The 143,001-nt window shown below is 43.3% G+C and overlaps 7 protein-coding genes and 2 long non-coding RNA genes across 13 annotated transcripts; 3 read left to right on the forward strand and 6 right to left on the reverse strand.

Annotated features, from left to right (window-relative positions):
* Positions 1–5,004: 5,004 nt before the first annotated feature.
* Positions 5,005–17,363, reverse strand: LOC142954437 (interleukin-17 receptor D). The gene is made up of 12 exons (XM_076095448.1): positions 17,005–17,363; positions 12,956–13,040; positions 12,007–12,165; positions 10,752–10,870; positions 8,755–8,878; positions 8,638–8,676; positions 8,390–8,535; positions 8,207–8,281; positions 7,563–7,629; positions 7,227–7,370; positions 6,892–7,064; positions 5,005–6,738 (listed from the first exon to the last, which is right to left on the reverse strand). Exons 1-12 carry the CDS (start codon positions 17,128–17,130, stop codon positions 6,178–6,180), a joined length of 1,818 nt encoding a protein of 605 aa, XP_075951563.1. The 5' UTR covers positions 17,131–17,363; the 3' UTR covers positions 5,005–6,177.
* Positions 17,364–17,513: 150 nt separating this feature from the next.
* Positions 17,514–27,319, reverse strand: fam50a (family with sequence similarity 50 member A). Of its 2 annotated transcripts, XM_076095445.1 has the most exons (13): positions 27,042–27,315; positions 26,622–26,706; positions 26,339–26,438; positions 24,192–24,322; positions 23,654–23,730; positions 22,943–23,009; positions 22,713–22,774; positions 22,419–22,495; positions 21,514–21,568; positions 20,541–20,589; positions 20,319–20,389; positions 19,507–19,617; positions 17,514–17,817 (listed from the first exon to the last, which is right to left on the reverse strand). In XM_076095445.1, exons 1-13 carry the CDS (start codon positions 27,150–27,152, stop codon positions 17,809–17,811), a joined length of 1,005 nt encoding a protein of 334 aa, XP_075951560.1. In that variant the 5' UTR covers positions 27,153–27,315; the 3' UTR covers positions 17,514–17,808. The 2 variants fall into 2 exon arrangements, with proteins under 2 accessions (XP_075951560.1, XP_075951561.1); XM_076095446.1 differs by lacking the exons at positions 17,514–17,817; positions 19,507–19,617; positions 20,319–20,389; positions 20,541–20,589; positions 21,514–21,568 and adding an exon at positions 21,605–21,960 and having other exon boundaries at positions 27,042–27,319.
* A 590-nt stretch (positions 27,320–27,909) lies between these two features.
* Positions 27,910–31,112, reverse strand: cav4b (caveolin 4b). Its single transcript, XM_076095396.1, has 3 exons — positions 30,888–31,112; positions 29,598–29,785; positions 27,910–28,093 (listed from the first exon to the last, which is right to left on the reverse strand). Exons 1-3 carry the CDS (start codon positions 31,110–31,112, stop codon positions 27,910–27,912), a joined length of 597 nt encoding a protein of 198 aa, XP_075951511.1.
* A 3,461-nt stretch (positions 31,113–34,573) lies between these two features.
* Positions 34,574–66,803, reverse strand: arhgap4b (Rho GTPase activating protein 4b). The gene is made up of 24 exons (XM_076095487.1): positions 66,644–66,803; positions 57,821–58,162; positions 55,301–55,472; positions 55,024–55,186; positions 52,728–52,790; positions 52,463–52,636; positions 52,077–52,205; positions 51,544–51,765; positions 50,748–50,849; positions 50,432–50,617; positions 49,386–49,470; positions 48,642–48,669; positions 48,255–48,351; positions 46,712–46,772; positions 46,467–46,544; positions 46,135–46,263; positions 44,267–44,372; positions 43,942–44,169; positions 42,792–42,847; positions 42,438–42,609; positions 41,127–41,216; positions 40,795–40,902; positions 39,254–39,356; positions 34,574–36,521 (listed from the first exon to the last, which is right to left on the reverse strand). The coding sequence occupies exons 2-24, from the start codon at positions 57,888–57,890 to the stop codon at positions 36,315–36,317; spliced, it is 2,829 nt and encodes a 942-aa protein (XP_075951602.1). The 5' UTR covers positions 57,891–58,162; positions 66,644–66,803; the 3' UTR covers positions 34,574–36,314.
* Positions 66,804–68,261: 1,458 nt separating this feature from the next.
* LOC142954492 (U8 snoRNA-decapping enzyme) lies at positions 68,262–73,599 on the reverse strand. 3 transcript variants are annotated; one of them, XM_076095532.1, is made up of 5 exons: positions 72,983–73,575; positions 72,686–72,817; positions 72,525–72,565; positions 68,767–69,013; positions 68,262–68,669 (listed from the first exon to the last, which is right to left on the reverse strand). In XM_076095532.1, the coding sequence occupies exons 2-5, from the start codon at positions 72,815–72,817 to the stop codon at positions 68,424–68,426; spliced, it is 666 nt and encodes a 221-aa protein (XP_075951647.1). In that variant the 5' UTR covers positions 72,983–73,575; the 3' UTR covers positions 68,262–68,423. The 3 variants fall into 3 exon arrangements, with proteins under 3 accessions (XP_075951647.1, XP_075951645.1, XP_075951646.1); XM_076095530.1 differs by having other exon boundaries at positions 72,525–72,817; positions 72,983–73,599; XM_076095531.1 differs by lacking the exon at positions 72,983–73,575 and having other exon boundaries at positions 72,525–72,969.
* Positions 73,600–73,863: 264 nt separating this feature from the next.
* Positions 73,864–84,374, forward strand: gss (glutathione synthetase). The gene is made up of 13 exons (XM_076095468.1): positions 73,864–74,037; positions 74,948–75,087; positions 76,281–76,426; positions 76,541–76,616; positions 78,201–78,340; positions 79,357–79,473; positions 80,343–80,423; positions 80,689–80,766; positions 80,888–80,957; positions 81,821–82,015; positions 82,129–82,210; positions 82,379–82,568; positions 83,177–84,374. The coding sequence occupies exons 2-13, from the start codon at positions 74,956–74,958 to the stop codon at positions 83,298–83,300; spliced, it is 1,431 nt and encodes a 476-aa protein (XP_075951583.1). The 5' UTR covers positions 73,864–74,037; positions 74,948–74,955; the 3' UTR covers positions 83,301–84,374.
* Positions 84,375–101,021: 16,647 nt separating this feature from the next.
* LOC142954491 (uncharacterized) lies at positions 101,022–103,519 on the forward strand. Its single transcript, XR_012955715.1, has 2 exons — positions 101,022–101,320; positions 101,423–103,519. It is a non-coding gene; the product is annotated as an uncharacterized LOC142954491 (long non-coding RNA).
* On the reverse strand, positions 102,086–105,808 carry pim1 (Pim-1 proto-oncogene, serine/threonine kinase). Its single transcript, XM_076095528.1, has 6 exons — positions 105,381–105,808; positions 104,977–105,083; positions 104,819–104,869; positions 104,292–104,658; positions 103,651–103,827; positions 102,086–103,544 (listed from the first exon to the last, which is right to left on the reverse strand). Exons 1-6 carry the CDS (start codon positions 105,460–105,462, stop codon positions 103,339–103,341), a joined length of 990 nt encoding a protein of 329 aa, XP_075951643.1. The 5' UTR covers positions 105,463–105,808; the 3' UTR covers positions 102,086–103,338.
* A 6,583-nt stretch (positions 105,809–112,391) lies between these two features.
* LOC142954490 (uncharacterized) lies at positions 112,392–131,842 on the forward strand. Of its 2 annotated transcripts, none has more exons than XR_012955714.1 (2): positions 112,392–114,589; positions 119,274–131,842. It is a non-coding gene; the product is annotated as an uncharacterized LOC142954490 (long non-coding RNA). The 2 variants fall into 2 exon arrangements; XR_012955713.1 differs by lacking the exon at positions 119,274–131,842 and adding an exon at positions 115,587–117,853.
* The last annotated feature ends 11,159 nt before the right edge of the window (positions 131,843–143,001 follow it).

Raw genomic sequence — 143,001 nt, forward strand, 5'->3', positions numbered from 1 at the left:
GCTGACCATGAAAAGCATGAGATGAAATCGAAAGTATCTACTTGAATTTACAATGAAACTCTTTCCCAGAGTACAAAATATAAATATGATCACAAAAAAAATTACATTAAATAAAACTGAGATCATACTCCCAGCATGAGAACGGATCATTTATTGATAGATTACAGAAAAGTATCCACGTCAGTGAAAACGTTGTAATAACCTAATTACAGAGGTGTTATAATGGACAAATTATACCTCGTGCGGGTTAGATACATGAACATAATATATGGTCAGTTCAAGATATAAATCTTCTCCGTGTGTTTCTAACAGTTTTGAGTCAAAAAGGAAAACCAGACCCACCACGAAGCGACATGAAAAATAAATACGGATAATTGGCAACATCCATTTGGCAAAATATACATTTACACGCACGCGCGTGTGCATCAGTGAAAGTCATGGCAACAGGACGGTGACGTGCAACTGAGGTTACTTGAGGTCAGCAGACCTTTGCTCTTTCTCACTTTGCACTTGGACTTGACACGAGTTGACCTGCGAGAGACCTGATCGCTGGAAAGATGAACTCTTTGGAGATCTGAAAGCTGGAAAGCATCTGGAAACAAAACCAGAACATAAAAACCAAACTAGTGATATCTACACCTGAAGCTGCTGGAGGGGATGGCTGCTGTGGACCACCTGCTGATCGGAGGTCTGCTTTACCCGGACCACCATCGTGGAGGTAAGAGAACTAAATTCATGTTTCCTTACTTTCTTTACTGAAGCTCCCTGAGAACTGTGAAAGCTTCCTCAGCACAGAAATGAACACACTTGTTGAATCTAAAGGTGAAAAAGTAGAATATGTGGTGGTCTGTTGGGTGAATCTCTGCGTTTTCTTGGTGTAAAATTAATATAAGTGTGTTTTAATGTATAAAAAGTTGTGGGACACGTGCATGTGTAATACATAAACAATGCATGGTGCAGGGATTTGAAAAAAATAAGATGGCGACCGGGCCGATTTTGATAAAATGAAACTATTGGGAGCCCAACGTAAGAACGTGCAGGTGAGGGGCCCCGTTCCTCTGTGTGGACGGAGCATCGGGTCATTTTAGGTTTAAAGTTCATCCCTTATGAACTAATGTACAGATATTCATTAAACGCATAATCAGATCTATAATTTCATGAGAATGAAAGCTAAATTGAACTGCACGTGTCTGGTTCAATGAAGTATTAATGAAGTATTAATCTATTCATTTCAGTCATCATATATAGTATATGCTATCATTAAATGGACCTGATGCTAAAGACACCCTAATAATTGTAGCTATTGTTAATAATAATGTAACGTGTGTGATTCATGTTATGTGAAAATAGTGAAAATAGTTTTGAGCATATGGAGTCCCAGCTATAGTCTGACTCAGCAGATGTAGACGTCACACTGCACTCTGTCTGTGCTTTGATGCACCGATGTGATCGACAAATGTAAATAGTCCTTTTAGTTCATCTGTAAAACTGTCATTGATAAAAACAACAACACATATCTGCTCTCTACTCATCATCTCCAACTGTAACCGCAACTTACGCTCTAGCAATTTCATCATCATGGTCATTCCAACACTTCTTTGTTTTGTGAGACTTGACCTGTTTTCTATGAATGAACCTGTGCTCCAGATGTTTGGCATAGACTTGTGTGTGATCCTCTTTCTTTGTCACACGGTTTTATTATCAGAACTCGGTCTGGTAATACTTTCTGGTAACGCGTCTCGTTTTGGTCCCTGCAAATGTTTGTTTTTTGAACATTTGTTGTTGATAAAAAGCTGACATTCTGTGTGATGTCATCTTGTTGTCCCCTCTTAAAATTGTGGTTTGTCTTGTTGGTGATTTAACCGTCATGTTTGTGCTCTTAGGGGGACTTGGCCAGGAAAGCTTGTTTTAATATAAGGTAAGGTTAAGGTAAGAACTTCAGCATGTTTCAGACGGAAGTGACGAGGTCACATGAGATATAATCTGTTCATAACGTTTGAACTAAAAACAGCTTTTCTTTGATTATTGCTTGTTTTGTCACTAATATTTAAATGTAACAAGAAGCACTCGGCTCTTTCCGTGCGTTAACTTTTTGTTTCCTCACAGGTGTCTCGTACATCGTTGAACGTTCCGCAGCCGAAGGGATCCCCGAGGTGCTCAGGATCATCGGCGATGACGACGAAGGTAAGTACGAAGGTACGACGGCGAGCCAGCGGAGATCGTCTTTGACATCGAAGACCCCGAAGAAGCAGCCATCGGTGTTCCTGAGGAAGATGGAACAAGAGGATGAAGGTCAGGGCATCCACCATCTCCCCTTAGATGATGAAGGCGGCGATAAAGAGGATGGAGGTGATGAAGACTCAGAAGTCACAGATGACAGTGCTGATTGGTCTGGCAGGTCTGAAGCTTCTGACTGGATCAGCGAGATTCTGGGTTCGACAGCATGTCGTCTGAGGAGGAAGAGGACGCTGGCGATCGGGAGGATGGTTTTTGGAGTGATGAAGATGAGTTTGAGTTTGAAGACAACGGCGACATCTTCAGAGCTCCTCGCTGTGGAGGTCTCCCGCGGGAACCTGATCAGCATCAGCGACCTCCTCCGCCTCAACAACCTGACCAGCATCAGCAACCACCTCAGCATCCAGGATGCTTTGAGGAAGAAGAGGACAGGTCCAAAAAGCCGACTCCCTCAACCTCCTCCCTGCTCCTCCACAAGGAGGAGCAGGGAGGAGGGCGACGAGGAGAGGGATCCCCCCAAGAGACAGAAGACGAGTTCCGAGCATTGCTACGGCGATGCCCCTCCGTCGACGTCTGGCCTCGGATCCTCCGCAAACGGGAGATGGGCGCGATGCTGGGGGGTCGTTGCTAGGAGCCCGAACTGGTACGATGACAGCGACTCAGATTAGGATTTTAGCTCTGTATGCAGCAGGACTGACAATCCATCTGGAGACAGTCGCAGTCGCGTATTTTGCGTCCGGCATTACTGGTAGCACCCTGGGTCGCGTCTTCCACCCCGGGTTTGGTTTGGTTTAATTTAATATTATTATTACTGGTTTGCTAATAATATAAAATATATATAATATTTACTTTACGGTCACATGGTAGTTATTCTTCCTATTCATTGGTTTCAGAACGTCAAGGAGGCGGGTCTTATCTAACAAAAGCCTGTCAGGGAAGACGATCGGTGACCCAAGAGGAGTGAGGAGACACAGCGCGGGATGAGTCCAACTCACCTTTCATCCTTCTGGCTGCGGCTCAGTGTAGAGCAGGTCGGCTTTTAACCACAAGGTTGGCGGTGCGATTCCCAACTCCTGCATGCAGGGAGACACCGAAGCACAACTGGCTCCCCGACCGCTTTACAGCATCCCACAACAATACTTAGGATGGGTTAGATATGGAACAATATGGAACCCATCAGGGTCAGGGAACAATGGGACTTCCATTATATTAATGGGACTACCTGTGCAGTGACAATAATATAACTATACATATAGCAGATAGATGGGACCCTCCTCTCAGGTCTGGTCGTAAGAGGAGACCGCTCTTCCTGATCCAGGCCTGATTACATCCGTATCACTGCTCCTTTTTGTTGATAGGAGCCAGTAGAAGTATTAGATTGAAATATCTCCACTGGGTCCTATGTGTGCCATGTTGCTCTGAGGTTCAGTGGGCTTCCTGCTGATCCCAGATCATTTGGGGAAAATGGTGAGGACAAAATTCTGACTTGGATAGAAAGTGACCTTACATGTGATATACCTGTTTATTCATTTAATATAACTCATAAGTTAAAGATCACTCACTCTTTTGTTCTTTGATTTCTTTGTTTGTTTTTTTACTGAGGTGAAGATATCTTGAGATACAGGTATGGAGATCATTAATAACATTATTAAACGAGTCTAATTATTAGTAGTTAATGCATTATTCATTATTTATCTTTCAATTCGTAATATTTTGATGTCAGGCCAGGACTCCTGTGTCTCCTGAGGGTGGATGTCAACCAACCAATCATCCCAGGAAGCTGTGGCAGCCCACTGAACACCAAACTGTCTTCCAGACCCCCATCAGCTGGATCCCTAAACTGCCAGCCCCACCAACACCCTACCTCCCCCCAGCAGTCAAGAGGATGAGCAGGGCAAACTGGACAGCAGAGGTGTTTCAGTCCACCAAGTAAGTCATTTGAACTACACATGATGAGAATGTGAGGTTTTTTAAAGGCGCTCAGAAACACTACCGCTTTAGTCCACAGGGACCGCCAGAATCACAGACAATGAATGTTCTTCATAGTAGCTCATTACATCCTGTTTGTAGATTAAATATTCTACATATCATCATGTTATTTCATCACATATGTATCAATATTAATGATCTGTTTTTGGGTGTCAGGGCAGGACTCTTTTCCTGATGCACTCGACGTCAGCCAGCCGAACATCTCAGGAAGCTGCAGAAACCACAGCAGTCCACCGAACACACCTCCGCACCGGACCTGCTTCCAGACCCCAAAACCAGTGTGTCACCATTGGGATGAAGAAGACGGCAGCCCTGGTCAGGAGGATGAGGAGTGCCACTAACCCACCTGTGCGATGAAGACGTCGCTCTGAGCTTCCTTTGTGGTGGCGAGTTTGTGAAGCTGCTCACACGCACCGAAGAAGCTCTCAGCATCGGCGCACATCGAGACGGTCAAGAAAGAGACACTAACAGACCAACATGTTCTTTGGGGCTGTGCAGTTCCTTCCTACGCATAATTATCTTTGTTTGGTGTTGAATTCAATAAAAAGGTCAAAATGTAACATGATCCAGCGTTCTGTGAGATCCTTTACCCCCGGGTCGGGTTAACATGAAGCTTCTTAAAGCTACTACCAGGAACTTTAAAAGTTACGCTTGATGGATCAGACCCGGTTTTATTTCTGCCCGATGTAACTTTCACATCTTCGCCCTGCTGATGATCAGCACTCTTTGTTTGTGAAATATCTTCTTTGGCCAAGTATGTCATGGATACATATTTGATGATCCAGAGAACACTTTGTTTTATTAGATACACGATAACAAATCCATATATCCATATATAGAATAAAATACAGAACAGCTCACTTTTATCCTTGCATCAGCATAAAGTAAAATAAATATGACTTAATAATCCATTCCTAAGTATATGAGCGATGCACATGGATAAATAAACAACAGCCAAGACTTTAACTATGCACATATTAAACAATGTGCACTTCAAGGCACACGTTATCACAGAATAACTTCAATAACTTGTGTATGAGATAGTTAATAGTAAGTATAGTTAATATATAAACACATGACAATGCTTATATTATAAATATACTTATTTTTACATGACATAGTAAGAAAACAGAGGAAATGTCCACCAAGTACATCGGTAAGACTTATTTAGAGATTTACTTTATTTACCATGACACACATAACGCTGTTCTTATTTTACAAATCCTTCCAGTACGCACACATGTGGCATGTAAACGCACTTTGGAGGTCAAAGTGCACAGCTGAGGCAGAGGTTATCAGTTAGTTAGTTGATTGCTTAAGGGCACATTAGCAGGGACTGTAGAAGTATGACTCTCACAGCTTCGATTTGTACGGTCTTGCTTGCAGCCAATCACTACAAGCACTCCTTAATTTAATGCGACGTGTGATTGGTCCACCACCGCAGCAGCTACTACCCATACAGCGGGCTCTGAACACCGAGACGTCAGAGTAGCTAACGGTGCTAAAGGCGCTAATATCAGTGCTGACAGAGCTGACTTGGGAGGCGTTGAGCGTGACTCATGCTTGCCGCATTTCGAGGATCACGAGTGTTGGTGCGGCCAGAGTGCCGTCACACCATCAGACGCGGCCCCCTTTGATTTCTAGCTACGCGGTCTTGAGAATGCGTGGTGTATAAAAGATCTAAACGTTTCCTCGTCACGATTCCACGTCAGCTCATGTCCGCAAGATCGTCCCAGCGGAAAAGTATAACCGAGGTTTTACGCTTCCGCTCCGATGCGGTCTGGGAATGCGGTTAACAGCAGTAACCGCTGTATGATCGCTGTGCAGGGCCGCGGCAATATGCTAGCCAGTGGGACACACACACGCACACAGCATCCATTCATATGTTGGGTATCGAATAAGGTATTGGTATCGGTATCACTTTAACGGTATTGGTACAAGCGTCCTAATTTTCTAAATGACACCCAGCCCTGCCACAGAGTGATGCCTCTTTGCCGTCATTGCCAGCCGAGCCTCACAGATAGCACACTGCAGAGCTTCTCCGGCTGGCAACTCAGTATACCCTTCCTCTGAGATATGGTTGATCTTCAAGTAATGCCCCGGCCCGTGCAGAGCCACTGTATGGAGGTGTGAGAAGAGCAGTTGCAAGTCCCTTGTCAGCGTATAGTAAGACACCAGCCTCAGCTCAGTGGGGATGTCCGCTTCCTCGGAGTAATCAAAAATGGCCGCCATGTACTTGGAGAGGTCCTGGCCCCCGGCTTTGGCTCGGCCCACCTCCTCTCCGATAAGCTGGACGGCTGCGTTGGAGCTGAAGGCGTTGGACCCGAAGCAGAGCCCTCCGTCTGCCTCCTCGTCTACGCCGCCGCCATCGCCACCACCTGGAGGCTTCGGCCTATGGTTGAGGCCCGGTGAGCAGATCACCAAGATGAAGTCGCTGTCCCGGATCTGCCGGCAGTGCCAGGCCATGCTGCCCTCCTCAGCAACGCTCAAAGACTCCCAAAGGTCCAGGCACACCTGGGGAGCAAAATAAAAGAACATGGTCACAACAAAATAATCTAATAACATTTACATCATATTAAAGAAACAAAGAATTGAACAATATAGTAATTAGCTTAGTTAAGATCTGTTTCTGTAGCACAATGCATCATGAAACATCACGTCCGCTACCTGAGTGGCCATGTGCTGTTGTATGAAGGCCCCCAACTGCATGACGGCTTTGACGTGTGCGGGGCCATCGTAGCTGCTGTAGCAAATCAGAAGACGAGGAGGGGTCAGCCTCTTCCTGGTCAATGACATCACTTCCTCCTGAGTCCCGCTCTCCTGATGCTGCTTGATAACATCTGAATGGATGACAAACAGAAATCTGGTTGCTCGGTGATGACGAAGAGGAAAACACAGTCGTAAAAAGAACGGGTTTACAATTAATAACAATTATTTATTCAGTTAGCTTTCATGAGATGCAAACAGTGATTTTACACGAAGCACTTGGTTTGTCTTGGCACCTGGTTTGATGTCAAGTTTCTTCATCCAGAACTTGGGCCTCCTGGTGAGAGCAGCCAATAAGACTACAAACATGGCTACCACGGCCAGGGATAGTGGAAGAATCAGAGCCAATGAGGGAGTGACCGAGAGTGGCAGGGAGCCTCCTGAGGATGGGGGAGTTGAGATTACATGACAATTCAGTAACAGAGACATTTTGGGTAATGTGCTTATCTGATGGGACCGATCATACTCGTGTTAAAAAATAATGTTTTATATTTTTCGTTCTCTTAATATCTCCACAACAAAAAGATTTATACATCGTGAGGATCAGCAGCAACCAAAACAACCTCCCCTACCTTTTTGAATGTGCAAGACTCGAACATTGAATGTTTTCCTCACGGCATCCACTTCATTAGCTGCAATCTGTGACACGAGAAATGTTATTCCTGACGTTGGACACCTTGTAGTTTGACAAAATGATCTTAAACCTGCATTCATTGATTGATTTAGGCCACTTAGCTGGAACACAATACTGACTTTAGAATCACCTTAAGTTGAGGTGGTGAACGTATTAGCAAACAGTGAGAATTGGCGACTGCTTCTGACATTACACTTGTCATTTCATCGATAGTTAATACAAACATATTGAACAGTGCAGCTTTAACTCAAGGTCCACTTCTGGCGTCGTCAACCATATCTCATAAAAGGTGACATAATGTGAACTGGGCCATCTCCACGACACTTGAGGAAACTCCATCTACTGATGAAGTTCATCAAATGTGGTGGAAAGCTCCAGAAAAAAGTGGACCCTTGAGTTAAGATTATTTGTTTAGCAACGAGAAAGAAAGAAAGAATAAAAATGTATGAAGTAGCATAGCCCATATAAAACATATATATGACACAAGTATTTTAATATCACATGTTTAATACAAGGCCCCCTGAGGTTTTTATATAATATGCAAATAGTGTCAAGCATAGATGAAGTTATAATTCATTTTACCTCGCAGGAGTAATTGGTTCCTTCTTCGAGGTCATTCAGCTGATAGCTGTGGTGAGTTTGGTTTTTGCTGGAATTCTAAGGAAATAAAATTCATAGCAAATGATTAGGTTCAAGTGGTAATCAAATATTTCTACAACACAAATAACAGACTCAAGGTATTCATTTAAAGTTGAAACCACTGACAGGTGTGATGTCTGTGTATTTCTTCAAGCCGTTCGCGTAACACAGTGAGAAGTAGCCTCTGATGCCCAGGTTTGGGGGAGCCAGGTTAAAGGTCACAGTGATGTCACTCCCTTCCTGCTGGACCTCGATGTTTTTGGGGTACCAGTCTACAACAACCAGACCGTGAAATAATGACAGATGTAAAGGTGATCATCACAAGATGGCATTGTTGTACCAGTTTATTTGGGAACAATGAGAAACATGTTCACCCTTTTTGCACTGCTCAAGACCATTCTTCTCTGCACATGCTGCGGAACCACAATGTACACATTGTTATAGATCCAACATTGTTTTGGCAATAGTCTCAGAGCTAAAAGTTGCCTTACAGCGGGTGGAGAAGAACTTGCTGCGGTAGAACTTCTCCCACTCCTCTGGCACTGGCAGAGCCATGACGGTAACAGCATACTGGGACCCAAGGGAGAGGCCGGGGAAAGGGTCCGACTTGTACACCTGCAGAATGCAGCGGCAACCGTGACCTTGGTTTCAATTCAAACTTTTATCTGATAAGGAGAGTTATTGACACGTGCTTTATTAATGTTTTAGAACGGCATTAATGTGATAGGTCCCCTATCTTCAACTTTTAGGGCCACCCCCTGGTAGTCTATAAATCGACTAATCGGTCAATTTGGTCTCAGTCAACTAAGATTTCTTTAGTCAATTAGTCGTTTTTTATGATGTTTAGTTGTTTTCAAGGTATTCAACATGAACTCAAGTGGACGTTTGTGCCAAATTTGAAGAAATTCCCTCAAGGCGTCCCCGAGATATCATGAGCACGAGGCAGACGTTAGGCCACAGTGACCTTGACCTTTGACCTCCAAAATCGAATGAGATCATCCTTGAGTCTAAGTGGATGTTTGTGCGAAAATGTAATAAATGCCCTCCTGGGAATTTGCGTCCACAAGAATGGACGGCACGGATGGACAAACGTACGCGTGGACAGAGATGTAAAAAACGTAAGGCAACAGAAACGAAGTACCGTAGTTTCCGCACTATAAAGCGCACCGGATTATAAGGCGCACCTTCAATGAATGGGCTATTTTAGAACTGTTTTTATATATAGGGCGCACCGGATTATAAGGCGCATAGAATAGAATAGCGTCGTAAGCGTGTCTCTTGAAAGGTGCCATTTTGGGGTCTTTATACACACAAGTGGTGTTGGACTAGGAGTAAGCACAGTACCGGTGTTTACCGCGGTGCGGCTTTGTAGTTTACCAGTCGTACTGAAACATTTTGACAGAGCGCCGTGTACAACCAGTATGGATCAACCAATTAACCAATTGATCCATATATAAGGCGCTCCGGATTACAAGGCGCACTGTTGTTTTTTGAGAAAATTAAAGGCTTTTAAGTGCGCCTTATAGTGCGGAAAATACGGTAAGTGGACAGCAAACTGTTGCCTAGTAACGGGCAAATACACCGCAACAATATAACCGCAAGAAAAATCCAAGGCACTCTCTTTTAAGCATTTACAATTTCTCTATTGTAATGGCATAGTCATGTGAAACAAAACGTTTTGACTCCCTGACGTAGGCCTGCTGCTGACACGCATCCAGGTTTGTTTTTAGATCTGACATGACGGCGTCTCTACGTCTCTCCCCTGCATTCCAAATATGATAACTTCCTTAATCCAAGATGGTGACGGTAAACTCGCCGAACTCAAGGCTTCAAAACGCCGGTCCACAAACCAATGGGTGACGTCACGATGCCTACGTCCACTTCTTACATACAGTCTCCGGCTCCTACCGAAACATTTTTTGACAGCGCAACAATGTGTTTCTTTCATTGTCAAAGCTGGGATAAACTAATAATGTGTAATAATACTTGTACATAAAATACATTGAATTTCCATTATCATCACTATCACCTGTTAATATTGAGCGTGCATGTCTACCTTTTCCCTAGTTGGGATCTTATCCAATGGTGCATGACGTAGTACAGGACGTGGGACGTAAAGTCCTCCTGGACATTCTCGAAAAATAAAAAGCGATATAAATAAAAAGCCCCCTTTGTGAAATTTACAGCTTCTGGGTGTCCTTCAACAAAAAGTTGAAGGACACACAGCTGTTTCCTCTCAGCACATATTTTTACAGTTTTTAGAACGATGATGCCACTGCTATGTGCCCCAAAATATAGCATCATTCCACAATCGCCGGGTCATGATTTGTGAGTACGAAAAGATTTGTTTTTCTTTTGTAAGGCAGTGGGAAAGATTAAGGATCCACTCTGAATAGAAATATATTTATTTGAAAAGTACGGTTTTCGAAACTTTGTTTGTAGCAAGAATTTGTGTCAAAAACAACATGCCAGACGGGGCCCTACCTACCCTTTGAGCATGTGAAGCAGGGAGGGAGAGGTTTCGGTGGAAGAGAAAGAGCTGGCAGGCAACACTGGTCCCTCCCAAGGCCTGGAGGGAAACCTGAAAGCCTCGCAGGAAGGCGATCCCTGCGCAAAGTGAAATTGGCATCACAGACGTCTGCGGCAATTGAACATCCAAGTTGCAGATATATACTGATAATAATGTAAAATACGTAGGTGCGCTATATGTGCTTCAAACAGCTCAGTTCATGGTCTATTAAGCTTTTGACTTGACAGTCTGTTACACTGTCACCTGTCAAAGACCCAGTCATACACTGAATAATCAATGGAGCTGTCTCTCACACGTTGAAGCATTCTCACTGTGCGAGTCATACTTTTGTTACCTTTCAGTAATAACTCACTGTGTTTCACCTGAAATAAATCTTGTTTATGTCACCCTAATATGAGAAATTACTTCTGGTGAGGCAACTCGTCCCCGACATTATGAATGTGTTTTAAAACTGCCTAGAGCAGGGGTCTCAAACTCATTTTCACTCTGGGCCACATCAGCATCACGGTCGCCCACAAAGGGCCGGTTGTAAATGTAACTACTCGTAACATATTGGTAAATAACTCTCTGCATTTGATTATTGTTTATTCAAGTGTTAAAATATTGTACATGCAGTTATATAAATGTAAAAATATATTTAAGCACATTTCTGTTATTATAACTTAAATCCTTTTACTTTAGGGTTAAGAAACCCACATTACTCTATCAAAGATCAAACTATTAAAGAAAATAGCAAAGACAAATATCAAACACAAGTTATTACAATAACTTTGTTCAAAGCTTAAAATCCTTTCAAGGGTGCGTTTGCACAATCCCACGTGAAGTATTTCATGTGTTTTAAAGCCAGTTTAAAGTATCTTCAATGTACTCACAATCCATTTACATGTCACATGTAGGGTAACCAGCCAAAGAGCTGCTTCTATGACTGTGTGTTTAAGTATCTCATCATTTTGACTTTCTATCATCATTATGACTTTCTATCTCATAATTTCGACTATGGGGATATTTTTATTATCAAGTCTAACTTTTAATTAATTTTTTTACTTTTTTTTTTTGCTGGCAGATTCGCGGATTCACATAAAATGACGTCGCGGGCCGGATTCGGCCCGCGGGCCTTGAGTTTGAGACCCCTGGCCTAGAGACTTTAAAACCAACCGAACCACTTCATGACGTGCGTGCATGAAACTGTCTTTGTCGATCCATAACAACATACCATAGTAGCTGGGCTTCCAGGAGACAACAACGGTGTCCGATTTGGGGTCTAGCTCATTTACTAACTCGACCTTCACATCATTCGGCGCTTGGACGTAGTGCTGACAGAGTTTACGGTCTTCTCTTCCAAGCAACTCAAAACACGGCCAGGGAATGCAACCTGAGGAGCAAAAAGCAATGGATACATTCAATGTCTCAGTATATCAAAGCAAGAGTAGTCTGCAACCCTGCTAGCTGCTCGGTGAGGCTGTACTTAATTGCTACGCCCACAATCACAATGTTAACATGCTAATGTTTAAACAGGAAACATTTACCTTGTTCATTTACATTTACCTAGCGAGTTAGCATGCTAACCTTAGCTATTTAGCACCGAACACAAAGTACAGCTGAGGCTGATGGGAATGTCAGTAGTTTTGCAGACCTTATTCTTAAAATACGTAAATGGAAAAGTGAATATTTTGACCTGATTGTGGCTAGCTAGCGTAGCGTTAAACCATTCATCCTTTGAAATGTTAGAGTCTGAACCGAATTTCTTGGTAATACATCTAATAGCTGTTGAAATATTTTAGTTTGAACCAAAGTGGTGGACCGACCAACGAATGGATATTGCCACCCAGAGAGCTACACAGCTAGCTTGGCTAAAAATAATCATGAGGTTGGTTAACGTGACTCCAGTTGGACCAAATGTTGTTGATCTTTGCATAAAAATAAAATATTAGCAGCATGGTTGCCAATGCCAGCAGCAGGCGGCAACCTCAAGGTCTGAAAAGTGAAGCCGATGCATCTGCTCCTTATGATGCAGTGAAGTGTCACTTCAGGTTATGGACAAAAATGACTCTGTAGAGAACATCTCACCGCTGCCAAAATATGTTTACGCAATAAAGGATTCAGTGCATTGAAGGCTTGACAAAGCGGTGAGTTCCAGTGCAGCCCGTCGGAATCAGACTTACTTCCAAACCCTTTGATGGAGTTAAAGCCCAGAGCCCTCTTGAGATCAGCTCTGGTTATTCTGCAGTATTCACAACCAGGTCCTCCCTGCAGAGGAGAAAACAATAATTAATTCAGACTTAGCACTTTCAACTGCATTTTTTACCAATGCATATTGTATGTTGTTTGCAAATCGTGTCAGTTTCACGCCAGGTGAACAGCCTGGATGAACGAAGGTCAACACTAATGGAAACACAGCACAAAAACAGATATGCACACAGTCGTACGCCCCAAGAAAAACAGACACAATAATTGTGTTGAATTTTAACATCACCTTAATTAAACTCACATCAACACTATTCCAGGACTGAGCACATTCTTGTTCAGCTGCCAAGAGTAAGGAGGATTGGATCAGAGGCAAGATAGGAAAGAAACTCTGTTTATCCAAATGGGAAATTACGAATTCACAGCAGAAAAAAAAGAAATGAACAAAACCATATATTATGAAACATTGTTATAGATGTTATATTAGATTGATAAATAGCACTACAGGTAAGTGAAAAAATAAGACCCTTTAAGACGTGATCGGATGCCAAAAACATTAGCTGTCTTGGATCACAACAATCTCATAAACTGTGACGTCAGTGGATACACTACATCCACTGCAGCATCGGTAGGAACCGTGAATCAAGGTCTCTCCCGACTGCGGGTGGCTTGCTATCAGCTGGCTCCAGCCATCTCGGAATTCATTTAACAAAACATCTGAGAGGGACAGACACACACTGATCTGAGCTTTCGGTTTGCATTCGTCAATAAGACCTCATGATTAATAGAGGTGAAGCCTCAGGAGACCACAATCACAATGCCAGAAAACATTTACCTTGTTCATTTGCACTTACCTTGTCTATTAGCAAGCTAACATTTGCTGCTTAGCACCAATCAGATTATGGCTGAGGCTGATGGGAATGACTTGTAGTTTTGCAAACCGTATTCTTGAAATGTAGTATTGGACAAACAAAACATTTTGACCTGAGCGTAGCTAGCAAATTTAAATTATACCATTCATCCTTTGGAACATGAATGTCTGAACCAAAAAACAAAGGTTTCTGAAACATTCAGAAACAGACCCTTTGTTGTTCTAATTCACAGTATCGGGTTTCTGTTTTGGAACAAATTACATAACCTGAACTAGTTGAAACTAATTCATAGTGAAGGCATGAATTCATAAACCAAAATATGATTCAGTAATGTCAGAATGTGCGAGTCAAACTGTTTTAAGAAGGAAACCTTTCTTCTAACAGAGTAAATATTATTAAAAGTACACTCGTGCATATTGCCGACTTGCCCTGCAAGTGTAGAGACGCCATAGCATATCATTACCATACCATTGACCTTAAATAGACTGACAGGTAGAGAAGATTAAAGAGGCGACAGAGAAAGTGTGCGTGTGTGTGTGTGCGTGGTGGTTTACGCAATGGCAGTTAACCTGTCAGGCTGGGTACTAACCGTCAGCCTTTAAGTAGCCTAACTAAGTGCTTGCACGCAAGCCGACATCATTATAAACGTTCCTAGCGCGAGAGGCCCTCAACAGGCACACTCACAATGTGGGTGTTGCTCTCAATTAACAGGACACACAGGGACGAGTGTGTCTCAAGAGTTGTCTGCCAAAGTAAATCTCATCACATATCTGCGCCCTCTAAGGGGAAACAGGTTTTTTTAAATAAAACTCTTACACAGATGAATTAAATTTGATGTGCTTCCAACATCTTGTCTGATCTTTAGTAAAGGGGGAGGTTTCGTCCTTGTAGATATTAGAAAATGACAAACACAAAATTGTTTAGTATCTGAGATGCTGGGAGATACAGTATCTATAACAATTGAAGTAGAAAAAAACTTTGGAAAGCACCTTTCTTCAGTGAAAAGAGATCTTTTAGACGTGTGAGTAAGATGTAGATAACACACCAGTCCCGAGCACATTTGAGATGTTTTCTGCAGAAACGTGCTTGCAATTCGAGATTTTGTTCTTCCTAAGCTTTCTGAGGACATGTGGCAATACATTAAATATGATGCAATCCTCTTTAGTTTCCTTTACAACATAAAGTAACACCATTTGAATTGGTCAAATTTAAACCTAAATACCAAATTAAATGATAAATTAACAGATTTTTTGGGCGATCTATATAGTTCAACTTATTTTCTGACATGTTAAAAATATCCGAAGAAGCTCTATTTGGTGCGGTACTGCGGCGTCTCCCAAAGCTGCAAAAACACAATCATCTTTGATGAGCTCCTGGCTGGAGATTTATATCTTATATAGACGTATACAGCAGACTATCTGCGGAGGTCCTCAGGAGTGCTTCTTCGACTCTGTGCATCAGCATCAGCCATTTGTTATAGAGTGGTCTGCTGGGGCAGCAGCATCTCGACAGCCGACAGGAAGAGACTAAACAAACTTGTCAAGAAGGCCAACAGTGTCCTGGGGTGTCCACTGGATATGGCGGAGGTGGTGGGAGACAGGAGGATGATGGCTAAGCTCTCATCACTGATGGACAACACCTCCCACCCCATGTGGGACGCCCTGGCAGCTCTGTGCAGCCACCCTGATTCACCCCCGGTGTGTGAAGGAGAGGTACCGCAGGTCCTTCCTGCCTGCCGCTGTCAGGCTGCACAACCAGCTGTACTCCCAGTGGACCACACAACACAAAAACATCTGTGCAATATTTTAAAAAAACACCGTGCAATAAAAGAATATCCTGTCTGTATATATAATATTTTTAGTTATAGGTTTTTACTTTTATTTATTTAATATTCTTTACCGTTTTATTACTTATTTATAATACTTGTTTTAATCTTGTTTCTTTTCTTACTGTCTCTTGTTTGCACTGTCCACTGTGCTGCTGTAATCCTGTAAATGTCCCCGCTGAGGGACTAATAAAGGATTATCTTATTTTATACAACTGTCAATCTATGGATTAGAGATTGTATGCATAATCTGACCATAGAAACAATGATCTACCAGTCAAGTAGAGATGCCTCAGACATTATATAGAATTATATTCTATTATTATATTATATATAGATTTAATGTTTTGGTAAATTTGGTTCAGGGTTACTTGTGGGACAGGATTTTGTTCAAATGTATCAGTCTGCATTTCATTGTATTTTGCACGACCTAGAAAGCTTGCATAGGATTACAGTACCCGTCTTCTAGGTTAGTAGGTCTGAACCATTTTTCCCTTGGGACCCTTTATAAAGTTGTGTTGTCCTGTTCAACCAAAGAGCAATTCTTCCTCCTCAGATTTGATGGATTTTTAAAAGGTTCGGGGCATCAGGACATGAACATGTCCAGTCATCCACAAGCAAAATCAATGATTAGAAAATAAGTCAGAGAAAATGATGTTACATCATGAAAAATATTTCTTCTGCTCTCCCATTCTCGTCACTCGTGACCCTTCAGATTTCTCTCGCGGCCGCGTGGGGGGCCCTGACCCCCAGGTTAGGAACCACTGCTCTGGGTTAGAACTGAGTCGACCAAAGAGTTTGTTATTTGAATAAGTCAGGTAGAATGTTCCGATAAGTCAAATGAATAACGCTTTGAAGAACATCGAAGAAAAAGCAGATCTATATATTGTCACATAAATAGATGTTTAATAACTAGACACACTTATTTTGTCTCTTCAGGTTTCTGGATACAAAACCGCTGAGTTGGAGCGAAGACTCAATCTGAGGCTCACGTTGTTGGAATCACAATGACGTGTTAGATGAAAATGAACCATTTATGTAATATATGTACTGCGGGATGAAAGCCAGTTACAAATGAATCCCCAACGGCTGTGCAGATTCAGAAACGTCTACTTCGTCAAGATAAGAATTTCAGTTATTAAACTTTAAAGCACAAACACAACGTCCATGTTTGCTGTCTGAGCAGGAGGACAGCTCCTCCTCTGTCGACGGCAGGCCAAAGGAAGAAGAAGCAGCATGTTTTTCAAAAAGTAGTATACATCTTAGCTCAGCATTACAGAAAACTTAGTCTGCGCGTATGTCAAAGGCGTAACGCGATTATCCTGTTTACCTGCTGCACACAGTTTAGACTGCAGTCCTGGGGAGTGATGGCAGCGGCGGCGGGGACGTCATCCTGAGCCCGGAGCGGCCGACCTAGTGCAAGGAGCTGGTACAAAACAAGAGTCGTCTTCCACATGCTGCTACAGCCAGCGAGGCATGGTCCAACTGTGAGCACTGGAACCTCAAACCCCCACACACACACACACACACACACTGAGTGGACTAAGAAGCCTCACAGCCGGTGCGAAAGGTGGAATCTAAAGTCAGAGTGTCCTCGTGGTGCGGGAGAGTAAGTGACAGGAACCTGGGAGGAAGCAGAAAAGATGATGAGGGGGAGTGGTGTCTTCAGGCTATGGGCGGAGGTAAAGCGTTCTTTCTGTTAATAGTCACGCTGCCTGACTTGTTGGTTTTGTGCTGTGGCAGCAGGAGGCACGGAGTGGGTTCGGATCCCAAAAGTCTCACGGATAACAACAACGCGTTCTCACTTGACCTAAAAGTGTGAAGGAATGACAAACATCCTTTCAACGGGAGCCAAGTTCATTTTATTATGCATCGATGCTGAGACATGTTCATGAGCTGTACACATGTGAGCGTGGGGTTTGTTTTCACAGGAAACATTGCATTGGTAGTTCAAATACATGTTGGAGGGAAAACTAGTATTTCAAATACCAAGTAAAAAAAATAAATAAAAAAAAATCAATACTTTGATCAAATCCTGACAAAGCATTGATGAAATATGTAGAGTAAAATAAGAAGGACGTTAACAACAACAAGTTTGCATCTGGGATTCCAGAGGCTGGAGAGGACAGCTGTTTCACCGGATCTGAAAAACAAACAACCGCAAAATGAGGGCTGAAGCATGTCACAGAAATATACACATCTAAACATATCTGTGCCCTTCTTCAGCAGATCTAGTCACGCGGTCTTGAGTGTTTTTGATTTTATGTTTCCGAAGTTGACCTTAAATTAAACATTATTTCTTCATCAACAGGTGGTAGAAAAACCGTCTCTGTGTGTGTGTGTGTGTGTGTGTGTGTGTGTGTGTGTGTGTGTGTGTGTGTGTGTGTGTGACAGGCATCTGGGTGGGCCAGTGGTATGCCATAGCGTGCGCATGCAAGAAGAAGTTGGCAGCTCCACCACGCTGGGGAGCTTTCTGTCCTCACAGAACAATCGGAACGGACGGAGCGGTGATGTACTGCAACCACAGGGCTGTTACCCCAGTTTCCCCGATGAGAGCTTAAAAGTATACATTTCCATTCCTCTTCTTTTCCCTGACATGTGTAGATGTATTTCAGCCACATGCGTTTTTGTGAAAACATGATCTCAGAGTTTACCTCCGAGTTTGTAAGTCTGTCCTTTATCATCATTTACAAAACAAGTACAGATGCTGCCTCAGTCCACAGGGCCGAAAATCACAAAGCCTCAATCAGACTGGATACAATTAAATATAAAGCCGACTAGAGACAAAGGGAGAGTTTGGGTTCTTTGAAGTTGGGTTATATGAGGTACTACTCCATAGTCAGTGTATTACTGCCTACAGTAGTTTGGAGTTGGAGAATCAGACAGAAGTACCAGCATGGGAGCAAAGCAATGTACTACCTACACACCTAAAACCAATCAGTTTAAATATACGCTAACTTTGGAATATTTCCAACGCTTAGACAGACGGGGAACTGAAGCCGTTGTGGTTTACACAACATCACGAACAAACTAACTGCTCAAGGCAGCGGTAGACCAGCGGCTCTCGTGTCCCACGAGGTAAACTTACTGTTGTTTTTAATGGAGTCTTGTGGCATGAAAGAGAGCATGCTGATTCAGTTTAAGTGTACACTCTAATACGAATATTTCTACCATTTTATCTTGCCGACGGGGAACTGATGCCGTTATCGATGCTCTCTTTAAGACTCCTTTGACATTTTCACCTCGCAGAACACAGGGGTTGTTGTTCTACCAAGCGGTTGGTTTGTTTGTGTTGCTGTGTGAAGCACAGCGGCTTCAGTTCCCCATCTTACAGGGCTGGTAGACCGGCGATAACATTGTAAACGTAACGTACACTTTCACTGATATAGATTCATCTAGGTGTCTAAAATACGTCTACAGCAGTACCATTGCTTTGCTTGTCTGTTTCTCCACCTACTGCAGGTAATACTCCGACTGTGGATAAGCACCTCAAACCTCAAACAACCACACTTCCAATTGCTTCTGGTTATGCTAATGATCAAATCTGACAAACGTGCACATCATCAGGTTAAAGATTTGTGCAGCTAACAGAGACCAACCTCAACAGGTTTTGTTCTTTTAAATGAGTTCTGGATAGTTTAATAAAGTGAAGACAGGAGGGTTCGTCACAGTCAACATTGTGATTGGTAACAGTTTCTAAATCCTCGCCATTTAAGTTCAACGCAAAATCAAAAAAACCAACCCTCATTTAGAGACCCTCATTTAGAGACCCTCATTTAGAGACCCACATTTAGAGACCCTCATTTAGAGACCCTCATTTAGAGACCCTCACCGTATATTTGTCCCATTTCTTCTCTGGATCGTATGGCTCCCAGCGACTAGCGGGGAAGATGTGCTTGTTCTTCTCATACCAGCTCCTCAGCACCACTTTACCTGCATGAGACTTGAGGCAAAATAATAAGACTGGATTAGCTCTCTAAACGCAGAAACCCCCAAAAAAAAGAATCCACTCCTCAAGTTGAGACGTATGAACTGACCTACTGACATAAGATGACAAAGAAAACATAGTTGAGCTTCATAGTCGTGTGAGTAGCTCCACCGTGAATATGGGCAGCAGAGGACTGTTTAGCAGGAACGTTACATTGACAAAAATATCAATCTAACAGGTGCAGCAGTCGATCGTGAAATGTATAAAAAGAAAACAGCCAAATTCCTAAACAGATTTCCAGACATTCATCCAGCAATAAATAAAGCAGAGATATTGTAAGCCACTCACGCATTTAAGCCTTAAAAAGAACAGAAAGAAAACAGTGGTCTTGGTAATTGTTAGGGTTTCAGTGTTGGCCGTGGTTACACTCCTCTTTTTAATGCTTCTTTTGTGATCAGATGTGCCACCTCGACACGAGGCCTGGCCGATCAGATCGATCTGATCTCGGAGCGTACAGACTCGACAGTTAATGGTGATCGGACGACACGGGTCGCATTGAAAGTGTAACAACGGCCTTTGACCGATACGTAGATGTTCTGTTGACCATCTTTAGTTCCTTCGGACATCAAGGTTGGTTCAGTGGTTCAGATCGACCAAAGAATTCTGTTCATTTCTTCTCACAATCTCTTGTTTTTGCTGTAAAATAAAATCGTCACCTCGTCTTTCTCAACGGTGGCGTCGTTCACCAGTCGAATGTCATCGTGGACGTCAAAGCTGAAGAGGGGACCTGTGGGAGGATATACAGCTCAACTTCATGGTGTTCCATATATAGTACGGAGCAAATACTCATGGTGCAATGTTTGGTGTTCTTTAAAAGTGTAACAAAAACAAATCACAGTTTAGTAAGAGAATGGGGCTGAAAGATGTTGTTCACTTACCAGATTTGCCTCTGGCTTTGGTTACAATGAAGTCGTAGAAACTGTGGTGCTGAATGAGAAACAGACAAAGACAAATTAAACTCTTTCTCTACACTAGAACATCCTCAAATATTTGGAATAAAAAACAGCAACGTCCACACAGAGCATGTCTTGAGGTATGTCGCCCTCCAATTTGCAAATGCTCCGTTTCAAGATGTTTTGGCTTTACTTTGGGGGAGCTGTCATGCTAGAGTCTATGAGAAACCCGCAGTCCAGAGTAGAAGAGTAATATAATGGATGTCACTCGTTTGAACAGTTCTTCATTAACAGGAATGTAGCACGACAGTAAAGTGAAAGCAGTGCTTTGTTGATTTGATTCTATTTTGCTTCTAGGAGATGAACTGTGAAAGGGGGCCAGTCTCACTGTCTGCAATAATCCAACTGGCTGTCTGTCGAGGGAACCACAGCGATGCTAGGTTCCTGGGTTTCCCTCCAAAGATACGTCATCTCTGCAGCACTTCATGTGGAAGTGGAATCTAAATATCTTGTCCCTAAAATCAATGAATAATCGAGAGAGTAAATGTGATCTGAATATGGATCAAAATAACTGTGATAATCATGTTGGTCTCCTGACTGAGAAGACAGTTTGCATCATGAATAACTCGAGAGGAGCCTTGCTGGTTAGGAGGGCTATAAGTAACAATGATGGTGAATTATAAATTATTTTTAATGAATGAATTATTTGTTTTTGAAGGTTTTTGATGTTTATTTTCAGTTTGTCCAGTAGAGGCATGGGCTGGATGAGAAGGAAGGGGACATTGGGTCTTTGTTCATACTGTTGCTCTTTGACATCCTTTCAGTTCAACCTTCTTCGAGAATAATAAAAACATTTAGAGAAATAAACACTGAAGGTGTCCTATAAGCTGCAGCACCAGAACGCCAGACCAACCGAATCAAAACAAAGTCAAGCAGCAGCTGAGCCGTCGGAGCTTACATGTGGGATGATCAGATCCTCTTTGATGTACATCAGCTGCTCCACTCCTGCAGACCTGCACAAAGAAGAGATGAAGTCAAATGAATTCACACATTAATGTAGAATAAATGTGAAACGACATTTCCCCGGGTTTAAAGCCTCTGTGTGTGGGGCTGGAAGGTTATCAGAGACGTCGCTGTGGCAGACGACAGAGCTTGATGTCATCATTGCAGTGGGAGAAGGGAGACACAGTGTGTGTGTGTGTAGCTGAGTGAGTTCTGGCATGTGTGTCTATGTCTCTCTGTTATATGAGTTGGTTTGGTTTCAAATAAGAGTTTCAACTGCATCTGGAGGTTCTGAAGGACTGGGGTGATGCGGTCTCTGGTGGAGTGGGAGAGCAGACGGCCTGCTGAGTTCTGGATGTATTGTAGTTTGTTGATGATGTTGGTGGATGAGCCGTACAGGATGCTGTTGCAATATAATAGTTAATATAATACGGTACGAACCATCTACATGCTTCCACTAGCTCAGATTATGGAAAACAACAAAGTGTCTTGTCATAATTATGCAGACGACACACAAATCTACAAAACTATATCACCAGAGGACTATAATCCCATACAAGGGCTTTCAAGGATATTATTCAATTTCCTGCATTTCTGCATTTTACTACTGTACGTTACTTCTTACACTGCTTTTTAGTGTTTCAATGAATGTTCTTAATTGTTTTTAAATCTCCTTTTCTTTTGCCTTATGTTTTGATGCTTTTAATGGTTTTATGTGAAGCACTTTGAATTGCCTTGTTGTTGAAATGTGCTCTACAAATAAACTTGCCTTACGACATTTGATGTTTCCTCTCCTGCAACTATTCACTGATGTTGTTTTGACCGCGTGTGTTTGGTTGAGACTACTTTTCGTCCTCTCACCTGAGCTCGCTGAAGTCCTTTCTGAGGACCTCCAGCGCCCTCTGCAGGAAGTTCTGGATGGTATTTCCCTTCTTCATCTGCGGGCGAAAAATACACACAAAGACATCATGAAGACTCAAAGAGAGTAAACACGATGTTAAGTGTACAGTGTGACCATGGGAACGGTGGGGAAAGTGGGCTGCTATCTGCCCGTACATGTCCCCGTTATCAATTCTCTTCACAGGGTTCACATCAGCTTCTGTGGCCTTTTACGAACTGAACAGTGAACCGGTGCTGCGGCCCGACGTGCTTTACCTTGACAGTCTTACGATGTCCAGAGCCGTCCCAGTAGCTGAACGTGATCTCAATCTCCTCACCTGGAGACACAGAAACGTTATTTGGGACTGAGAGCGTGCATGTTTGTGCGTGTAAAGCGGGGAAACGACAGAAAAAGGGAGGAATTCTTCACAGCTGACACGTTTGACCACAACGAGACACGCTGTGCACGGAATGTCTGCTTGTGATTAGAGTTACACTCGACTCACTCTTAATCTTCTCCTGCTTGAGCTCCCACTCCTGCCTGAGCTCCTCTCTGAGACGATTCTCCTCCTCCTGAACACAGAAAGCAGACAAAAACACAAGAAGTGAAAATGTAACCTGTTTTTTTTTAGAGGAGGGCCATGTTGCATTCACAAAACATTAGAGAGAGGATACGTGACAAATGAGCATGTCAACAGTTTAAGAGTGTAAACTTTACCGCTGTGTGAACGAGATGAAAAGACTCACTGAGGGTACGGCTTTAGGATGCTCCATACATACTATAGAGGCCGATCAGATCACACAACACCTTTGAATTGAAACGTTTACAATACTCGTTCGCTTGCTTTCTCGCCAGTAGGCTCGGGTGGCATTACGTACTCCAGGGTGTTTAGATACAGTCATAAATAAACAACGCTGACCTTTCTATGATGCCGTATTGATGAACTGTAGTGCACCGCCAGAGGTCGGTCTCTGCGATGTCACAGGCAGCTGAGCTCAGACAGATGGCAGCGTTTGGGTTTAGTAGAACAAGAATAAGAACAGTAGAGTGAGCCTGTATTTAACCCCAAAAGTCCTGATCGGAGCACCCGTAGAAAGGTTTTGTCAATCCAAGCTTTTTGTTGAAATGAGAGCCAAGTAGGATGGTTTCCCTCTAAAAATAAATAAATAAATGCATTTAAAAAATGAAGCAGAAGATTAATTCCCATTCGCCTCACCTCTCTGTCTCGATCGGGAAGGAAACTTGTGTCCACGTCTGGGTTTTTGCCCAGATACTTCTTCCTAGCTGGAGAGTCTGAGAGACAAACGTGTTATATCTTCTTTAATCCGTGCAAAACCAAAGTGTAAATACGACCAGATGATATTTTTGTTATTTTACAATAAATAAGCAACAAAATGGCTAAACTATATATATATATAATAAATATATATTGAGAAAGCAACTAATTCTGCAACATAGGCATGTTTTTTTAGAAGGAACAAATCATCAAATCTGACATTAAAAGCTCGGCTTGGAAATCTTCAAAAACAGTGATGTCATATTTGCTGATAATCTCATTACATTCCGACAGCAATCAATAAATCAATCGCTCTGAGAAAATAATCTAGAGGCCGTCGAAGGACTTTAATAAGCCTGAAATGATTTAAATGGAAAATCACACAAGACACAAATCAAATGAGAAAAGCTTGAGCGAGGTACAGCACACAGCCGATCCTCTGCGTGTGTTTCCTGATCACTACGACGCAAACACTCACAGTCCAGCTCTTCGTCTTCGTTCTCCTCCTCCTCCTCCTCTTCGCCCTCGTCCTCCGGGTTGAACGATAAACTGGCTATCTTCCTCTTCTGTTCCTCCTTTCGCTTCTTCTCCTTCTGCTTCTCCAGCTTGCTGCACACAGAAAGGCGTGAGTGATGAACAACCACAATAGAAAGGTAGACGTACCACAAAAAAAAAAAAAAAAAAGATGATGGCCAAACAGTCCTCATTTCAAACGGTGCTTTCACGAATCTGGATCCTAAATTCAGAGCGTTATTTATCCCCCTTCCTGACAAACCAGACATGGCCACTTCCTTCACTGCAGCTCTAAAAGCTGCCACAGCCTCTGAGAGACGGGGAAGTCGGCCCGAGGACGACCGCCTTCCACAAGGAGTGGATTTGAGGACCGCCTGTTACAAATCGGGAATTGACAACATCTAGCTCGTGAGGTTACGATTATGAAGTCTCATGCAACTTGGAAACAAAAGAAGTTGCGAAGAAAATCATCCTCGACCACATAACTGCTTATTAACACGAGAAGCAGAACGATCTGTAGAAAGGACTCGACAGTCTACGAAACCAACTGCGTCCGTTTTACACAGTAAGAAACATTGACCTGTTATAGAACCTCTCTCTCCAGCTCTCTTTCGTCACCCTATGTTTTACAATATTACGTCAGCTCCCGACTTTTCAACTCTGCCTTCCAGAACAATAATATCGACACTTTACATTTCCACTGTGGTCAGACGACACGGCGCACTAAATAGTTCTGATAGAGTCTACCCCGACCATAATAAAGTTCAGCTTTTAGAGGTTCTCCACCAGATGTCGGCACCAGGCTGCTCCAAATTCAGCCACAAGGGCATTCGTGAGGTCCAACCGTGACGTGATGTAAAGCCTTTGATTTGAATTAATAAGGCCCGGCTCACAGCGGGCGCCCCGGTTCATCCTGAAGTTGTCGGACGCTGCTGAGGTCAGCGCTATGTGCAGGCCGGTCTAGTTTCTCCACACAGAACCACCCTGGGTTTGGAACCACTGCTTGAAAATATGGTTGTATGCTGTAGCATTAAATGTAAGTTTTGTTTGTCTCAACATGGGCTGTATTTTCAAATGTTTTTGCTTATGAAGGACCAAGGGGGACGACATATTTTGAAATTGGTCCAGTATTGAGCGAAAGCGCCGAGACGACGGCAGTCGCTATATACTGTAAGTTGCAATGTAATGTAATTTACGTCCACTAAAGGTGCTTGTGTTTTGCCACTGACAGGCTCATACTGTTATTATAAGTGTCTGACAACATCATGGAAAGGGGCTCGCTACAGGAAAAGCCTCGATCTGAAATCTGGTGAGGTCACGTGTTGACGGAAGACAGGGGCGGGAACGCGAGTGCCGGCTGGAGCCGAGCTTGTTGTGTTGGGAGTACAGAAAGCACAGCTCAGTGTTATCTAAAAGCAACCCCCCCCCCCCCCCCCCGAGGAGGAACGCTGTAAAGACTGGGACCTGTTGCTCCCTGATATTCAGCTTTCACAACGAGACGTCTCCTTGAGCGGGACTTGGACACACTAACAAACAGACTCATGGCTCATGCCATAGGTATAGAAAATAGTATTTCTCTGTCGGGTTCTTTCCATTATGTTGTCAGACACTAACAATAACAGTCCGAGTATATCAGCGGCCACAACAAGCATTTTTAGTGAACGTAACGTTACACCGACGCTCTCACAGGTGCCGGCTACAGCCTGCTCCCCAAAAACTTGACCTATTTCAAACAGTTGTTGTCCCCAATAGTCCCTTCGACACAAACACATTGGAAGAATAGGGTTGAAAAGGTTGAACAATAACAAAGTTACTCTTCGCTTAAAGGGGCCTTGCTCAAACCATGAAAAAACAAGTACACAAAAGCACAGCCCTGTCCACATAGTTTGAGCTAAATGTTAAATATCTGATTAGGATACAATCTGCAGGATTTGTGCTTTGGTGCTATTGTTTGGTCAGATATATTTTTTAACTGCTGGGAGCAGCAATCAATAGTTTGTCTCTTGCTACAATGCATCGACTTCATGTGCACCATTTGTTTTGAACCGGTGCAGAGCCTCGTGCTCTACATCACCAACCAAAAGCTTCTGGGCTCACAGCGAGCCAACTCACAGCTGGAGCTCCTTGGACTGCTCCTTCTTGGCCAGCTGTTTCTCCCTCTCCTTCACCAGCGCCTCCTGCTTGGCCTTCATATCATTCAGCGTCACCAGACCTGACGGAGGCACACAAACAAGTCAAACATCCTTTTTGGGTCACGTTGTCGGCCGGTCAAGGTGTGACAGAATGTAGTGCAACTTCAATACATTAATAACACAAATATAAATACATCTGTATGTGACTGTACATCTCAAAATGTAAAGGGTTCACGTGACGTCCAACAGCAACAGACTCGTACCAACTGTGCTGGACTTCAGCTCTGCCTCCACAGCATCGTAGTGAGCTGAGAACTTCTTGTCGATGTTGGACTTGACCATGTTGTCCTGTGAGGGGACAGACACACAGCAGAGAGCAGGAGGTGGGTTAAGGTTGTCCTGCCACTTCTCTAAAGCAGTACAAGTGACAGCAGGGTGCCTATGGGAGACTGTACGGTAATAATATATGAGCTTTACTTCACATTATCATCAACTGGACTCAAACGTTACGTATGAGTTTGAAAACACAGCCACGGCTCTCCTTCACTGACGCAGCTCTCTGGCCCCTTCAGGGGTCTCCATGCTATACCTAGCTAATTGTTTTGACAAACAGTCATGAGGCTGATTTATGAGGTATTTTAATAAACATGTTATAACTTAGGGTAAAAGGCTAAGTGGCAAACCTCTGCAATCTTCTGCTTCAGCTGTTCAAGCTGCTCTCTTTCTTTTTCTCGCTTTTTCATCAGCTGCATGGCTCTCCCAGCCTCGCTGGCAGCTCCTTTGTACTGCGCCATGTTGCTTTCTTTGCTCTCGACGCTCGCTTGTATGAAAGTTTAATCCACAATAAACAAAGAGAGACGTTAAATTCTGAAATAAAACAGATTGTTTTTCTCCAGAACTGTGACGGCAGATGCAGACCTCCCCGGCACACCACAACAAGAAAAATGGCGGCGACAGAGTGCATGCTGGGTAGTTAAGGGGTAATTATATATGATGCCTTCATGTACCTCAGGAAACCTCGGAATTGTGCCGCCCCACAGCAACAGGCAAATGTATTTATGTAAAATTGAGAGAGACGAATAAAGATATGTATATTGGATTGTTCAAATCACCAATGAAATATGCAACAGAAATATAGAAACAGAAAAAAGACAGAATAAAACTTAGAAGTCTTCCAACTAACTTTTATTTTCCTCATTGAAGATTGATTTATTAAATGATAAATTAAAAAAAACATTTTATACAAATTAATTTAAATGTTTTGCTTGATAAACGAAGACCAGAATTATACATTTCTGATAAATTTTCTGCTGATTAGCTAAAAAACTAAAAAGCAGTCATTGATTGATTAAATCAACTTTATCATAATAATAATCATAATAATACAAATTATTTGTAAGAATTGGCTTTATATAGAAAACATTTCAAATGGCATTCACATTATGCAGAACTATGCCAATTAAAAATCACAATAAAAGACACAATCATTTCTCTCACTCACTCACTCACTCACTCACTCACTCACTCGATATCACTCGTCATGTCTCACATTCATACAGTCTCTTTGTCTCTCACTTGATGCCAGTCCCTGTTCGACAGTGAAATGGTGATTTGACTGCAGCAGAGAGCGAGAGACGTACAGAAGGGAGCGATGAAAGCATTCACAGCACACATACACAGGGACCGTAGGCATGGACGGAAGGTGTTGCTCAGCTGTAGGCAAGGCACCACAAACCTAGAGCGAGAGAGGGGGAGAATTATTCAAAGGAATCTGTCAGGACATACAGAGGAGTTAAGACACACAGATTTATTACTCATTATTTTGAAGGAGTGTAAATTATAGTGAGGCCCTTGTCGCCTAAGGTCAGGTAGGGAGCAGCGAGCGTATGTAGCATGCATAAGTTAATTCATTTGACTGTAGGTCACAAATCCCTGACCAGGTAATGCTTCTGGTGCAAAACATGCATTGTCATTGTTAACCCATGACTCGATTTCTGCTGGTTGCTGAGCAAACCTCACGGTGATAACAAGACTCCATCTTCAACCAACGTTTGTAGAGATTCAACAAACGAGATATAATGTGTCAACTCGTGAGCTTTAGAGGTGCTGGTAGGTGGCTTTTGTTACCTTTGGACAAAGCCAGGGTAGCTGGTTTGAGCCTTTGTGCTAAGCTAGTCTAATCACCTGTTGGCTGTAGCTTCATATTACTATTACTATAATATCTGAGAGTGGTATCAATCTTCTCATATGATTCTCGGCAAGATGGTCAATTAACATGATTTCCAAAATGCTCAACTGTTTTAACAGCAGGAACATTCAGACACATTAAAGAAATACTATAATTTACACAGTTTTGAAAGAAAATGCTGCATTAGATTTGTCAGGGAACCAGATGAATCTGAAAGCTTTGTTTTCTCTGTTAGATGCAGCTGGTCCTCTTCCGCTTTACAAAAATTCCAGCGGCCTTAGACGTGCTGAGCCAATCACAATCGTTTATCTGATATTGTGGCGTGTTTAAACAAAGACTGTAAATAAGAGTGCAGATTACAAACTCATAAAACACCATCTGATCTTGGCACACTGTACTGTGATTGGCCATCTACACAGACAGACATGGCCGCTGGTTTCTTGCTAGTCTCCCATTGACAACACCCCTTGGAAAATAAACTGGGATGTTCCAAACTAGTTCACATTGGCAATTTGGTCTAGTGATGTCAGGCTCACATTGACGTAAAATTACTTCCATTTATGTTGATTTCTTGTGGCTGGATGACTGTGAAAAACTTGAGTTGTGCTTCAGGAAAGGAATCGTATTTGTAGCAGATTTTATTTGCCAGGCCTGGGAGAGAAGGCAGAATGTTTTGTTCAAGACCAAGCTGTGTAGTAACCTGTCATTTTGTAGTTGAATGAAACTTAATGGAATGTGTGTCCACTGCAGCTGTATTTTTGATGTCTTAGAAACCCACGAGGGTTGGGCACATTATGTGCATGACATGGAAAGAAAGATATCAATCATTTAAAAAAAATGAAATCAAAATGGAAAACTGTGCTTTTTTTCGTGGTTGACTAAATTAAGATTATTTGGCTAAAATACTTCCGTGGTGGAATGTAAGCCGTTAGTTTACCAACAAGCTAAATGTTACATTGCATTTGTAGTTGAGTTCAAATGAGCAGCTGATTATCATTCATGTTAATGTAATGTAAGGATTGCATTGTGCGTTTTTACTGCATCAGCATACCAGACGTGTAGACAGGCGAGAATGGCCAGGAAAATACCACATAGGAGAGCGAAGGGCACGGCAAGCAGCAAGGAGAGGCAGCGGTATGTCCAGATACGAGTTGTCTCGAAGCCAGCAACACTGTAAAGCCACACTTTGTCTATGCTGTGAGGTGTGGCCGGCTCCGCCAGCACATCACTGACCTCCACCTACAGACAAGGGACGAGAGAGTGTCGAGTCAAGTCAGTTTATTTATAGAGCAAGTGTTGACTGAAGTTCTTCTTGGCACAAGATATTTTAACGTTTTGCTCTACGTCAATATATATTATCCTTCTAGTTCATTTTGAAGATTTTTGTTGACGACCGTGGTGGAGTTTGTTTATTGCCCTAAGTTAGCTTTTTTACATTCACGCTTCAAAAATCATAAAAGTGGTCTTCATTTGTGAAGATTATCTTGCTGAACTGCAATAATTTCCAGGACAGAGGCCCAAGGAGTTTGCCTACACAACTAGTGAAATCTATGCAACCGGGGATTAAGACCTCTATCTTAAAATGTTGGCCATTGACATCTTCAAGACAACTTAGAAGTGACTGAACATCATGTGTTTTGCTTGGTTTTAAGGGAAAATAAAGCAGCTTGTCATGAACTTAGCAACAATAAGGGATGGTATATTTTCTAAAAAGAGACTCCAGTCAAAGCAGATACAATCAAAATAAAATAGGGCCTAAAATGGAACCCTGGGGTACACCCAACACGTCCCCATACCTAGACGACAGACTACGTCGTTTGCCGATGACTCACAAAGCAACATAGATGTGACATTAACATTGTGAAATTCTGTTTTTAAACACCTGCTTGTCATTGTGAAATGGAGCTACTGGGTTACATTTAGGGGAAAGATCGTGGTTTGTGACCTAGTTATCACGTTACATGACGCAGTACATGACATGGTTACGTACTAAAGTAGTTACATACGTACTAACGTAGCTACATACGTACGAACATAGTTACATTCGTACTAATGTAGTTACATACGTACTAATGTAGTAACATAGTACACAACTTAAAATAATTACGACGGCCACCAGAGCTCGCCACCTAACAAAAAAACGTAAATACGAGTTGTAGTAAGCTTCTTGCAGAAACGTCCTATACCTTGTGGACGTTATTTTCGTTGAGACTACACCACACGTGAAAGCAGCAGAGGGGGATGAGAAGTTATTATTTGATATATTATTATACATCAAACCGACTGCTAACACTGCTCTGGAATACAAAATAGAGAGAGGGTGGAAAAGGGGGAAGCGAACCTTTAGGTGCTGGTTGATGCCATATGGGTCCCTGTTGACAGGAAATGTTGGCGTGGGCCTGGGCATGGGCGTGGCAGGGGCCGTGGGAGGGGTCAGAGGTTCAGGCGCTGGGGATGGGGCTTTGGACGCAAACTCCGGGGGAGGAGGAGGCGTGTTTATCTGTTCTTCATCGCTGTCATCATCAATCTTACACTCCACCAGGCAGTCGTCGCTCACCATCATCATCCTCCTCGCCCGAGGGAAGAGAGAGGCACACGTTTGTTTTCACACGAAGATAGATGGAGGTACAGAGAATTAGACACATGGGCAAACCTGCAGTCGCCCTCTCCTGGTCTCGTCTGACATTGACATACACACATTCATACCGCAGACCAATGCACATGCACACACACACACATACACAAATACACTCCTGCAGCAGGCATGTAGCGTGTCACAGCGAGCCGAGCGCTGCCACCTGTTCTTTAGCCCCCCAAAAAAGAAGCCATACCAAAGTCTGTAAATAGCTGCTGGTCGTTTTAAAAGCTGAATTGTGTTATTTTTATCTTAAGACATGGTTCAAAGTCTTTTACAGCTTGCATGAAAGACTTTTAATCAAATCGCATGTATCAGATTTTATACAAAATGTGCATGAACCGAAAGTGTAAAACTGTATTTGCAACTCATACCCTCATCGCAGCAGACCTACAACAGGGTCGGCAGCAGTATAAATGATGAATCTTGTGTCTGACTTACCTTTCTCAAAGTGCTATCTTAATCCTGTATCAGTGACAGAGGCCTGCGGCCAGAGGGGAGCCCTGCAGAGAGTGCTAATCTGAAATGTCAATGAGATCAGTTCAACCGCTTAATCACAAATGTCCCTCAGAGCTGAGCTGGCTCATGAGAGCTCATACAGAGGCACAGACACACACACACACACACACACACACACACACACACACACACACACACACACACACACACACACACACCAGAAGTGCTAATGTGTTTCAGTGCTTCTTATTCCGTGTGTGTGTATGTGTGTGTGTGTGTGTGTGGGTGGAAGGGGTTATTTTAGGAGGAGCGGTTGGGCCCGGAAAGATCGCCTTACAGCACTCGGGTGCCATCGTACACAGAAATTTAAAACAATCAACACACACTCCAACAATACAGGAAACAAGTGTAAATTCAGACTCAGATTTATCCAGCCGTACTTCTTTTGTGTGTGTATGCTAGCTAACACTGCATGCTGCTCTAAAGTACTGACTTACTCCATAACAGTCAAGATGTGAAATTACCTCTTGGTTCAAATCTATGTTTTATATTGTTGGACCGTGTTTTTATTGATTAACAGGTAGGTCACTTGGAAGTATATTTATTTCAATATTTGCTTTTTTTCTGAAAATAATCGATCTCCTTGCACAGTTACAGTGCAGCTTTGTCTCGGCAAGATCTTCACCAAAATCCATTCACTGAGAATAAACGCTCCCAAACCTTTTTACTATCTCTACTCGTCACACCTCGGCCTTATTGTCCAAGGTTGCATTGCATGTCTCAGCTCAAATCAGAGTGCGTGTTTCCTTCTTAGATTGTGTCATTTGAAGAGTTTTAAGAAAGTGGGCAAAACTTTCCAGTATTTCGTAATAAAGAGGCAAAGAGTTGAGAGAAGTCAGACAAAATAAATCTATATTTTCTTATTTTCAAACATTATTAATGATCTTGAGACTCCTCAGATGTAACATCAGCGTGCTCCCGACATGCAATCACTGCCCTAAGCATTATCAGATCAAACCACAGACTGTATGAGAAGTAGTCACTGTGACGTTGTCCATTGGTTTGTGGACTGCCGTTTTGATGCCTCGACTTCTGCGATTTGGCCGTCGTCATATTGTTTTTTTGCAACTAGAGGTGACACGAGAGGGTGGAGCTAAGTAGAACAGAATGCTGAGTAAGAACTTTTTAGGATACCATAATGTTACAATTTACTTTCATGAGCTGAAAACACACTGTGAAAGGGTGAAAGTTCTAAAAGGAAAACACGTACAACTCCCACACCGGGAGCGACCGGTCAATCACAGTAAGCCCCGCCCTAAAGCATCCCCTGCTTTATGGTCTATTTGACTCTAAATGGACCATAATTTACTAAATGAACATCATGCTGTATTGAAGAAGACTTGAAACTAGAGATTGAGACCATAAACTCATGTTTACAATGTTTACTGAGGTAATAAATCAAGTGAGAAGTAGAGTCATTTTCTCATAGACGTCTATACAACCAGAGGAGTCGCCCCCTGCTGGCCAGTAGAGAGAATGCACGTCTAAGGAACTTCCACATTGGCTTTACTTTGCCACCTGGTTCAACCCGACAACTTTTGTTTAACATTGCAACTGCGCACCTGCAGCTCGTTGGCGTTAATTAAGATCAGCTGTGTTCCAAGTCGCGTGTAGTAATGAACTGGAGTTACATAAAGAAAGTTGAGGAATCATCCCCAGCTCTGTTGTCGCAGGCAACTGAACTCGATTGAGATAATGAACAAACTCAGAGTATTGAATCCAATTTAGCGTTACATTCATTACTGACTTGGTTTTAGTTTAACTTTACTCAAAGAAGTTCTAACTTCAGCTCAGATGCAGGAGCACTTGGGGCTGGCTCACTGGGGGATTTGACTGTGCAAGTCCGGCACGGTGCTGTGCCCAGCATTCATTGCCTATTTTGGTCCTCTGGACTACAGAAGCCCAGTGAGGCCAGTGAGATAAATACATATTCTGGTGATCTATTATCTGAGTGTGATCTAAATAGTTTTCTCTCCTGTGTTTATGACTTAAGAACAGGTTTGCCAGAACAATCATTCTAAGTTCCTGCATGTTTGAAAAAGATGGACGTTGCTAGGTGTACAAAAAAGTTTTGCCAAGATAATTTTTCTAAGTTACTTTTCTTTTCCATCTGCACCATTAAGCCATGTTCCAAATAGGACGGCACATAGCGCTGATGAAAAATGTATTTCTAGTCAAATGAAAGACATGTCAATAGTGTTACATAACTTGCTAGCACACAAATGATGTACCTTGTGTTTAGAGTGCATGGAGGAATTAAAACATGCTTTTAGTCCTATTTAGAACGTGCTGCCCACTAGCCATGTGTTCCAAATGAGTATTACATCAACAAACAGTTAAAAAACACAAAAATCACCAACACCAAAAAAACATTTCACCTGGTTTTACGGAAGAAAATTAGGTAACTTAAAAACTAAATCACTTTTTTTTCTTCACCTGTTTCAGAGATGGAAAGAAAGGAAACAGGAAATAAGGAAAGATGATCCAGGTAAAACCTTTTTCTTCACCTGTTCTTAAGTCCTAAACTATTTAGATCAGCCTTAGAAAATTAGGGTTAGGGTTAGCCTCTCAAGGCTTCCGTACTGGACAGCTTAGGTACGCAGTGATGTCTGAATATTGCATTATGTTACAATTACAGTTTTAGGAGCTAAAAAGCTTAACACACAGGAGAAGTGTTTCCTTTATGGCTTTCTACCAGAAAAGCTTTATTTTCTTTCGAACCATGATCCTTTCTTGAACCTAACCAAGTAGATTTGTTGCCTAAACCTGAGGAGATTTCTGTCAGGAAGGGCTGAAGCCAAACTTGGCCCCCTGCACATCCACTCCTGGAATACAGTCGTTAAACTGTTTAAATACACGACAACCCTTGATCATTCATCTCTTTATCATCTTTATTGAATTTAGTTTCTTTTTTAACCACATATACAATTGGACACAGTCAATTTAGTGACATTATCAAACAGTGATCCAGAATAACAGGGTGTTTTAATCACAGGGGCAGAATCGATTTTAAAAAAGGATTCTACTTCTATGCTTCCAATACTGAAACACGACAGAGGGGAGATGCCATGAGAACAAAGTAAATGTACACCTCACTGCAAACATCCTGAAACAAGGAGACCTGTGGACGGTGCTATAGATCTATCCAGAGCGGGGCCAAAATGTGTGGATGGATGAGACAAGAGTTTCCAAAGTGGCGACAGAAATGTCGCCCGTTGCATTCACAGTTTAAACCAGAGGAAGCCACTGAATCCTCTCTGGTGTGGGGGCCGTTTTTTGGCTCTTGAGGCTATAGGGCACATGTTTCCAGTTGAAGAGCGAGTCAACCAAAGCCCTGAGTGTAGAAAGTCGTACTTGTTCCTTTCGAAGCCAAACCTGAGTTAGCCCGGCTCTAACTCTGCAAAAAGCCCTGAGTTTTGGCCTGCGTATCAGGCCATGTATCACATATGAAGGGGATGTGTTTTCTGTCTTTGTGTATGTGTGTGTGTGTGTGTGTATGTGTGTGTGTGTGTGCTAACGCTGCATGCTGCTATAAAGTACTGACCGAACTGCTAACATCTATGGGGCGCCAAAATGTTCAATATTAAATAAATAAATCATTGTGATATAAATATTCACATGAATAAACTGTGTAAGATATATAAATAAAACAATCATCTGTGATATCATGACTAAGACATTATTCTTATTATCATTATAATGAAATGTTATGTCATCATAAGTGATGAAATATCAGATTTTTATAGATTGCATTGGCCCGATAGGCGGGAGGGCGTCGACTGCACCACCGTCGTGAAAGGTGACATGAAATTATGAAACGTGACTTTATGAAATGAAACTGTAAATGACACAAAAGTGTCATCGGGAAAAATGCCACCATGAAATAAAAGCAGACCCTTTTGATACAAACATGTCCATTATAAATTATATCCAATCAAATTAAGTTTTTATGAAAAATGAATAAATGGTGAAATAGCATTTTAAAATAATGAGTTGACTTTTGAAAATGTCTTTAATTATTCCATAAAATTCTGGATAATTTCCTAATTTTACATAGTTTATTCATATATGCTTATTCATTGCATATTGTCTTATTTATTATTGAACACTAGACTTTTTATTAACATAATACGCAGAGCTCAAACCTACTGGATCTCTTCAGGTGGAATAAGAGTGAAAGACGTGAAGGCACTCAGGCCCCCGGATCAGTTTTCTTTTTTTTTTCAATGAAGCAAACATCATCAGGGGAGAGCTGATCTCACAACCTGCCACTAGGGGGCAGCTTAAGTACTGTGTTGCTGCTCGAAGTATCATGGCAACCGCTTTAAAAAGTCATAGTGATGTCACATCCCTGATTCTCCAAAAAGAAAAAGAAAAGATCACAAAAGCCTGGAGAACAAAAAACCGACCGGAACGTAAAAGCAGCTGGAGAACAGACACACGGGACGCACAGTAACACGGCACCGACACTAGTGGCACTATGAGATGGCAGCGACGCAAATATCATACACGTGCCAATAAAAAAGAAATCAAGATCTTCACCAAATGTATCATCATGTATCAGCATAATCAACGTTAAACAATGAATCAGCAATTCCAACCTCTCCCCCTCTCTTAGTCCATCGGCCTGAAAAGGGCCCGTCCTCTGAGGCCGAATCCGACTTTTTTGGCAGCGGGGGCAGCTTGAGGAAGAGAGGAGGAGGAGGAGGAGGAGGAGGAGGAGGAGGAGGGAGCAGTGGCGGCGAGGGCGGATGACGGCACGGCAGGCTGGCGAGACAGGAGCTCCTTGAACACGGAGTTCATCTGACGGCTGATTATGTCCTGAGAGGGAGGGAGAGAGGGGGTGAGGCAAACAGTTAGGGGGAGACACATGGAGGATAACGAAAATGTAGCATTAAAGCATTTATATTCAAGTATTTCTGTTGTTTAGAATCATGGCCTTTGGCTCAACCGTCACAACAGTTTCAATGTGCAAAGACAAAGAGCCGAGCTGACTCGCTGAACTCTTACTTTTAAAACGCCGTCCTTGGATAAAAAGTGCAATCACATGACATCAGTCCTCAGAATACACAGAGCTCACATTAGCACACGTTTCAGTGCTGTTGTACTTCCACACATATCACTGCATTAATGCAAACCATACAAACTGCTTTTTTTCGTTTATTTTTCTAGGAAATAACTTCAATTACTGTTAATGACTGCTTGCATCACAATACAGTGCTGCTGTGGCTTACAGCTCCAGCCCCACCCCCGAAACTGGCTCCTAGTCCTCAGCCAGTTTTGACACAATCGGCGAAGTTAAAGTGCCCTGCCCATCCCCCACCTCCACCTCGGCTCCACAACCATCCTCTGTCTCCCCTACTTGATAAAGGCAGGGCAAGGCAGGGCAGGCCGGTGCGGAGGACTCGGAGCTGGAGTGATGTGATCCACTATCTTGGATGCTATAATTGATATCTTCTGGGTCCAGGCTACAAGGCTAATGACAGCAATGACTCTCTCCAGGAAAAGTCGGGGCCCTGTATGCAGCTAGCCTTCTCAATTCCTGTTCTGCTAGTTTATAGAAAAAGAAAGGTGAGGCTGCGAAGAAACAATAGTAAACCTGCAAACTTATCAAACTTAACATACATTCCTCGTCAGCCTGTCCAAATAAATTGGGCAAAGAAAGCTTTAACCACATTAAACTTAGCTTTATTAAATGTCAGGTCTCTGTCAGGAAAAACATTTTTAATCAATGATTTTATTGTTAGGCACAAACTGGACATTTTGTTTTTAACTGAAACATGGTTAAATCAAGATAACAGTGCAGCTGTTCTTATTGAATCAACACCTCACAACTTCAGTTTCATGAGTGAAACAAGAGCGCATAAGAAAGGAGGTGGAGTTGCTATTTTATTTAATGATTCTCTTCAATGCAAGCAGATGTCCTTTGGTCATTTTAATTCTTTTGAATATGTGGCTCTGAATTCCACTCGAGCTTTATTCCTAAACATTTACAGACCGCCTAAATACTGTGCAACCTTCTTTGATGAGTTTACTGAAGTGCTGTCTATAATCTGTATTGATTTTGACTGTGTTGTTATTGTTGGTGATTTTAATATCCATGTTGATAATCCCTAGGCCAGAGGGTCTATAGAACTATGTGATGTCCTTGATAACTATGATCTGACTCAGCATGTGACAGGACCCACCCACAACAGGGGTCACACTCTGGACCTAATCATCACCAAAGGTGTAAACATTTCCAAGGTCGCTGTGACTGACGTTGCACTCTCTGATCATTTCTGTGTTTTCTTTGAGAGTGCAGTCTCCTTGCACACGAATGTCCAAACCAAGGTTGTGACAAAGCGTTACATCTCTGAAAACACCAGTGAACTATTTATTCAGAAGTTCTCCTCCACACCAGCCCTCTGTTGCATCTCAGTCAATGAGCTTGTAGATGGCTTCAATTTTAAAGTTAAAAATAGTATTGATGCCATTGCACCCACTAAAGTGAAGGTTGTCTCGGGTAAGCAAAGATCTCCTTGGAGAAATGCTACGCTGGTCAAAATAGAGAAACGAGAGTGTCGGAAAACTAATCTCCAGGTTCACTGTGATATCTATAAAGAGAGACTTCGCAATTATAATTTGGAACTTAGAAATGCAAGGCAGTCCTTCTTCTCTGACATCATAACCAAAAACAATAACAATACACGTGCCTTATTTGCTACCGTCGACAGGCTAACAAACCCTCCAGTGTCGGTAGCTGCTGAGCTCCAATCCACCTGGGCATGCAATCAATTTGCCTCCTTTTTTACTGCCAAAATTCAGAAAATTAGACAAGCAGTCAGTGCCTCCACACCAACCACAGGATATGTGTTGTCCCCTTCCCTAAACAACATCCATTCAAATATCATGACACAATTTCATTCAATCGACCGTAGAAGCCTAGAAGACATTATACAACATCTGAAGTCATCCTCCTGCTGCTTGGATATTCTACCAACACACTTTTTCAAAAATATTTCAAACTGCATAACCACTGATCTTTTACAAATTGTAAACACATCCTTTCTCTCAGGTGTCTTCCCACAAGCCCTAAAAACTGCAGTTATTAAACCGCTCCTAAAGAAAGCTAGTTTAGACTCCGCAACAATGAAAAATTATAGGCCAATATCAAACCTCCCATTTTTAAGTAAAATAATTGAAAAGCGGTTTTCCAACAGCTGAACAAATTCTTGGCCGTAAATAACTGCTTTGATGTCTTCCAGTCAGGCTTTCGACAGCACCACAGTACTGAAACTGCTCTTGTTAAGGTTTTCAACGACATCCACTTAAACACAGACAACTTTTCATTTCGGTCAATTTAAAAAAATAAATATAATGTCTCTCCTCTTAATGGAGAAGTCCCCTGGTAGCAATTCATTGCACCATATCGCTGATTTCCAGGCTGCTGGACCCTGAATACAAAGGTTTTGAGAGCAAAACTAGGGCCGACAGAATTTACGGTTTCTCAAGATTCGTGGGCTTCACAGGTGTGATGTGTCAGCCTGCAGAGTCCAGGACGAACCACCAACCTTGTCGGCTGCTGGTCTCTCCGCCTGACCAAACGGAGGTTTGTCTGTGGGTCTGAAGGCGCCCTGTCTCACAGTGTCCAAAGTGTGTCTTCGCTCCTGAGACCTAAAAGACAAGAGGCAACACGGGTTAGACAAAACCACGAGTGACGATGGATGGAGGTTACTGAAGATCTGATCTGAGCCATGTTTCATGTTTTGGAGAGAGAAGCTTTTCTACATCTTCTCACACTACAAAGATAACTCACATCACATCAGATCATGGCAACTGTTCACATTTCAGTCAACAATTGAATGCAGAATATCTTTTCCTGTATGTGTTCCTCTGTAGCAGCTTAATTGGCACTTGGCAAGACTAAAGCTTTGTTTATCCTCGCGCTAGGTGCCATAGCACGAGCTCTGAGCATGCACGGAGGCGTTTATGCTCTCTGCGCCGCATTAGTCTCCGAAAAATGCCAGAGGGCAAACAAACAAAATAAACTGTGAGGAACCAAACAGACAACGAGTGTAACTCATAGATATGCCCATAGACTGTAGGTGTAACCGGCAAAAAGCCATGAATCAACCTCCACCATAGTGTTTCTGTAGTGTCTGTTTGAACTATTTGTGACAGTCACGTGATCGTGTGCGCCAACTTACAATAAATCAAAGGTGCACGACCAAAGCGCCGCGGCCACTTTTACCACACGAGTATACTAGGTCGAGTACAAACTGAGCTTACCGCTGCCGCCCATCTAGTGTTGATGCTGTGTGCAGGACTGTTAGGGTGCCTGTTATTAGCTGGTATGATGTCTGATTTTTGGAGAGAGAAGCCCTTTGATTCTAAACCTGCAACAATTGATTTTTTGGTCACTTGTGGGCGGCGGAAACAAGCTGTGAACACAACACTGACGTATTATCGACTTACAAAGTCGACACCATGAGTCGTTGTTCTGTCTCTCTTTTAGCTCTGTTTGGGTCTCCACCAGCCCCTGAGGGAAATACCTGGCTCTTTTAGCTGCTTCAATGCTAAATGCTTTGTTCACCAGCTAAGCCCTAACTTTGGTCTGACCGCTGTGTGGTGCTGCTGGGTAGGTAGCGTACAGCGGGTTCATCAGAGCCTTTTCACTGAAAAACGACACTGAAAAGGATGTGGTGAGGGTGAACCAAAGCAGTAGAGTTGTGGGTCGTTAAAAAAACAAAACAATGAGCTGAAAGACACTAAACAGACACATACAGCTGAGCTGAACCGCGGAGTCAGCTGATGATTGTCTGTGGGTTCGCCGATACGAGCGACCCCTTTAAATACACGTAGTCATACGATCCATTGTCCATTAAAAACATTGCTCACAGCTGCTTTCAAGTATGTTAATAGAATGTTGTGCGTTTGTCTGTTATTCTTCTTTATGTTGATTGTTTCCACATAAATAACATTTATCCTCTATAGTTCTCTATATATATTCCTATATGTAAGTGTCTATAAACCTCTTTGTATTTGAGTGATGAGTCAAGCACAGAGTGTTATACAGAACATGCATTGCCTCCAAAGTGCATGTCAGTCTTACACTGGCAGGTGTCGCGCAGCAGGAGAGGTTGGCGGCTTTTGACCGGGGCTCCCCTCGCTTCCTCTCTGTCTCCCAGGCAACGAAGCGCTGTCGCTGTTCACCCGCATCCTGTCGAGACGCGCACAGAAACTTTGCAAATACTTGTGTGCATCCATGTGAGTTTGCTCGTGTGTGTGACCGTGTGCAATAATGAGAAAGTGAGTATTTCTGTCTTTGTGTGTGTGTGTGTGTGTATTTTGCTGTCCACATCTATTGTGCCTGAATACATTCATATATTGCAGTGTGCATTCAAGTGCGTATGTATGTGCATGTGTGTGTGTGTGTGTGTGTACCGGGTTGTGTTCTCCGTCTGTAGATCGTCTGCTGTCAGGTTTCCAGTGCTGCCTCCGCCTCCTCTGTCCTCTCTTTTCCCTCGCTCTGATCTGAGGGAGGAGAAGAAGAGAGACACATATTCAGAAGATAGTTCACTACGAGAAATATGGGATTAGGGTTGAGTGACAGAATAACCGTAGGTGGGAGCAGGAGTGATATTAAACGTGACCAGATTTTTATACAGAAAATTTTGAAGATGAGACAGAAATCTATAGCGAGTGGACAAAATAATGGCAAATAAAATGCAATGTAACAACTCTTCAAAAACACTATCTTTGTTAATTTGTCCACCCCTTGTTTATGCAACCTGCTCTTTCTCTGTACAACTCATAGACTGTATATAAGAAGTGGACGTAGTCTTCCTGACCTCACCCACTGGTCTGTGGACTGCCTCCGGTTCTGCCGAGTGAAGCCAATGCAGAAGTGTCTTAAAACCTGCATTATCTCTACTGAACAGCAGGGGGCGACTCCTCTGGTTGTATAGAAGTCTATGAGAAAATGACTCTACTTCTCTCTTGATTTATTACCTCAGTAAACATTGTAAACATGAGTTTATGGTCTCAATCTCTAGTTTCAAGTCTTCTTCAATACAGCATGATGTTCATTTAGTAAATGATGGTCCATTTAGAGTCAAATAGACCATAAACAGAGTATGCTTTAGGGCGGCTTACTGTGATTGACAGGCCTCTGCCGCTACCAGAGACGTATACGGCGTCTCTACGTCACTCCTCCACATTCCAAATATGGTAACTTCTGTTCATTGGTTGCAAAAAAAACAACATGGCGACGGCCGTAATCCAAGATGGCCGCGGCGAAATCACCGAACTTGAGGCTTCAAAACAGCATTCCATAAAGCAATGGGTGACATCACGATGACTATGTTCACTTCTTATATACATTCTATTGTTAGCCCGCTACAATGGTCGCAATGGCAACGGTAGACATGAAAAAGGCCGGCACACCTCTAACCATCCGACTACATTGATTTGAATGAATTTGTAACTTCCGCCGGTTAAAAACAACGCATCAGGTCTTTGCGAACAAAAACGAAGAAAAATGTATGTAAATTTCAAATTCAGACTCTGGTCTGAGAGGCAAACACAGTCTTCTTCCAAAACTCAAATAAAATGTAGTGTCTCAAATTGGGATCGAGGCCTCCGAAATCCACTTCAAGATCCGCTCCCCGTCATAAAGGAAGATCGTCTTGGCAGCTGTTCTGGATGAGTCTCGCAGTGGTCGGTGAACGGTTGTGAAGTGGAAATGTCACTCACCCTTCCAGCACGCTGATGTACTTGTGAGGGATGAGACCCTTAGCCCCTCCCACTTCGCCTCTCCACCAATCACAGGAGGCCTTGCTGTGAAGGATGAGAAGCTCCCCTTGCTTGAAGGACAGCTCTGCTGGAGATCTCGCCGTGTAGTCAAACATAGCCACCGCCTCCCACTCTGCACACACATGCAGGGTTACAATCAGCTTAGGCCCAACACATGTATTCTTACGAATCCTAATCTTAAATCTTTGTTGTACATTTATGTACAAGTATAGGGAGTGATGCATAGCCTATGTTTAATGGAATCCGGCCTCTGGTAAGTGTGTGCATGTGCGTGTGTGCACTGTATGTCCTCACCGTCCTCACTGGGCAGATGCTCGGTCTCTCCGTCTCCCTCCTCTGTGATTGGTTCACTGCGGACAAGCAGAAGAACCAAAGTCTGTGGTCACTGCACAGTTCCTGTTGTGTTCGACACACAGACCGACTTTCAACCGCTCATGAAATGTCACATAATATTTCACACTGCTGTGAGATTTCTCAAATGACAACTAAAACCTTCACATCACTGATGATGCTCTGTCAAATGTCAAAAAGTTGAATATATATAAATATTCAGGAAGAAAACTGACAGTTTTAGTGAATTACTCAAGAGCTGATTTTGGCGTGTTAGAGGTTTCTATGGACACCATGGACGGGCTGGAGGTTTGTTTTCAGTAGTGAGCAATCAGCTCAATAGTATTAAGCTGTCTTTACACTAGCATGGTATGAAATTCTGTTTCAAGAGGATGAGCCATGAAAAGAGGGGCAAGGGGGGGAAGCTTGGAACCATCTTTGTCTTAAACTCTGACATGACCAACAAAGCTCTGGGGCAACGTGAGGCTGTTGCCCAGTCATTCGTTTATGAAGAGAAGACAGAGATGAGTGGAGGTGACATTCTGTTTAAACGTGAATAATGGAAGCCGGTTTAATCACATAGTTAGATTAATTCAACCATTCAACCAGATTTGACCAAAATACATCAAGACCATTTTCGTACCAAGCCCCGAAACTGACTAAATGTTGCATAAGATTATTAAACAAGTCAAGAACATAACGAAAAAAAATGAATCTAGAATATAAAAAAATAAAAAGCTTCAGAATTTTTCTTTAACCTGCAATGTTAGTTCAAAAGCAAAACGCTTTTAATATTTGTCTTGCTACTATCAGTTGCCAAATTGAATTAGCATTAGCTAGCTAACACTTTTAGCCTTAGCTTGCCAGCTAAAATAATAATATCTTTTTTATTAATGTTGTAATATATTTTATCAATCAGAATTCTGTTGGCCTCCATTTTAATTATTTAACAATAAACATTCATTATTGATTCAATTATATTTTTGACTTGTCAGATGATTTTACTAAATGTTGTCACTTTGGGGTATGAAGCTTTTGGCCGAATATTTGCAACAAATAATGCATTGGCATTTCATCACAATAAATACCACATCAATGACTACTCATCTCTCACCAGTACTCCTGCTCCAGAGTCATGTGCTTCTCGTAGACGGGGCCCGGCAGCTCTGATTGGCTGGGGTAGATGATGTCATGCTGGAGGATCATGGTTTTGACAAGATCGTTGACCTGTGGCTGCCTGGCAACGGCGTCATCGGAGTCCAACCCCCTCAGCAGGCTCGGACCGAAGCAAACGGCCAGGTTGTAGGGCTGCATCATGTTCTCGTCGCTGTACTGAGTCACACTGGAAAAAAACAGATTGTTTTATTTGTAAACTTTTATGACCATAGCAGGGAGTGCATGTGATAGAATATCCCACACTGGGTTACGTTGTAGCTTACTGATTGAGGAAAGCGAAAAGGTAGCGCATCACGATGAGGAGAGGCCTCGGGAAGGTGGAGATGATCGCCTTAATCTGGACATCTTTCTCCGTCACCCCCTCGATTTCTGATGATGATAGAGAGGAGAGGAGCAGGATGAGTAAAGATTCAGCTTGTGTTTGTTGCAGTCGCAGTCTCTCCATGCCTGCAGCTGTTAGAAAATGTGTCACATGCATAAACCCCTCAAAGTTCAGACTTAAATAAAGTAAGTACTTAAACTACTGAGGTTGCAATGGCTAGGTTGATTTAGTATGCAGCTGACGGGAAACACAAGCATTTATGGGGAGTAAACAACCAGCGGGCAGGTTCACAACCCTGATTAGCTGTGCTGATTCTGACTCAGATTTTCTGTTTTTGGAAAACAGAATTGGGCCTACAGGAATAACGGAGGCAGTGAGAGAGAGAAACAGAGACAGTGCAAACAAGACAGTGAGATGCACCGGTAGACAGAGGAGACGTTGCACCATCTTGCATCAACAGTCAGTATTTTGCTGGGGAGAATTGCCTCACCAAGTAACTTTGTGCTTGGAGCGTCAGTAAAGTGGCAACCGCTGTGTGAGGCTACTACTGTAGCGACGTATCCTCATACAACAGGTCGTATGATATCTTACGAAAAGTTAATTTTGGATTTGAGCATCCAGCAACACGAGCAATCAGCCCCTGCAGAACCTGTTTAGTTAGGTTTCGAAAAAACATGGTGGTTTGGGTTAAAATAAGTACGTCTCAGTGGTGTCCCCAGCTAAGAATTTAAATTGAATGGTAAATGGACTTGAATTTGTTTAGCGCCTTTCTAGTCTTCCGACCAGTCAAAGCGCTGGGCCATTTTTTCACCCATTCACACACTTTTATGCACTGATGGCAGAGGCTACCACGCAAGGTGCCACCTGCACATCAGGAGCAACTTGGGGTTAAGTGTCTTGCCCAAGGACACTTTGACATGGACTGGAGGAGACGAGGTACGAACCGCCAATTTCGCGGTTGTAAACAGAACGGCGACCGCTTTGATTGGCTCTGTGGGTACAAGAATGGGACCTTCCAACGGCGGCGCGCAGTGAGGCGGAGAGACGAGGGGTGGGCTAGCTAGCTAACGCTAATTCCTGTCTCATCCATGTCTCATCCATGTAGGCCTACCGCGCGTACTTTATCGTAAAAACACACAAAAAAATGAACGCAGACAACAAGAGTTTTATTCATATGCTATGACACTTATAGTCAATAGGTATCTTGTGTTCGCTATGTGAGGACATTATTACATTATAACCATCAACGGATGAATAGCGTACTAGCTTTGTTAAGTTTGTCCCACATGTTTCATTAAAGTCACAAACAATGTTACAATTTTTTTTTTTTTAAATAGTTAAATCGTACTTAAGACAGCATAGCCACGGATTTGACTGACACTAACAGGACGATAAAGTTGCTAGGCTGAAAGAGAAAACAACTAGTCAGTCGTTAATGGATGTTCATTGGTGTCTATACGCTGTAGCTTCTTTACATTCTATTAGAATGTAAAGAAGTTACATTCTAATAGAATGTAAAGAAGTTACAGTGTTGCCTTTTCTTTTCTTTCCACAAGGTTGATAAAAAAATGTCACTTTACTTCCTGACATTATTGTTATTTTACCCACCAATGATCCACGAGGGGCTCCGCGGCTGGAATCAGACCCGTCTCAAGCTCAATCATAATTAGCAGGATTATGCATTTGCACAAAGGTAGGAGTGTACATGAGGAGGCGGATCAGCTAAATGGAGGTAGACTATGCAGCCTAAATAACCGAGTAACCAAAAGAAACACACACAGACATCAAGGTCGTATACGGGGGACTTACGGACACACTCCAGCAGCTGAGAGTAGCTGTCGTAAGGGAAGAGAGGAGGCTCAAGGCCCCTGAAGTAAAGCTTCAACACACCGGCCACAGAGTCCAGGTCACACTCACTGTCCGACAGAGGATCCTCTCCTACGGGGAGTTTAAAAGAATGTTAGTCACTTGAATGCGTTAACGTAGCAACAGACGCTTGTGTACACTTTTTTTCGTGCTTAAAAAAGGATTGCAGAACAACAAAAAAAGACGAATAACACGGAAACGTGATAAAAATCATAATAAAAATTAAGTTTTCTCCATCAGAGGAAAAAGTGATGCAATTTCAGAAGCTCACTTACCTCTCTCAAATGCATCTCTGATGTGGTTAACCTCCCTCTGTGACCCAGGAACTCTGAATATCCCCTCATGGTGGAGGCCTGAGACACACAACACATTGCATGTTCGTAGATGCACGATATTCCATACAGGAGATAACATACAGGATTGATCACGGATACACAAATCAAGTGCTTCCACCTTCTCATTCTGCGTGTCCAAAGCTCTCTCAACATAACTCATTGCTTCACCATAAAGACGGACTCACCGTGAAGGTTGATGAAACGGATGCAGCTCTCAACCACCACAGGAATCTGCTGCCCAGAGCTCTGGAGACAGAAGATGAGTAGAGAAGGAGAGAAGGAGAGATGAGAGCGCGGATAGAGATGCCGATAAAGACGAAGGCAAGGTCAACGTAATAATCAACAGGCGTAACAGCAAGAAAGGAAGATACGATGCAAGGGAAACGGTGCTTAAACAGGAGTTTCTAAAATCCCCAGAAAATAAATTTGGGAAACACTGGGCAAGGTATTTACAGGCAAAAACATAATTTATCATGCACTGATACAATTGGAGATTTTGGGCTATTTTGCTTCCATAATTTGTCTTGTTTCAGACTAGTAGAAATAAAACATCCAAAAACACATTCAGGTAATTAAAAAAATACCATTAGATAGTGCCTCATTTGCATATAAAAAACTAATGTAAGTAATCAAGTGAGGAAATGTCCTGGTGATATCATTTAATTACTTTATTTACCCTGTTTTAAGTCTTGCAAAATAGGTAATTTTACAGTAAAAGGCCGTTTTCTCAAAATGAGTTTTTTCTCAGACTCTGAACCAGAAGTCTCCACTTCAGGAGCACCTACATCCACCAAACTTTCCACTTTCATTCCTCTCTATATTCTGAAGGTTTTTACAGAGAAGTTTGTTCTAAAAGCACTGCAATTGTTTTTTTTGGATTAATGGATGTTGAAAGTATTTTCTGATTTCTTATTCTGATCGAAAGTAAAAAACCTTGAATCTAATATATTCTTACAGTCTTTGTGCTAAGCTAAACTAAACAGCTTATTTATCAGATGTGAGAGTGCTGTCATTCTTCTTATCTAACTTTCGGCAAAAAAGACGCATGTCTCCCAAAATGACAAACTATTCCTTTTTAACTGCAGAACGTAACCCCCCCCCCAAGGTTGCTAAACCCAACGTTCCCAGAAAACAAATCCAGGGCCTCTAAGTGGTCACAGTTGGGGTTCGCTACCTGTGTCCGAGACATTCTCCTTCTTCTCCTGTAACCGAGCCGAGCCAAGCGCGGCAAAGAGGAGACAGAGAGAGAGAGAGAGAGGGGGAAAAAAAGCACGGATCAGGAAAAGGCAGAGTGGGAAATAAGGGGGAATAAAGATTTAGAAGCAGTGGGAAGAGGCGCACAATAAGCACAGGCGCTCTCAGAAGAGGAGCCGAGAGAGGAGGCAACAAAGAGGCCAGTGCATTTTAATCCCCTCCACAAGAGAGGAAGAGATAAAAAGGAGGAAGGGGGGTGGGGGGGGGGGGGGGAGTGGATTTAAAGGAGAAAAAAGCCAGCAATAAACTATAAGCATCACCATGCACATGAAGGCACACCGCGTGCATGTGCTGCAAGAAGCCCCCGCCAATTCCTCTGCTTCGGTGTGACAGGATTTACTAAATCATTCCCTTCTGAGGGTTGAACAGCAGTGCAGAGCAGCAAGCCAATCAAAAATGAGGTAAAGACAAGGGATGTTTATTTATTTTTCTTATTTGCATGTGTGTGTGTGTGTGTGTGTGAGTGTGTGTTACCTGTATGTAGGAGAGTATGTCTGTGGTGAAGAGTGTGTGGCAGAATTGGGAAACAGGTCTGGACTTCCGAATGCGCACTGACCGAGCACATTGCATTCTGGGAAATATAATAATAATAAAATGCATAATGCCATTTTACATCTTACATGCAGTGATTTGCTAACTGTTATTATTAGATACACTACACTTCACACCCCCCACCCCCTCTTTCTCCAGAAATCAGCTTTTTTTTTGTTACATAATAGGAAGAATTGGCCAAAATGGCATTTGTGGTTCCAATTTGGGTAGTCTCTTCCTCTCCTCCTTCTCCTCTCTGCTACCTCCTTGTCTCTACACCTCTCTCAGTCACACTGGCTTTATTTCAAGCTACGTGAAGACACTGTTTACCTGGAGGGGTCACTGTCGACAGACTCAGCTGGAAGAAAGAGAGAGAAAACAGGCAAGAGAGTGAGGTCTGGTTCAGGGTCAACAAGTCTGTCTATAGTTTGTTAAGATACGGCTCTGGTAGAGACCTGTCAATCACAGTAAGCTCCGCCCTAAAGCATACTCTGCTTTATGGTCTATTTGACTCTAAATGGACCATAATTCACTAAATGAACATCATGCTGTATTGAAGAAGACTTGAAACTAGAGATTGAGACCATAAACTCATGTTTACAATGTTTACTGAGGTAATAAATCAAGAGAGAAGTAGAGTCATTTTCTCATAGACTTCTATACAACCAGACTTATCTTTACTGCTCAGTAGAGAGAATGCAAGTTGTAAGACACTTCCGCATCTGTTTCACTCGGCAGAACCGGAGGTTGCCGCCTGAAATGACAGAAGTCTGGGTCGTGGCTAAAGGTTACTAGCACAACAGACTCAAATCTCTGAACTGTTGGCCGCACCAGTTGCATTGTAGGTAATGTAGGCACCAGACTTGCAAAACTTAAAAGAACGCTTTCTCTAGTTGTGCTGGAACGATTTTGATGTTTATTTTTTGAAACCGACGAGTCTGACGACATTATAGTGCAGTGCCACATCGGTGGAGTACACTGGCTTTATTTGTAAAAACCGATCACAGATTCAAACAGCGGCGACATAAGATGACATTTGCCCCACCCGTCATATATTGTATAGTATAAGAGCACCTTTCTGTATGGCATCTTGTAGAAGGTCGTGTTTGGCTTGAAGTTTGAAGGTCAGAGAACTGCTGATGAGGAAGTCTTTCACTTTCTGAGACAAAAAACAAAACAAAGTATTACAGTTTCCCCTCAACTGCTTCAACACAGTTTCTGAAACTACGTTCAAATTCAACACTTTTTCATACATTTAATTTTTCCAAACATTTAACTCATGTGTCAAGCGTAAACACATTCATCAATGAGCAGCTCACCACCAACAAGATGATATTCCCCTCTATCATTGCTTAAAGGGTAACAGTATTTTTTCTACCTGGACCTTGGATTTTCTGGGGACTAATGGCGGCAAACAAGGATTCAAATTGGTCCGGTGTTGAGTGAGAACGCTGCAGCCGCTAAACTGTCTGCAATGTAATCATATCGGGCAACTTCTCACCGTAGATGTACCAATGACTCATAATGGCTCATATTCTAATTCTAAGTGTCTTGACGACATTATGGAAAGAACCCTACGGAGAAATAAAACCGTTTTCTTCACCTTTTAGCTTGATCTGGTTTGTTTGTTATTGTGTCCAACAAAGTCTCTCTCAAGGAGAAGTCTCGTTCTGAAATCTCGCCTCACATCCACATTGTGGAAATCACACCAAATATTCAGCCATGATGTTGAATATCTTTCAGATAACACTAAGCTACGCTCTCTGTTCTCCAACACAACAATCTCTGACAACACGGCGCTCCCCTCTCCGACTCTCACAAACGTTTCCACCGTTGTCTCCCAGCAACAAGTCACATGACACCAGAACGAACAGAATCAATCAAGCGAAAGGTAAAGAAAAACGCTTTTATTTGAGTGCAAGAAAACTGAAGAACTCTAGATTTGACAAACTCAAATGGTGTTTTGAGAATTCTAATTCTCATTCAAGGGTTGTGTCAAAGCAAATGAGAAATGAATCATTGTCAGCGTGGAACCCCATAGAAATGGTATTAATACTATAAAAGGACATTTAAATGATCTCCCAACCCATGTCCACCTTTAGCCAACTGCAATGACTCACTGTAAAGTAGTAGGTCTCTGTCTCCTGCTGATTGGCTCGACGCTTGGCGAGGGCAAGTTTTGGGGCGGTGTTTCCTCCAGGCAGCTCATGCAATAGGCTGCTGGGCACGTCGGGGGAGGGGTTACAGTCGCTTTCACACATATTTTCCAGCAGGGCTGCGAGTGTGGCTTTCAGCGTTTTACTGACCTGAGAAAGGGAGAGAAATGTCGATTGCTTAAGTCAGTTAATTTGTTTCCTAGATACAACTTTTTCGTTAAGGTTCATGGCTGACGGATTTAAAAATAAAAAAACAGGCGGTGAGAATAATTCTGCTGACCTCCTCTGTTTCCAAGGTAACGACAGCGAGTCGAGATTGAAGCTGCTGGAACCTGGTCTCCAGCTCGTATCTCACCTGGCTCTCCGCACTCACCTCGCACACCTGAAATACAAAAACAAAACATAAAATACTCTTCCAAGTTCAAACCACTGGGATGTTGTCCTGAGAGAGATGGGAGGGAAAGAGACTGGGATTCATTTCTGGTTAACCTCACAAACACCAATGAGTTAGACGGATAACTTAGATTTTTTTGTGTGGGGTTGTAAAAAAATCAATATTAGTTTAAGCCTATGCTACATTTAGACTATTTTCAACACCTTGCCGCCAGACAACCCTCTGAACTGAAGCCGAAAGACTCCATTAAATAACAGTAAGTTTACCTCGCAGAACGCGGGAGTTGCTAGTGTAACGCTGGGTCGATCGGTCCGTTTGTTTGTGTAGTTGAGTGACTTTGGTGTTTTAAGGGATTAGTTCGGATTCACCAAAGTCACACAATAAGACAAACAAACTAACCAGTCGGGGCAGCGGCAGACCAGCAACTTCTGTGTTCTGCGAGGTAAAAATACCTGTTTTTGTCAATGAAGTCTGGCATAGATGATACAACGGCTTCAATTCCACATCGGAGAGTGCTGTCTGGCGGCAAGTTAAAGCCATGAATACATTCTAAATATAGCTTACAGATATATTTATATAGCTTTTTTTCTTTTTAGGTGGTTTTAGTCTTCAGGTGGTTTTGCTGCGTCCCCTGTTTTCCCCTCCAGTCTGTGAGTGCTGCGCAGTAATTATTTTTCTCCACCTGGTCTCCCTCGTGCGGATGGTAGCTGAATCTGAACGGCAGACAGAAGGCGGCATCGTGTTGCTGCAGCAACGCATCTCTGTCTCCACCCTGGTCCAGGGACGTCACGGCAGCCTCCAGCTGCTTAAGACCCGTCTCCTCCGTCTTCTGGATGCGCCCCCTGCTGGTCAGGTAGCACTTCATCACCCTCTCCACGGACAGATGGAAACCCAGGTCACAGCACTGCCAGGAGCGGGGGAGGAGGGGATGGAAGGGGGCGGTGAGGTAGGACGAAAAAGGGAGGAGGAAACGGGAATGGAGGGGAGGTAGGAGAGGAAGACAGGAAATGATGGAGAAGGGAGGTAAAAACAGAGAGGGAAAGGAGAGAAAGAATTGTTTTTAAATGTGGGATTGTGGGACAAAGAGAGAAACTATTCTTTCTCCCAATAAAAGATCTACTTTCTTCAGATAATAACAGGAGACAGTGGCACAAATGGGTAGCTCTAAACCACCAAATGGCACACACAGACAATCGCAAATCTCATGTTTCTCACGTCGATGAGCGTGCTGATGTCCTGCAGGTAGTACTTGTTCATGGCTGCGTTGGCCGCTGCAAGGTTCAGCAGGTAGTCGTTACGAGCCTTGGTGCACTTCAGCTGGTTCTCCTGCACTCTGCCGTGCCTCTGTGCACGCACAGAAACACACACGAGGAAAGTGAGAGAAGATAAGAACACAGACGACCACGACATGCCCCATCTCACTCATAAAACACACCTAGAAGAGATATGCATTTATAGAAGTAAGTTACGTTTTTACACACTCAGACAAAACAACAGGAACAGGAAAGGGTTTGTTGTGTGGGAGAAAAAAAACCCCAGTTCAAGACTTCCTGTGACTCACACACACACGCCGACACACACGCACACACACACACACTCACTTTCTCCATCAATCTCTCAATCTTCTTGACGGAGCTCCGCCTCTGCCCTCCCAATGGGCCGGGGCCGAGCTCGGCTGACTTGCCGGTGTGTCTCTCCTCCAACCGCTCGGCTTCCTTCAGCTTCCCCTCGGCTGTCAGACAGTCCATGTGGTACAGGTTGTACGTCTTCAGAGCCTTCAGTAGCACACATAATGGAGACATCCACATCAGCATTGTATGCATTTTTCATTATAGCACGCAAAGACGACAATATCGACACGCTCACCGTCTGCATTTCAGTGGTGACCTTCAGCAGCTCATCCTGCATCTGGATGCCAACTTCTTTGCTCTGCAATGTAAAGAATATTTAAACACTTTTGAGACTTGCCAATTGCTATTATATTAAAGCACAGTTCAAAGTGTGAGCAGTGGTGATGAAATGTACGCATTAAACTCAAATCATATGGGATCCATTTCAATACTTTTACATTCAATAGTTAATACACTACTCAGCTACTGAAACTAACAACCGTATGTCAGGTTGGGAATGACAATGACATGATTGGTTGCACGGACACTAGTGGCTCATGACTAGTGTCCCTCAATCGTATGCTGGCTACCCAATTTGGCATTCAGTCAGTCATCAACGTTGGACGTTTTGGGATGTACACATCTAAGCTTTATTGCGGAGAGTAAGATGAGAACATCGATGCAACTCTTGTGTGTTATGCGCAAAATACATAGACTGTATATAAGAAGTGGACATAGTCATTGTGACGTCACACATTGGTTTGTGGACTGCCGTTTTGAAGCCTTGAGTTCGCAGATTTTGACGTCGGCATCTTGGATTATGGCTTTTTTTTTGTGCAACCAATAAACAGAAGTTCCCATATTTGGAATGCGGAGGAGTGATGTAGAGACGATGTACGGCTCTAGTAGTGGCAGCGACCTGTCAATCACAGTAAGCTCCGCCCTAAAGCATACTCTGCTTTATGGTCTATTTGACTCTGAATGGACCATCATTTACTAAATGAACATCATGCTGTATTGAAGAAAACTTGTAACTAGAGATTGAGACCATAAACTCATGTTTACAATGTTTACTGAGGGAATAAATCAAGAGAGAAGTAGAGTCATTTTCTCATAGACTTCTATACAATCAGACTTATTTTTGCAACCAGAGGAGTCGCCCCCTGCTGGTCAGTAGAGAGAATGCAAGTTTAAGACACTTCCGCATCGGCTTCACTAGACAGAACTGAAGGTTGGCGCCTGGCTAGATATAATATTAAGCTTAATCAAGTGACATATTATCAGCTTTTATTAACAGTACTCAAAACTTTCTTTCTTGAGTTTTACTTCGAGTGAAGGGCGAGATAGAGGCGTTATCAGCATAATATACTTAAATTTACTTAACTTTGTCCAAGGTGGAGCTTTAAATTGTAATATGATGTTAGATAGTTTAGCGAATAATAATGCATTATATTTTACTTCTTACATTTTGTGAGCCAAATCTGAATCTGCAATGTAACCAGCAGTAGTTGTACATCGTAGTACAACATTGTTTTCCTCTGAGGTAGAAGTACACAGTAAGTACTGTAGTATAAAGGTAATAAGCATGTTGGTTATTTTTAAGGGCTTTGGAGGCTTTGGCTTTTTATTAAAGTTATTTTGGGGTAAAATGAGTTTGTGTCGTAACATCATTCAGGCAGCAACACCACAGGCTAAGAATTCAGCCCCTTCTGAACTGGCCTGTTTTAAACATCACTCAGTTGAATAACGATTATTTCATGTTTATTCTAATCAAGCCATCATCACTTGTGTTTGTACAACTGCATAGAACTACTTTGATGGTAGCAATAATAGAGAAGCTTGCTGTGCTTGGCGTCGGGCCTCTTAGCTGCTCTGAAATGACAGTTGTGGCTTAATTGATATTGTGCTCACTTTTCATCTATGAGAAGGCACAGAGTGTGTGTCTGACAACCAGTAATTTGAGTCTGATGAGTCTGTGTGCTGTATAAAATATTCGAGACTGCAGATGCCACTGCAGTACCGGGACAGATAAGAAGACTTCATTGAGTTCAGTTATGTGTCAACTTGTACAGGCTGGACTAACTACTGGGGTTATTTGAGTGTGCTATGTTACAAAATGAATGTGGCAGAAATCCATCTTAAACAATTTATGCATTGATATGCTTTGGCGTAGAGGATATAGAGCTGATAGAGTAAAGTGTACAGTAAAGGACTTATTAAAGAAGAATCCTTACAACATAATTTTAACAGTTTCTAGCATGTAGGGCAGCCTATATGGCACTGCACCTTGTTTTCTCCACTGGAAGGGCAATTGATCATGTTTTTTCTTCTGTAAAGGCACCCTAAAGGTTACACAAATCATGTTTTCTCCACTGGAAGGGCAGAGGGCACTACATCATGTTTTATCTACCATACACTTTTGCTGTGTTTCTTTTGAACAAGGCGAGCAGTTGACCTCAAAGGACAGGAGTAACAACCCTTCAAAATAGGTCTTGCATGTCTAGTGCGTCTGTTTCTGCGAGCATGTGGCCCTCCACCAAAGATCCACTCACCCGTTTGTGCAGACGGTGTGTATCCTCCGTGCTGTGAGCCAACCGCTGTGTGAGTGTGTTACAGCAGGTGTCACCCAGCGCTGCATGTTCCCGGCTCTCCAGACGAGTCTGAGTCAGCAAAACAGACCAGACCTGACACACTGACTGACCCCACTGCTCCTTCCTGCAGAAAAACAGACGACCTTGCTGAATTACAGCTTAATGAAACACTTTAAGAATCACCTGAGGAATAGAAGAGACACATGCACACTCCCTCACATACTGTGGACACGCTTACTTCTTGGTCTTGTGGGTGAATCGCTCGGTGAGTTTGTCAAGGGCGCGCGCGTATTCAGCCTCGATGTCGCCTCGGCGCCGGAGAAACTCAGAGAGGTCTGAGAGCTGCTGCTGTTTCACCTCCACCTGGGAGTCTAAAATCTTTATCTGGTCTGTCAGCTGGGCCCGCAGGTCTGATGCAGACAGGGACAGACAGAGATGGACAGACAGAGAGAGACACATGGAGAGAAAGAGGACAGTTATTCAAGTAAATGAGTTTATAACCCTGGAGACATTCTGAAATTTAACGATAAAGCAAGGAATCTCTGTCAGTCTGTCTGTGTGTCCTTCGCGTGTCACGAGAACTTGTTCATCCGATTTACTTCACACTTGGCAGGTGTACAGATGGGGACCAAAGGGAGTGCCGTTGCGAATGTGGACTCAGGACACGTTCGATATTAATAAACATTGGATAAACAAGCGAACGGCCCTCTGTTCAGCAGTAGGGGGGCGGAGCTTCAGAGCTCTGCAGACTTGTGCTTGAGTCTAGCATGTCATCTGCAGAGGGGCTGACTTACTTTCACCGAACTTCCTTTTGCTGCTGGATGCTGGATGCTGGACAACGCCTGCCAACGCTACATGGATGCTAACGTTACAATCGGACTCTTCTTCACTTCAATGAAGTGAAGAAGAGCGTATAGCCAACTGGAAGCAGAATGGAACCCGACTGTATTCCACCAGTGTGAGACTTGATACAAACTAATAACAATAATGACGTAACCCGAGAGTGAAATACCCTCGCTAATTAAATCCACGCTCTACTTTATAACAGTGGTGGTTGAGTCAAAACAACGGCCCCTATATGCAAGGAACGTAACATGTCAAACAAATGACATAAGTATTGCCATGAAACTGTTTCGCCTGCTGGTTTTTGGACATCACAATAGAAACAATACAGCAAAAATATAATCAATAGACATTTTTATATCATATCATATCGCCAAGCACTAATGGCGGTGCAACACGGCGGACTCCGTGGAAGAGAACCTGCTCCCTCTGTAGATGTGAAGGGCCCATCCTAAGCTAACGGACACGATTCATAGCTTTAGGTCATTATAAACTAATGAAAACAGAGTTGTGAATATTATATTGCATTTCTGCCGATAGATTCCCCTAAATTCTACACACTGGACCTTTAAGTAGGATTTTGAATGTGGGACTTTCTACTCAGGATCTGAGTGCTTCTATCACCAATCCTCATTGGGAGTTGGGATTTTATGACACACGCGGATATGCATGAATATGTATGGAACCCCGGGGTGTGTATTTTCCGTCTGGCTTGTTAAAAATATGAAAAAAAGAGTCATGCATATCACACCTGCTCCTTCTCGCAGACATAAGGCGCCTGCATAAAGTCTACAAATGAAACACGTGCAGACAGCACATGACTCCCGCTGCTGTGTTTCTACACCTGTGGGAAAACCAATGGTGCCTGGGGACACTCATGGATCCATGAGGGAACAGATCATTCGTGCAGTAATTTATCTAATGAGTAGTTATTGTTAGAAGTATTAGAAGAAAATACGACAATGTCTTTTCTAATACCACATTTTCCAAGCAGGAAATGAGAGTTCATAAAACGCCGTCCGTGCTGTCATTTGCTACCGATTTACTGAGACGGCAACGTATGGATTTAGTACGCACAGCTTGTAACAACCCAAGTATACATGCGTGCGCGCTTGTGTGTATAATACGAGGCCATGCATTGTACACACAAGCTTAAACGCATCCAACCCGCTGCACTTTGGTTTGAAAAGGCCAATACAAACATCGCTCTCTCAAATAACCCCGCCTTCGCTTTGCTCTCTCTCTCTTCTTCTTCTCTTACCTGTTCTCGGCCTCTCTCGTTCTTTTCTTTCCTCGCTCACCCAGCTCCCCCAGCTCCCCGGCCCACCGAGCTCTCCTCGCGCTCCCTCTCTCTTTCCTATTTACTCGTCTTCTCCCGTCTCTGTGTGAGCACACGGCCCGGGGCTGACTGGATGTGAGGAGACAGCATCACTAATACTGGCTATAAATACACCCTTGTAGTACAGTAAAGAGAGCCGCCCGGCCACGGCATGCACCCTACAAAAACACACACACACACACACACACACACACACACACACACACACACACAGACACACACACAGACACTGCTGTTGTCATGTGAAAAATCCTGTAACGCCAACATCGGTCACGCTCATGTTTTTTACTGTGATTGAGGTACGCTGCTCTCTCCTGTTGGCTCCTAGAGACTCTGCGTGGATCCTCATCCAGCTCCAGATGAGGGGGGGGGGGGGGTATTTGGTTTGTTACGATGTGCATTTTCGTCCATACGTGCAAACATGGGGCACGAATACGTTCAGTGAGAGTCCAGGGCTTGGCGAGCGTGCGGAGCAGCTGCAAACACTATGCATGCTATTTTGTCATGCATTCATGCATGTAGGTGTGTGTGCAATAAAGGGCACGGACGAAAACACAGAGACACACACACTCTCACCTTTCATCTGCGACTCGTACTCGGCCAGGCTGCCCTTCTCCCTCCTCAGCTTCACATGTGATGTCATCATCTTCGACCCCCGGATGGTCCCCTGTCACTGATGAGACCTTCCTCCCCCGATGTCCCGGTTCCACTCGTAGTCTCCCCTCCCGCCTGCTCCGGCTCTGTCCGTCTGCGACCTTTTTCACCCCTGACCCCCCTCGGCCCTTCGCTCTACGGCTGCGTGCGGCGCATCGGCGTTGGTGTCGCCTGGCTGCGCTCCGCAGGGATGTCGGTCAGGTCGATGCGTTCGTGGAATCCCTTAGGTTTCTGGCGGGGATGCTGATCCACAGGTGAACTGGCCTGAGCAGCAGACAGAGGGTTAGAAGACGAGGGGGTGAGGAAGGATGAGAAGAATACAGCAGAGGGTTGACCAGGGTGGGAAAATGAGAGAGCCAGGTGGGGGGGGGGGGATGAGGCCAGGACAACGAGACAGAAAGAGACAGTGACACCAGAGAAGAGAGGTTTAATAGGAGGGACAGCACCGAATGGACAGTAAGAGGGCAACATGATGTGGATGTGAGGGAAGGAAGGGTGGGGGATGGGAAGATGAGAGGTGATGAGTAACAGCAGTAGTGAAGGATATTCAACGCTTCGAGGGGTCGGGGGTTTGCGACGTCCATTACGGTAATCTTCAAATACACGAGCAAATGTCTCCAATTATGCTTTTTTACACAAACTGTACCAAGGTCAAAGAGTCACAGTAGGATGTCGTAAAGCCTCTTGTGTGACCCACGTAAGACTGGCCTGTGATCAACGTTGGCTCCTGACTTTCTTGATGTAATAACAGTTTTTCACAGGTGCTTTGTGTTTCTCACGGTTCGGATCGTATCACGGATCAACAGAAAAGAAAAAAGGGAGAAAATATAACTTCTAGAGATCCTGATTTTTGCCGCTGATACTAATTGATGATCATTGATGATCCATATTAACACTGACAAAGAATAAAAGTAATTATATTTTGAAAGAATTTTACAAGCTACAGCCTTCTCCGACTAAGTGGTCCACGCAGACAAAAAAACAACGCTGGGAAACTGGATTCAAGAGGAGGAATTTAAACAAACTACAGCCTGGCCCGGGTCTTGCCCAATTGGGTTCGGGAAGAAAAATAAAGTTTTTACTTTAATGATCTCCTCAACAGTTACTCAACATAGAAACATGCAAGATTATCCGATAATGTAATCATCCTATAAATTTACGCTATGGCCGCCAGTTTTAATTATTTAAACTTTGTTTCATGGCGGATGGGTCGGAATACTACAATACCCATGAGCCTCAGCCTCTGTTGCTATGGACAAGAAGACAGTAAATGGCGAGATTCAGAGCTGTTGCGAATCTAAAACACTTTGTCGACGCAGTTGTGAACTTAACATTGCCAAATTGTCATCTACAGAACAGTTTTTAAATGTACTCCCATTTTACATGTCTGTCTTACTTCCTTTGAACATCTTGGTTTTATAGTAAACTCTAAAGATCCAGTGATCATTTTATTAATCTACAGACCGCCCAGACCCACCTAACAGTGTTTTTATCCAAGAATTTGGTGAGTTACTATCCCATTTTACATCAAAGTATGACAAAATTCTTATTTTAGGTGATTTTAACATACATGCTGCCCTTCACAGACTTTCGTCACTGATTTTATGGATACGCTGGAATCTTTTAAGCTCACTCAGGCTGTACAGGAGCCCACACACTCAAAGGGTCACGCCCTCGACCTGGTTATTTACCGTGGTCTCAGCCCTGACAACTTTGAGATGAAGGATATCTGTGTGTCTGATCACAAAGCCGTTTTATTCAATGTGGTTTTATTCCATCCTCGACCAGTTATTCATACTTCACATGGTTTTTAACTCTATGTCTGCGAGCATGTTCTCTAAGCATTTTACCACGGCTTTTTGAACTGCCTTTAATCCTCATTATAACTTAGAGGAGCTGGTCTTTTTGATCAAACCTGTCAGACTGTCCTGGACTCTGTTGCCCCCCTGTAAGACAAAAGGTCAGATATAACACCCCAGCCCTAGCTAAAGGAAACCACCCGTGATTTAAAGAGAGGCTGTAAGAGAAAGGAACGAAAATGGAAAGAAATGTATTTTATGAGAGTTGGCAAGATGCAATGAAGCAAGAACTTCCTTCTTCTCCAACTTAATTTTAGCAAATCACTCGAATCCGAGAATTCTATAATGAACTCAGTGGTCACCCCCTCCTCCCGTCATTTTACTGATGCCTCACAAGAGATGTCTGAGCAGTTTTTAAACTTTTTTACAAATAGAGTCAAGGACATCAGGCAACGAATTCTTTTTATATCTACACAGTCTAGACTTTTTATCAAAGAATCGGGTATGTTGTACCATATTTGTTCATCTTTGGCACTGACTCTGTGTTCAGACTACTCTACATGGCAAACCTTGAGGCAGCGTAACTGCATATAAAATCAACAGAAATATAGAATTGGATAAGAATACTCCAGTGACAGTGAAGACACATCCATGCAAATTACAAATGTGTCAAACTTGAGCGCCAAAATGTGCGTGTGTCCCTGGTCTTTATAAAAGTACAGAGGCAAGAGGACAAAGGAGAGACCGGAGCGATATAACAACAAGTTTGCGTTCAGCCACAGACATGGCCGAGGCCTCTGCTAGCTAGCTTACAGTTAGCATCTGAAGAGTTGGTATGTAACATTGTCTGGGGAGAAAATGAATGGGACTTTTATTACCCGAACAAGGGGCTCCCAACACTGCTCTGTGCACTTCACAACTCTATTGGAGCTTTAAATGTACAACTTTGACAATCAATTCAAAAGACATTGGTGTTTACCAGGCAGAGTGTGTGTAATGACAGTAGGCATTCAGATCCATTATGGGAAGTGTAGTCTCAAGAACTTGTGGGACACAAATAAGGACGAATGAGGATATCTTGGCCTCTGCTGCGTCAATTTCAACTGTTCTTTTTTTTTTAAATCTATCTAACGCAAGGCTTCCAACTATATGGAAGTTCATTATAAATCATCGGAGTAGCCTTTTAAAAGGCAGAGTATGCCATCTTTTAAATTACTTAAACAGTTTGGATGCTGTTAAGTGAGAAATCTTAACAGCAGTGGATAGTGAAAGCCCAGCCAGCCTACATTTATAAAGATTTAGCAAATCAGTCCGACACATGACTAAATGCTTACATCGCACTAGACACAGGCATTTGCATGGTTGTGTATTAGTCAGCGTAAACTGTACTGAAAAGGGGACTTCACACACACACACACACACACACACACACTGTGTCTTGCTTTTTAGTTTCACACAGGCAGGCAAGTGCAAGTACACACACACTCTCACACACACTCTCTCACACACACACACACACACACACACACACACACACACACACACAGACAGAGGCAACTTCATGTCCCACATCCTGTGTCAGTTTCTCAACGGGTTGTCTCAAAGTGTGTCGCTTTCACTGGAAACTTTGTTCCTCAATCAGCCTCTGGGGTTAAAACCCACAACGGTAGCTGAAGTGAAACACACTCACTCCAACGTCAGCCAGATTTAATGTGGCCTAACAGGGTCTCCTGTATAAGCCTCTGCGCGGCGGGAAAAACGTGATATTGTGGATGGAGGTTTGAAAGCATGAGGGCATTGTTTTAACAGCTCTATACCGGCAGAAAGCTGCTGCATGTATCGGTTTCATCGTAACTAAAGTCTTTCACTCAGAACTACTCAGGTGCTGCCATTGCTGCAATTGAATACCTGTCATTTCCTCTTCCAAAACGCTGTGCGGTGAATGTGGTGCAAACACTGTTCAGTGACGGTTTCAGAACTACGAGCAAATAGAGAAGTGCATGTTCGGAGATGTTTCCGAAAATGAGACTGTGAGACCTCGGAGGCTTCGGAGGCCTTCATCAGCGTGCGACCTTAATCTGCGCAGAACAAAGCGAATGTAAATGATCTGAGGAGCGAGAGGAGGGGGTTGTGAGAGCTTTAGCGAAATATCGGGGGAAAAGGCTGATTGAGGGGGGGGGGGGGGGGCAAAAAGGGCAACGGGGGCAGAGAGATGGAGGTTATCTGGGAACAGTGTTCCATACTTAAAAGTCAAGGGCATTGACTGAAAGAGGAGGTCGTGTGGCACACAAATTGAATACAAAGTAGATTGACGACAAGTGCGATGGATCCGTATTGCTGCTAAGGGGATTTTCTGCTAATTTCCTCTAAAGGAAAAAAAACGGAGCACGAAGCCGCAGTAGCACAAGTGGGATATTGTGTTTGATGTTATGACCAATATCATATGGGGATTTCCAACCACACTGTGCTACGCTGAGCCGGTCACCATACAAGACGTTATCTCGCATAGTGTGTTTTGCAGAAATGCTTTTTTTTCCTTCCAAATTCTTACAGCTGCATTGTTTCTCAACAGCTGGGAATAAAACTGTCCCCGATCCCTGCGAACCACGGGTCAAAGCCCAACCGTTGCTAACACATGGGTGTCAACGGGACCCTCGGCCAGATGATCTCACTTCCTGGAAAGTTGTACTTTTGGGGAAACAGTGAGCTGTGACAGCACGCACACAGGCTCATCCTTATCGGCGCGGTGCGATCGCAGATTAAGCGCTGAAATGTTAAAAAGGGGTGCGTGAGAGTGTTGAGCATGATCTTATGCTCCCCCGTGCTGTGAGACGTACTACAGCAATACATTCACTGCTCTGAACACAAGTCAGGTAGAGTCAGGTGTGACACTCGTCTAACCGATGGACTGATTGGAGAGGCTCTTACAGACTAAAACACCACTGGGAGAAGATGCGTGTTGCCATCAGGGAGATAAACAACAGGTGGAAGAACACAATGAAGTAGGATAGGATAGATGTCATCGGAGGACTACTGAAAACAAAATGGCTTTAAACAATCAAGCAGACAAGAAAATAAATGAATGAAAGAACTAGAAGGGCACAGACCTCTGCCAGGGCACAAATAATGTGTGTATATGCCTTGGCTGCACAAGTAGAAATATATAAAAAGGAGTAGAACGGACATTGAACTCTCTTCAATGGTCGTTAGACTAGAACGAAAGAAAATGGCGATTGCTGTTAGTTGTTATGGTGACAACGCGCGTCAGTGGGGCCATAAAGGGTTGTCGCAGATCGCCGGGTGGCTGGCTAGTTAGCTAGGTAGCTTGACCTTCTCCGGAGCGATTGGGGAGCGAGGTGAAGGGACCGTGCCACTGGCTACCAGCCTGCTGTTCGGCTTGTTTTCTGTAATGAGAGCTGCATTAAAGCATGGTGGAATTAACACGCTAGCTAGCTGACTAGCGGACAACTGGCTAGTTAGCTAGCTAGCTTGCTAATTCTACGATACTTAAATGACATACTGGTTACAGAAAATGAGCTGAACAAAGTTGTCACTCATCCGGTGATAGCAATGATAGCTTTCCTATGCTGTGACAAGAGTGTGGAGCATTAAGTTGTTAAACTTTAAAAATGGCTGCCACTCTGACCATCCTACAACATTGATTTGAATGGGAATGTCCCTTCTACTCCTACCCTATATCTTTGGCTACACCCTCCCAACACGTTTCATGAACATCAGGCCAGTAGTTTTTCAATATTCCTGCTGGCAAAAAGACAAACCAACGAACCAAACTGAAAACATAAGCTTCATTATGATGCATACTGTATGTGCACTGTTATGCTGTTGTGGGGGAGTTTACTGTAGGTGTAGCACCGACATGAAGTGTAATGGAATTAGCTTTAATAACAAGCGGCAGACCAGACTTGTGCTGTCAAAAGTCACAGCTTACAGCAGCTTGTGATCTACAGAACTCATTATGACGTGTAGAGCAACAGCATCTGTCATGTCCTTTGTTTTCTTTTTTAATTATGTTATCTGGATGGATATACAGTGTCTGGCAATACTGTTGTAGGTCCCTACAGCGAAAGCTATAGCTCATTGTCAGGTTCATACTTGTATTTGGGGTTTCTACAAGAACATGTTTACGTGCTTTATTGTTCAAAAAACACATTATTTTTCTCATCCTGTCGGTCTGACTATACCTGTATTCACTCTTTGTCTGAAACGCTCCGTTTTAGCGCCTGTTTCTTTAAGATCCCATCACAAAAAAAGCTCAGTATGCTCCAATTGGCGATTGGAAAAATGAGACCGGTTATTTTCTCGTTAGTGATGTTGGTGTTTTTCCAAAACATAACTAAAAGGCTTTGCTGCTTGAACCTAACTAAGTGGTTTTGTTGCCTAAACCTAAGTTTACGTACTTATTTTAAGCCCAACCATGATGTGTTTCCTTAACCTAACCAAAAGGTGTTTGTTTGAATTCACAACGTTAACGCACGTGTTTACTGTGACCGTGCGTTAGAAAGCGACCCTGACACAGCTTCAGTATGCGACGAGTTGGAACGAGAACGTGTTGATTACACACAACCGATCAGATTCTAACGCCACTGCAAAACACCGATTCTGATCCACTTTGAAACCTCAGGAACTGAATCGTCAGCTCCTTCGTCGGCTGCCAGGCTGCAAAGCAAATCTGAAAAAGCAGCTCACACAGCCAACAGGTAAATCCCGTGAGATTTGAGGCCGATGCAAAATTAGCCACGCAAAGTGGCTAAATCCAAACTCGTCACACCATTGACAAAAGTTTGCTTCTCACCAAATTCTCTCTGCAGTCTTCTACATCCTTCTCAGCTGCCGCCATAGCAAAACAGGAAACCATATTGTTGCATGCTGCCACAGGTATTTTTACCCGCGGATCAACTGCAGATAATTACTCTGTACCTGCAAATCTCACAGAAAGTCTTCAGTTTAGTCCCGGTTTCCTTCAGTGCCAAAACCCACACATACACACACACACACACAGACTGCTTTCAAGGTGGCAACGTAATGCATCACATTAAAGAGAAGTGTGGCCACCAGCGACGTGACATTTATAAAGAAAAAGGGTGGGATTTAATAGTATTTGGCATTGTGGTTGATAAGGTGCCTTTCAGATTCTGGCATGCTATTTAATTGCAATGGCACTGAGGGCAGTTTGTATCGGACAGACTACAAAAAAAATGGATGTAGAGGATCATTTACGGGTAATGTTTGCAGAATGCATACCTGTGCGTCCTGGCGGAGAGCATGAATGAGGAAAAAAAAAAGAGACGAATGAAAAAAAGTCTCGGACAGTCGGGCGCTGTGAGGGTCCACGGGGCCGCCAGGTTGGCCACATCCGGGTCCACATGCCCTGCTGAAACCTCCACCTCTCCACCAGCACTTTCCCCTGGACAGCGCTCAGTGGAGGTCAATTCAGATGCTGTTCTACTGCCAACTCTGATCCCAGCTCCTCAGGACGTATGAGTGAATGCTGTAATATCTTAATTCATTCTATTTTATGCTACTCCATACTTTTACTCCACAACACATATCTGATCTCTTTAGTTGCCAGTTACTTGATACTGATTAAAATTACATTAAAGTGATGTTCACACACATTAATGCATCAATGGCTATAAAGCAATAATATACATTACTCTGACATGGACCATTCTACATGATGAGTACTTTCACTTTAGGCAGTTAAGAGTATATTTTGATACGTATGTTCTTATTTTGGCAAAGATGTTTGTGGTGTTTCTACACACAGTGTTATTTCTGTTTTTTACTGAAGTAAAATAAGTTACAGGATGAAAAGAAATGTCATATATCTGCTCGTGTTGTTTCAAATGTCATGTTTAAAGGAACACGTCAACAACAAAATGACCTTTTATACATTATGTTATCTTTGATTTTGAAGAAAACTTTTTTCTCGCATGCCTCCACGAGCTTGAAGTTAATGTTATTTGAAACACTTTGGACTCTTGCGGCTGTTTGATGAGAAGAAGTGTTTTTAAATTGTAAGGTTTCAGCGAAGATGCAGGTGTTTGAGAAGTAAGGGAGACACCAGATAAACCAGTGTTGGATTCAGATCAGAATCTGCATCGCTTCATGCACCTCAATGCATGTGCAGGGTCAAACAAAGAAAAGAAACAAATACACACTTTTGTTCCTCGCTGGTACAAAGAGGATTCTGCCTCTTTTGTTGGCTATTTTTCAATTTGAGGAGTTTGTGTAAAAAAACAACTGGTTTCTCTGTTGTTTTGATGCAGCGGGGGCTGTGTGAGCTCAGTGGGGTCTGCATGGTGGACCCTGAGATGGGACTTGTTTTTCTGTAAAAAGTACACTATAACCTGTGAGCTGCATTTTCTATGATTAAAATCCAGTACGCTCACAATCTAAGCACCAGTATAGGTTTAAAATAACCAAAGTCACAGAGAGCTTTCACAATGACCAGGATGCTGTGTCACATTACCATCGCAGTGTGTTGCTAAAACCAACGGCACAAAGGAGACTCTGCTCTTCATTATGTTGTATAATAAGGGAACGTGAATTAGCTGTCAGTGGTGTTCAGGGGTGGTTGAGTTATACACCAGTAAACCACCCCATATGGTCAAGGCGCTCCACACAATGGCCACGCAAAACACCACAGCATGTAAACACACACACACACACACAGCATCAACACTAGAAATGGTGCACACATATTACATAATTGATAACAGTCTGCATCCATTTGTCCACTTAGACCCCCCCCCCCCCCCCCCCACACACACACACACACACACACACGCGCGCCTTTAAAAAACTATATATAAACAGAGACTAGCATGCACTAGCATGCGCACACTTCGCATATACACCCTGTAGGCTACACGAACACACAGGTTGTTATTGGATTCACGAGCAGCGTGGCAGCCGTACGTACCTCACTTTGTGCTCCTCTGCTGTCTCTTTCTATCTGTTCCTCCTCCTCTCCTCTCCTCTCATCCCTCCCTCTCTCTCTCTCTCTCTCTGTCACACACACATACAGACACGCGCACAGAGAGAGCAGTGTGTTTGAATCTGACAGATTTCTCTCAGCTCAGTACCCTCCTCCCTCTCTCGCTCTCTCTCATTTCTCAGGCAAACACACACAAACACTCAAAAACAGCCCTCCCTCCCGTCTTTCTTCCCTCTCTTGCCAAATAGCCTCCCCTCTCTCTCTCTGTCTCTCTCTCTCGCTCTCTCCTCCCCTATCCCTCCCTCTCCGCCTCGTGGAGCAGCAGTGCGAGAGCCGCGGCCCAAGCCACGCCCCCCTGCTCTCCCCTCTCCTCGGGCGGCTATAAATACCGCTGCTGCTATGAATACACTGCCTTTTCTCCCTCAGCATCCCTCGCTCCTGCTCTCCCTACCTCGCTCCAGTCTTCCATCCCTCTCTCTCTCTCTCTCTCTCTCTCTCTCTCAATGTTTTTCTGATGACCTTGTATTCTTCGCCCCCTTTACAATACCATCACATGACAGCATCCTGCGAGGTGCAACCGTTGCCATGCACGCGCGCACGCACACAGACCCGCATCTAAACACAACCATAGAAGTGTTTTTTTGTTAATAACCGGTCTCCTATCTGCTTCCTGTCTGTTGAGCCGGATGTGGTGCATCTTTTATTTTTTTTTACCTTTTGACAGCTGTGAAGAAAAACACTCTGATCGAGAGACAGGCGTTCAGTCACTCCTTCACCAATGAATCCGACCTGCATCACTCATTCTATCAACACCTGCTGCTGCTGAGATGAATCACGGATGTACCTGTCCCTGTTAAGTCTATAACAAAGCTATTATATAATAATAAGCTGAATATTAGGTACATTCTGCATCCCATTTATCAGACATGGAGGGCTGATTTGTCACACTGAATGTAAGTGCAATGGATCAAATATAAACCCTGGGTTTTGCATGTATTATATGGAACATGTCCGGTTGATTCACCTGCAACAACAACAACAAAAAACAGTGTATAGATTGTACATTGTACGCTAACAGTAGTTCTGATGAACATTAGGCAGCGTCGTGTCTCTGCTCTTTGCTCACTGCCAGGCTATATTGCCCGGGAATGAGGTTAGGAACATCTGGTGCAGGCGTGTATACGCACACCAAGGGTGCACTTAAAACGGAATCAAATCTTCGCCCACAGGCCGTATTGTATGTCACGGACGTAATTAATCCTCGGATTGCACGGGGCGCCGCCGCCAATATAGCTTCATAAATGGAACCGAGCAGCACAGAGACGGACCTCAAGCTGATTTAAAAGGAGCGCTGCCCTCTTTTGATCTTGGTTCTTGAGGACCACCACGAGGTGCTCGTACATTACCTACAAGGTAGCACAGTAACGCAATGTCTAATGGTTCTGCTCGCTTTTTATTGTTGCCTGCTGTTTTGCATTTGAAAGATTTTGATGTGCATCGAAATCCCTACTGGAATCATCAAAATGTAATTAAAGTGTTGATTAGGTTCTTATGGTTCCTTCCACCTCATTTCAGTTAAAAAAAAAAAAATCAGCAACAGGAATGAAAATGATGGTAAAAAAAGTTTTATTTGCATTAATGGTGGAGCAAACAGTTTGATGCGTGAGGCGGTTACGAGTCACCCAGTGTGTGTGGATTGTGATGTGCCAAACTGCGATCTGCGTGCTTGAGTGGATGTGCTGGTGGTGCACGTGCAGGTGGCGTTTCAAAGCAACTTCCTCTTCGCCTCCGCCGACGCGAGGGCGGCCCGCAGCTCCTCTGCGGCGCGCACCTGTATCGTCAGCGAGCACGCGACGGCCTCCCGCAGCTCCTCCGGGGCGATTAGGTGGAGGCGCAGCAAGGTGTCGGCCAGCTGGGAGCGGGCGTTGCCGACGAACGAGTGCGAAAGGAACGGCGCGAGGCCTCCCCCGTCTTCCATGGTGTAGAGAGGGACTCGGACCATCCCTAGAACCTGCAGAGAGAGAGAGACAACAGGTGATGAGGAGCATGAGATCAGAGCTGCAATCGGTGATTCTAGAAGGAAAAGGACAAGCACGCGCGTCCACTACCTCCTGTCCGTGATCCGTTGCCGTGGTCACGGCGGCTCTCTCCAACTCCCTAATCTGCTCCTCCTCCATCTTCTTTGCGTAGAAGTGAGTGATGACACGGGGGGAGGAGGAGGAGGAAGAGGAGGAAGCAGGGGCGTAGCACGAGTCCACGTGATCTTCCACCAGTATAGGAAGAGCCACGCCCAGCTCCTCCGACAATTCCCTGGTGAGCCCCGCCTCCAGGGACTCCTCCGAAGGGTTGACGAACCTGCGGCGTGGGAGTGCGGGGTCAAAGGTCGGGATCAGAGATGAAAGTCGACAAACGATGTCAGCTGCATTGCTCCTCAGAGACTCCTCGGGCTGATTAAAAAGCTCATTCAATTTTAAAAACCCAAAACGAGTTGGCTGAGGTGGTGCTGAACCTCGAGTCACGAGAACGACGCCGCATCTCAACGGCGTCGTCAAGTTATTCTTTTGGGGGGGATTCTGTCAGAATTTCCCTCATGGGCTCGTGTGTGAATGGGAGCCAGGGATCGACATTCAGGGAAATCTGTACTGGAAGACACTTTTGTGTGGAGCGAGTGAACGAATCACGACTCTGCCGGCAACATATTTTAATCCGCGACTTGTTTATGGTTTATTTGTGCCAATGCTTTCGTGGGTGACTTTGACTCGTCTCGCAAAGTTGTAGAATACAGCTTCCAGCACTTCTTGTTCTTGAAAATAATAAGAGACGTCTTCCGCCGTGTTCACATACTTCCGGCTGCGTCCGAATAGTATTTTTGGCTTCGGAAGGTTCCTAACTGAGTGAAATAACCTAGAAGTACCTGAGTGGCAGCCAGGCGGCAACCTCCGGTTCTACCGAGTGAAGTCAATGCGGAAGTGTCTTAAAACTTTCTCTCTACTGACCGGTTGCAAAAAGAAGTCTGATTGTATAGAAGTCTATGAGAAAATGACACTACTTCTCACTTGATTTATTAAGTCAGTAAACATTGTAAACATGAGTTTACAATATAGTTTCTTAGTGTTAAAAAGTAGGGTGTGAACCAGAGCCTTCAGTTATCAAGCTCCTCTTCTGTGGAACCAGCTTACGGTTTCAGTCCGGGGGGCAGACACACTCACCACATTTAAGAGTAGGCTTAAGACTTTCCTTTTTGATAACGCTTGTAGTTTGGGCTGGCTCAGGTTTATAGTTAGGGCTGGCTCGGGTTTATAGTTAGGACTGGCTCAGGTTTATAGTTAGGGCTGGCTCAGGTTTATAGTTAGGACTGGCTCAGGTTTATAGTTAGGACTGACTCAGGTTTATAGTTAGGGCTGGCTCAGGTTTATAGTTAGGGCTGGCTCAGGTTTATAGTTAGGACTGGCTCAGGTTTATAGTTAGGACTGGCTCAGGTTTATAGTTAGGGCTGGCTCAGGTTTATAGTTAGGGCTGGCTCAGGTTTATAGTTAGGGCTGGCTCAGGTTTATAGTTAGGGCTGGCTCAGGTTTATAGTTAGGACTGGCTCAGGTTTATAGTTAGGACTGGCTCAGGTTTATAGTTAGGGCTGGCTCAGGTTTATAGTTAGGGCTGGCTCAGGTTTATAGTTAGGGCTGGCTCAGGTTTATAGTTAGGACTGACTCAGGTTTATAGTTAGGATTGACTCATGTTTATAGTTAGGGCTGGCTCAGGTTTATAGTTAGGACTGACTCAGGTTTATAGTTAGGACTGACTCAGGTTTATAGTTAGGACTGACTCAGGTTTATAGTTAGGGCTGGCTCAGGTTTATAGTTAGGACTGACTCAGGTTTATAGTTAGGACTGACTCAGGTTTATAGTTAGGACTGACTCAGGTTTATAGTTAGGACTGGCTCAGGTTTATAGTTAGGGCTGGCTCAGGTTTGACTTGGTCCAGCCCCTAGATAAGCTGCTATAGGCCTAGACTGCCGGAGGACTTCCTAGGATAAACTGAGATCCTCTCTCCTCTTCTCTCTCTCCTTCTGTATGAATTCATGTCCCATTAATGCAAATTAATAACTAATCACATGTCGCATGTGTACAGATTGTAAAGCCCTCTGAGGCAAATTTGTGATTTTGGGCTATACAAAATGAAATCAATTGGTCTCAATCTCTCGTTTCAAGTCTTCTTCAATACAGCATGATGTTCATTTAGTAAATTATGGTCCATTTAGATTAAAATAGACCATAAAGCAGTATACGGCGCCACTACGTCACTTCTCCGCATTCCAAATATGGTAACTTTCGTTCATCGGTTGCAAAAAACAACAACATGGCAACGGCCGTATTCCAAGATGGCAACGGCCAAATCGCCGAACCCGAGGCTTCAAAACGTTAGTCCACAAACCAATGGGTGACGTCACGATGACTACGTCCACTTCTTACATACAGTCTATGGTTACACTGGAACATCCTTTACCAAAGGAAAGGGATGCTGTCCCACAATTCCTTGCCGCAGCAACAATTAAACACACCATTTGGCAATCAATAACATCCGCAATCAATAACATCCTTGAGGTCAAGGAGAAGTGGTTAGGACATAGGAATACATTTTTTTTGGACTATTTGACCAACCACAGCCCGCCGTCTTCTTCTTCTGTTGAGTTTTATATTGTTGGCTTCCATACAAGAAGAATTATATTACCGCCATCTTCCAACTTCGGAAAATATCCCTGAAAGGTTAACCCAGTAATTAACTGGGAACTATGTGTGAAATGTGTGCTGCGCTGTGTCCTGATGATGTCCTGAAGCAGGTTTCCAGTATGCAGTGTGTAGTGAGTCTACAGCCATGCTAACAGCTCTAGGAGTTTGTAATTAGGCACAACGGTGCTTTGAACTAAATGCTATCATCAGTGTGCTAATAACGCTTACAATTTAACAGGCTGATGTTTAGCAGGCATAATATTTTACAATGTTCATCGCCTTAGTTTAGCCTGTTAGCATGCTAACATTTGCCCTAACATAGTGCTTCAGAAATGAGTCAGCATCTCTTTTTTCCTTGTCTCTCAGAGATTTTAACATTTTGTTCCGAGATATGAAATATGTCAGTAAATAGACCCCTCTTGTGAGTCACCGATGTCTAAATCAAATTTCAACATGATCCATCCATTACATATTAAGCACTTTGCTGTGCATTTGGGATGTTTTACTGGAGGTGACGTTCCAAATGCGCAGTTTGATTAACACGCATTGGAGCACGTATTGTATCCTTTCCTGTAAGTATAAAACGGTTAACTGTAAAGATTTTCTTCTATACTAACTGCAAACACAGTATATTTATAATTAGTACATGTAATATACTGTATATAATACGTAGTGCATGTAAACTGGGATGGTGCTGCTCCTGACTATTCATTTGCATATGTCGTCATGTTTTTTTTCTCCAGACTTTTCTTCTCACCGCGTTACATAATTTCACAGTGTTGGCGAATTTCTGGCAGAGACTACGTAAATCACAGACACAAAAGGCACCAGTGATTCATATTGAGCTGCATAATAATAAAGCAGTATGTGCCTGGCAGTTACAGTTCTTTTTAGTGTATTTTTTTATAGCAAGATAAAGGCATCTTACAGAAGAACCTGTGAAGCGTATTTTCTCATACGTTCAGTTCATCCTTGTTGTTTGAGTGCTCCAGTGAAAATGGGTGAGTGTTTGTTCTGCGCTGCGCAGGTTTATATCTTTTGACGGGGCTGATTCTCTGAAGAAAGGGAGAGACTACGAAACCTGCGCTAAATGTACCTGTGCTCATAAAAGGATTTTTTCCCTTTTTTTTTTAGAGACTCACCCTCCAGGGAAACCCAGCAGACCGTCAAAGCGCATCTGCATCTGTGGGAAGTGACAAAAGCTGTTATACACACACACACGCACACACACACACACACACACACACACACACACACACAAACACACACACAAACACAAACACAAACAGTGACTCTTCCTCACCAGTATGATGTGTCGGATGGGGATGCTCCCAAACAGCAGAGTTTTTGTGTCACAGTAGAGCATCACGTGGCAGGCGTGCCTGCAGCCTGGACACGCCAACGCCTCGGCCCTCGACAGGTGTCCGCTCGCCATCTACGAGCACACGGACAAACAACAGTGCAAATTTTCACAGTCACACAGTTCAGTGCTTGCTGATCCCTCTGCCACCTTGTCATGTGCTGCCAATGTGACATCCCTCCAGATACACTCTTTGTTTATTTCTCCCCCCACACCCCCTCATATGCTGAGTTGACAGACCTGACTGAAGCCTAGCTTGAAGGGCCTGTGCAGCTTGTATGCATTAAAGCTTATGGACGGTTATGCTGAACCAGGAAGCTTACAGGAAGGGCTGTGTGACTTGTATTAATAACGCTAAAGCTCCCTCTGCTGGTGTGGAGTGGGCTGACAACAAGGGGAATCTCTGCACTGCTCTCAACTCTTTTCAATGGCATTTGCAATATATTATCCTATTGCATACGTTTTTTTTTTTTTTACAATAATTCATGTATTTACTGCATACATTTCCATTTATTTCCATATATATCCTCTTTATGTGGACTTGATGGTGAAACTACACTTGTTTCTGATCTTGTCCTTATAGTTATTTTTCTTGGGGAAATTTGCCAGAGAGCCTAAATATGTTTTCAAACTTTTCTCTTCATTATTTTCACGTTTCTTTTGTTTGTTTTAAAAAGTATGTTATGAATCTCTTTATCACCTTATGAGCCACGCACATTACCTGACACATAAATGCCCAAAGAACTTTTCAAGTAAATGTAGGCTTCCTTGGGTACTTCTCAAGTCTCTTAATTGCATCCCCGTTTCCCTCACTTGGGTCCTTTCCTTGCGTCTAGTCCCTCCCAGGGATGCATGGAGGAAACCATGCGAGGAGCGAGGAAACGACAATTAAGAGACTTGAGAAGTACCCCTTGTCTCTTCTCAGGTGAACGTAAGTCTAAATAAATGCAGTCTCATTCTTCAGTCAGCATTTAGAGCCCAGCACGTTCAGTTTCAGGGGGTGGACCGGACGTCAACCGTTTTTGTGACGTTCTGAGCACTGATTGGCTGAACAAAGTCTGACTAGCCAATAGCAGGCAACCTTCCTGACTAATCAGCACCGGAGGCTAGCGCATGTATGGAATCTAGCAGATTTGGACTGTCATACATTACAGGCGGCTATGTTATAGCACAACAGAGTACAGTGCACTGTAAAATGTGATATTATCTGGTTAACACAGACCTACACGTTGTGCTTGTGAGACCCGTCGAGCGGAAGGCGACACACGGACTGGAGGCAGCTGCTAAGCGTGAAGGTAAATAATGTTAACTACCGACTACCGTCCACAAACTGATAGCCGACGGTATTCAACCATAATTATGCCATATGTTCAACTTATTACGTTAACACGGACCTAAAACAGGAGTTACACAGGAAGCGACTTCATGCACCGGTTTATATTAGTGTGTTAATTAACCTACATAAAAACACAAAATACTCTATACAAATGTTACGTACACATTGGTCCTGAATTCATGTGTCTTTTGTGCACTTTTCATGTTACTAACCTGAGAAAAACAGGAAATAAATGAAACAGGAACTGAACGCGCACCTACAAATCTCTGGTCGCGAGGCAGATCGACAGCGCTCCAGTGCCACCTACTGGGCATAGATAAAAATACACTTTAATTAATTAATAATTTAATTAAGTTTAATTATGATAGGCAAATCACAGAAATTCGTTCAAATATAAATCTAATAACAAAAATGTGACCATACATTTTGTGTGCGTCACATGTATATATATGTGTGTCTATATATGTATGTGTGTCTATATACATACACATATATATGTGTGTGTGTGTGTGTGTGTGTGTGTGTGTGTGTGTGTGTGTGTGTGTGTGTGTGTGTGTATATATATACATACACACACGGTCATATTGTTATGCATAAGTTATTATTGTTGTTGTTATTATTATTTTAGTTACAGTAGTTGTAGTATTGCCCATATCGTTTTAAACAGGTATATTACAAACACATACAGGTTAATTTACTGACATATTCTGTAATCTAAAACAAAAAGGTATCCTCGCAAGCATAACTCAGAATACAGATGTGGACCCTGTTATGTTTCCAGAATTGACTGGCAAGTGTCAAAATTCGCAGACTCGTGCCAAGCAGCACTTCTAATGACGTCCTTAATGTGCTGCGATGTCATATTTCAGCAATCAGAATGGCCCAGGGGATACCAGACGAGATCATGATGGATGGTGCGCTGATAGAGGACTTGGCAGAGGTGGCAAAAGATGAAGCACTTCTGCAGGGCGTCCTCATGAGGATCCAAGAGTCCTCCAACTCGTCGGAGGTAGGAAGTGAAAAACACACATTTCTTTAGTTGATCTGCACAGATTATTATGATATACTGTACATAACACATTATAGAATACTAGCGTTGCCCAGCATTAGAGCTTGGGTCTAGGGTGCATTTGCAAACACTTTTCATGTAATGTGAGTAAATAATAAGAAGTTCAGTGACACATACATATGCATGCTTTTGAATTGGTTCGTCCCTCATCTTGGACAGAACACTTACAAAACCCAGATATCCTTTTGACCCCTACTGAAGGTGAATCAGAGAGCTGACCTGTGTGTTGGAAAATCATTTACAACCGCCTTAGATATCATTTGTTAACACTCAACTACTAGATTAGGCAATAGAACCATTGTGAAGAAGCTGCATTCCTCTGGTAGCGATAAACACCGCGTAACTCTTAAACCCTCCAGTTTCTCTGCCAGATTTGCTGTCAGCTCAACATAAAGGCTGCAGGAACACGAGGTTTATTACACAGAGAGCGCAACGAGTGTCAACGATACGCACAAAGGGGTTACCTGTAACAGCAGCAATCTAGCAAACACAGGGAGTCGTTGCAGCGATTATTCGGGTATCAGATAAGTCGATAATGTATGTTTTTTTTTTGTAGGGGGAAAAAAAACAACTTGTACAACCACAATAGTTATAAGACCAGCACTCCGTCTATGCAGACTGCATGGATTAATGGATCACTATCCAGCAAAATGCTTTAGACGCACTGTCCATTTAGCAGCAAAATCATTTCTAGCACTGTGAATACACAACTGGCAGTTGAGCAGTTATGTGTGAGGCCATTGCTCACTCAATAAAGCCATTGCTTTGTCAGTCCTTGCATTTCTAAAAAGCCTATTTCTAGAACGAATAGATATGAACATGTATTTGTGTGGTGTGACACAGCGAGCCTCGGCCGCTAAGAGAGGACATGATTCCACACCAGCGGGCTGTTAAGCCTTTGCTGTGACAACAGGCGCGTTCAATGGGAAGTCATGTCAGGAATTTATGCGGCTTCAGGGAACGGGATTAGTGGCAGATCTGTATCGCGCCGCTGTCTGCGGTCACGGGGCTCTTTAGCCCAAGTGCTTGTTTTCATTCCTCGCATGCCAATGCCGCTTCCATCGCTTGTGTTCAGTGATGAATGGCCTTTGGAAGTCCGCATTCTTTTCTCACAACTTTGTTTTGCTTTTCAGCTGGTGACGTACGCTCCGTTCACGCTCTTCCCCACACCTGTGCCCAAGGCTGTGTTCCTCCAGGCTCTGGCGGTGCAAACGCACTACAACACGCTGGTGGACAAGATCAGCCAGGATTCAGACTTTCTGCAAGAGGCTCTGGCTAGGTATGTGTGTGTGTGTAGTTTCAAGTAGCAGGCATAGCATGCAATTCAATACTTCTACTAAAGATCACCACAAGTGTTTCAGGGTTTTAACAGGGTGACATTCTTTGTTTTTAGCACCATTGAAGTGGACGATTTCACAGCAAGGTTGTTCAGGATCCACCAACAAATCCTAAAAGAAGGAAAGGCTCAGGTATGTCGGCCATTTTGAAAACGTCGTTTTGGGGTCGGAGGCCTTATCGTCTAGCCACAAAAACAGAAAAGAGTAATTTGTTTGCATATTATAAAACAGGGGTATTCAATTAAAGTTCAGCGAGGTCCACTTCAAGAGAATTTCCTCGTGCACAGATCCGGAACATCACAATAATGTCTAACTTGCGCTACGATTTAGTCCCATATACTGTTTATTGAATTTCAGGTGTGAAGTGATGTCAACCAAAAAAAGCCACGATATTATATTTTTCTCATCTTCTAATAAGATACATTTGTGTGCAGGGACTTTATCTGTTGCTATTGAAGCCACTTGTTTCAGCTCCTCTCTGTTATCATCATTGTTGGACAGTGAATTCATGTGTTAGGATTCTGATCATATTGGGCTCTTAGGTTTATTATCTGTGACTTCATTTCAGATGTGAGTGGGTATGTTTGCTCAAAAGAGTTGTGCTTTGTCTCGTAGTGGAGCTTCACATTAACGCTTTTAATAATCGTCACGGTCTCTGAACATGTGAGACACACTGGTTTTGAACTGCCCGTGGGAAGAATTAGCCTGTAACAGTCTGTCCAAGACTCTGGTCTCTCTGACCACGTTTCTCTTTTTGGAGAACGCCATGTGAGATAACTCTGACTCGCGCAATTCTCCTACTCTTCATCTTCCCTCGTCTCTCCCCCGAGGAGTGGGGAAACTTGTCGGAATACAGATATTTGATTGGCTGAGCAGCATCATGCGATGTGATTTACAACCCATGTAGTTGGTCGGTGTGTTTCCTGGGCCGCTGAACGAGTGCCGTAAAGGCTGGAAAAGCTGCGTCGTTAAAATAGAAGCGCTCCGTCAAAATATAATCATTTTCAATTATCTGTCGGTTTTAGGTCCAGGGTCCGGATACAACGTTGTATCGGTCCAGTGACCCCTGTTATAAAACAATACTAGGAAATCACAGCATTTGACCATATTGCCCTATTAATTCAGCCAACAAGTTTTTCTTAAAGGAGGAGGAATAAGAGCGTCTCTGTCATGTCATCATTATAACGTTTGGCTAACTAACTAACTTTTTAGCTAGCTAGCTAGCAAACAATGTAATGTTTTGTTCAGGAATACAGAGCAGCAGAAGGTAAATGATGTTCCCCCTGTTTTATACCCCCCTCACAAGGTCCCGACAGCACGCATATATATTTATTTGTAGCATTTAATCATTATTACACTCCATACAATCTTGCTAAAAACAAAATGAAACTCCCCAAGCTGTCCACCCGCGTAGCAGCGGCTGAGTGGTGGTCCTCGATGATTCTGCAATAACTGGCCACCAGAAATATGAAGCAGTTTGCCGCAGCAGAATGCGAGATTAGCCGTGGACAGACACAGAGGTGCACAGTCACTCACACACACACATGAAAGCGATCGCATCATCCTCCGGGCGGAGACCACAACATGACGGGGCCAAATGGCACAAGTTTTGCGCACCCACATGGCAGTCTGCGCTGAATGTTCACCAGTGTGCCTTCATCAATGCCTTTTAGTGATCCAAGTGGTTTGAGTCGGGATTCTTTGCCTTCTTTCCAGTCTGTTGTGTTGGGTCTCAATCGGTCCGACTACATGCTGGACCAGGGGGAGGACGGGTCGTCGTCTCTGAAGCAGATAGAAATCAACACCATTGCTGCCAGTTTCGGAGGTCTCTCATCACGCATGCCAGATGTTCACCGGTAAGACAGTCATTATCCTATAGATTGTGCTTTTATTTATTTAGTGAGGGTTTTTAAAGTGTGATTAATAGGGGTGGGAATCACCAGAGGTCCCGCGATACGATATTATCACGATACTGCGATATTCTGAGTATTGCGATAACATAGGCCTATATTGCGATTTATTACTTTTTTCAACTTCAAATTATTTCCCCAAAGGAAAACTGTGTCAACATGTTTTATCTAATAAGATAAAGTTTTCAGTCTGTTCAACTCACTTCAATTATTTTTATTGCAGCAAAATAGGATTGTCAAGCAGACAGACTGACCAACAATGTCATAAATGTTGCATGAACCTGACAAACTGAACTGTTTGTATTACTACATAGTCCAACTTAACTGAATGCAAACGTGTGGACTCAGTATATGAACTATAACTTATATAAGTAGGATATTAGAGTTATATAACTCAGTATAACTTGCGATGCGTGGACGTCAAGGGCAGAGAGCCAGTTATGCGCTGCACTCTCCCCATGAGCCTGGCTACTGTTGGCAGATTTAACCCCGTTGTGAGGCCAGATGTCTCTAACTTTGTTTTGACCAACTTCCTACCAATCACGCTGACCCGGGACCTTTGCTGACCTCACCAGAAAACAACTCAGCACCATCTAGTGGACTGAAAAAGTAATTGATTTGATTTTTCTAAAAAAAAAAAAAAGAATTGTAATAGTTTATATAATAAAAGATCGATACTTGGCGTCCGTGTATCGATACAATATCGCCACGCAAAATATCGCGATACTATGCTGTATCGATTTTTTCCCCCACCCCTAGTGATTAAGATAAGTTGAGTGGGGCGACATTTTTTAAAATCTTTTTTTATAGCTGGTGATGAAAAAACTTGTTTTTTCATGCTAAATCGGTCAACTACCTGAGTTCAACAGTCGCCCCGGGCAGTCAGATTTGTTTAAAGATCCCCTCCACTCAAAAGTGTGTTTTTCACATTATCATAAGTATTTTTTCATCTTGCCCGACAGACACGTCCTTAAGGTGGCTGGTAAACTGGAGGAGAGCCAGCGGATTCTAGACAACAACCCTGCCTCTGGTCTAGCCGGCGCTGTTGCCAAAGCCTGGGAGCTCTATGGATCAGAGAGGTAGGAATTCAGTACATCCACTCGACTCTACTCTGCAAAACGACCTGTCCTTGCCATATGGATGTCCTGACTTTACTCACTCACTGTTGCATCTACTCATCCTGAGGTCAAGTGCTGGATGAATCAATTCACCTCAGAAAGAATCTCAAGTAAACACAGCTTTCTGGTGGAATATAAAAGCTCTGCTCCTTAAATACCAGCTGTATCACACCAATACCTTCAACTAATAGGAGATCAAGTCTGTCCGGAAGACCTGTGCTCATGTTGGTAGACCAATACTCTGCATTGTGTATTTGAAAGCATAGGCATAGAGGTACAAGAGATGTTCCGATACCAGTATCAGAAATGCCTCCTATACGTCCTACAGCTAGTTAGCGTTAGCTGTTAGCAGCCGGTGGGCAGCACAGAGCTAACAGCTAACATTAACGGAGGTGGCATTGAGTTACATGATGGTGCGTTCAAGCTCCAAACTGTACAAATGAGTATTGGGCAAAGGTCAATTATCATTATATGGTTAAATGTAATCTTGTAAACTGCAGTTTTTGCTGAGAAACTTGGAATAAATTCTGTTGTTTGAAGGAATAGTTTTCACAGCCAGCAATGTAAAGTAGATATTACAGAGGTAATTGTGACCCGTTGAACTTCTTTTTGTTTTTAATGCACTGGTATTGGATCGATTTTCAGTATCGGAACATATACATGTACAGGTACTTCTTCATTACCTAATAATATAAGGTCCATATGCCGCTATTGGTAGAAAGCAGTCGATCAAAAACAATTGCCGGGGAGATTCGTGGACTATTCAGAGTAACCAAATGTCCAGAATAATGTGTACAGGTAGCAGTGAGAGCAACCGTTTGTCATTACAGAGCAGCCGTCATGTTCTTGGTGGAGGAGAGCCAAAGGAACATCTTTGATCAACGATACATAGAGAGCGAACTGTGGAAGAGGTATGTGCGAGTAAACCTGAGCTGTTTATGAAGCAGTAAGCCATTCCCCAATGGCTTTAGGCAGCCATATGTTTGATGTGTAAATGCCGCAAACCTGACAAACGGGAATATGTGGATTCACTTTTAGTGTCCGTTATCGTGTAATGCCTCTGTTTGCAATTTTAATCATCCTGGATTGAAGTGCACATTTATGTAGTTGGCACATATTTGGTGTGAAAAGCGGTGCTTTTTATGTAACCGGCACACTATTGTCGATGTGTTTCAGGAACATTCCCACCATAAGAAAGCGCTTCGACCATGTTAGTAAAACAGGGTCCCTTGATCAGGACAAGAAGCTATTTGTGTAAGTCTGTTTCTGTCCGTTCAGTCTGAATGAATACATGGTATACAATGGAATATTCATACATTATTTGATTAGATAGAATTATGACAAATTATACATCATCATATTCCTCTCTTTTCAGTGACGGCCACGAGGTGGCAGTGGTGTACTTCAGGAATGGCTACATGCCTCAGAACTACATTTCCGAACAGGTCCTCCCTTTTAAATCTTGAATACAAGTTCTAGTAGTTTTACTTACTGACTTTGTGAAGTGCACTCAAGATGGAAAATTATGATTAATGCAGACACCGCCACCTTTAGGAGTTCCATTAGGAAAGGACATTGAGGAGGAAAAAAACTGACTGCTTGCAGGTTTGCCTAAGAGACGGACACAACTTTATTTCCACAATTTAGACAATTTATGTCCAGTGTGGCGGAATAGTCAATTCTCTCATTAGGCTATATAGGATTTAAAGGGACAGCGTGTAGGATATATTGGCAGAAATAGAATATAATGTACAATGTTTTCATGAGTGTATAATCACCTTATTTTGCTGTCACCATCTTGAATTACGACCTTGCATTCTCTCTACTGACCAGCAGGGGGCGACTCCTCCGGTTGCCAAAAGAAGTCTGATTGTATAGAAGTCTATGAGAAAATGTCTCTACTTCTCTCTTGATTTATTACCTCAGTAAACATTGTAAACATCTCTAGTTTCAAGTCTTCTTCAATACAGCATGATGTTCATTTAGTGAATGATGGTCCATTTAGAGTCAAATAGACCATAAAGCAGGGTATGCTTTAGGGCGGGGCTTACTGTGATTGACAGGTCGCTTCCCTACCAGAGCCGTATACGGCGTCTCTACGTCACTCCTCCACATTCCAAATATGGTAACTTCTGTTCATTGGCTGCAAAAAAAACAACATGGCTACGGCCGTATTCCAAGATGGCGACGGCAAACTCGCTGAACTCTAGGCTTCATAACAGCATTCCACAAACCAATGTGTGACGTCACCTCATCAGAATTCTCGCCAGTAAGGAGAGTAAAACATTTTGTGTTTTTTGAATTGTAGACCTGGGACGCTCGTCTCCTGATGGAGCGCTCTCTGGCCGTGAAATGTCCAGATATCAGCACTCACCTGGCTGGAACCAAGAAGGTCCAGCAGGTGCTCGCCAGACCCGGAGTCCTGGAGCGGTTCTTCCCCGACCAGCCCCGAGTAGTCGAGCAGATCAGAGCGACGTTCGCTGGCCTCTACACTCTAGACATGGTGAGAAAATAACACGTTTACACATTCACATTCATGTTCAAGGAGCAGGGAAGTTGATTGTTTAGTTTTACTTCATGAGGTAGAATGACTTTGTTCTTTGTCGTCGTCTTTAGGGACCAGAGGGTGACAAAACGGTAGCAATGGCTTTGGCAGCACCGGACCAGTTTGTCCTGAAGCCCCAGCGAGAAGGAGGAGGTACAATGCAATAAACTGAAAAAAAAATCTTAACCAATGATTCCCCCATGCAGCAAAATCACCCAAAAATTCCACATTGGCCGCCATTTCTTGAACCAGGAGAGTTTGAAATGACACGGCTGTATTTGCAGCACGCGAACAGTTTCTTAACCGTCATCGTCTTTCCAGGGAACAACATCTATGGATCGGAGATCTGCCGGGTCCTGCAGGCAGCGAAGGGGACCACGGAGAGGACGGCCTACATTCTGATGGACAAAATCCACCCCGCCCCAGTACAGAACTACCTCCTGAGACGAGACGCCCCTCTCAAAATCAGTAACTGTCTCAGTGAGCTGGGAGTGTTTGGAGCATATGTCAGGTGTGTGTGATCACTATTTCATTGGCACAGAATGCTTCTTGTGTAATGGGAAAGATGGGATCTCTAGCTTAATGTTTTTTGTACTTTTTTGAATTCATGCAAGTAATTCGCACGTCGATATATTTTTTTCAAATTGTTGTTTTTGTCATTATCACTTTAACACAGAGCACTAATATCACACGGCCAAAAAGAGACGTCATTTATTTTCTTTTTGCACGGCAAGTAAAGGTACCAACCAATCTCGTAGTGTGGAACATACACTGTGGTGTACAACAACAGAGAGGCTCTGTAGCTATAACATGAAGGCCAGCGCGTCGTGCACGAAGCAAGTGGTCGCGACGCTAGGTCGTTCACCTCTGAACTTTTGTAACTTGGCATGCGTGGTGTGCGATCATTAGTCTCTGTCATGTCACTCATAGGGTTCCGAAGAGCCAAACTGAAGCTCTTCTCCGCTGCCCCCTAGTGGCCAAAAACAAGCAGACGTTGCAGTTTTACCACAACTTCAGTTTACATTTAAGACATAAAAACCAAGAGAGTGGACACTTTCAACCCTGCCGAGTTAACGCCAAACTCTCTCTGATCGGCCACCTCTGTTTGTTTCCTCACAGGCGAGGTAAAGACACGGTGATGAACGAGTGCGCGGGCCATCTGCTGAGGACCAAGAGTTCCGAGCACTCGGACGGAGGCGTGGCAGCGGGAGTGGCCGTGCTCGACAACCCTCTCCTCGTCTGAGAACTCGCTCCTTTCCAACAACTAAATGTACAAGTAGACTGAAGCCGGTATCTCTCACTTTTGATATTTTGATAGAAAGCCTCACTGTCGCTCTTTTAGCGACATGGTGGCTTTTCTTTCCTGGACCAGTCTTTGTTGTACTGCTGCAGCCTGTTTCTTCACTTTGACTGTTTGAGCTTTTTGCAGAGCAGGTTTGCCCTGGATGTATGTGTGCACAGCTCTTGACAAATAAGAAACAATGATGGCAAAAAGTAGAAGGGTGAAGCCGAGGGTGAATGGGAGATATAACGGGTGTCTTGACTGCTTGAGGTTTGGAAAAGAAGAAAAAAAAAAACTCTTTTTGCTGTTCAACCGATTGCCCTTATTATCACTTGAACTATGCCGAGTGCTGCTTGTTTTTACGATTGAGACAAGGAACTAATAAAAGATGTGCACCGTACTTACAGATTCTGTGACATTTTGCTACGTAGCCCAATTGTTCTCAGGAGCTTTGTCTGTACTGTAAATGATTTCCCTCTCCACATTTATCAACGCGGTAGATCCATTTAACTCAAAAACTCTGCTCTCTTGAAATGTGAAGGACAATATATTCACATGCGCAGAATGTAATAGTAATGAGACTACTATTACCACATATAATTCTTCTAAGGATAAGAAAAATGTATTTATTTTTATAGAAATACAGCTAAAAGTGCTTTAAGTCGAGGGGAAACAACTACATCACCAACTACAAACATACATTTTGAGTTTTTTGGCTATTTTTCTTCCATAACTTCTTCTTTCAGACTAGTGGAAAGGAAACATCCAAAATACACATTTATATTTCATTTTACTACTTTGTTTATTTGCGTCTGTAGATTTCTTCTAAATTCACCAAAGGTTACCATTAGATAATGCCTGATTTGCATATTTAAACATAACGTTTCAGAAAACCTGTAATACAAATAATAAATGTCTTATTGTAAGTAATTCACTGGGGAAGTTCTATGGTGGTATCTAGTATTTTCTTTTTACCTTTTTCACCTGTAATGTCTTCAAATGTGTGTCATTTTACAATAAATATCTTTACAATGAGTTGTTTTCTCCACTCCACTAGCTCTTACATTCACCAAACTTTACAGTTTCATTCATATATATATTCTGAAGATTTGTACAGAGGGGTTTGTTCATATTAAGGATTAAATCATTAATATTTTACTTTCATTTCTTTTTGTTTTATGCCCAGAACGTAAGGGTTCTTTCTGTGTTTCCCTTTACTTCCACTCATCTTGACTGCTCACCCCGGATACAAGTGGCATTTCAACTTGAATCATAGTGGTGTTTTCCTGTGCTGTTCATTTCTTTTGCGCTTTGCTCCCCGGGGCCCATCGGGGTGACAAAAGCCTTTCTCCAGCTGCTGAGCTCAAAAGAGTCGGCTTTTCCAACATGATTATTTGGCCCCCACATGAGACCCCCAAATTGTCTGAGGTCGGGGGTGAAACGCACATATCGGTATGACTCAAAACAGAAAAAGTGTGTACCGGCAGGTATCGGCCATCTCCTGCTACTTATTCCTATTGATTTATTATTTCTTTGAGTGTGTTTTACTGTGCAGTCATAATCAGTTTTATTGTTATATAATATTATATTGGGCTATGCGTCTTCTATATAGATTTCATTTATTGGCATTATGCAACACAGGGTTGTGCAACAAAATAGCCCATTTGCTACACAAGTAAAAAAATATGACAAAGAAAAAAAAAATAGTAGTGCTTTCCTGTACATTTTTATTTAAAATTTGCATCAAGAGGAACGCAAACAGCAGTAACGAAACAATTTCCCCTGCAATATTGCCGACATTGTACTTAGTTGTAATTACTTTATACATGATGCTGTGGTTTCCAATGAAGAGAAAACCACAACAAGAAAAAAGTTCTGCAACACAAATGTGTTTATTGCTGGGACTTTTTGCTTTTCTCTGAAATAGTTTGACCCCTTTAAGCCTCAGGCAGTTATTTAAACCAAACCTTCTGAGAAGTTTGAAGCGGAACTCACTCTTTATAGGAACTGCTACCGACTCACAGACATCTGAAACATGACGCTTTATTGTGAGGGGTCACAAGCCACAGAGGCTGGGAATCACTGGTTTAATCTCGACGATGCATTATGTTTTATAACACGATCACACATTTTTAATGTAAAATCTTCATCTGAAAACTAACTAGCAGCCAGATAATAAATAATATAATGAATAAAGATATAAGATATGTGGTGGAGTAAAACATACAATATTTGAACAGCTATTCAATGTGGTGGAATAGAAGTATAAAGTAGAATAACATGGAGGTAATGTACATGCAATTCATGTTACAGATGTTCATGTAAATTACATCTAACTTCTTTTTTCTTATCAAAATGAAGCAGCTTGCAGTACCAGAATCCAAACACTGGGAGGCGGTAAAACCAAAGGCATGTGCGATCATACAGTTAAAAACACAACAGCTGATCTGCAGAGTTCATACGAGGTAACCAAGGCAAACAAATTCAGTGTGTGTGTGTGTCGGCGGTACATGCACAGACTTTGAGATACATCAGTGCAAGAAGGAGGGACAGAGCCACAGTTGCTCACTATACACCTCATACACCTCACTAACAACCATATTTTCAACTTTCAACTTTTTTTTACTTAAACCTTATTGCTCCGAAGACTTTGCACGTATAATGTGACACGCTGACTGACAGTGGTAAAAGAAATGCTCATGTCCTTTACGGGCTGGACAATGAGGTTTAGTTTAGGAAACGATTAAGGTTTCAGAAGAACTATGGAAGTGGCATTACAGACATGTGTTGACTTCTGGTTTCACACAGGACATGAACAGCAGTCACCTGGGTGAAAGTCCTGTGATTGTTGGACCTAACCATCCACCTCCATCTACACGGCCGTGGTGACACTTGTCTTCTGTTGTGATGGGATGAGCCAGGTCGGATCTGTGTCCGCATATATGTGTTCACGCTTTACACTTCAATGTGTCCTGCATGATCGGATAGTGATGAGATATATATTTTTACCACTCTTTCTCCCTGCAGTTTGAGTCGACTTGTTTTATTGAAGAACAGCCTCTAAAAAGCACAGCTAATTCTGTGATAAACACATTTTTCCTCCGGTATTTATGCTGCATGTTACTAAAACTTAATCCACAACCTTTAGCCAATCAGCATCATCCATTGCAATCATGAAATGTACACCTATTCTCTCTTACATAACATCCAAAATACTGTACAATTCAGACTCAAACACTACCATTCATTTGAAATAAAGTATTCCTCTTATTTTTTGTTCACCTCCTGTTTTTGTTCCTTCTTGGCGATTAGAATTCTTTGGTGCTGACTTGCAAGAGTGACACATTCCAGTGGGTGGCCCAGGGTCATTGAACAGAGACAGGGGTTCATTGTCAGCCACGACCGTCAGCACCAGAGAATCTCCCACAGGAACTGCCAGAGCAGCTAAAGAAAAACACCTCTGTGTTTTGTTCCCCGAAGCTGTCGTCCCGCCGAGAGGGTGAATGTGAGGCTACGGATGTGAAGTTTGGCAATTAGCCTAGTTTACATTTTTTAAATACGGATCGCCTCAATCATTTTCCTATGGGAAGTCACATGATTATCATGCGGTGTTCAAACCAATAACCACTTGAGTGTCTCTCATCACAGTTTACTTTAAAGGGGAACACCACCTAAATCAAGAATCCCAATATATAACATCCATGGCCGAGGAAAGCAGCTTGTTTTTGAGTCAGTAGCATTCTATAACAAAATGATATGCTTATTCTACACAAACCATTAATAAAGCATTCAAAAAAGATATATTAAATGAATAGTTTCTTATTTTCGTTGGTGTTTTTGTCATACACAGATATGCAATGATGATTGCTGCGTAATATACTGTATATCTTGCTTTAATACAATGTCAATGATATTCGATTATGTGACAAGACAATGTGTGTGTGTGTGTGTGTGTGTGTGTGTGTGTGTTTGTGTGTGTGCTTCATAACTGCTAACTCACGAGGGTCCGTCATAATAGCGTGCACTGGGGCCCATCGTAACTACCCGACGCCACTGACATGATAGTATGAGTTTGCATATGCAAATCTTCAGCTAGTGTGGACAGTGGTGGTGAAACATAACTGAACTAAGTTCCTCCTTAATTTAACATCTCATTACATTTGTATGGTCAGTATTGAGCAGTTCAGCAGAAATTCTCTGGAACCAGCAAATCCCTCGTATGTTTTCTCTTAAAAATCCCAGCTCCCACTGCTCATAATCCAGCTCCAGGCCAAACATTCGCAGTGTAATAAGCCAGTTACGCAAGCAATGGCGCACTTAGCCAGTGACCTCTCTCTCTCTCTCTCTCTCTCTCTCTCTCTCTCTCTCTTGTGAGTGTGAGTAGAGAGTGTGTGGATGAGAGTGTGCATTGCAACGGGAAGAGAGTCAGGAAGTGGGTCATGGCAGGATGGAAATGGGTCACAGTCACCCTGCACTCCCTCGGCTCTGGCTCTGCAGAGACGAGGGTTGGGGGGGCAGTGACGACAGAGAGATTTGGATATTTGTGTGTGTCGGCGTAGTTAATCAAGAGCAGCTTCTTGTAAAATGCACGGGGTATGTATGTGTATTGTTCCTCTGGATTTGAAAGGACGTGCAGGATCTTTTCTTTTTTTCCCCACCACATACGCTGCGTCCCATGAAGAAGAATAGCTGGAAGTAAAAGCACCACTGTCAGTGGCTGAAACATGTTCCCCTTGGCTCTCATTGTGCCTCTGCTTTTTACATCCTCTATTGAGACCACAACTCCCAATTTCCTATTGTGGTAACAGTGTTTGTTTTCCTTCCCTGGATGCTCGAAATCAGTTTATCTTTATTAGCTTCCGTCCAGGAACATGCAGAATTACTGGCATCCCTCTCAAAGCTGTGCTGAATATAAGCCTCTCTCTCCCGTGAGTCAAACAAACACTCGTGGAAGTGATCTTACCCTAATATTGAAAAGCGATAAAGGAAATCCTGCGCAAAAATAACCTTGTTTTTAGCCATGCTACAGGTGTGGCTGCAGGGATGCCGTAATGTCAGTGAGTTGACCTGGTCAGTCCACCACTTTGGTACAGACAGAAATATCTCAGCACCCACTGGATGGCCTACCATTGCATTTTGCGCAGACATTCATGATCTCCAGAGGATGGATCCTATACCAACAATCCTCTGACTTTTCTTTACTTTTTTTGTTTTTTAGTGAAATACCTCGACAACCGTTGAATGGATTGCCATGACATTTGGTACAGACGTTCACGAATTTGAAGAACTTTGAAGAACGCCTGAGTCCACCATCAGGTCCAAATTCTCAATGTCCAAAATACTTTATGACCAAACCCATTCAGAACTTCAAGAACCTAAAACAAGTCCAGGTACCCTTGACTTAGCTCACGTTACATCTTAAAAACGGACATTCCCATCAGCCTCAGCTGCACTTTGTGTTTAGTGCTAAATAGTCAAATGTGAGCATGCTATTGCGCTAAACTAAGACGGTGAACATAGTCCAGAATAACATGCTAACCATTAGTACGTCAGCATTGCCGTTGGGCTGCTAGCATGATTGTCGTCTTGAATTGTAAGGATCATCATTCACTGCACGCGCACAAACACTCAAACCTTGACCTTTCCGCATCCAAGATCACATTCGCAGTGGCTGCGAAGCAAAAGATGACTACCTCATGATTCATGCTTCTGGGAAGGTTAGCACATTACAAAACGCTGGTTATTGGTTCATTATCTGGTTTTCACCTTTGACCCTGAAGCGTGGGAAGCATTTGTAAATAATTACACAAGAGTTTGATTCACTTGAAAACAAGTACTTTTCCTTAGTAATCTGTTTGTGCTCTGCCAGATTAGACTGCTGTGTGCCAGCAGACTCTACTGAGTGCTGATTATGCTGTTCAGCTCAACCTCCCATCAGGATAAAGGTCTAAGTATATGACTTTTATATCCGACTATTTATCCCCACATGCGCTGTGTGTGTGTCTGCGCTCACTGTTCCTGGTGTCTGACAGTACAGTGTGCTCACATTCATATTTGTAGAATTAATACGGGTTTGAAGTTAATCATCACCCCCCCTGCTCTGTCAATGCCGTGTGATGATGACATCCTGTCTGCTGTTGTGAATGGAGCCAGTAACGGTCAAGACAGTGACAGACAATTTCAACACATAGGAACTCCCATGTACATTCCAACTACAACACACACACACACAAAGCTTTGTCCACCTGACTCGGCTCAGAGGAAGCAGAACATACACACAAACAGCCAGCAGGAAGAGTCAAGGTCAGTTCCTGTTTTTGTACCTTTTCGAAGTTCTTCATTACGATAAACTGCAGACCGCATAATCCCCAGTTTCCTCCGCTATTAATGACTTGATTAACAAACAGCCCAATGGAAAGTTCAGGCAGTAGAGTCAGGGGAGCTTTATGTAACTGATGGTCAGCGGCTACTGACAGGCTCTCCCTACGCAGCAGTTACCATCAGCCTGGCTGGAGCCGGAAAGCCTGCACTCACCAACAGTGCAAAAGCGGGAAATTCACTGCATTCTTTTATTCACTGCTGGAAAATGAGCCGATAAAGGCGGGAACAAAAGGTGTTTAAAGCAGCTTGATCTCCGGGAGTGCTCATTAAATAGTGAGCGCGTACAATCAGAATATGTAGAGTCAGTGTTTAGAACACGAAGCCGGTAAAACCACGGCAAATTATTTGTTTGACTTTGGGGATTATAAATGTGTTAAAGAGATGCGACAGTGTGCAAAGTGCAACAACACTTTGAGAGTTGTGTTGAAGGGGAATTGCCAGTGTGTGAACCCATGCCGTACACTATTTGTTACATTATTTATTGTATTCCAGCCTGGTCTCACTCCCAGGGGGCAGTGGCCCTCTGCGTGTTGATATCACCGCCCAAGGCACCCATCATCCACGTTATTATTAGACGCTCAGGGCAACCGACGTAGTATGAAGAGCGACAAAGTCCGCTAATAGCGGTAGTGAGGGACGATGGATGGGTCGAACAAACACGGGACATTTGCCCGTTTGAAACCCAAAGTTAAGTTACTTGTACTGACGATGTCACGGGACGCGACCATAGACTGTATGTAAGCAGTGGACGTAGTCATCGTGATGTCATAGTTTGTTGAACTAATGCCGTCGCCATCTTGGAATCCAGCCGTCACCATGTTGTTGTTAAGTAATGCTTTGTGTTTTCCAGGTGACAGTCCTGGAGACCTACGATGAGGAAGATTTAAAAATGAACCAAATGTGATGGGAAAGGCTGAAAAGAAATCCCCTGGTTTAGTAACTTATTTAAATGAAGTGGTTATTCTGCTATTGAAAGAAAAGAAAATATACCACTTCCTGTTGTTGAGGTCACATGATTCACCTTCCTGTTTACTCTCTAAAAAGCACATTATTTTTAGCACGCTAACTAGCTCACAATAGAATAATGTTTGCTATTTGAAGTTTAGATACTGACACTGTTTACATATATTGCTGTTCAGTCAGTTTAGCTGCAGTCCTGGTAATGCTCAAAGTCTTTTTTCTGCTGTTTCTTGTTTGTTTTTTACATTATTTTTTCACAACCACACCAAAACCTGCTTGAGATGTATTGTTTTTGTCTTTGTGTCTTTCCTTCACCACTTGGCCAAACCTAACAGGAACTATGACACTTAATGATTAAAAAAAGTCCTTTATGACTTCCACGCTTGCATTGTTCATCACACAATGACAGCAGAGCGAGTGACGATCCACTGCGACGCCGTCAAGAAATGCAACGTATCATACCTGCTCGCTCACTAAGGGGTCGAAGCCCCTCAAGTCAGCACCGGAAAGAGCTTAAGCGTTACCACATCCGTGTTTTTTATTGACTTACCAGGAATGAGGAAGTGTGTGAAGCAACGTCTTTACGGGAAGGCAGTAGTGGGTGTGGGAGGGAGGGGCTAATGGTAATGTCATGGGCGAGGAGGTTATGACAAATATTTGTTGAGACAGACAGGAACGGATGAGTAGAAAGGCAAAGTTCAAAGGTGGAAACCTTTAATCACATCTCTCACCTTACTCTTTGTGCCCACCCAGCCTCTGAATTATCATTGTTGCTCTGTTACTACTTGCAACCTCTTGGCAAACCCGACAGTTGTGAAAGGAAATGTTCTACCAGAGTCTGATTATTCAAAGAGGGGAATTATTGTATCTTGGGGCAATGATACACTGTGTTCTCTTTCACAATGGTATGAACAAGTTGGCAAACTGTGTAGAAACATGATGCAGAGCGTGATTTACAGGTCAGTGACATGCACGTGATGACACCGCCTCGCTGGCCTGTGCGCCAAGGCTGTGTGCACGTGTGTGTTTACTGTAACATGGGAGGAAGCCTGCGTTGCATTGCAGTGAGTGTGTGTGATTGTTATCTTTAGGGCCCATATCTGGCATTACTGTGTCTGTTTTCTCACTCGCTGACAGAGAGGGAGAGCAAGCTGACCTTTTCCCTTAAAGGACGTGGCACCATGTGTAAGCCGGTGAGTCGGCCAATAGGAATGCGTCACCCCCCCTCCCATCCTTGTGCAGGTTCTCACAGAGAGTTTCCTTTTCTAACTGTTGCTGCTAACCCATATTTATCTGCTTTAGTCTCATCTGGTAAAATCTTCCTTATAAATGGCCATAAAGGCTTTTTCTTTTTTTCTTTTCTTTTGCTTGATTCTTGTGAAAAATCCTCCTTTTTAGAAGATTAGCAATCAGCCAATACCAAGAGGCACCTTTGGCCAACACACTCTGTGTACTCTACCTTTTTGAATTAACACCTCCTTTATGTTCATCAGGCACTTAACATAATCACTGACGAGAAATTTGAACCTGATCGACCTGGTCGAGCTGGTCTAAAGCCTGCTTGTCTGGCCACACAGCCACTTCCACTCCCTTAAGAGGTTAACGTCTGGTCCAGCCTCATTCTGCAAGCTGGGAACCAAATACCAACCAAGACTTTTACTCCTGTTGAGGAGAACAGTTTTGATGATGCTGCTGAAACTCAGGGGAGCTCCAATGAGGAGTTCCGGTCCTGATTATTTAGGCAAACAGTTCAGCCAATGTGCAAGTGATACTACACATACTGCTAAGTTGTACTGCTTTATTTATTGTTTTTAAGAAATGTTTGACGTTTAGGGATAGTTAGAGAAAAAGATCAATACACTCTCATGTGACTTCTTGGTTCCCTGCTGGCTGTTTGGTCTTCGGACTGGCCAGACTAGACCTTTCCCTCTGCTCCCAGTCTTTGTGCCAAGCTAGGCTAATGGCTAAGCTAACAGCACAGACAGGAGAGTGCTATATATTCTCGCTCCATCCGGACACCTCTTCCTAACTGGACACAATGGGAACAAGAGGACATCAGATTGTTTCAGTTTTTGCAAAGTTTTGCACACCTGCTCCACCTCCGACCTTTTGTCAAAGTCTACGCTGACAGCAAATCAATATCTATAATCAATATTGTATATCAAGACAACTTTTCGGGCTCCATTTGCTGGAGTTCGCTTGCTCGCTGTATGTTAGAAAGAGGTGTTGGAACCTAGGGTGTTGTCTAATGTACAAAATGTAAAGCCCTTTGAGGCAAATTTGCATTTCCCAAAGTATCACATTTCTTTGTGGCGACAGTGTGCAGCCAGTTGACATTTATAGGGACAAGAAAGAGGAAGACAGGCCGCAGGTCATGACATAAACTCGAACACACACGGTCATGAATGTAGAGCGGAGCCTTTTTCTTGGTGGTTTTGTCCTAAATCCATTCTTCCTTCCGAGCTTCCTCAACCTCCCCTTCCCATGACCTTTCAGATTCAAGGCTCTGCTGCCTCCCCCTCCCACAGCCTATCAGCTGCTCAGGGAATTAGCCAAAGAGAAAGTCAGGGTCACCCCTGGCTCAGACTCCCACTACCCTGGAAACCCAACAGGCATCCTGGAGACAAACAGAGCCACTGAGCTACCACAGTGAGTTCCTTCACTCCCACAGTTCCTAGTCAGTCCTGGGAAAAAATACCCGCTGAAAATGTTTTTCACTTAGGCAAATAAAGGAGAACAGGCTGTTCGGTGAGAAGCTTCAACTGGCCTCAGCTCAGGATTTCTTCCTCAGCTTGAATGTCCTCTGTGCTGGTGGATAGAGGAGAGAAGTTTAGCTCATCTCTTGATGCTTAATTAAATACTATTTTGTCCTTCTGGCCTTGATCCAAATAAATGTCACACCTAACCTGTTTGGTTGGATCGAGCTCAGGTCCGTTTGCTCGGTCAGTACGGTTCGTTTTGATTAGTGTGAAAGCTGTCAATCCAACCCTGGGTTGGACCAAACAACCAAAACTGAGACCGCCCGAACAGGTGGGTATTGGTCCGACCAAACACTGGATTTTATGATAGCAGACGTGATTTTAGCAGGGTTTAAAAAGCTGAACTTCTGATATGGCAGTTACCTGGCTGTCAGCCCGTATAACTTCATTCCACCCAGGTCGACTCCTCTTTCCACCGACGCCCTGAAAGTCCCAGTGTGGGTCGATACCGGTCGACGATCCCCTGTTTTTTACTTTTTAAACTTTGACATGCAGTAAACTAATGAAGGCATTTGATTCATGATTCAGGTTCATGATTTTAATTTCCCTCTGTTCTTATCAAAGGCCGGTGGAGCAGCAGGGGGAAGGCTGGTAGTTAGCTGGATAACTGCATATGAGATGAGCTGCAGCGCTCCGTCACAATGCCTGGACGACATAATAGCGACTCACGGCACTATGGGCTACATGGCTGCAATACTCCAGTAAACAGAGTAGAAGAAGTAGAGGTTGTAAACCAGACACAAGTCCCATAACCATCTATGGGAGAAAACAACGGAGAGAGGTCTTCAGGAATCTGTTTATAATTTCAGCAAGTTCAAATAGTTCTTTCATGTCAGCTAGTATTGTTTGATGAGCATGTTTTATGTTGTCAGGAGACAAAGACAAGCGTTCGCATGTTATGGGAATATCGGGGAAGACTTCAAGCAGAAACATCTGATTAGTCATGTGAGTTAATGTTTGCTGCGTCAGAACATATTCGGCAAAGGCGTTTCCATAATCCCTTTTGCGCATCAACAAAGCAAAATCCACCTCAAGCGAACTCGACCACTTTTTTTCACAATTGATGAAGGTTGAATGGAATGAAGAAATATGTAAAAGGAACGGGTTGTTGTGTAACATTTAAGTAATGAGCACGATGTTATCGTAACCGAAGAAAAGTAAGTTGTAATGAATCAGACATTTAAGTCAAGTGATGTGATGGTTGCAGTGTTTAAATTCAAAGCATCTGGAATATTATAAGAAGTTTAAAAAAATGATGAACTGTTAACGCACGATTAGGGTGTGCAAGAAACGGTTGCAACAGTAGCACTTGCACAATATGGTGGTACCTGTGTGCTTATGGAGCCTACCCGGGGCTAAACCTCTTCATACCTTCAGCCCAGACCTCCTCGCTCCCTCCGTGTCCAGGCTTGTTATTGGTGGAGGTGTAACCCGGCCCGGGACGGCCGCAAAAACCGTGGGAGCGCAGCTGCCGAGGTAGTGCTGAGGTGGGGCAGAGAGCTGTCCGCCTTCTCTCTCTCCTCCTCTCTTATTATGAAGTCTGAGTCATTCATGAAAATGTGAAAACAAAGTCAACAGCACAACCGCCTTCATGTGGCTACAAGTTGAGAACAAAGTGTGACTGCGAGGTGGATTTAGGTGAACAGGAGGAATTTACGCTGAGACAGAGAACATTCCTACCTAATGACGCAGTATACAACACCGCCATGGGAACGTCAGTTAATCAACAAAATGCTGTTCTGCCGCGTTTGATTTCACACTGCTGTTTTTCTTTTTGCACTGAATCTGCAGATATACCATCATTGGCGCTCTGAGAATACTTTATTGCTCTGTGCACTAGTTGGGATGACGTCTGCAAAAGCTAACATTGTAAATGAAGACCTTAGGGCTAATGCAATATTAATTACAAAAACATATAGTAAAGTATGACATGTCCTTCTGCACCTCCGATAAATAATATTGACGCCAGTTGGTCCGTCTTTCAGTTTTTTACTGGTTTCTTTACGTGTGTGTTTGATTCTACCCTGCTTGAAAAACGAGATGGGTGGGGCTAACTGACACTGCATTGTAATTCTATGCATTATTGTGTCGTTCTCTTTGTATTGTGACTGATGTAAGAGGCGGAGCCTCTTTATTAAAGAGATACGCACCCGGTGAAAAAGACCTACAATGGTTGAGAGACAGACTGATGGGATTGTTTGCGTTTCTTTGAAAAAAAAACAACCCTTCAATTATTTTTGAAATTTGTTCTTAAAAATTTGTTTACATCACCATTAGTGCAACACACACCCATATATATGTATACACACACATTCAGTGCAACATGAACACGGAGATGTCTGAGCCAGCGACGGGAAGCTAGCAGTGCTAACAGCGCAGTACAGTGGTAACAACGGCAATAGCGCCACGGCGGTTGGGGGCACGGCGTTACAGCAGCATGAACGCTGTGCAGTGCGGAAGTGAGACACACACACAGCTTCCTCTCACGTCATGGGTACTAATTGAAGTACTCTATCGGTACCCGTATCACTCTAACCAAACTGGTATTGGTACTGGCATCGTCATTTTTTAAACAACACTCAGTCCTACTGAATAAAGTTGTCTTTAAAAGTTACAATTTGCTAATGTGGTGTCCATCCTACTGTAAAACTGCCATTTCTGGATCTGGCATGAATTACGTACCATATTTCAGAATATCTCTGGAAAGAGGCGAATATATTATTAGTGTATAAAATATCAAAATACAAACCATCTCTTCCATAATGACAACAGATTGTACACATAATAACAAATAAAGGGGTATATTGAGGTTCTTGGTGGCTGTTTCCCTTGTGATGATGGGCAGCTGGTGGCCATAGTTTTACCCACCTTTAACCACTACATCACTGTGTGACTCATTCCACTGTGTTGCTCCGTTAGGAGACAGTTCAGCTCGACCTTTTTGCTGGAGCATCGCACCCTCAGTTCTGCTGGAAGAAGTGACACAGACGCCGTCTGGCCACCAGCCGTTACTCACTTTGTGTGTGTGAGTGTGTGTGTGTGTGTGTGTGTGTGAGAGTGTGTGTGTGTGTGTGGGTGTGTGTGTGTGCATGCACGAGGTTGTCGTGACCTCAAGACAGACAAGGAGAAGGAAACTCTCCAAGATGAGGACATCTTGTAAAGCTGCCGGCTCTACTGAGGATTTAAGTTTAGGTTTGAAATTTGAGTGTGACATTAAGAGGGGCAGTGCATCAATTTACTGCACAAGAAGAATCCAATGAAAGACTCATATCGAGTTGAATTATGGGAAGTGTTTGATCCAGGCTTTTCTGGAGCTTGAAAAGTTGGGGGATCTCTCCATTAAAATGCTGGAATACCCCTTTAAATGCAGCAGCGGTGTAGGAAGTATTTAGATCCTTTACAATTAAAAGTTCTGCGCTCCGAATTTTTAGGCTCGTTCGACATAAGCCAGATCGGCGCACAGTGCATGCCGGTTTGATTTGACGCCGACTTGCTCTGACGTCATGCACACGTGGTCAACGGTAACCTCACGAGATCGAAGCAGCCGTAGTTTTTAGAGCCAGGCGCCGCAGCTGCTCTCCACCAAATGCAAGACCCAGGGCATGATGGGAAACGCCTGGCTGTCGCCCGATCAAAGAGCTGATTGGTTCTTAGATCTGACAACAAATGCCACGTTTTGTAGAAAATTTTTCTGTGTAATTGTAATATTTAATGCTCGGTTGTTGGCTATTAGTCTCAGGTTGTACGATGAAGGTTGAATCTAAAAACATATCTTGTGTGATTGCTATTATTAAGCTTATTTATATAACACTTATCAAAACGAGCAGAAAAGTGTTTCACGGACATAAAAAGAACAAAGAATATCCTACAATGCAGATACACGCACATTTCCACATAAATATATATTTACAAACACATGAATAAATCCGAACGAGGTCTGCAAACTACAAGTAGCCTACAGATCAGATCTAACAGGAAGTAACTACTTCTGTGATTTCCTGTTTATTCTTTGAAGGCGGCTGAAAACTGTCCGACTTGACCGCAGTTTTTTTTCACTGCCCCCTGCTGCTGCCGCCTGCTCTCGTCCACTTTCCAGGTGAGGAGCAGTTCATCTCAAAGGAGCCGAATCAGTCACCTGCAGACATTTATAGTTACCGGCACACGTGTCGCCAATCAGAGTCCTCAGGTCAATCTGCTTGAAGGACGCAGACGATAGAGACCCAAGTGATGCCTGAGAACATGTCCACGTGTAATACTATACTAAAATACTACATCCACAAATACATCGTTTTGAATTCAATATTTAAGGACTAATAAAGCAAAGTGAAATCGATTCTTTAAAAAAATGAAAAGACACGGCAAAAGTGACAAAATAGACAAACATTGGTAAACATGGCAGGCAACAACCTCAACAGTAGAGAGGAAGAAGGCCCAATCCTAACGTCCCCCCTAAAGCCTCAAACCCTGAACCCTCAGGGACTTACTGATGTCACCTGGTAAGTGGTTGAGTGTGAGAGACTGTGAGGAACGGGACAGCACTTTGCTGCAACATATCACGTTAACATCGTGTTATGTACAGTTGTGGGTATTTATTTTATTTTTTATTTTTCACTCCCTGAGTTGAACGTCTTCGAGGCTTTTGCCTCACGCGATGAAAGTTTTTTTGCCAAAACAGCTTCAAAGACGAAATGAAAAGAAATGGTTGATGAATAAACCGGCTGTGAAATATATTCCTCTGATTTCATGTTTTTATGTTCCATCTTAAATCCTTAATGTTTCTGAGTAAATGTACTTTGACAGGCTGAACACACCTGTGCCGTCCTCTTTGTTCAACTTTTCTTTCTTTTTTTTATGTCTCCATGCTTCCACTGGTTACACCGTGTTTAACATCACATCGGAATGAATTGTGGGTAATGCTCTCGGGCAAAGTCTGCAGTCATGAGGACTTACGGAAAGGGTTCATAAAGGGCTCAAAATGTCTGCGAGAGCCCTCAAACACTAAACTCATATAGATATAATTCTGTAGTGAACACAAGCTGCAGAGATTAGAATGTTTTGTTGTGTCAATAACTCCTCTAGTGAATTTTTAAAGTATCTTTACGTGTCTTAAAAAGGGCAGACTGACATGTGGCTAAATGAGACTACTAGTCCATCTTTACAGTTTTGATGCGTATATGAGATTATCTTGCTGAACGAAAATGTTTACGCATCAGAAACAGAGTTTATATTCTGCTATAATCCCAAATCCCCAGCAGCTGATCGTGGAGGGAATCAGTGTAAACGCTAATTTACCGTGGGTCGGCCTAGAAAAACGTCATCCCTGCAGCACTGATGTCACACAGACTATGTATCGCATTTTAAGACCATATCGTATGTTTTGAGTGTAATATATGTATCTGTGCAGTGACCACACCCATTTGAGATGAGACAAGTAAGTACAAAGTCGCACGAATGGAGACACTCAAGTAAAGTACAAGTAGCTCTAAATAGTAGCTTTAAATCGGAGTTGGGTGTCGCAGCAATGACTGCAGGTCAAATAAAGACCCTCGTAAGTATAGTGGAATAAATCCGGGTGTGCTGACTTTAAACCAGACCTCGCTGTCCTGTGACTGAGGTAGAACCTTCTTGATTTATGATTGTCCCTGCTTTGTTTTGATCTATTGCACATTCCTCACCGCACTGCCAATTTCACAACTGATGCACGAGTGTTTGTAGGTGTCAACATCATCATTTACAGACCGAACTAGTGCACACACGATTTTCCCACTCATCTGCGAGTGTTTGGAAACCCCGCAAGTGAGCGCGTGAGAATGTGTGTGTCTGTGAATGTTGTGTATTTATCAGGCATACGGAGACAGACAGTGACCGAGAGAGAGAGATAGATAGAGATAGGGGGGGGGGGGGTCCTTACAATATTACCAAACAGCTCCGGCTCGCGAGTAGCCGTTGGAACAGGGAGGAGGGTGGATTACGCAACAGCTGAGCTTTCTTCTTCTTTCTCATGAGAAGGTGTGGCAGGCCACTTACGGGAACGAGACGGAGACGAGCCAATCAGCTCTCACCGGTTAGGCGGCATCTCAGGTCAATAACGCCCGCCAAGTGTAAGTGAAGAGAGCATGTGATTACAAAAAAAACAATGACACTCATTGACTCATTGTCTTTTCTTCTGAACATTGTGTCCTCTGCGATGATTCAGTGTTGAACTAAGACAGTCAAATTAACTTTTTTGGGGGGAGGGGGGGGGGACTCACCGACAGTCAATTACCCAGCTCTGTATTTGACTCTGAAGTTTGCATGATAAGTTCCTCCACATGTGCAGATGGACAATAAACAAAGGTAGTATGAACAATAGGACCACACAGATGGTGACTGTTGGGGACTAGATACAACTGCCTCAGATGTCTACTTGTATTTCAGATTCAAAGGAGGGGTTTGACATTTTGGGGAAACAGGCTTGTTCACTTTCTCACCGAGAGTTAGACGAGAAGATGGATACCTAACTCGTTGTGCGTCCAGGTTAACATGAGAGGTAGAGGCAGCAACCGGCTAGCTTAGCTTAGCATAAACACTAGAAACAGGGGTAAACAGAAAGCTAGCCTGGCTAGCTTCACGACAGGTCTTTTTTAAAATCACCTTTAGGTTGACAGGCGACAAGCAGAGACTGCGAGGAGTCATTGCATCTGATCAAGAAATAGTGTGGCGCATCACCTCCCTGTAAAAACTGCAACTTGTTATTACAATTTGGTTTTAAGCACAGATTAACAAAAGAACAAATAAGATGATAGTGAGCTTTTCGGGTGCTAGTAGGCAGATTTTGCTCCCTTTGCACAGCGCCATGCTGTCCCCCCCCCCCCCCCCCCCCCCCGTCTCCAGTCTTCATGCTAAGCTAACTAGCTGCTGGCTGTAGCCTTATTTTTCAACAAACAAATTTCTGATCCAAAATGTGAAAGCCCTCTGAAAAACGTTTTTTGGCTAGAACAAGTTGTAAAAACAATACTGACTGTATTATCACCTTTCGAGTAAATGGCAAACTTGTTAACACACAGTTACATATTTTAAACATCCAGCAGTTACACAGCGCCACTTTAATTTATTTGGGCTAGTCAGCGCTAAATCAGGGATACTCAACTTGCTCTTTCTCTATTGGCCATTTTTAAATCCTCAATAGAGAATAACACCAGGGGCCAGTTAATAAACAAACAATATATCCTACTGTAAATCAATTTCTTTTCATTGTGAATTAGAAAAATGGTCTGCGGGCTACCCAGCCACGACAACTTGTGGTACATCAAATTGGGAGTCAGATTCGGTCATGTATTGTGTAGTTAACGTTCTCTATGTGGGTATAGGTGATAGCTGGTTTTGTTGTAAAAAATTTAATTATGATTAACAACAGTCATTGCAGGCAAGAATGAAAAAAATGGATTCTATCTCTAAGTCCTTTGTCTGCTAAAATACCTGGAGAATTTGAAACAGCAGAAACTCTTGGCTGGATTTTAGGGACGTTCATAACAACAGCAGCCGACATGCAGAGCCCGATGTGACATGCGGTTCTCAGAATGAGGGGGGAAATGAATGGCGGTGTCATTCACGGAAACGACCTGTGGTCTCCGATACGCTGCGATCTCTTCAGGGAAATTGCATGTTTACCGAGTATCTGCAGGAGAAAGCCAGCATCAGATCAGAGGGATTAGTGATGACGAACATTTCACTTTGAATTCATTTTTTTTATTTTCAGGGCTGGTTTCCTTTCCTCTGTCTATTATTGTCTGATACAAAAATACATACAGCGAGTCGTAGGGAGCCTTTGATTTGGTATATTTTTGACTCGAAACACCCCTTTACTTCAGTCCCCTAGCCGTTCCAACCACATCACAGCTGGTATGTACACATAGTGTTCACCCGACAGCCACTAACAGGGGCTGATAGGAGCGGCAGCATTCCCGACCTCCACTGTGATTTGCTGTTGTGTTTTCGCTGTAGGTGAGCTGTCTCAAGGAAGATCGACGGGAGTCCCACAGGAGCGTCACAACTGATTAAAGCTACCACCCTTCTGTGTCCAAGAGAGCAGATCTGCGATAGGCTGCTGGTCACTGGAGTAGTTTGGTTCATGGGAGAAGCATGTGATGGTGTGTTGTTGTTGCAGGTGTGTCATTTGGAGACAAGTTCAGATCACTCATGAGGTAAATGCTGTTATTCAGCCATGTGAGAACCAACATAAGACAAATACAAGAGTGCATGTTCAGTTTGATTGGACAATGTTCTATCAATGATAAAGTCTGTGTTGTTTTCTTAACAACCTCAGTTGGTAGTAGAGAGTCGGTTCTGGGAATGATCTGGCACCAAAAAGCCTGTTCTTGTTTCCACCTGCCTTCTAGCGGCATGCTGTTCTTTATCTTTTCATCGGCTCTCTGTATCCGCTGTTCTTCTATACAAAAAGGTGTCAAACAGGAAACCACCTGACCTGGTAAGTTCTATTTACGTGTTGCAATGCTTTGGTTTGTTTTTGTCTTGTACTCTGAAACATTTGGCAGCAGCTTGATCTGAAGTGTGTCGCATCACCAATAGTTACTGTTGTTGACATGACTACGTTGAGGTCACAACTTACCCACCGTGTTACCCGAAGCAATACAAAGGAGTCAGGTGTCATAGTTTAAAAAAATATTTATTGAAATTGTATAAAAATAGTTTGTGCTGCTATTGTGAAACCAGGAGTTTACACACACACACACACACACACACACACACACACACACACACACACACACACACACACACACACACACACACACACACACACACACACACACACACACACACACACACACACACACACACACAATGATGGAAGTGCTTTCGGGGACTATTTACAAGTTATTTAAATGACACAAATAAAGACGCACTCATCTGCCCTTTAAAAATAAAAATCTTTTAAATAATCGGTCGGGCCCTTCAGTGACTGAGGAATGAGATGCGCACCAGCAGCAGAAAAACTCTATCATAAATAAATAAATATATTCTGCGCTCGTCGATGTGTGTTGAAAAGCCACGGCGATAATAAATATCTTGATTTACAATTCTTGTCCCCAGTGAACTTTAAGACCTGTGTGAGGCACTGTTTGAACACTAACAAAAATAATATCTGAAGTGAAGTGATGAGCAGAGGATGTTTTGCATTGTGGCGTGCATTCAGGGTGGGAGTTGCCTCACAGCCTCGTGCACAGTACAACACGAGAGGGTTGCACACGCTGTAGTAAAAGAGTGAGGTAAGGTCCAGTGTTTCCTGTTATTTATGACCCGTTTGCACAGGGTTACTGTCAGAGCTATGAGGTCATCTGGTTGCTAATGACATTGGAGTAGTTTGAAGTAGTGGTAGTTGTAAATGACATAGGCTTTACTGATCTAGGCCCATGAGAGGAAAAAACAAACAATATAAAGCCTTGTACAGTGAGGATCTGAAAGTTCTCTTGACAAAAAGAGCCGTTCTGCTCTCACAAACTCAAGTATTTTCAGAGTCACCAAGACAACCTCACAGAAGGCACTTGAAAGGTCGCGAGTGCACGCCGGCCGCTTGCCGTTCGGGCACCGCGGCGAGCACGCGCACTGTATTTGCTCAACGCAAGCGTCTGTGCATTGCGGAGCACGCCTTCCCACAGGCTGATGATCACCCGACGAGTAGTCTGGGTGGAGAGAGGGCGTGGGCCTGCCAGGGTGAAAACAAGTGATGTGATGTCATGACCCCGGTTTTCTTCTGGGTTACACCTCGCGGGTGCCGGGTACCGTCGGCCGCTCCCATCTCCTCCTTTCTGCTTCAAGTCCGTTACATTAGTCTTTTTTTGTAATGGTCTCTTCTCGCATTATAGGCAGTCCAGGTTCGGAGGCGAACTGTCCGGCCTCCATCACCGCGCCGCGGCCACGGGGGTGGACGCGAAGGCGGTCTCGATGCTGTGCAGCCTGATCTCCGCGGGCGTCTTCTCCGTCTGCAACAGGGACGGGACCGCCGAGGAGGACGTGCTTTGCAGCCACGAGTGGTTGACGATGTCCTCGAAGGACGGGCGGTCGGCCGGCCGCAGGGACAGACACCACTTGATCAGCTGCTGGCATTCTGGAGGAGGAAGAGGAGAACTGATAAGTCCGGAGCACTAAAAAAAATATCACTAAAATGAAATATCACGCGCCTGTCGCCAGAGAGCTAGAACATGCAAATTTACCTGTGGAGACTCTCCTTCGGAAGAGGACCTGCCCTCCTGTGATCTCCTCGTCGTGTTCGAACGGAATGTCCCCGCACACCATGTCATACAGCAGGACGCCCAGGGACCAAACCGTGGCAGAGCGGCCGTGATAGCGGTGATATTTGATCCACTCTGGTGGGCTGTACACTCGTGTGCCTGTCAGGTGCGAGGAAAAAAAACATATTTTAGCAATGCACATCTTAACTGAAAATCCCTTAATGTATTATAGAGTCAAAATTGAAAATGAAAGCATTGCAGGAAAGGTTTAAATGATTAACAAAGAGTGCAGAACTATCAGCTGAGCTGCTCCTGGGGGGGGGGGGGGGGGGGGGGGGGGGCAGGCAGACATGTGACTTTGTTTACAAACGTTGAGTTGTAAAAAATGTAGCTTCCCTCCTACAGGGGGCGCGAAAGCTAAGGCTAGGCTGCTGAGCCAATATCAATTGTCTCTAGTGGAGGAGGAGGGTGTCACAGATGACACAGCCTAGGAATTCCTGCCTGAGTGCGTAGGTGCAACTCATAAGACTAAACATGGCAACTAAAATAAACTACGACGTTCTAAAATAAGTTCTCACCCTAAAATACCACGAGAACTCGTCTTTTGATCGGCGGTGACTCACCGTCAAAGTCCGTGTAAATGGTGTCCTTCAGCAGGGCTCCGGACCCGAAGTCGATGAGCTTCATCTCGCCGGTGCGCAGGTCGATGAGTATGTTCTCGTCCTTGATGTCGCGGTGCACCACGCCGCAGCTGTGGCAGTGCCGCACGGCCTCCAGCACCTGGCGGAAGAAGCTCCGCGCCAGCTCCTCCGGCAGGGCGCCTCTCTCCGTGATGAAGTCGAACAGGTCCTTGACGTTCTCGGGCCGCTCCATCACGATGATGAAGCTGTCCGGTCGCTCGAACCAGTCCAGCATCTTGATGACGCCGCGGAAGCCGGTGCAGACTTTCTTCAGCAGCACGATCTCCATAGGGACCCGGGAGCCATTAGGCTGAAGAGATCAACGATACATATTAGCATTTACTACGTATATACGCTAAATGAATGCCCAAAATAGTTTCAACATTTCTTTCTGAAAACAATACAATTCTCTATTACACAGTATCATGTTAATTTGGTCGATATTAACGTGACTTAAAAACGTTTCTTACCATTTCTCCCCAGTCGGACACTCTGTCCTTGGCCACATGTTTGACAGCAACCTAGCGGGGCAAAGAAGACACCGCGTCAAACGACATGTACAACCAGCCTCCATTTAATAAATTAAACATGAATACATTATTACAAAAACACAATAAGGCGTACTAACCGGAGCGCCGTCTGTTGTCCTCGTACCAGTGTAGACTGTGCCGAAGCCGCCGCTTCCCAGCACCGCGCCGACCTGGTAGAGCTTCTCGAAGGGCTCCCTCTCCTTCACTGCGAACACAAACACATAACCACAGCCGGTGAATACCCCAAAAGACACTAAGCCAACCCCCCCTCTCCGCGAGCGACCCCCGCTACACAGAGTGAAGCAGCGGTGAGATATCAGAACAGAAATAATGCAGATGATAGGTCGTTAATGAATGTTTAAAAACGAACTGCCGTCCTTGAAAACGAGTAGCGTCAGCATGTGTGGACGGAGCCACGCTAAGCGGGGCTGCCAGCCATTGCTGCAGCCCCGGTGCTCCATGACAACACGGTGGAGAGAGGAGAACAAGAAGGGCGTCTAACCTTGCTGAACTTGGAGCTGCATTTTCGCCGGCATGTCTACGGCGGAGATGTGTGCCAGAGAATTGAGCTTTGACAGTAGCATTCCTTTAATGATATCCACCACAGGCCTACGACGCGTGTGTTATTCTTCAATTTAACAGTGGTATTATTCCGATAGCACGACTCTCCCGTCTCTTGCGTAGAGCTTAAGATCCACGTTGCAGAAACAAAATATGCGGTAAGGATCCTCTCATCCGGATAAAAGCAAATGCCGCTCCAGGTAAATATAGCCCAAAAGGTCGTCCCGGCGTACGGATATGAGTTCTTAGGAAAAAAAAAAAAAAGAAAACCTTCCGCGAAACCACAGCTGGTCTCCGTAATGTTTTGTAAACAGTTAAACACAGAGGACGGCGTGCTGAGCAAATCTCTTCGTCAGAAACCAGCTCTTGGAAGGGGGGGAGGACGACTATAAGGCAGTAGTAAGGGGGCGTCACCACACGCCCGTTTGCCCGCCCCTTTCCGCTCCCCTGCACCAATCGGACTGCACAATACGCACGTCAATCACAGAATGAAAATAGAGCCAGCCCCATAACCGGCTGGGCCAGACACAGACGTGGCGGGAATAAAAACGCGGTAAAAAAAAAAAAAAGAGGGGGTGAAACTAAAGTAGTTATTATGATTTAAAGTTGGAGGGGAAATGCAAATGTAAAGCCAAGTGGGTCTCCCCCTGTCTCCTTCCACTGACTCAGAAAGGATGACCAGACTATTATTAATAGACTTTACACAAAATAGAACACAAACAAAATAGGAGTGCATTCAGGATGGATGCATATTATTTTCTACTCTACCAGATACAGTTTCTCCATATTTTATATTAAAGTCTGTGTTTTTTTGTAATTGCTCACTCTTCTCTTTTCCCACTTTTTGTGTCTTCATTTGAGTTTAGAAACAGACAGCTGTTTAGAAACAGACAGCTGCTTTTGGCTGCACTCAGGTTGCACAGAGACGCAACCTGAGTGCAGTTCATCAATTGCGTTGCCGCTATTCTAACCCCCTGTCATTTACCTGATTATTTCCACATTAAACACAGAGGTTTACTGGCCGGAGTGAAGTCCGGCACGATGAGTCTTTATTTGAGTTGCCCGACAAAGCCTCTCCACTGGCTGCGCATCAAAGCGCGCCGGAGAGAATGGGCGCATTCCTCGCATTCTTTCAAATTGGGTGGCCGCGTTTGCAGGCGCTCACAGGATGTGGGAAACTAGAGATAAAAAGACATCCATTTACTCCCCTCCCCCCCCCCTCTCTCTCTCTCTCTCTCTCTCTCTCTGCTCCTCTCTCCGCCCTCCTTTTCCCGCTCATGTTATTGTCTGAATGGCATCCAGTCCCCCCCCCCCCACCCCTTAATTAAGTTTAGTTTTCCTTTGAGATTTCATGGTAAACCATCATAATGCGGATATATTGCGTGTCACAGAGTCGTAATGGGACGATGTCTCTCTCATCACACTAGAAGAAAGGGAGATTCATAAGGAAAAATATGTTTGTTAATTATCGTTCATTTCGTTTTGATGGACCTCTGCCAACTCCACTTTTTTAAATAATAAAGATTAATTCTGTCCATCGTTTATTTTTTTAACAATCCTTTTGCACGCATATACAAGCAGCAGCAACTGTGTAGCATGGGCCTACGTGAAGACATTTTGCAAAAACAAATAACAAAAAGTTATTAAAAGTTAAAATAAACCTACACCATCTCCGTCATGAAGCAGCCTACGTAAATACAAAAGTTTGTGAACTATTATCTAACCTGTTCTCAGGTCATGCCGGCTGACTGGAATGCAAACGATAGCATGGGAGTGTTCGTAATTTGCTCCAGGGCAAATTCCTGTAATGTCTCTTCAAATGTTTGAAGAGAATATGCAAATCCGGCACTGAACCATGTAACTCCCCAGTATCAACCAATCATCACGTTTGAAAAGCGTTAGTTATAGCGATGGAATGGCTTGTACACAGAAACCAAAGCACATCTTGTTTTTATGTAGTTCAATAATTAGCATGTGCTTGTGTGTAAAAGCTGAGCGGACTAGTCTATTTTTAGTGCTCTCTTGTTTTCTTTTCATGTTACTGTATTTACAACTTAATACGTGAGACATCTAGGATGTCGTCAGGCTGCAGTAGTAACACTATAGTAGTTTAAGTGTGTCGTGTCCTGAAGAGGTGCAGAGAGGAGTGAGTTCATGCTCAGTCGGGGGGCCCAGGAGAGGTGTGTGTGAAAACGGAGCAGTCCAAAGCAACGAGTGTGGCTCATGAAATGCCACCAGTGAGCACATCTCTGTGCAGGGCTCAAATGACAGCCATCTAACCCCTTCTGTTAGAGAGACAGATTAGTAGTTGCACCGCTTGCTTTGGGGCCAGCTGCTCAGTCATATCTCTGGAAGTCTCAGTTTCCAAAAAGGCAACATTACTGTATAGAAGGACGTCAGAGATTTCTATGTCAATGATCACAAAAAAGATTCATGGTGCAGCCCCATATCTGAGGAGCTTCAGTCACTCAAGTTTTTGCCCCGTTTTCTTTGAAACATCAGTCCGGCACTGCACACTGAAACTTCAGAAAGCCGCATGGGAAAATAGCAGCGGGGCAAAAGGTGTCGCTTACGTAATACTCCTATGAATTGCTTCCTCTTTCTAGTTAAATAGAAACTCTTCCCGCAGAAAGCTTTCACAACACCAAATTATGTTTCTCCATGTTGAATGTTTCACTACAATCCAGAGGTGGGACAGAGTCGTTCTGCAAGTCGCAAGTAAGTCTCAAGTCTTTGCACTCAAGCCCAGAGTCAAGTGCCAAGTCAAGACTGGCAAGTCCAGAGTCATGAGTCATGAGTCATGTGCCAGGTCAAGACTGATAAGTCCAGAGTCATGAGTCATGTGCCAGGTCAAGACTGATAAGTCCAGAGTCATGAGTCATGTGCCAGGTCAAGACTGATAAGTCCAGAGTCATGAGTCATGAGTCATGTGCCAGGTCAAGACTGATAAGTCCAAAGTCGAGTCCCAAGTCACGACTGACAAGTCTGGAGTCATGAGTTAAGTGCCGGGTCAAGATTGACAAGTCCTGAGTCGAGTCCCAAGTCACGACTGACAAATCCCAAGTCAAGTCCCAAGTCAAGACGGGCAAGTCCTGAGTCGAGTGCCAAGTCAAGGCTGACAAGTTCCGATTCATGTCCCTGGTCAAGACTGATAAGACCTGTGTCAATACTACACTACTAAAATGTGATATATCTCTTTGTGCTCATTTTAATGAACACAAATTTGATGGTTGAATAAATTGTGACTTTGAAAGACATTATCCACTGTAAGCAGCCTGTGTTGCTCAATTTCCATTTTGTGCAACATTGTGCTTTTATTGGTGTTGCAAAGGGAAGCTTCCCATAAACTCTGTTATCTACCTGACCCTTCGGTACACTCTTGACCTGGCACTCCACGTCCACCCTTCATCACAAACTTCCTATGCAACACATTAACCACCTTAAGCACACAGTGTCTTCTTAGGAGATGATTCACTTCCCCCCACGTGGCCTCACGGACTCTGCCTCGGACTTACACTGTCTCTCTCCTTCGCTCTTTTCTGTCTTCCTGGATGTGGTAAAAGGCTCGGCCACACGTGTCCACACTTGTTCGTCCATCAGTCACGATGGCCAGCCAATCACCTCTCCAGCTGTCCTCGGATCCCACCTGCTGCCGCTCTCTAAGTGGCAGGAAAAGTAATCATGGAGGTGGAAGAGACGAGTGTGGGCTTGCACACAGTCCCCCATGTGGATGGAAGATGGCCTCTGTGGTCACACCTGTGGAGATGTGCATGTCATGTACAGACATAGATATTCACACAGCATCCTGGTACCATAAGATGACCATCTGTATATAAATGAGACTTGCAATTATTGTAAATAACTGCTTTAGCTTGACTTGAAAGCACACAGGCCTTTTGTTAGAGATGCGGTTAATGGACTTTCTCTGTAATTTCCTCCGTGATGATTTTGACACTTTACAGATGGCACTAACATTCATGGCATCACATTGAACACATACAATGAATAAAGCTCAGTTCTGCCTGTGTGCAAATATTCCCAACGTAAGGATGATTGCTGTATTTATATTATAATTGCTTGACGCTTTGTGAGCTTGCAATGTGGACAACTTGAATAGCCTTTCAACTGTAATGGTAATGCAGATAAACTATGTTCCCTAGATAGGTTTGAATGACACATAAACATTTTTTTGCATCATGTCCTAGCAGTAATTAGACTTCACATATGCATCGGGATTGTTGTGCATAACAACATATGCATGGAGTTTTAATGGGAATGTAGTTAAGAAAATAGGCCACATTCCTCAAGCTTTTTACGCCTGTGAAAAGGCCATTTCACATAATAAACGTTACACAAAACCATTAAGCCATCGTCTTCTAGAAGTGCAAAATCACTCAGAGCACCCTAAAAGTCATCGGTGCGCTGCTCGCTGTGTGATGAGCTAAGCGGTCTGCAGGAAGCAGAGTGAAGCCAGGAGTCTCGCGGTGCTGCGTGTGCCTTGACAGTGATTGACAAAGATTACCCCCCCCCCCCCATCATTAGGACCGACCGGCCACACACAAATAAACACAAACTTTGAAACATTAATCTCTCATGCCTCCGAACTAGCCGCAGAGGTTTTGAAACCCACCCCAAATAAGGAAAGCATTAGTATGTGTGAAAGTGTGTGTGCGTGGGGGAGGGGACTCGGGGCCCTAAATTATTTTTAGAGGTGGAAGAAGGAATGGCTGCGTGCTGGGTAACCTCCAGTGTGGTCTGACCTCTCCTCAGGTAGCTGCTCGCCCCCCTCATTCCTTTCCTCGGGGCCTGAGGGGTCTCGACTGGCGGGGCCATGGGAAAAGGCTCCAGTGTACATCAAAGGCAGGCCTATGTGGGAAAGCCCCACAGAGGGCCCGTAGAGTGCCCTAAAGGTCACCATGGGTCAAAATTCATGTCAGCAAAGGCCCGGGTCGGGGGTCAGGGGTTACTGGCATACCTGTCCATCGCCACAAAGATGGTTCTTCCAGGAAATTATCCCCACTTGTCTCAATTAGGGGTTCGGCTTTACTGAAGGGCCCATGCAAGGTTTGTTTTCTGGCTATAGTTGTTATGGAGGAGGGTGTAATCTGTGTGTAGAGAGGGCGGGATGGCTTTAATGTTACCGGTGGTTACAATAATAGGACTGTTGTTAGCTTTAGACCTGTCCTTATGGGGGTTGAGACCACAGGAAATATCACTTCCTAGTTTATCCTGTTGATAATAACACTGTTGACAGGAGCGATTATTATGATATCCTGGAAGTGAGTGAACCCAGTGATGCTGACTATAGATAATAACACTGACCATGAGCAAGGTTTGGAATGTTTGGAATTGTTGTTGCCGCTCTGCTCAATAAAGCCCTCCCCCAAAAAGCAGGCATCCAATCAGATCTTAGAAAATAGGACAACAGACAAATTTGTTATGTTAGATAGCGTTACGTGTGTCAACGTGAACCATACTTTTTGAAAGCACGAACAATAAAACATCTAGATGTTTTTTCTTCTTCTTAAGATACTGCACTACAATACAAGGACTAACTAGCTACCCTGCAATACAAGAACAATGTTGCTCCTTTAGTCGACTAGAGGATGTGTAGCTTTTAGCCTCTTAGCTTTTTTAGCATGTAGCATGTATGTGGCCATGTGCATGTTTGAGACCATTTCGCAAGACTCTGTTTTAAAACTGGTCAGTCGGAAATATTAAAAAGTCAGCTGGAAACACTTAGCAAAGGAATGCCTGCATCTTCACTCTTACTGAAACCTGGCCCCAAGAGCAGGAGTCCGACTCCGATCTTGAAATCGAAGGTTTTGGGAAGCCTTTGGGATGAGACCACCAGTGGAGCTTACGAATCTTATTGCAAAACTCCTCTATAAGCACCTCTGATCATGATACAGTTCATTTAGTTTCAGTCGACCCGCCGACGCTGAAGAAAGAAAACTCGGAGCACAAGGACGCGGTGTGGTCTAAAAATACGGTCATTCTTCCCAAAATGCATAGAATCTTTTCTAATAATAAGCCTTGCATTAGTGAATCAGACAGACCTTTTATTAAACCATGAACTACGGAGAGAAGGGAGGCGCGGGAGAACCAGAACCAGGGCTGTGCGGGGCAGAATGTCAGACCCCTGCTAAAATGAGAGGTTTTCTAAAGAGACTCTGGTGCTCGGAAAAACACGACCACGTTTGTCCACAGGGACCGCCACAATCAACACAAAATAAAAGTCCGTTTATAGCTTTAAGTAAAAAAGACAGAGTGGAGGTTGAAGTGACAAATGGTAACACCTGTGCTGCCCGGAAAGGAATTAGATCTACGGATGCAATGCGTAAATCAAAAGAGTAGCTCGGTTGTGTTCTGCCACTGAATTGGCAGAAGAGTTCAATAGGTTTCACATAAGATCTGATGCACACAGTTTTAGTCACGAGCTCTCTGAGATCCAAGACGGGTAGGAGGGCTGTGCGATACAGATGATTCAGATGATAAATCCACGGAGAGGATAAATTGTTGTTTTGAGGCACCTGGAAGGGATCAAATGGGCTTTTTGTCCTCATTGGCTGCTGTCAAATTTTCTTTTTTAAAATTTCATTACTATTATATTTATATATAATATTGTTTGTTGGTAAATGGATTTTTTTTTCTAGGTCACTGTCATCCTCAGGGCTGTGTGTGCCAAAGGATCAACTGGTGATCTGTCACTCCTGCTAACCAAAACAGGATGCACCACCTTGGCTCTGCACCAAAACACCATGGTGTTGCAATGGCTTTTAAGGTCAAAGAGAGAAGTGGGTGGATTGTTTGGGGACTAGATGCCATGTGCCTTTGGAATGCGAATAAGAGAGATGTGGAGGAATGTGCTGAACCAGGAAGAAGGCCGCTGGTGTCCCGCTTCCCACGGAGGTTAAGAGGAGAGAGGGGTGGGGGTTTGTGTAGTGGGGGTGGGGGGGGGTGGGGGCACTCATTCATCCACGTGGGAAACAGACAGTAGTGACACATTAAACCGCGTTGTCACACAAACAGCCTGGTGACACTGTTGCCAGTCACTGCTCAAGAATGTTGGCGGTGGGATTACTTCAAACTTCCCACAGGAACAGAATAGGTTTCTTTTTCTTTTTTCTTTTGCCTTTCTTTACATTTGGCAATCAGCTGGTCTGTTTCCCTTCTGAGCGGGATGAAGGCAGCGTGAACGGGGCCATTTATTCACGCGAGACACTCGTTACACTGATGTCCCCTATAAATAGCCCTGTTCCAAATCAATACGCCTCCTCGGTTGAGTTGCGGAACATTTACAAAAAAATCCCCATGACTAGCTGAGCAACAGTTCCCTTTCCATTTAAAGTTTTTCAGCTGCTCTATTTACTTTCTGCCTCTCTCGATTCAGCCCCCCCCAAACTCCCCCCTCACTCCCCCCTCCAGTCTTTACAGTTGATTTGCATTGTGGCCCAGAGAGCGGGGTAGGCGGTTATTGTTGTTGTCGTGATGGCGGAGGGGTTTTCCCACCAGCTCCTCCCGCCGATTCAAAACACCTCTGTGTTGCTGCCGATGATGTCATGGCCCAGAAACTACTCAAAGCTGCTTCCCTGGGAAACCCTATATCAGGAAGTCCAGACAGTTTTTGTTTTTTTCCCCTCCTTGATTGTTATAGCAGAGCAGCTTGGAAGAGACTGCGAGGTTTCTGAATTGGTTCCCATACACTGAAGCTGAACCTGCTGAACTCAAACAATCGTGGCTTCGTCTACTCATCTGCCCTCCTTTCTCATTCCTTTGTTTTACAGTAAACTGAGCTTTTTTTTGATGAACAATTGCATTGAGCCTTTAATTGAGCCTAAATTGAGACTTTAATAAGGCAACCCAACTTGCTTGGTCGGTGTCCTCCGGCGATGCACCGAAGCCTTATACTAACTTCAATATAAACTCGTCCACAACACTATTAGATTAGTTCTCTAGATCTCTTAAACTGCTCTCATCGAACACAGCAGAACAAAACAAATAGAACTTCAACTTGTTCTCTTTTTTACGACTACAATTTTGACCAAATAAGTCCACAACAGATTTGTTTAGATTTTTGACGAAAAAACACAGGAAGTGGACCTTGAGTTGGAATGAATGTGTAAATACATCTTTTTAATAATCTTTCTTAGAGATTAGCAGTTTGACCTGTCCGACCTAAAGTCATTTGCTTCCATGAGTGAACCGATACTCAACACCAACAAATACCTCAAAACGCCCAACCTTATCAGTGCTCATGATTATTCCTGTTAGGAATGTTAAATATTCAGTGTCCCTCTTCACTTTCGCCGGAACCCTTTTTTAAAATATTGCATTGTATTTTAAAATGTAGATCATGAATCTATTGTGTGGAGTCCCATTCACATTAAAGAGGCTAAGTCCGTGTACCTACGGTTTCCCTTTTGAGGTCCCTGATGAGGGCATTAACATGTGAATGGACGGCAACACCCACCATGGCCTTCTTTTCTCTTCTGGCTGTGTGTGTGTGTGTGTGTGTGTGTGCGCAGAAGTGGAAAGCATTAGGAGTCGCCCTGGAGGGCCGGCCGGGAATGCAGAGCAAAAATTCCTTTCCTCCTCACCTCCTTGTCCCATTCCTTTCCTACCCTTCTTGTCTCCTTCCTCTCTATCAGTCCACTGATTACACCCCTGTCTGCATGCCATCACTAGATAACACATGCCCTCCATTCTGCTGTGATAAAAATGAATGAAAATACCACCCACTTCCATCTTGTAAATAAACATCTCTAGCTAATTAGTGCCGGGCTCGAAGGACATGTCGTTCTGTCTTCTTTTCTTTTCTCTCTCTTTGCAGCAAATGTTCAAAGATCACGACATCCGGTATTCTGTATACAAACTGAGGAAGTGAAGATTTGGCTTCCGACGCTCTTAAAAGTAGGCTTTTGTCTCTTTTCTCAGAAGTAACAGCATTCGTGGATGAAACTGAGCTGGAATGCACAACAGATGAGCTTTTACTGTAGTTCTGCGTCTAATTTCTTTCTTTCCTCCTGTCTCTCATTTGCGGTGCACGACCAGTGATCGGCCTCCATGGCTGCGGTGACCTCGCAGGTCACTGTGGAAGTTAATGATAGAGGAAGCACATGGTGAGGCACAAATTGCCGGTGAAATTCAGTGAGTACAGCAGCTGGCTGGTGGGGATGAATGACAGTAGCGGCTGCAACTTCACACTTTTATTTTTATTGCTGAGCCAAATTAAAAGGGATAAGGGATGTGGCAACATTGTGTATTTTTAATCCTAACCTGCATAACTTCCCCACCATTTGATAGTGTACATATTGGAAAGTCAAGATTAAGGAAAGAAAGAAAATGCCAGAAAGAGCAATTGGAAACCATTTAAAAACACATTTTTGCATGATTGGGAGCTATATCTTATCTTAATATGTAATTTATCATGTAATTACAGTTATGGGAGAACTATTCAGACCTTGTAGCAATACAACGGTGTGCTAATAGCATGCAAACTATATTAAATACTTTTGGGTAGTTTAAGCTGAAACTGTGACAAAATCGGGGGACAAACGGGTATACTTAGCAAATGAAGTGATTTATTCACCAAAAAGTAAGTTGAAATAACAAACGACTAAATGGGAGGAATCTGTAAAGTCAGCAGTGTGGGGATGTGTGAAAATGTGCCGCAAGCAAGGAAAAGAAATCAAAAGTCACGGCACAGCGATATGGGGTGAGAGGAGGGCCCAACTCCAATCCGGCCCCCACACTCGCACCCTCTCCCTATCCACTTCCACTTCATTTACTCGGTCACGTAGGGAGTCTTTCATATTAACAATTTTTCGGGCAGTGGAGATCGATGCCGTTTTGTGTTTGTAACAGAAGCTGTGGTTCCGTGCAACCACACATACAGACACTTACTCGTCAACTGCTCAAACCAAGAAGGACATTTAATGTTGTCATACAGACATTAACAACTAAAATGTTACACTGTATTTAGGATCAAACATACCCTTGTCTAGTCTAAACGGTAGATGTGTTTATTGTGTATTTGCATCGACCAAGCAGGTCATACACATCAGAGTAAAAAAAAGATGTATAAAAAGAAAGACGCTAATACGCAACCGTGGTTACCGAACGTCTTTTCTTGTTTCCGCCACAGAGAGGGGAGTTCGTCCCAAGGCTCGGCGCCGTATTTGTACACCTTGAAGAAGGGCGAGTCATTCAGCTCTACAACTATACAAACGAAGCTCACTCCGTTCACGGAGCGGATGGGTGTCGGGGCCGGACTGGAAGTGGGCCGAGGTCTGCAAAGAAAGGAGTCCTCTTGCTCAGGATCTTTTATGTTTTTGGAGAAAAACCAGGGCCCAGGTGTGTCCAATGCCGCTGATCACATACGATCAGGTGTGCAGCACCTGGAGATGGAAAGCACAGACACAGCAGAGGAACCAACCAGCGACAAAAAGCTAGCCTACACAGCTGTCATATAAATGCAGTGGATAGAAAATAACGTGTTGTGGAGCATAAGTTACTCAAGTACCTTCAAATTGTACTAAAGTACGGCACTTGAGTAAATAACTTTTTTTCTGTTCCACCTCTGAGATCTATTGTCATGCATAAAAGTATTCTGTATTTCACGAGGAAGTACTTTCGTACGTCAAACCAGCTATTTACTTTGCTCCTCTGACCTCACGGGGCCTTTAAAATGTGGGCGAGGTCAAACAAAAAGCTTGGCATGGCGCGGGGCCCTCTACAGCCGGGCTCCCTAACAACACCACACACGGATGTGTAACTTTCCTTTTCGTGCTCCTCGCACGCCTTCAACGCCACTCGCCATCCCTCTGTCAACACCGTCGATGCAAAAGGGGAACCGGGAGAGGCGCGGCCCGGAGTCCCGGCCCTCCTGTTTACACTCCCTGACGTCAGTGCCGAGTGTTAGGGGCTCTGGCGGATCAACAGCGGCAACATGGGAGAGTCCTGTTTGCTTACCTGGGAGAGCGACTGCGTCACTCTGCTGCATCTTTAGCAAACAGGAGGGAAACACAAAAGGCCGCGGGGGTGGGATCAGTCGACAGGGAAAAAACTTTATGTGCAGAGAAGGAAAAGGGAGGAAAATGCAATGGAAGGCACAGCAGCGGTGCATAAATCATACTAAACAAATACAGGCCACCAGAGCGGAGCGGTCCAGTCAGTCCAAGCAGAGCTTGTAACCCGAGACGCGGACAGACGTCAAGCGCTGACACGAGAGATTTCCATTTTGAAGCTTGGTTTAGTCACTCCCTTTTGGTTCCTGCTTCTCGCCTGTGTGCTCTATATCTCTGTCATATTCTCCTGTCTAATGCATGCCCATTTTAGACATGCACACATATTGATGGTTTTGTCCCCCCCCTGCACCACTTTGGCCTTTGCCCGTCCCCTGCAGCCCTGCACCAGCAGCAGCTCCGTCACTGTAAAAATGACAAATGTGACGTTTATGATTTGGCCCGGGAGGCGTGGGCGCAGCGGAATGATGGAGTGGAAGCTCCTGGTTCTCATCTACGCTCGCTGACAGCTGTGCGTCAACCGATGAGACCTTTGACTTTCACTAGCTGCTGAGCATGTGAACTGATACGTCATTAGCCACGCCCAAAAACCCTCCGCTTCTCAATGCAATCGCTCCGATTCCATACATTTCACCGTGAAGCTGCTAGTCATGCATTGTCATGTCATGCTTTGAAAGAAAAACATCTAATGGAACGGCCTGCGGCAACCGTCTGCCAATGATATTCCCCCACAGCGGTCCGACCTGCTTTCACAACGTCACGCCTCGGAGCGGAACACCTGTCCGGTTATGTAACTACGCTGTCAGGTGAAGTGGAAGATCTGTGTGCGACGGCTTCCTGCACCAGCACTCTGCAGATGTCAGAGAGAATTCTAGCCGCAGGCTGAGCCACGAACGCATGGAACAATCACATGGTTAAATCATTTCACTGTGGTGCGCTTGGCTCAATAGAGGAACCGATAAGATATGGAAACACAAGTCTCTTAGTCAGAAACATTTGGTAGGAGGCGGTTTACTCCTATGTCACTACAGACGTAAACACTTTTTATCATGCACTGATCTATTTAGAGATTTTGGTCTATTTAGCTTCCATCACGTGTTCTTTCAGCTTCCTGGAAAGAAAACATCCAAACGCACATTTAGGTGTTTAATTTGAATACTTTGTCTGTTTGCGTTTGTAGATTCCTACTAAAGTTACCATTAGATAATGCCTCATTTGCATATTTAAACATAACATTTCAGAAAACTTGTAATCCAAAAATGAATCATCATGGTGTAAGTAATCAAGTGGGGAAGTTTCTTTAGCTGTTTTATTGTTAAAGCTGTAGTGTCTGATGGCAGTGTAGATGTATGTAATTTTACAATAAAAGGCCGTTTTCTCAAACTGAGTTTTCTCTCAGACTCTGAACCAGAAATCTCCACTTCAGCAGCTCTTACATTCACCAAACCTTTCACTTTCATTCTTATCTACACTCTTGGGAAATGTATGCAAATTAGCACATACGAGAATGCCTCATTTGCATAGTTAAACATGCATTTTCAGAAAACCTTTGGATTCCCCCCTTATGTTCCCACATGTGCAACGGTTTTCTACATAGAAAGTTACACTGACTTGTGACAACATGAATTCTGCTGTTCATTTCCTAACCTTGATGAAGACTCTCTCCCGAAACTAGTTGTTGGTCATAACATCGTCATACTTACATTGTGTAGCACAGTGTAGCACAGTGTGTCTATGTGGGAATATTGGAAGAGAGACACATAGTTCCTTGTTATTGTGCAAAGTGTTCCGGACAGGCATTTAGGAGTATTGCATTTAACAGATGAGTTGATCTGCAATATTATGATTATTAATATTATTGAGCCAAAATGAACTAAAATATGTTTGCCTAGTTAACATCCAGCCTTGTGTCTGGGTCTGTGTGACCTGCAGGGATTAAAAGGAGAAGTCAGATGTTCTGCTCAAGTGCTACTGGTTTATTTTACTGCAAATGTGCAAATAGTGGTTTTAAGAATCTGCCAAGTATGCTAAATTGAGGTTGTACAGGCTGTATACAAGGTAACACAAAACAAGGGTAATATATATATATTATATATATATATATAAGCATACTTGTGTCAAATTAAAATGTCTGAGTTGATGTAATAGCCACAAAAGCAGAAGCACACAAAAACATGCCAAGTTAAAGGTAATGAGAGTAGATGAATGTTTGCTGCATGTAGTTGATTTGTCCTTGCGTGCGGGTCTTGAGGGGGGGGGGGGGGGGGGGGGGGGGGAGGGAGCATTAAGACACAATGAGGTAACAAAGTAAATATCACTGTAAAAAAAAGAAGTTGTTTTCACGGTAAAATAAAACTGGTAGCTGTGGTTCCCACAATTTCACCATAATAAACACTGTAGAACTTTTCCTACTGTTACAGTGAAAGGATATTAGTGCTGCTAGGGTTGGAATTTAATTCTAAAAATTATATTATTTTAAATCAGTTTTCTACCATATAATGAACATGAAAATACCCTGTGATAAAGATATATGTATATAATTTGATATGCATCAAATAATCAATAATCGTAGTATAATGATGATGTTGCATCTGTTGAATAGTTTTTGAATCTATCTGGGACCCGTCTATAAATATAGTTTGAGTGAACTGAAATCAGTTCTTTCAAACCTTCGAGGCAGTTGGAATTGTCATTAAAGTGGTTGTAAAATGACCTCAAATGCATTTCTGTGACAGCACACAGCCTGCAGGGCTGTCCTGTTATGTTGCATGGTTTGCTGATAGGCATGAATTGTTCTTTTCGTGCAGTATACACTGAAGGAATGACTCATCGCGTGTTTCATCACATTCGCTGCATCGGAGTGGACGTGCAGGAGTAGAGGAGTGTATGGGAAGCCTGTCCTTCACCCAGTCTGTCTTGCTGCAAGACCCACCCCCCCAGAGGCAGCGAGCACCTGCTGAAGTGTCCTTCACTAGATACTGAATGTATACTCGGTGCTATACCCTGACCTCTGACCTCCCTGTGAAGGAGGGTGAGCAAATGGGAACGTTTCTCCTTCGGGGATCAATAAGAAGATCACAAAAAGTAAACGAGAGCGGGGTTTTCTTTGTGGAAACGAAGCTTTTCTCCGGGGAAATTCCCTTCTGGATTGCCTCCTGTGGGTCAGGACTCTAAATTGGTTGTGGGGCCTATTACTGAGGGATCCCCTCATAGGTTTTAATGAGCATGGGTCCCAGGGCAAAGAGACTACAATGTTAGGCTGCATCCACACAAATACGTGCTCGTGTTAAAACACATGGCGTTTGCTACGTTTAAAACGGCGTTTGGAGTTTTAGTTTGAAATGGTTAATTCAACATGGATAACGGATTACAGGCATTGCTGACTTTATTGTCTATACTAGCAGCTGTTGTGCAGTTTAAGTCTAATCTCCAGTACGGCAGGGACTTCCAGCCACCCACAGACAACAATGAAACTGAGGGGAAACCAAACCAAATTTCTCCACTTGTGATGTAGTAAAACTAATTCAAAAAACATTTTTCAGAGTAAAAAAAAAGATTACTTTTGTCATGTGATATACATTTTCAGGCACGTTATGTATGAAACACCAAAATGCTCATGTGTACGGAGACCAATCTTATAGGTTTTCATATTAAATTTAAATTACCCGTCGGCACCACAGAAACAATTTAACATCAGGTTTAGGCAACAAAACCACTTTATTTAGGAAAAACATCACAAGAGTAACTTTGCGATGTGACGCAAACACCGGTCTCCAGGTTGGAAGCCCTGCGTTCATTTGACCCATCCCCCTGGCCTCCCACCCACGAGAAGAAGTCTTTTTCTCTGTTTATACCTGGTCAATAACTCTGACTGTCGCATATTAACGTTAATGCATTTTATTTGTGTGTCCACCACGACAAAGGATCCTGATTGACTTTCCATTGGCATCGTTTCTGCGCCGCTGCCACGTATTACGCTGTTAACAGGCCGTGGTCAAGTTGTATTTACTTTATCGACGACTGTTGCATTTTGCAGTTGGTTCTCGAGAATTTGGAAACTAATTGTTTGGTTTTAACCAACAACACCAGCAACAACTTGACTTTCTTTGGTATTCTTTGGTATAATAATAAAAAAGCGCCCCGTTAATGAGGTGTGTGTTTGTGAAATACACTTCTCTTTTCTCCTGCCACCACTTGGATGTTTTTTTTTTTCTGTAATTGGGCCCCTCTCTCCTTTTTCTCTATGTGGGCGGTTGATGGAGGCCAACTTGCATGGCGGCAGATGAAGGGGCTCCCCAGCACCGAGCCATTACGGTGTCATCGAGAGCGAGTTTGCCCACGTGAATCTCTGACAAGGCCCCTCCAGTGACAGCGTGATAGCAGCGCACGGCCGGGGCCACACACAGGCAACCGCGACACCGACTCCCAAACCTACCTTGCACGTGCAAACACAATGACGCGCACATTCCGCATCTGCTCCCGCCCAGATACAGTAGCTGGTCGGGCTGCGGGGCCCAGCGTGACTGGAATGCAGCCTATTGTCACAACGGCCATTTAGCAACAATGGAGGACCACGGACAGTTAACACCACAATGCCTCCATGCTGATCTGCTGCAGGAGCCCCAGCGCCACTGGATGCTGCGGCGCCCTGCCGAGCTTATTGAACCACTTGGGAATCAGGTCACTTGTGCAACTTATCAATTAATGATGCTTTTTCCAACAATTACTTTGATTGCAAGCGTGTAATGACGGTGTCGCCGAGACGCCAGAGGAAGTCGTGTGTTTGGATCCGGGAGAGAATATGAAATAGAGCTTAGAAAAATAAATATTAAGTGTTGTTTGTCACTTGGGAGGGAATTGATCGATTCTGAGAGAGTGAAAAGCACACAAATTACATATGTATAATACACATGTGTGCATACATACATACAGGCACATAGTTATCCAGGCGCCTTTGATGCTTTATGTCCTTACAATCTGAGTTGTTTTCATATTGTGGAAGCAGTTACATGTGTTCCTCGACAAACACACATTATTCATTGTAATTTGGTGAAAAACAGGAATTGTTTCCGAACATTGAAGTATTTTAGCATTCGGTGATTCCTACAAAAAAAGCAATAATAGATTCTATAAGCAATGACTTATACAAAGCACATCCGAAACACGGACTTGTGGTTCCACGTGCGTCACATTAGGGAAGAAGTTGTGGTGACGCGGGGGGGGAGATCAAAAAAGGCCCGGCATGAGGAAGTGACTGTAAATATTGCGGGAAGGGAACTGGAAAGCAGTTGTCAATGGGGATTTCTTTCAACCTAGTTTCCATTTGTTCAACAATGAAGCGCGCTGTGCTGCTCAAAAGGTCGGTACTATCATCAGGTGCCACACTGACGTTGAGGTCAAACTGGGCGTCCGACCAGATGAACACAAGTGCTTCCACAATTGGTTGTTTTTTTAACATCATTGAGCCAAGGCCGCGAATACAAGCTTCTGATATTTTTGTCCATTGGCGTTTACTAATCTCGACTTTTAGACACAATTAAGGAACAGTGCAGAACACAAGCTGGCTGCTGTGGGAAACAAACCCAGTGTCGAGGATGATCATATTGTTCCCACGTTGCCTGGAGGTGTGCATGCAGGTACAAATGATGGCTCGTTATGCAGTAAAGAGAGAGAACACGATGTGTGCTTTTATGCGGCCCAATAAAAGCAAGGAGAAGAACTTCATTTGTTACGTGTAGAATGTCCAGAAAACTGCCTTTTTTGAAAACCACACTTAGTAAAAGCAGGAACAGAGAAGTAGACCTCCACGGATGGACGGAATTCATGTTTTCAAGCCCACACGTGCTCTACAACACTCAACCTTCCACTCAAAGACAGCTAAAAACAAAGAGGATGTGATTCAGTACAAAAACAGCCACGGCTGCACACACACACCTCTTTCTGTTTATGAGTCACGGTGCGAGTGTGAAAGTAAAGCACCTGTTAACAAAAGAGCCACCGCATTCCAAAACAAAGGGCATGAGTTACTCCCGTGGATAACTTACCCGGGGTGTGTTTGTTTTCGTGTGTGTGTGTTTGGGATGGGTGGGGTGTGAGAAGAGATGGAGTCAGCGGACCGAAAGGGTGTGGCACATTTCTTTGGGAAATTTACATACACTCTTTGTTTTGTTTTTTGCAACTATTAGGTGAAAGACTTCATTGTAGTTCACACACACACAAACACTGCCGCCTGAAAACAAAATCGTCCACACTGCTCCACCTGCTGACTTGCTTCCAGGATAAACTCGTGCATTTTGATGTTTTGAGTGGATTTCCTCGGTATTGTCCTGTTTTCCATTATGGGGATATGTTCATACAATTGTATAAGGTAAAGATATGCTGCATAAACATTTTTTATTAAAGATTTTGTATCCTGCTGGGGCATAATCTAAAAGCCAAACTTTAGAGATGTAAACCTGTCATTTGGAGCTTTAGCCAATCCATCCCTGAACTTTTAACACTTTAATGCTCCCACTCAGTAAAAAAATGGAAAAAAGAGTTTATTTCGTCACCAACAACAAAAAGCGATAAAAATATTTTTATAGACAAGAGAAATATGTAAAACTTGAGAAATAAAAAAAAGTGTTCCCAGCCCTGCTCATCCGTGTGGTGGTACAATGACATAACACGTTTTTTGGACGATCCAAAAATGTATTTAAAAATGTTTTTTAAAAATGTATCGTTAAAGGAATAGTCTGAGATTTTGGAAAATGTGCTTATTTGACTTTGTTGTTGGGAGCTGGATAAGAAGATTGATACCACTCATGTCTGTTTGATAATAAGCAGCCAGCCAGTAGCCACGGTTAGCTTAGCTTAGCACAAATAACAGGAGGAAACAGCTAGCCTGGCTCTGTCCCAAGGTAACAAAACTCTGTACCAGCACCTCTAAAGCTCACTAATTGACATGTTCATTCATAAAAATTCCTAAGTTTAAAGCAAAACGGGGCTTACGTGCCGGACTATTTCCTGGTCACGCAGAGTCATTCCAAGAACGAGGAAGCTGGTGACAACAAGACTCCAGGAAGTTGCTGCAGGAAATATCCCTGCACATAACCATCTGTAAAATCACAACTTGTCGATGTTTAGAGGTCTAACATACTTTAACATTAGGTTAAGGACAACAGATTTATTTTTGAACACGATAATACAACTCAAAATGTGTTCTACAACAAACTAAAAAAATATAACCCCACAGGGACCAATAAGACCATGAGGATGTTCAGTGTAAGGTGTGGTGGGGGTTATGTGTGCAGCCATGATAATGTGAGAAAGCTCGGGACACCACTTTCTGCCAAACTGACATGAAGACAGATTGTGACACCTGAGGGAATATTAGATCAGACCTTTAATGAATGCAGTGGATGCACAGGGAGCTCTTCCGTTTCCAATGCCAAAGAGCACATCCGCCTCACTGGAGGTGATTTTTCTGCATTGTACCAAGACATTCATGGGGCAATCACTCCTTATTAACTCACAGCCAGATGACAGAAGACTATTTATATTGTACGAACCCAATAACCAGAGCGAAAGGTTATCAGGTAATAGTGACTGGCAGCAGCAGTGGTGTTCTGGGTGTGACCCCAGAAGCAAAAACCGGATAGTGTGTGTGTGTGTGTGTGTGTGTGTGTGTGTGTGTGTGTATGCCACAGATCTGGCATGGTGACATTACTACAGGCTGCAAATGTGGAATGTTTTTACTTATACTAATAAAACAGTGTGTGTGTGTGTGTGTGTGTGTGTGTGTGTGTGTGTGTGTGTGTGTGTGTGTGTGTACAGCACCCATTCATTTGTTCAGGACAATTTGAATTCGGGAAAGAAATGAAACAATAAACACAGCACATCCTAATGACGCTATCAGGCAGTTACCAAAATAAAAGTAACATACTGCTGGAGCGAGGGAATGGAAGTAAGCACACTGGAGGTTATGAAAATAAATAATGAATAATCAACACAAAACGAAAGTTCCTCGTAGTAACTTTAAGCTGAATTTTAAGTCGTCCAAGAAATGTTTCTGCAACATGACACGAAAACAAACACCTCCAATACATTACAATTTAGGATGATTCAGTTATTTTATAGCCAGAGTCTTGTTTTCTCACTCTCCTGGGGTCCTTTAGTGATGGCACTGCAGTCCTACATCTCAGAAAGACTGGTGAGTAAACAGCGGTCATAACTGATATAAATGATGGCTAAAACTGCAGATCTGCAGCATTCACATGATGGAAGCGGTTGGCTGCAAAGATCGTCGGTCACATTTTACCACCTTGAAATTAGTTGTATGCACTTTGATGATTTAATGAGATTATTTGTATATACATAAATGCATTTTCTCCCACGTTTCTGGCATTATATAGTTTGTCACCTCTGCAAGAAAACTCAATCCATGACAGATTTATTTGCTTTAGAGCTCAACGTACATTATATATTAAATGAAATTAAATCCTCTGACTGTAAACTAAACATCGTGGCAAACTCTTCAACTGGCTTCATCACTGTGACTCATCTGTATGTGCTCAGCAAATGGTGTCAAATGCAAATTCCGCAGAAACAAAGCAACACTTTCAGTCATTCACCAAGAAGAGGTCCTCGAGGGGTTTGTCCCACCCCCTACACACACACACACACACACGCACACACACACGCATGCCTCCTCGTGCTTTCTCTCTGCTTCTCAGTAGTGGCTGCCTCCTACCTATTCTGTGGAAGTCCCCGCCCATCCTTATCTACCACTTCAACAGAACCAGAGACATGTGTGTGTGTGTGTGTGTGTGTGTGTGTGTGTGTGTGTGCGCGCAGGGAGAGAGGGGGTGGTGTGGGCGACTGATATTGCACATCCTCCTACGTTTGTTTACAATATCGCAGCATCGGTTCTGGTGCTGCCTGTAACCAGCGTGCACCCCGCTGCACCCCGAACAGTAACAAAGGCAAGCCAGAGGCTTTTTCCTAAAAGAATAAAACAAAATTACATTATGACTTATCACTTATACGGTCCATTTTCTCATTAGATAAACATAAACTATGTATGTACACAAAAAGAGCTGCGGAATCATTTCGTGAGCGCTGCGGAAGATGTAGCAGATGACAACATCAAACCGTCATTTAAAAGTCTATCATGTAATATTTCTAAAACAACAAGATTGTAACTGATATCAATTTTGGCCTATGATGCAGCATTCTCTCCCAAATAATATAAAATATCAATGTAGTACAGAATAAACTCTCCTGAAATTAGGTTACCTGCATTTTTATGTCACATTACAGAGTCTAGAAAAATGTCAATGGTTGGTGAACATAAATTACTTCTTTTTTTTTCTTTGTATAAATCACTCAATTATCACGATTTCCTGTCTGTTTCTCTACTGTGACCTGAAAAAGTAAAAATAGAATAAAATAAAACAAAATATCTGCACATGGCAACTGCATCATGGTTTGGTATATGTTGAGTTATTTATGGGTTTGGCAACTGAAACACTTTTTTACAGTAGACATTTTGACCTGCCAGTAGGAAAAGCATATAGGTATAAATGATACATTTACAGGGCTGGCTTACAGTCACATTGCCAATCTTACTGTGACTCTTGAATAGAACGGGGCCATCATTAATGCTATCAGACATATGCTATCACCTGTCAATCAATCAATCAATGTCGGCCAACGATTGAGCAAGCTGGCGAGCAGTTAACTTAATGCAGGAAAGGCAGAAAAAAAGGAAAAAGATGAGGCCTTTGGGAGAAGTCAACATTTTCCTCAGACATGTCAAAAACGTAGATAACACAACCACATTTGAAGGCAGCATTAGTCACAACAGTGCTTTGGGCTAATTGCTAATATATGCATCCTAACATGCAAGCAATGACAACATTAGAATGCTAACGTTTAGCAGGTATAATGTTTACCGTTGTCAGCATCTTAGTTCAGGGTGTTAGCATGCTAACATTAGTTAATTAGCGAATTAGCACAAGTGAGACTGATGGGAAGAAGTTTAGCAGTTTCTGTGGGAATTTTTAGGTCATAAACATAGACTGTATGTAAGAAGTGGACGTAATCATCGTGAAGTCACTCATTGGTTTGTGGACGGCCATTTTGAAGCCTCGAGTTCGGCAATTTCGCCGGCGCCATCTTGGATTAGGACCGTCACCATGTTGTTTTTTTCGCAACCAATGAACAGAAGTTGCCATATTTGGAATGCGGAGAAGTGATGTAGAGACGCCGTAAATGTCTCTGAGACAGCGACCTGTCAATCACAGTAAGCCCGCCCTAAAGCATACTCTGTTTTATGGTCTATTTTACTCTAAAAGGACCATAATTTACTCAATGAACATCATGCTGTATTGAACAAGTCTTGAAACTAGAGATGAAAACCATAAACTCAAGTTTACAATGTTAACTGACGGAATAAATCAAGTTTTGCAACCGGAGGAGTCGCCCCCTGCTGGTCAGTAGAGAGAATGCAAGTTTTAAAACACTTTGGCGTCAAATGGTTGCCACCTGGTCATAAAGCAACATTTGACAAAGTCACATTTTGACCTGCAGGTGGCGCTGGAAGAAAGGTCAGGGTATGAACAGGTAAGTTTCATCGTCTGGAGAAGTGCATGTCTGTATAAAATTTTACAACAGTCCATCCAGTAGTTGTTTAGTAGAGATTTCAGTCTGGACTAAAGTGTTTGGTGAAAATCATGAAATATTCATTTGATTTACACCTACGAATTCAAACGCAGGAGATATTTCCACAAAACAAACTCATCATTTCAAACCTTCATCCCACTACCATTGGAATTTCCAGGGAAATCATCTTCTCTCTGTGCTCATATATAAACACTCTGCAGTGCTTAAAAAAACAAAAAACAAAACATCTGGGAATGCCATTACCTTGCATGGGGAGGACACTGAGAATATAGTCAGACTCTATCATCTAACTACTCCCAACTCTTCAGTCCTGGCAAAGTGCTAAACAATGATGTCATTGCATTCCTCAGGCTTCAGAGACATTCTCCAGGCAGCACCAGCGAGCTTAAAAGGACTTCTCACAGCAATAAAGCCAGTATCCTCCCTCAAACATATGTTTTTTTTTAAAGCATTTCTATAAACAACAAGAACACTGACAAATAATACATAAAAAAACCTTGTGCAGAAAAGTTTAAGTGGTTCTGAACAAAACTGTCTGATAACTTTAAAACCTCCGTCTAGAAGCAAAGCCATTAACTGTTTTAAATGTAATTAATACAATCTTAAAATGATGCTAAAATTGACTGGAACCAAGTGAAAAATATCAGTCAGGTTTCACACATGTTCAAGTTGTGTAGTTTGATTTGTGTTCCAGAAGGGTGATGATCTGTTAAAAGGTGTCAGCCCTACTGTGGTATGTTTGAAGTGTTGGGACTTTTCAGCTGCTTCACCAGTGAAAGTGAAAACAGGTGAGCATAATTAGGTCCTCTAAGCAGTGAGTGACGGAGTTTTGTGTAAAAGTTTTTTTTTACCCATTCTGTGGGTAATAACATTCTGTTGAAGTCGGGGCATTCATGACATAGATAAACTATAGTGTCAGCAGTATTAGATGAAACATAAATGAATGCTTTGTTGGTAATTCTGCATATTGGTCCCCCTGTGCTAACTTTTTTACCTCAATTTAAAGGTCAACTTCAAAAGCGTTCTTTTCTGGATTGTTCACGCCTCTCACTCATCATGATGAATACTAGCGCTAGCTAAGTTGACGTTAGCCGTGTTAAGTTTGGAAATAACTGAAAGGGTTAGTGTTGTTGTGTTTTTAAAGTGTATACTCCTTGCCACTGTAGTGTTGTGGCTTTGAAGAGAGCAATCACGGCCTCTCTACACCGACTATGGATAAGGATATTTGTATATATGTAGCAATGTAATCAAGCCAAAACCTTCATCAGGTCACGTGGGTCACGTTTTATTTTTAGAAGGGCTAGAGAAAGTATGGATTTGAATACATAAGGAAGACCACTGGAAAGCTACAGAACGGACCGGGGTTATCTCATTATCCATTTTTCATTCATATTTCTATAAATAAGTACCACCTTAGGGCGCCCTGGTGGCCATTGGGTTAAGATGCAAACAATGAACTTGGTTTGAATGCAAACCAAATGTAAATCTTTCTCCATGTCTCTCACCCCTCGTTCTCCACCTTCACTCGATAGTCCAAATCTCAAATAAAAACCAGACACACAATTAGGACTGAAGTCCTAATAAATAGCATATATTACTACAGCTTCTGTTTTACTATTGAGCAGCCATCTTGGATTTTGTGGTCGGGGTTGGCAAGGTTCGTCCGACTCGGAAAATAACGACTTCCTAGTTCAAGTGGAACGCAGCATATGTCTTGCTAGCAGTCTGGCGAGCTAACTGTCTGTTAGCAAGCTCGTTAGCTCGGTTGAGCTTCTGCCCCTCTTCAGTAACTCTGTGTTGTTGATGAAATGACATTTCTAAGAACAAAACAACACGGTCTGAGTTAATGGCAGAGTTCAAAGAAAACAGAAAGAAGCTTGTGCAGCGCTACCATGGCATGTTAGCGGTTAGCTTGTCCTCTGATTAGACAGTAGGTAACAAGGCTTCTGGAAGTAAATGTTTCACAAAGATGTTATAGTTAGACCCGATCAATCTTTCTGAACACAAGGCTAAGAATTTGTTGAATGTTCCAGTAGATTATCGACTATAAAAGAAGAGTGGAAAAAAAAGTCCAGGACGGACAGCTAGAGGCATGTCGCTACTGGACACATTCTTTCCAGGAACACGCAGCATCTCCAGAGCAGTGTGTCTGTCTCATGGCGGTGTCTGCTGCTCTGCTCTGCCTCACCCTCACTTAAGCCTTAATGACTCCACACACAGTCGATTCAAACACACTCACACAAAGAGACACACATGGCAGTTTGCCTCTCCCCTTCCACCAACTCAGTGACCTCTTTTTTTACTGTACAGCTGATATTCTCTCTCCCTCTCTCTCACACACTCAATGACCCCTTGGCAGCTGATTCCACTCGTCCCTTCCCAGAATTTAGTGAGGTGATGAAAACAGCTGCAGCGCTGATCTCAGGCCAGACTTAAGTCTGACCAAAACTCTTTGGAATCGCAGCGGAGATGTTATGAATCCATGGAAACCTCATTATTCAATTTCACTGTTTATGTTGATGTTGTAGGTAGAAAGAGGGACAATTCATTGACTGTATTTGGCTGCTTCTTGAGCAGACGGAACTTGCAGCGGTAATGGGAGCGGAAAGCTTAGGCCAAGCCAAAAAAAATCTGTTTCTGATAAAGACGACTGGAGTTCCCATCAAAGGCTCGCTGCTTGTTTTCCCTCTCAGTCATAGTGAAACTCAAGCTAGAGTGTCAAAATGATTCAGCTCTTACTTTCACTCTGACTGTGCTCCCCCTGATGGATTAGACGACCCGATCGGCACACACTCTCAGACACACACGATTCCCTTGAAAGCTCATAGCAAGGCAGGGTAGGGTGCAACTTATAGAGTCCCCACAATGCATCTCTACTGCAATAATACTGCAGGTTTTTCTAAACATAAATAAGTAACAGTGCAGCTGCAAGCATAGAGGGGAAAAAAAAATTCTGCGATGACTTGAAGTACGTCACATTTGCTCTTTCTACGATATAGTAACCATCCATGCTCAGCAGAAATTCAGGCAGCTGCCATTTCTCGCTAGAGAAAATGTGCGTTCTTGTATTTGAAACATATTGAGGACCAAAGCAAGTTTTAAACAGTGTGAGGACATTTTTGGGAAGTGAGGACATTTTGGCCAATCCTCATTTAATCAAAGGGCCTGTTTGTGATGCGTTTTTTAAGGTTCAGGTTAGAATTCGGTTTAAGTCGGGGTAAGGTATTTAGTAGTGATGGTTAAAGATAAGGGTAATGGGCTCGAGAATGCTGTATGTCAATGAGGGTCCTCACAAAGAGAGAAGTACAGGGAAATGTGTGTGTATGTGTTGCCAAAGCAGGACAAACAGGATGCTGGCGTCTTTAACAATGTAGACAGCAGCTGGAAAGTCTCTTGCAGCTGTGTCCAAGTGTTGCTCAATGATGTATTAGAATCTACAGTGCCATCTTTATCAATCAATTTAAACAAATTAAGTTCAATGTTTTCTTACTGTCATTTGTTTTCTGAGTGAAATGAGTAGAATTCAGTTTCCTGGAATCAGAACGTAACCAGAACAGACAACTGACAGATATTGAAATAGAAGACAACTGACGACGGAGACGTAGCGGGCCCTCATTTGACAATTCTAGAAATGATGATCTTCCACAAAACGACAACCAACTAACGGCCGTGCTTTCTGCGCTGCCGCCTTATTATTATTATCAGTTGTACTGATGATGAAAACAGCAGCCGTTACCTGAGATGAACCCCGCTGTGGGTTTCTGTGGTGTATTTTTCTCAAGCTGTCTGAGGCGGTTTTCTAACACACTCGTCTGCTTGTTTTCTCTGCCGCTCCTCGTCTCCCTCCGTCCCTAAATGACTCTGTCTCTCTTCTGTCTCCATCTGCTAGCAGAGTGGATTCACCTCTTCCTTTCTTTTCCTCTCTTCTTCTGCCATCACCATCTGTTTGCCTTCCTTTTTTATTTTTACATTTCTATTCGTATAGTAAGCATTCTTTTCTCTCATGTTCTGGCCTTCCTCTGTCAGATCAACCGTTATGCACACCGGTCGTTTTGAAATGAATTCAAGCCGACATCGATTTATACATGCATGTTTTTTGGAAAGCTACGAGCATGTTTGCTCACTTATTCATGGGGCGGACATGCCCAGAGCCTTGGAGTTTGGATGAGGTTAATAGCGTACGGCTGGAGATATTTTACAGATACTATGCATTCCGACACCTGCATTATTGATGAGTGACTCCGCCCCCCCCGCCAGAGAATCACTCAGATTAACCCCTGCGACTATGAATCCACACAGGAACCCATCAATCGAGATGATGATAACATCAACCACGTAAACAGTTCTGCTTAAACATAGCCTCCCACCCTAACCAAATGCTTAGAAAACAACACAGCCGGTTACACTGCAGAGTATGATATAGTATGTACACAAATGTAAAAAGGAAAAAAAGAGTAAGAAAAACAATTGTAGTGAGAATTTTAAGTTGCAGATTGGTTTTCTCTACAGAAGGTGACCAAAGTACTGCAGCAGGTTGTAAAGCAGCTACTATAATGCTCCCTGACTAGCAAATAAGCTCTGGGCTTTGGGGCCTTGTGATTATGATTCTGTGGCTGCACAGCTCTTACACACACACACACACACACACACACACACACACACACACACACACACACACACACACACACACACACACACACACACACACACACCTGCAAACAAAAACAAAGACACACAATCATAATAAACCCATTTGCCACTTGAGGGAATGCCTCAAATCAACATTGAATTGGGAAACGGACACGATATCGTAATGACTCTAAAAAATGACTACTGATTTGGCATGCTGGCGTTGCCATGGTTCCCAACGTTTCCCCTGCTGCTTCCCGGAAGAGGAGAGCATAGTAGTGGGCCAGGAGCCAGCATGGCAGCAGTATAGCATCGGGAGCCCCGGCAACAGATTCCCTGAACAGATTTAGCTCTCCGCTCAGGGCCAGAGCCATTGAGAGCGAGCGGTTGGCTCGGTTGTAAGCATTAGCTGCAAATACCCTTGATTTTTTACGGAGCTTGGTTTCATGTCAAAGCCTCTCTGCTAGAGAAGCCTGGGAGATTTTCACATTTTAGCTGTTGAATGCCACTATCACATACCAGCTCAGAGAATTCTATAGAAAACCCATGCCAGGTCTTTGCTACCAATCACCCAACATTACACATATTTACTATTGTTGGCACCCATGTCAGGAGGATGACATTGTTTGTCAGTGCTTTCCAAAGCACATTATAAATAAAGGTTCACTTGAGTGTTTGCTGGCCTGCCCCTGCTATGGTTAAGGGTTGGTTACTCTACCTAGTTTACGTCATAGGGAAAGATCACAGACATGGTGACAAGAAGCCTAGGCTGTGGTGGAAAATTCCCAAAATGACCTCCTCACATCTATTCTTAACCACCTTTCCTTGACCTCTATGGAAAACGTCATGGGGTCAAGGATGTGAAGGAGAGTTCATGAGGAGTTAGGAAAAGACAACCATGGTGTTTTGAGAATCATGATGCAAGGGCGGATGTCACTGACATAGGTCTGCCATGGCGAAGCTAGAACGACGGACTACAAAAAGTGCAACTAAACATGACACCATGAAATCTGTTACATTTCTGCATGCAGGCTATTTAACCAGCTTCTTTTGTGAGAGGCTGCTTCACTCGTGGTGTGAAGGAGAGAAACCGGCGGTCCTTTCTTCCTTCCTGCTGCTGTCACACTTAACAATCAACACAGCCTCCAGTAGAAACTGACAATTCACTTGTGTGCAATATCAATGAAACTGTTCAATAACAATATTTCCTTTGTGCAATAATGTAGATTCAGTTCGGTTATATTTTGCTTTTTAACACTTTAATAATCTATCATAGGCCAAGCTTGTGTTTTTTCCTCACTGATGCTTCTTCTTATTAACAATGAGAATTTGTTGATTGACAGTTTGCTATATTTACTGTTACATGTTCGAAGTAAATAAATACATGTCAAATTAAATGAAAGGATTGTCACTGTCTATTCATATTCATCAACATGAATCCCATTACTTTGTGACTGTATGAAAATTATTGTTAAACCTGTGCAAAATAACCATATCGTTTGTTTTCATGAACGGCCGAATGGTGCGTCACTTTAAATGTTGCTGCCGCAAGGAATTGTGGGGCGGCATTATCTGCTTTCCTTTGGTAAAGGAAGGTCCAGTGTTTCCTATGCTAAAGGAGCTAAAAAAGGAAGCATTGAAGCACCTTTTCTTAGCATTTAGAGAATTCCAACAGCTCTTATCATGGCGGCCCCTTAGATACTTCCGGGTAATTTCACTCAGTTAGGAACCTTCTAAAACAAAAAGGACTTTTCGACCGCAGCCCAACTTTGACTGTTGGCAGGAAACAGGGTGAGCAGTGTTCTCGGGTCACACACTTCCCTCCTTCCTAAGGGCCTTCTCCACAACCTGGAACCTAAAGGATAACTTTAGTATTTTTCAGACTGGACCCTATTTTCCCATGTTTTTTTGCATCGAAGTGATTATTGTGGACTACAACTGTTCAAATTGGTATAGTATTGCGGGAGAACACTGCAGACGGCAGAGAGAGGAGTGCCGGTGTTGACAGTGTGTTGTTTTGAAGTACATAAAGTGTAGCTTAGTGTTATCTAAAAGATTTTCAATGTCATAGCTGATTATCAAGCGGATTTCAACAATATGGATGTGACGTAAGGTTTCAGCAGATCTCTGTGAAAAGTTAACACAAGCCCAAATGATCAGAGACAATGAGCCAATGGGTTACAGAGTCACTTCAGTTCATCTGAGGTCAACATCAAAGCTGTAGCTCAACCCATAATCTCACCAGATCTACGGCTCAGAGCCGTATCACCACTAATAGAACTATATTGGATTCTTAGAACTCTATTCTCTCTTTCACTCACTTATGCACCTCATTTGTCTTACTCTTCTCCCCCTCCCCACCTACTTCACATCTCCTTTCTCCCATCATGCTGCTCAGACTTCTTGCACAGTATGGATGCCTCCTTCCAGGTCTGGCCAAAAATTAATTTATCTCAGCTTTTCAGTCAGCAAGTCAGCCAACAAATCGATTATTCAATCATTCAAAATACAAACAAACATCCCAGCGTACCACCAAGACATCCAATCAGCCATTTAGTAAATCAAGTTAACCGTCAATCCTTTCAGATTATAAAGCAATTGGTCAGCCAGTCATTCAGGCTGTCAGTCATTGTTAACCATTTATCTGACTAGCGGACCACAGAGATACCAGTGGATCTGTAGGAGTCTCTCTCTGCATTGGCAACCTGACAGCAGCATACTGGAAACCTGTCACAGCACCGCACCGCAGGCCTGATCGGCTGATTCACAGACACACACACACACACACACACACACACACACTCACACTGAGCCAGAGCTGTTTGCTTTGGACGGGAGACTGAGATGTTTTCCACCTCCTCTCGGCCCGTAATTCAGATAGAGGGCTGGAGTAGGAATGGTGAGGTATTGTCTAGTGGTCAGAGAATGAACTCATTCCCTCCGCACATGAAAACTCTCGCAGACAGGAAGAAGGAGGGAGAGTAGGGGAAACAGAGGAGGGATGGATGTGGGTCAGGATGATGTGACACACAGGGCCAGACGTGGTTTTTCAGACAGACTCAAAAAAACCACCAGCAGCGATGGAAACGATGTGTTGCTACTTGGTTTCAAAACCACAAAAATTCTGTCTACAAAGCTTTGGAACAAACAGGCTGTCGGTGACTCTGCCGGAGAAATATGTCGAGGCGGGAGTGGTGCAACTTCTCCATTTGGATCAGTGTTTAGACACCCTTTCAGTTGCAGTCTAATGTTTAAACATGTGCAATGATGGTTCCCAGCACTCAGGGTGTTTTTATAAGATGTTCCAAAACTGACCAGGACTTATAACTGCAACAAGATGCAAATCCTTTTTTTTCTTTTATTGAAAAGTGAAGCTTTTTTCTTTTCTGTGCTGCTCTTGCATTTTGTGTTTCCCATCCAGGCTCGCAGTGGACGGCTTCCAGGACCACATGGAGACCTATATGTATGGCGACCTTCCGCGCGATGAAAAAAGGCTGGGACAGCAAAACCAAATTGTTTTTGATTCTGTTTTAGTTCAGAGGGAAGTGCACGGAAGTCCCAACACTGTATGGTTTGGATTTCTCTTGTTGCTGTCTACATTAGAGGGAACTCTTACACGGCACTGTGATGGTAAAACAGTCTGCCAAGAGGCCCATTTGATGGATTTAACCCCAAAACACAAGTCAAAAAGATCAATTTTTATAGCTGAAGTTTAGTATCCAGCTCAAATTGAATGTAAAAAGACAAAAAGTGGAGCAGAGGTTGACATATTCTGACTTTTTGTCCCACATATGAGTGAAGCTCCAAGAACTCTGGACCCTACATTTACCATAACATTACCATGTTAAAGGTCAAGCCCAAGCTCATAACTCTAATGACATCGCTATTGCATCATCTGGTTTGTTTTTCCACATTGTAGAGCAGGGGTGGGCAACTATTTTTCCCAAGGGGCCACATGAGAAACAGGGACTGTTGTGGAGGGCCGGACCAATATGAACTCAATCCTGCTCTATATTATTCACCTCTTTATAATAAGCAGTACATTGTTTGGTTTTGATGAGCTGTGAGTGGTGAGAGTAAATATTATGATCAGTGGTGGAATGTAACTAAGTATATTTGCTTAAGTACTGTACTTATGTACAAATTCAAGGTACTTTACTTGAGTATTTCTATTTTATTCAACTTTGTACTTCCACTCCACTACATCAATGTTTCTGAACCCAAAACACATATAACTAAGCCTTGTATCGTGCTTGCAGAAACACACAATGCTACATGGTTAACATTGTAAAATGATTGGTTAAGTTTAGCCAACAATACTATTTGGTTAGTGATAAACAAACTTCACGGTTTGTATTAAAATAATAACGGAAACGCCGTAACAAATTAACTGGCGTTAATAAATAGCAAGCAGACTTTCTTACGTAGCATTACACAACAGCGTAAAGTTGAGGTTTGCTTTTGGTTACACACGCCACATCAATGGTGGTCTCCTGTGTGAAAGTCCTGTGTTTGTTTGACCCATCCATCAGCACTCCCACCCACCCTTACGGGACTTTGTCACTTGTTATACTTGCTATTACACCACGTAACTTTCAAGAACAGTTGCTCGCTATACTACCTGACTCCTCTACTCGTGCACTGCGTCATTTGCTCTAACAAAATTAAAAAAACGTCCACATTTAATGTATCTGTGGTTTGTAGAAACGTACAATGCCAACATTTATTTCCTGGCATCTGGGCTGTTTAGAAAGCTCTTTTCAGTGACTTCCTACAACTGTTCTACGGGCTGAATTGTACTGAATTAGGGCAGCCAGACAGCTGAGGAATACACCAAGCGTTAGCCCGGGCCCTCCATGCTTTACCCACTTGGCTGTAGTTAAACCATCATTAGCTCCATTAGATCCACCACTGCAAATGAGACAAATGTGGTCCCAATGATGAATGAACGAGAATGGATTAGGTTCATTTGCATGGAACATGGATTAGTGTGGCAGGTTTAAACGCTATTTATACCCTGGCGCTGGCACCAGAGGCAGGAGCAAGGGAGGAAACCTCTGGCCCTCATTAGCTAGGCAAGTGATAGTCCATGTTAATCCCAGGTAATCCTGTCTCTGTCCGGCCCTGACCTTCATTCCACACTCCACAACAGAAACACATGCATGTAAAAGAAGCCCCGTTTCACTATTCTCAATTCAAATACAGGAGTAGATGTGGACACTAAATGAAACAACAGAACCGCAGCTGAGTGTTTACGACCTGCCGTGTTTTGGTGAAACATCTAGCTACTTCATTTGTGTGTGTGTGTGTGTGTGTGTGTGTGTATATTTCTAGAAATTCCGGCAGATGATAACAAAACGTAAACGTGAGGCTCCTGTGAATATCAGCAATGGGGACTCGAAAGCTGCGACACCACGAATGTGACACAGTGACCTTTAGATAATCCAATAACGATACCAAATCCTTCGTGATCATGTTATCATTAATGTCGGAGCCAGATGGCCCGCGGATGAGAGGGAGACGGTGAGGCAGCAGACGAACGTGCGCCTGTGTGTGTAAGTGTGTAAGTGTGATATCCTCGGTGGGGTTGGAGGTCATCTCTCAGGCGTGTTGTTGTTGTTACTGTTTGGGTGGCCAGATTAGTCAGAGCTGCTTTCCAGGAAGACGCAAGCAGCAAAAGCTGTGATTGTACACAACGGAGATAGAGAGGCAAATCAAAACACACACACACACACACACACATGCAGAGAAGAAGACGGAGGGCGTCTACATACTCTACATTGATCATATGAATCACTTTCATTGGAATTTTTAAACTCTCATGCGAATGCAAAGGTTAGCGCATACCAGGCTTGATGGAAATTTAAAAAAAAAATGCATAACATGTCACATTGACTGCTTGGGTTTTATCACACCCCTGAAAGCCCTTTTGGCTTCTTTTTGTGGACTTTGTAAAATAGCCTAAGCCCCCCTCCCATTGGTAAACGCACAGCTGCGAGTAATAAAAAATAGATGATCTTGTATTGCATGCTTAGTTTTACCTCTTCATTGTGGATTATTTGGGTTTATGCTACTATTGGGAGCTGTAATGCAAACAAATAAATGTATAATAAAAAAGAACTCTGTAGAGCCTCTTCATTTAAGAATAATCCACCCTGAATCACGTGACGATGTCCGTCCAAGTGGCATTCGTATTCGTTGTCTCTGTCTCTCCGTCTGAAGATGCACAGACTTTGATGAATATTTCAGGGTGTGGTTCATGCCGGCTGTAATTTGCACTGAGGCTTTGAGGCGCACAGGGGGCCTAAGAGGCCTGCATGCCTTTCCTTAGGAAAAACGTATATGGAATTAATCAGCCTGCTGATTTACTATGCACAGGTAATGAGACACTGTGAGTGTGAGTGCGGTGAATTTACATTTTTAACGGTGATGGGCTCATCATACATGTATGTGGAATGATGAATGCACACATGTATGTATGTATGTATGTATGTATGTATGTATGTATGGAGCGAAATACAGATGCATACTGCGGAATCACAATTGAATGACTCACTGCATTAGATATACCTCCCCCCCATCGCGAACGTATAGCCCTATACACACACTGCCTATCGGGAGCGTAAAAGAGTGTTCCAGCGTGCATTTTTCCACATCAAAAGCTGGGCTGTGCCATCATAATTGCTTTCCTTTTGTGAGTGGAGTGCACTGTGAATAATGAAGTCTCAGCAGGGACTGGTATACATTCGTGCGTGTCTCTTATACATGCACACACATGGCCTCCATACTATGTAACCCCCCCGCTGGCAGGAGCCAAGCCCACAACATGGTGCATGCATACACACTTGCATACTAATACCACAATCAGCAAGGCCCGCATTCTTATTATGCGGCCATGACAATTCCCTTTACACAATTAATTATGAAGGAAAGTAACTGTAAATAGCTTTATTGTATCTATATTCTTATTTGGTCATTGTAATTACCAAAAAGAATACATTGAAGTTGTATTTTGTTGCTACGTTCAAGGGGGTATTTCTTTTTACAATGTCAGTACTTCAATTTGATTGGCACTCAACATGGTTGGTAATATCACTTCAGTTCCAGCAGGTATTGAGCTGGAGGGCTGGTGTTGCTGCTGTTGACATTGCCAGATTGGGCTGGTTTTCTGCCCACTTGGGTTACTTTTGATTAAGATGGGTAAGGGGGAAAATAGCCCTGGGTTAGATGGAATAGTAGATGGTATTTGGGCTGCTTTTCTCAGCATTTGGTGGGGAGAAATATTGTGAAACAACATCACCAAACAAGTTGTCATTATATTTATATCAAAACAGACAGTTAGTAAACTTCGTTGTGTCCAATTTACGGACAACATACTTACCTTAACTTCATCAACATTGACATTGTTCTGTGTATTTGGGACTTTGTGTATTCCTATTCTGAATGTCTTATGGTTTCACATAGGTTTCTGGCAAGTTCATGGCTTGGGCTATTGTTTGTGAATTTTTTGAAGTTGTGACTGGGCTGGAAAACCATCAACCTGATCTGGCAACACTGCTCTGTGTATCCACACTTTAGTTAGTCTGTCTTGTGATGCTGACACCGCTAACGGTACGGACCGTTTTAGCACCGGCGTCATGATTGTGTCACGGTGTTGGCAAAACAAAGTGAGTGACTGGAGGCAAACACAAATCGCCTCAGAGTAGTGGGCTAAAGTTACACATCAAAAATGTCCTCTTGCTTTGTTGTTGTGGCAGAATCAAAGGAGTATGGCTCCAACTTGAAATTGTTCTCGCATATACCTTTGAAATGACTGAGTCGAGGAAAAAATTAGAAATCACGTTGCTAGTTCAGCTTAGCCGTCTGCTAACCGTAGCCGTCACAGATGCTGCACCGCAGTGGTGAGCTCACCACTCACACAGAAGGCTAAACTGTTAGAGCAACGGAGAGAAAACGTGGCTAATAGGCTAAACTGTTGCTATAATGCTAATTTACTAAAGAGATGTTGTTAATAGTTTTGTCTTAATGCTAACACTCCCGATGCTGGAGCGACTGTACATATTTAGAGAAACCCGTATTTTCTTCAGCCAAATGTTCAAAAAACAAGCCAACTAAAGTTGCTTATTAACAGATAAGGGACCCAGACTTTCCGTACATAGTAACAAAAATAAATTAAAAAGTCCAATAATGAGTGAACATTTGTGATGCTCAGGATAAAAGCCTTGAACTTGTGCATCATCAATACTCGCAATCATGTTAGATATTTAACCTTTGAACTCTCATCATGTCCACACACACAGTAAATTAAGGTCAACCCATGTAGACCCACCCTGGGAATATTGTTCTGATGTGCTTTATCTCACTATAATGTCAAGGAGAACGTCAAGTCCGGGGCTTAAGAAACTGAGAATAATCCTCCTTTAACCTTTTGATGGAAATGACAAAGGATGACAATAGAGCGATGGATGAGGGGAGCAAGGGCAAGGCAGGACGAAATGAAGCAAAGATTGAGACAGAGCAACTTTTCCTCTCTTAGCTTTTTCTCTCTAAATTCATGAGAGCATCAAGGAACCGAAACTTAAACGCACAGAAATCCTGTGAGATGATGTAAGTAAACTCCGCACAGCGTTTTTGTAAGCCAAGCAGTTCGACGCGCTTCGTGGTGAGTGGCGTATACGCATTATTGCGGAGAAATAGCTTTTGCGGGTCCTCACTTTTAAAAAAAATTTCCTCAATCTCAAGAAAAACTCAAAACGGAAACAAAGGATGCTCTATGCTCATGCTCTATTTGTCAGCCGGCACATGTGAGGATGCTGATAAAATGGATGCGACATGAAAATTCTCCATCACTGTCTGTTTCCAATTTAAATCACAGGCCTTTGCCAGTAAATCACCCCTTGACAGACAATCCGGCCTATGCGAGAAACAAAGCTGTAGACTCTGACAAGATCAAACTGTCATGCTAGTTACGGCTAATAGAAAGCTGAGGCCTGGGAAACAGAAAAACATACCAACATAAATCAGTCACGCCGTATAAATCACTTATCAGAATAAATTGTATACGGTAAAATTAATCATTTATTTGCAGTTTTATACATTTGTATGTGTGTTTGAGTGTGAAAAATGTGCATGTATGTGCTTTATTCCAGTCTTATTCTGCAAAAAATATCCACTCTGGCTCATTGATGCCACAGCCTCATGCGGGCAGGAAAAAATGTACTATGTTTCTACTTTTCTTCCAGTAATGATATCGTCCCTCGATAATGCCCTGGCTTTTATTTGTTCTTGCCATATTTCCGGCAGTTCTATAATCACATTTGTGCAGATGGCATGTTTGGTCATTCGCTCATATCGGCACGTTTATACACACATCAGCTAAACATGCACGCACACAAACAGAAATCTTGGGTCGTTTGAGGACGGCGTATCGTCAGGGAATGCTTCTTTTTTGTAGTTCATTCATCAAACATAAATGATGCAATGAGAGAGAAAGATGACGCTAAATGATCCAGACCGAATATATACTGTATGTACTATGTGTGCGTGTATGTATGTCTCAAATGTGACACTTGAGACATACCACGCAGAATGAATTTAGTCACTGTTGTATCTCTTAGCTTAGCAGGAATTACTCCCCCGTCTGCCAGCATTTTTCATTTTAGTTCCCGTTCTGGTGATGTTAGCTCTTCGGCGAATCATTCATTTTTTTTTTTCAAAAGGAACGAGTTAAATTAACACGGGTGTGAATCCAAAAATCCAACTTCTTACAGTTGAACGCCAACCAATGAGACGTCCGTGAGTCCGTTTGCCGGAGCTACGTAAAACAACCACGTCTCACTTTCCGGTTCCTTTTCAGTTTCTGTTATTGACAATATAGTGTGGTAAGGTGCTTTGACACTTATGGACTGACGTTATCCGTCGTTGAGACATGGATCCATGTGGGCCGATGAAAATGAACGTTTATTTATCTTCTCTGAAATCAAAAAGATCTTGTGAGGAAGTAATAAAATCTGAGCGTCAACAGCCCCGACTTGGATGATTTAGGATCTGTTACATTCATGCTCCCTTACAGGATGAATTTAAATAACTTTGGACGTCCCCAGGCTTTTTATGGGTCAAACATGGAATTTGTCCTATACTTCAGTCATAAATCAAATACCTGCAAAACCAATGACTTTCCCATGAGCCTCAGCTGTACTATGTGTTTTATATCGATTACTAAATATTAGCACGCCAACAAGCTAAGCTACGACGGCGAACGTGACAAACATGACCTGTCGCTGGCACGGCTGTAGAGTAAATAGGACACAAAGACAACTCGTGGTGTTTGTTGACGGGTGACCGCATGGTGGTTTGTGGAAGCATGTTTCATGCGAGTTATGGGATGGAGTTAGCTTTGGTATTTAAATATCTCCATTTCAGAGAACTTCACTGAATGAACAGAGAGAAAATAATGGAGAAAATAACAAAAGAATGTTGTGAATAAACTTAAATGAAGGCTGAGATATTCAGCGCCGTACCTCTCTGAATATCTTTTCTACCTTGCTTCAGAATCAAGGATGGCTTCCTCACACGGCCGCCGTGATAGTGTGGGATGTGTGCTGCTAAGAATATGTGCAGAATGTGCACACTCGACCTTGTGTGTGTGTGTGTGTGTGAAAGAGAGAAAGAGAGAGCCAGTGTCTCAAGGTCTGACGGTACAACAAGTGAAAGCAGCAGAGGAGGTTTAGCAAGCATCGGCCTTGAGGTTTTAAAAATTTGGAGCAGCTTCTTTAGATCTTTGTTTAAAGAAAGCCATTTGAAATCATTGGTCACAACGTAACCACGGTTCTCTGAGAGACAGGAATGTCTTTACCAAGATACGTATCCCACTGTGGGAAGGGAGACGCTCTATGGCAAAGCCAAAAAGGATGTATTTTTGCAGGCCAATTAGCATCGCACTGGTTCCCTTGACAAAAAAGCTGATGGAATTTTTCCATTGGATTTTGGATTCTTGCAGCAAAGAAGCTGTGTGGCAAAACATAAGTTTACAGGTTTGGTCAGCAAGATCATCTTCAAGTGAACACCACTTTTATGATTTTTTAAGCGTGAATCGGCAGAAAGTAAAAAGGCGCCGTTATGAACAAACCACACCACGGTCACATGAGCGTGAGTAAACGCAACAAGGAAAAATGCTGACTCATTTCCTGGTTTTTAGGACTCAATCCTCTAGCACTCTGTAGCACTCTCATCCTCATTCAC

The sequence above is a fragment of the Anarhichas minor genome, unplaced genomic scaffold (genome assembly GCF_050575085.1).
Source record: "Anarhichas minor isolate MPS153535 unplaced genomic scaffold, ASM5057508v1 ptg000020l, whole genome shotgun sequence".
Taxonomy (NCBI): Eukaryota; Metazoa; Chordata; class Actinopteri; order Perciformes; family Anarhichadidae; genus Anarhichas; species Anarhichas minor.

Coding starts and splice junctions, on each gene's coding strand:
- fam50a (XM_076095445.1), bottom strand. CDS start 27,152: ATGGCGCAGTACAAAGGAGCTGCCAGCGAGGCTGGGAGAGCCATGCAG. Junction 22,775..22,942: donor CAAGCAGGAGAAGATTAAGA/GTGAGTCGAGTG, acceptor CTGTGTCTCCAG/GTGAGGAGATTGAGATCACG. Junction 20,390..20,540: donor CAAAGCCAGAGGCAAATCTG/GTAAGTGAACAA, acceptor ATCCTCCCACAG/GTCCCCTCTTCAGCTTTGAC.
- cav4b (XM_076095396.1), bottom strand. CDS start 31,112: ATGATGATGGTGAGCGACGACTGCCTGGTGGAGTGTAAGATTGATGAT. Junction 29,786..30,887: donor GCATCAACCAGCACCTAAAG/GTTCGCTTCCCC, acceptor CCTTGTCTGTAG/GTGGAGGTCAGTGATGTGCT. Junction 28,094..29,597: donor CTCGCCTGTCTACACGTCTG/GTATGCTGATGC, acceptor CTCTCGCTCTAG/GTTTGTGGTGCCTTGCCTAC.
- pim1 (XM_076095528.1), bottom strand. CDS start 105,462: ATGCTACTGTCAAAGCTCAATTCTCTGGCACACATCTCCGCCGTAGAC. Junction 104,870..104,976: donor GGACAACAGACGGCGCTCCG/GTTAGTACGCCT, acceptor TTGCCCCGCTAG/GTTGCTGTCAAACATGTGGC. Junction 104,659..104,818: donor TGTCCGACTGGGGAGAAATG/GTAAGAAACGTT, acceptor TGATCTCTTCAG/CCTAATGGCTCCCGGGTCCC.
- LOC142954437 (XM_076095448.1), bottom strand. CDS start 17,130: ATGTGGAAGACGACTCTTGTTTTGTACCAGCTCCTTGCACTAGGTCGG. Junction 10,871..12,006: donor CTGGAAGCCCAGCTACTATG/GTATGTTGTTAT, acceptor CACTTTGCGCAG/GGATCGCCTTCCTGCGAGGC. Junction 8,879..10,751: donor CTGCTTCACATGCTCAAAGG/GTAGGTAGGGCC, acceptor TGCATTCTGCAG/GTGTACAAGTCGGACCCTTT.
- LOC142954492 (XM_076095530.1), bottom strand. CDS start 72,817: ATGGCGAGCGGACACCTGTCGAGGGCCGAGGCGTTGGCGTGTCCAGGC. Junction 69,014..72,524: donor CTGCTGGGTTTCCCTGGAGG/GTGAGTCTCTAA, acceptor CCCACGCCGCAG/GTTCGTCAACCCTTCGGAGG. Junction 68,670..68,766: donor CAACGGATCACGGACAGGAG/GTAGTGGACGCG, acceptor CTCTCTCTGCAG/GTTCTAGGGATGGTCCGAGT.
- arhgap4b (XM_076095487.1), bottom strand. CDS start 57,890: ATGATGACATCACATGTGAAGCTGAGGAGGGAGAAGGGCAGCCTGGCC. Junction 44,170..44,266: donor CTTTTCGCTTTCCTCAATCA/GTAAGCTACAAC, acceptor GTTTTTTTCCAG/TGTGACTCAGTACAGCGACG. Junction 36,522..39,253: donor AGAGACCAGCAGCCGACAAG/GTTGGTGGTTCG, acceptor CCTCCCTCTCAG/GACATAATCAGCCGTCAGAT.
- gss (XM_076095468.1), top strand. CDS start 74,956: ATGGCCCAGGGGATACCAGACGAGATCATGATGGATGGTGCGCTGATA. Junction 80,424..80,688: donor GAGAGCGAACTGTGGAAGAG/GTATGTGCGAGT, acceptor GATGTGTTTCAG/GAACATTCCCACCATAAGAA. Junction 80,958..81,820: donor AGAACTACATTTCCGAACAG/GTCCTCCCTTTT, acceptor TTTGAATTGTAG/ACCTGGGACGCTCGTCTCCT.